General features: G+C 40.6%; 2 protein-coding genes across 6 annotated transcripts; one reads left to right on the top strand and one right to left on the bottom strand.

Moving 5' to 3' along the window:
- Positions 1–28400: 28400 nt before the first annotated feature.
- sec24a (SEC24 homolog A, COPII coat complex component) lies at positions 28401–88073 on the bottom strand. Of its 2 annotated transcripts, none has more exons than XM_041193882.1 (23): positions 87944–88073; positions 81979–82548; positions 72325–72501; positions 69635–69712; positions 69040–69170; positions 67499–67680; positions 66634–66736; positions 64947–65073; positions 62684–62793; positions 60028–60140; positions 56341–56459; positions 50400–50455; positions 48788–48994; positions 47727–47850; positions 45029–45187; positions 44622–44795; positions 42797–42907; positions 41780–41964; positions 36684–36821; positions 36491–36595; positions 34569–34661; positions 34178–34281; positions 28401–29773 (listed from the first exon to the last, which is right to left on the bottom strand). In XM_041193882.1, exons 1-23 carry the CDS (start codon positions 88011–88013, stop codon positions 29659–29661), a joined length of 3351 nt encoding a protein of 1116 aa, XP_041049816.1. In that variant the 5' UTR covers positions 88014–88073; the 3' UTR covers positions 28401–29658. The 2 variants fall into 2 exon arrangements, with proteins under 2 accessions (XP_041049816.1, XP_041049817.1); XM_041193883.1 differs by lacking the exon at positions 87944–88073 and adding an exon at positions 84205–84222.
- Positions 88074–98280: 10207 nt separating this feature from the next.
- sar1b (secretion associated, Ras related GTPase 1B) lies at positions 98281–131648 on the top strand. 4 transcript variants are annotated; one of them, XM_041193412.1, is made up of 7 exons: positions 98281–98351; positions 110140–110227; positions 117901–118020; positions 123537–123602; positions 123704–123807; positions 127135–127266; positions 130891–131648. In XM_041193412.1, exons 2-7 carry the CDS (start codon positions 110158–110160, stop codon positions 131005–131007), a joined length of 609 nt encoding a protein of 202 aa, XP_041049346.1. In that variant the 5' UTR covers positions 98281–98351; positions 110140–110157; the 3' UTR covers positions 131008–131648. The 4 variants fall into 4 exon arrangements, with proteins under 4 accessions (XP_041049346.1, XP_041049345.1, XP_041049348.1 ...); XM_041193411.1 differs by having other exon boundaries at positions 98286–98447; XM_041193414.1 differs by lacking the exon at positions 98281–98351 and adding an exon at positions 98752–98775.
- Positions 131649–144179: the final 12531 nt, after the last annotated feature.

The raw sequence follows: 144179 nt of genomic DNA, 5'->3' as shown, positions 1-144179 counted from the left end.
TAAAATATTTTTGCTTTCTACTTGAATGAAGTCCCAACCAGTTCCCATTCACCAGCACTGATCCAGCATCACAAGTCTATAAGCATAAGTACAGTATCTTATTCCTGGATTTATTCTGGTAAATCTACTCTGTGCACTCTCTTTTTCCTTTAATGTGTTCTCTATACTGGGGCACCGAATGCTCTATCTGTGGCCCAATGATTGCCTTGTGAAAATTTATCAGAACCATTTTGCTGCTATACAATATATCTTCATGTTTGTCAACCTCCCTACATTTATGACAATAGCAAATGTCATTCTGCTTAATACAAACAAGTTCTCATCATATAGATATTGAGAACTTAAGGGAGCTAGTACTGAACCCTGGAGTACACCAAACCTTTTCCATTCTAAGCAACACTTGTCAACTGTAACACTTTGAGCTGGATTGGAAACTGACATTGAGAGAGGCAGAACATCAGCACTTTAAGACATTTTTTTGATTGAAATTAATATTTCATGGTATGATGCTTTTGTCATTGCAGCTTAGCTTTTGGCTTTGCTTTTTCATATGTAAACTTTTCAACTGCAAACGATTAGCTGAAACTTTATAATCATAAAACAGACACACATCACAACTAAATATATGGGAATATATGAGTCAACACACAAGGAAACAAGTAAGAAAACCCCATAAGAAAATACTAAAGATATGAAAAACAGCAAATACAAGGGTGGACCAAAATTTACCACTGAAAGAAAGGAGGAGATGAATCAATAGTTTAAAATATTTTTTGAAGATCCTTTTGTCCACCATGTTGGTTTCTCCATTAGGTTGAGAAAATACAAGCTGTAACACAAAAATTAATAAAAACAGAATAAGAAAATAATCAAACATGCCTCTAAAATAACATTTTCTGTCTTTGAATTGCTTGTACCAATGTACCAATCATCTGGTCCCATTGGCGGCATGCGTCAGGGCAGGCGTGAGGGGCAGAAATTGGTTTCACGCTGGCATGTAATTACAGCAGGATCGATGGTGTTCGCCATGATGGAACGCAAATCCTGCTGGAGGCCGAACTAGGTTTGCATCCCAGTAATGGGATGCAAAGTAAGGCCTGACCAGAACCTTCCAACATACCCAATTTACCGCTATGCCAGCGGGAAAACATGTCGGCCCAGAACACATCTGGACAAGCAAGATGTGCAGAAGTCAGGACTCACCTTTAGGACCTTGCACAGATCATGAACGACTGAGGAGAAAAAGATTCTGGAGCCCTACAGATACCGGACCATGGAGGAACACGTGCGTGGACATGGCTCCGCTGTGAGCAGTTCTCAGATGGTTGAGGTCTCCGTTGATGCTTCGGGTCTGCTTCGGAAGATCCCGGTCTTGGCCATGGACTGCTACGGATGATCCGCGAGGTTGGGGGAGAGGTAGGTCTAGCTGTGAGTGGGAGAGGAAGTATGATTACATGCCGAGGGGTGCAGTGGGGGGGATGATGGTGAGGTAGGGAGTTGGGGGATGAAGGTTTTGGAGGGGTAAAGTTGGAGGTGTGAAGAAGTTGTGGGGGGGGTGATGTTGGAGGAGAACGAAGGTATCGGGGGTGGCTAAGACTGGGAGGGGGAGGAGGGCTTAACGGGAGAGAATGCAGCAAGTGGGGGATAAGTGTAAGGGTGGGGAGGAAGGTGCAAGGGAGAGAGTTTGGAGAGGGTAAGGTGTCTGGGGGGAGCAGGGAGTTTGGAGGGGGTAAGGTATCTGGGGCGAGGCTGGAGTTCAGAGGGGAGAAGGTGTCCAGGGGGAAGTGGGAGCTCAGTGTGGGAGAAGGTGTCCAGGGGAAGGGAGTAAGGGGGTGGCTTGTCCAGGTAAACGTGCAAGGGAGGGGTCTGTGGGGTCAATGACTGCCTCCTGGGGACCAAACCGAGGGTGGCATGGTAGGAGAGAATGGTGAGTATGAGAGGGGGCAGAGGGAACTGGGAGGGTGGGGATGCATCGGTAGCAATAGAAGGGACAACGAGGGTGGTTGGTGGGGACTCAGAGGCAGACACAGGCCCTGCGGGTAGGAAAGAGGAGGGCAGGAAGGTCAATGTAGATGAGGATGGGATTCTGAGGAAAGTAGGGAACATGCACGTTCACCTGGACATCCTGAAACGATAAGGGTTCAGGTTGGTAGGTCACAGTGGGGAAGTGGAAGATGATACCAGGGGAGTCAACAGTGATGGGGCGAAGGACATGGGTGACTGGGGGAGGGGAAAGGACGGGAGAGTTGACAAGATATTTGACCATGACTGTAGTTGTGAAAATTGAAAAGTGAGCGGAGCCTCATGTTGCATGGGCACAGGTGCTGCATGGGAATGCAATTAGTGGGTGGGCGAAGATCCAGGTCGGTTCAGATGGACAACTGAAAGTGAACCTCAGCAAGCAGAATTGAAAATTCTCAAGACAGTGAGATGAGTGTGATGGACAAGGCTCCGCATGTGTGGGAGAGTGCTCGCACGAGGCTCCAAAAGGCCCTGCCACACACACACTTCTCCCTCCAGAATCACTTGTGCTCCGACTGCATACAGCTGAACTGCTAGTGGGGGGAAGAGGGGTACTCGTGAAGCCTGTTAATGAAGCTGAAAGATAACATTACACATTATTTAGCTAAAGTTAATATATTTTCTGATTATAAAGTGACAAAATGTGTTCACCCGTGCAACCACTTGTGATCAGAATTTATAAGCTTTTCCAGGCTTCTTCAGGTGCTGCCCTGACATCCGGAGCAGGGGTGGAGACAGCCAGTGCAATACTCTGTTGTCTCTGATGACTTTAGCGTGTGTCCTCTGGAGAGCTGAGGCCTTGAGGGCCCTGGCTTGCTTTGGCTGTCCTCCTATGGGCCAGCTGCTCCTTCTGCGGTGACACAGGACAAGGTTAAGCGGGCCCCAGGCATAGGGGACTCAGAGAGATAGGACAGCCTCTGAGATTCCTGAGTGGATGATCCAGGGGTGTCAACTGCAGCTCCTCCTCCCTTCAGGTGCTCGAAGGCCCTGGTCTGACTCCTTGATGGGAAGGAGCACCTGAAGGAATGTCAAGGTGCTCCATTTTCTCTCATGCTGCCGCTGCAGGAAGTCACCCATGACTACCACGATGGAGTGCATGTCTGTGCACATCCCCACATTCTGCTGGACCAGGGTCTTCATGGTGTCGGCCATCCTTCCCATGGAGGTTTCCACAGGCACACATGTGGGCACCACTTCATCAGAGAGCAGGTGGATGCACTCCTTTGATTGGTGTGTCACTCTGTTGAGGACTTCCAACATCTCTGCATGATGTTTTCCCCAACAATGAGTTGGAAGGCTGAAACCAGAGGCTCATCAGCTGATTCGTACCTCACAGATGCCTCTTCCCCAGCAGTCCTCCGAATGCCAAGGAGCTCGGCTGAACCTGCCTCTTATTCCTGCGGATACATGTCCGTGCAGTGACCACCAGATTGTGAACGCAAGCCTGCTCTTGATCCAGGTCCCACCAAGGAGTGTGTCTCTGTGCTGGCAAAAGGTGTGGGTAAGCATTGTGATGGGTCTTCCAGGCTGCTTAATTCCAGCTCTTCAATGGAGGAGGCATCCTTTTGGCTGGAGGTGAGGACCTTTTTTTTTATTATTCATTCATGGGTGTGGGTGTCACTGGCTAGGCCAACATTTATTGCCCATCCCTAATTGCCCTTGTTCAGAGAGAACATACCTTGACCATATCTTGGCTGTTCAGAGGGCATTTAAGAGTCAACCACATTGCTGTGGGCCTGGAGTCATATGTAGGCCAGACCAGGTAAGGACAGCAGATTTCCTTCCCTAAAGGACATTAGTGAACCATTTGGGTTTTTACAACAATCAGCAATGGTTTCATGGTCATCAACAGACTTTTAATTCCAGATTTTTATTGAATTCAAATTTCACCACCTGCTGTGGTGGGATTCAACACAGCATTGCCCTGGGTCTCTGGATTACCAGTCCAGTGACAATACCACTATGCCACCGCTTTCCCTGGTTGGAGCTGAGGGACTGGCTAGTCGAGGGTGTCAGTTGCTTGGTAGACCTCTCTGTGAGCTGAAGTAAAGATAATTAATGCATGTCAGCAGAGTCACAAGCAGGAGAGAGAGCACTCACAGTTGTGTTGAGAGAGGGATGACATGGTGCAGGATCCTCACGTAGGTGTTCGCCGCCCACATCACCATTGCCACATGCACAGTCCACATCCTCACCAGTCAGCATGATGGCACACACCTCAAAGCGAGTGAGGAACCTAACGTGGGCCACTCCACTCCATCCCCGCACACCAGTCAGGAACATCTCCCTGCTGCTGTGAGCCAGCTTCTCCTGTATGCAAACAGGTGGAGCTTGTGAGAATGACGCATGGCACTACATGGAATGTTTGTGTGGTAAGCGGAACCATGGAAGGGATGAGGATGCAAGTTCAAGAGGATATGAGCCTGATGGAGATGTGAGGGTGTGTGTGGACGTTAGTGGTGTTGTACCTTGGATAATGTGAGATCCCTGTGGATGTGTGATGGGTTTGTGATTGTGTGAGTTGAGAGTGGTGAGGTGGTTGACTTACCCTGGAGGAATGGATGAGAGCATTCATCCTCTTCCTGCAGTGGCTGGCTGACCTCCTCTGTGCTCCAGTGGCACTGACTGCAGCTGCCACCACCTCTGAGGCCAGATTGGTGACTCTGGTGGACCTCCTGCAGCCAGAGCAGGGATACAGGACATTGCGCAGCCTTCCACTGCATCCAGCAGGTGCCCCAGGGAGGCGTCACTAAATTTGGGAGCTGCCATCTTCTTTGCTTTTTGGGAACCTGTCGCCTGGAGCAGTCACGGTCTGCAGCCATGAAGTAGGCTGCACTCTGGTGTGCTTTAAATATGGTGCCCGGAGCAAGGAAGCGCTGAGGCCACAGCTTGGCAGGAAACTCTGAGCGGGTCTGCCAGTGATCCGGCATGTTTCCTGTGAATGCATTATTGATGAGGCAGGACGTGCTGGGAAGGAGATGATATGGCATGAAAATCTGCCATTGTGGGCGCAGGTAAACATAATTTTTCCTGCCTGCTAATTTGCACTTAATGCAAATCTGGAACAATTCCGCCCCAATTCTCCACTTCATGCAGGTCACTGGTGAATCACTGTCAAATAGACAGATGTTTGCATCTCAAAAAAAATTATAACAAGGGTTTTCAGTGACAGCCTAGACAATGCTGAAAATTGTTGCAAAGCAAATGTCAAGAAACTCAGAATAGATTAGTTAAATATTACAGATAATGTACCAATACAACATTAAAGTTAATGTGACATTAGTGATTTTATCATGCAATAATTTTAATATCACTCGTATAAAGGGTTATGCTTTTAATGTAATTACTCCAATTATGTAAATATTAAAAGTTGATAAAGAGAGATTCTTGATGTAATATAATTTAATGGGGCTTCACTGATAGTTGATTTTCTGATTATTTAAAAATTGCCAGGTGCTATGATTATATGTTTTGGTACACAGATAAGTTTGTACTTCTCTAGTTTGAGTAGAAGTGGGTACCTGGCTGGGTTACTAGTAACTATTTGCAGATCACTGTGAAATGTGGGAGGTAGTGACTCAGCAGACAGCTTTATACTCTGTTCAATTATCCTTTCCTTTGGCTTCAATAGAAAATCAAGTGTGGTCTAAAAATATTTTTTTGCCCAATCACTGAAGACTAATTTCATATTCTAATATTTAAAGTAACAGGTCACAGTAATTCAGTATCTTCAATGATACTTTCCCTTTAATTATTGACTTAATTAACTATAAAACATTTGCACAATAATCAGTCTTGCTGAGAACCAAACCTTATTTATACAAATAGAGAGTTATATTGGCTGAATTTAATTTACCAACAGAAATCCCATTTTGTATTGATAGCATATCTGCTCCTAATTCTAAGGCACTTTATGAAATCCAGAATTTTTTTTGTATTTAAATGGCTCATCTCCCTCTGACTCTCTTTCTCTCCCTCTCTCTCTCTCTGTCTCCTCCATTTTTTAAGTAAACACTGGCTCCTATGATGAACCCAAGAGAATCTTCCTGGTACCTATCAGCATTTTAGCAGTGGCATCAATCACATATTGATTTAATCTAGAACTATTTTTGTCTCTTCAGGCTTTTTCAAATATTCACCGAAATACAAACTATAAAAAAGTAAAAGTAAATACAAAATTGGTGCTTCCATAAATGATGTTCATCGTTTAATGAGATATTTGCATTGCAAAATGTCAGCTTGAGTAAGCCTTCAAATTAATAATAAATAAAATGTCTCATAAATCAGTTGGTATATTCATGCTTCCAGTGTAAGATACAGATAGTTTTTTTTTCATTTGAAAGAGTTTAAAAGAAACTGCAATGCTGGTAAGGGGACCCAGTAAACCAGCCATCCAGCTGAAGAGTTAGCTGGCCAACAATAAAGAAGGACGAATGCATTCACAGTAAGTTATAGAATGTTAGTTATAGTGTGAAGCCAAATATTTAAATATGGAGCACAGCAGTTAATAAATTGTGTGACTTTTCTCAGATCTTCCTGTGTCACACACAACCTGCGGCTGAATGGTTATGGGGGTGGGGGGGATGGTGGGGTGGGGGGAGGTGGGGTGGTGGTGGTGGTGTTGCTCTTCTCCGAGTGGTCCAGCAATGGCACTAAAAAAAATGATCATGTGTGAGAACAGCAATGACTGTTCCCTTGAATCTCCATCCCTTCCTACAGGGAAATGACTTTTGATCAATGCCTCTTCACAGCAGCATAGCTGCAACGGAGAACTTGTGCACCTGCATCCTGTAAAAATAAAATTGTATTAATTATTGACCCATGATTTGTTTTTAATAATAATAAAAATATAATAGTTGCAATATGCAGTCAATATACTCAGTCCCGAGCTAGTGGCTAAATTCAATGTACGGTAGGATTCTTCTTGCATGACATATTTTGCGACTGCAACTGTGAATGACACTGACCTGTCCTCCTCTTAGTTGACCTATTCGCAGCTTCCAGAACAACTTCCATGAATATAGCCGTGATAATGTTTAAAAAAATCCAAAGTGCCTTTCAAAGGGAAAATGAAAAAAAAAAAGGAACAGCCAGATAGTGTCAGAGATTGGTGATCAAAAGCTTGGTTGAAGTGATAGATTTTAGGAGACGTTTAAAGGTAAGGAGGGAAGTAGAGAGGCAGAGGAACTAGAGATGGAGTTTCAGAGATTGGGACCTGGGTGGCTGAAGGCATTGTCATCAATGGTATGACAAATGGAGAGGGAGTAGCATCTGAGGGGAAATTGCTTCCATTTTCATAAATGCTTCCCAAAATGTCAGCTCATATAGAGGTCAGTACTCAATTCCCAGTAGCTTCATTGATGTTTACGTCAAATCAAAGTTCAGTCCAATTTCAGGTCAAAAGAGGCAAACAGTTGGATTTTCCTCTGCAATATCGTCTAGGATTGGGCTGTACAGTGGAAAGTGAAGGGAAGTGGGGTGGCTAGTCTCTTTCTGAACAAGGCTCCAAGCTGTTAAGAAATTCAAGTAAAATAAACACTGCACTGCACCTTTCTCTGTTCATTTTAAAGCTAATTGCACTTAGATAAATCATCAGAGTGGCTCAAGGTCAGACAGGCTTGATTTCTCTTGTGTTATCAGTGGCTCAGTGGTTGCATGCTTATCTGTGAGTCAGAGGACTGAGTTCAAGTCCCACTCCAGGGACATCAGCACAAAATCTAAGTGAACATATGATGCTGAGGGAGTGAAGTACTGTCAATCAGATGTAATTTAAAATCTAGGCCACTATCTCAGGTGGACTTAAAAGGTCCGATGGCACTAATTCAAAGTGGGGAGGTATCGCTGGTGTCTTCGCCAATATTTGTCCTTCAACAAACATCATTAAAACATTATCTGGTAATTGCTACATGCTGTTTGCAATTTACTGCTGGGTTTCCCTAAATTATAGTAGTGAATACTTTTAAAGTAAGTAATTTGGTTGCAAAGCACTTTTGGGCATTGTGAAAGATGTTATATGAATACAAGTCTTCCTTTTTTAAGATATTCCTCTTAAAAATGTGACACCGGATCTGAGATTTTCCCTGGTTTTGCTGTCCTTTGTTAAACAAATTCAAAAAATCAAATTTAACGCTGGTGTCATGTCAGACATCTATGTTCCCTCAATTGCCACCTGTGACTTGCTTATTATTAAGGGTACTGGAATATAAAATGCGTTTAGTGTTGCTAGCCAGATACTGACAGGAAGAATGGATTGAATGAAAATCCTCAGAAGATTCTGTGATTTTTCTAACTTTGCTTGTGAACACTTGCTGGGAGTATTTTTTTTTCAGTATTTTTTCTTAAGTCCATCACTGCAGCTTGTGTTTTGGAGTGTTGCTTCCTAAAGCTTATGACATACATTACAGCAAGCAATGGCATGCACTTAAAGGGTGTGCCTTTGCTTGCTTTAATGAGCTTTAAGAAACAATGTCCCAAAACACAGTATCATTCATAACTCATCAGATACTGAAGCAGTCCATGCCCAGAAGCAACAAGACCTGGATAACATTCAGACTTGGGGACTGATAAGTGCAGTAATGTGTGATATGTTAATGAGGCAAAGTATACATCATCACAGGAAGTGATACAAACATTTCATGATCTTGCTTTCTAATTGTAGACCTCATGGCAAGGAAGCCACAGTAAGGTCTTTCTTAATAAAGTTAACACTTTAACACACGAGATCAAGAATATTATAATTGGCAAGTAACATTCATGCCATACAAGTGCTAGGCAATGACCATCTCCAATGAGACAGAATCTAACCATCTCCCCTTGACATTCAACAATATTACCATCACTGAATCCCCCACCATCAACACCCTGGGGGTCAACATTGACCAGAAACTCAACAAAACCAGCCACATAAATACTGTGGCTACAAGAGCAGGTCAGAGGCTAGGTATTCTGCTGCAGGTAACTCACATTGTGACTCCCCAAATACTTTCTATTACGTACAAGGCACAAGTCAGGAATGTTATTGAGTATTCTCACTTGCCTGGATGACTGAGGCTCCTACAACACTCAAGAAGCTCAAGACCTTTCACAACAAGGCAGCCGCTTGATTGGCACCCCATGCACCCTCTTAAAAATTCACTCCCTCCACCACCAGTGTACTGTAACTGCAATGTGTAGCAGCTACAAGATGCACTGCAGCAACGTGAAAGTCTTCTCTGACACCACCTTCCATACCTACTGCCTAGAAGAATAAGGGTGTTAGGCGCCAAGGAACACCAACACCTGCAATCCTTTCAAGTTACACAACATCCTGTTTTGGAAGAATATCACCATTCCTTCATTGCTATTTGGTCAAAATGCCGGAACTCCCCACCTACTAGCACTATGAGTGTGATTACACCACACAAAATATAGTGGTTCAGGAAGGTTCTCAAGAGCAATTAGGAATGGGCCAGCAATGCCTACATCCCATAATTGAATTTTTTAAAAACTTGAACAATGAACAGGAAAAAGAAAAGGATCTCAAGATGGTCAGGCATCACAGGAGGCATCTGGCATGCATATTTACCTAGGTACGGACCAAATTATTGCTATCTCAACTTTACCAAAGAGCTATGATTTAAAATATTGTGCTTCCCCTATGAGGCTATACAGGAACTGTGACACCTACTTGTCCTGGATTTGTAGAGAACCTTCATTTCAGGCACAATAATGCCATTGTCAGTGAAGGTAACGACTGGCATCTACCACTATGCTCAGGTATTTTCAGACTGCATTGGAAAGTAGCGGGATGGGAGTCACATGGGTGGTGGCGGAGGAAGGTTTAGGGTTGATGGAGGCAAGAGCAGGGGGGGGTGGCTCTCAGTGGCCTTCCCCATTCCCGGTGCTGGGTCCCTCAATCAGGCACTGCCTGTGAAAGCTTCAAAAAACATCTTTGACCACTGTACCACACAGTAGTTACTTGTAACAACAGACCACAGGGTTGCCAAATATTCAGAATTGTCCTGGACTCTGCAGAAATTAAAGATTAGTCTCCAACTGCTGCAAGAAATTTAGGAGAAAAGTCATGGCAACATTAAAAGCAATTGTGTGCTTTTTTTGTGTTTTTTTTGACCACTTTAATTTTAGTTACAAAAATATGGGACATTGGAAAAAGGAATGTTTGATAGCGTGGTTGGAGATGGGAGGTCATGTAATCAAACCTTTAATCCAATCAGAGTTGGCAAACCCTAACTGAGCAGCACTGCATGTAAAAGCTGAGAATGTTCAAGAAAGTGATTACTGACCTGTAATATTTCCTGAGAGATAAGCTGCAGAGACAATTTTCACTTAGCGCTGTCCTCGCTGTGGTTGTCAACATAACAACTGCTGTCAGTTTACAGGCCATTGGTAGCTTGCAGGCCCTAACAGGAGATATCATTTAATTCTACGCAGGTGACTGATTTCACTGCTCAGCTATGGTACAAGAACAACACAGCAATCCCAAAAGTACCAGTGCTTCTACTAAGTTGTGCCATGGGTTCAGAAAATATTTAATTTTTCACATGTGGCATCCGTAGATCAAACCATTTTCACCACCTTAATATGTAGATGGTATGTGACTCCTGATCTAATGCCTCCTTTCTGGGAATAATCTATGATTCATTGAATTTGCACCAATCTAAAATTGTGAGACTTGCAAGGAGGCTTAATAAACAACTTAGCTTCTGAAATATGAGTTAGGCCTCTGAAAAGCCTGTGTGCCAATGAAGTCCATATCACTATTGTGATTAAGCAGGCCTTGGCATTGGGTGTAATAATTATGGAATTAGACTATTAATCCGTGGATTGTGAATTCAAATTCCACCATAGTATCATGCGAATTTTAATTTAGCTTTTTAAAAATCTGGAAATAAAAAACTTGCATCAATGACATTACAAAGAAGCTGTCCGATTGTTGTAAAGCCCAACTGGTTAACTAATCAGCTTTAGGGAAGGAAATTTGCCATCAATATCTAGTCTGTGTTGTACGTGACTCCAGTCCCACACCAATGTGGTTGTCTCCGAAGTAGCAAGTCACGCAGCTGTATCAAATCCTTACACAGTGGTTAAAGGAGAAGGACCAGCGGCGAATAATCAGGGCAACAAGGAATGGGTAATAAGTGCTGGCATTGCCATTGATGCCTACATTTTAAGAGTGAGTTTTAAAAAATGCCAAATGTTCATTCTGGTATCTGCTGTAGTAGCTGCCTCATGTATGCCCTGGAAAAATTGTCAAAACGGATGTGCTGCATGCTGAAAGCATTGCTATTTGTAAAGGCATCAGGATGCAGTTTACAGATCACTAGATACCAGGCAAACAAAAGGATGAGATGAATCAACATGCAAATCAACAGGCAAATTTAAAACAAAAATAAAAATAAAATTTAAAATCAGCAGTAGCAGTTGAAATTTTCTTCCTTGAGCCATTACACAAGTGTTTTCTGATGTTTTAAGGCACCATGCAGGAGTCACAGGGAGGTCAGTGCAAGAGTCACAGGGAGGTCCATGCAGGAGCTGTTCAGTCAGTAAAGAAACGAATATTGAGTTCGCCAACTTTAGATCATGAACTCTCTCCTCGATCCCCACCCCCTTTCCGAACCCCCTTTTTCCAATAATTTATATAGATTTTTCTTTTCCCACCTATTTCCATTATTTTAAATGTATTTCAATCCATTGTTTTATCTTTACCTTTTAGCCCATTTCGATCTCCCCCCCCCAACCCCACCCCCACTAGAGCTATCTGTCCCTTGCTTGTCCTGCTTTTTACCCTTAATGTCCCCATTAGCACATTTCTTAGCTAAGATCACCAACGTCAACACACCTTTGTCCTTTTGTCTATGACATCTTTTGGCAATCTCCACCTATCACTGGCCCTCTATCCAGCTCTACCTGTCCCACCTCCCCCATAAACCAATTTATATTTCACTTCTCTATTTTTCCTTAGTTTTGATGAAGAGTCATTCGGACTCAAAACGTTAACTGTGTTCCTCTCCGCAAATGTTGTCAGACCTGCCAAGTTTTTCCAGGTATTTTTGTTTTTGTTCAAGAAATTGGAGGGTTGCTTAGCCAAAAGCTAACAGAAGGACCTTCATAAAATCTTCTACTTTGGCGAATAGCTGGAACGCTGAAGAGAAATCAAAGTGAATTCCAGAGAGTGGTGACATACCTTTTGAGTTGGTCCCAGGAAAAGTGAAATACCTTAAAGAGTTTGTAACATAAGGGAAATCTTGGGGCCAAATAAAAAGCAAAAGAGTTTATAGCATAAGTCTTTATAAACTATAATGTTAAGTTACCAGTGTTTAATTTGTTTAATTCTTTTTTATACACAGTAAAGTTTGTTCTGGTTTAAAAATGTGATATCTTGTGGCTAGTTCTAACAGTTACTTACTACGTGTTCGGATTTCTTCTTTAAATGTTAATGGTCCCTAACAGGAAGGCAACAATAACAAGACAGCCATTATAACAACAAAAAATCAATAATTCTGCATCTTGTTTCTAATCTGTGGGGGCATTATTTCATTAACAAGTATTTGACAGCTTTTGTAGTGGAGAATATGGGGGCATGGTGGAATTGAAGAAGAGATTGGAATAGTTAAGATATTGGTAAAAAAAAAAGCCAAGAGGGAGATGAGGGGTGAGATCAAATCCCATTCACTCACAGAGTTAAAAATCAGGCCTGAGGAGAATTTTTCTTTCACAGGGTTGTTATGATGTGAAATGCATTGAATGAAAGTCTGGTGAAAGCAGATTTAATAATAACTTTCAAAATGAATTGGATATATACTTAAAAAGGAAAAATGTAGGGCTATGGGGGAAGAGCAGGGGAATAGAAGTAATTGGATAACTCATTCTAGCAGCAACATAGGCATAATGAGTCAAATTGTCTTCTATTGCTGTATGATTCTATGATTTCTTGAAAGCTACCAAAAGGGATATTACAGTTAGAAAATTCAGTCCCATGTATATGACAATATTTCACAAAGATGAACTATGTCACAACAACAACATTTGTTGAGAGACTGGACTGACATTTGTGCAATTCTGATGGGTACCATTGCAAAAAAAAGTGGAACATGTTCACAACCTTTAGGTCACTGAGTAATGCCCACATCCCATGAACGAATATATTTTTAAAATTGCTTCATTTTCACATGGATCACAGGAATTCCACAATTCCACAGACACGAGGAAGGGAAGTTGTCAGGGATTATAATTTGGATCTCTACCCCTACCACTGTTTCAGATTGGCTATGTATCTCTAATTACATTCAACACAAGTTAAACAACAGGCTATTTTTCCATTGTTTTTCCAAAAATATTTGAATTATCCAATACCTCAAATTACATGATTTTAAGAAAACAAAAGACATGCTTTCCTCAAACAAATCAAGAAATTTCAAATCAACAGGAGTAAACTGTACAGAAATATTCAAACACATACTGAAAAATATTATGACTTAATGCACCGTTAAAAATTTTGTTACACCTATTCAACAAGACAACCTTTTAAAGGGTTTTTACAGCAAGAATAACAGCACAAAAAGTAGAAGTTCATGTCAATTTAGTGATTTCTATTTGATTTTTGTCTACAAAGTCTTCAGCAGTGTGCCTGAGGAGGAGGAAACCAGTGATTGCACCTTCTCAGTTTCCACATTGTAATGAAAAATATAACCTCTAGTGTTGACCTGATTTCTCAAATTTCTTTATCAGTGATATGTCAACAGCTGTTATTTGCTACTTTGAGAAAGGAACATTGCAGCTATATAGATATAGGCTGTATCTGTGGCAATAAGTACATAATGGCTCATGTTTTGCATTCAGCAGTGAAGTAATGGCCATAGACCTTGAAGAAAGCTGACCACAGGGATCTAGCAAGCTCCCTTCTGTGCACATGAAATTGAACTAGCCTAGCCATATAAATACTGTGGCTACAAAAGCAGGTCAGAGACTAGGAATCGTGCAATGGGTAACTCACCTCCTGACTCCCCAAAGCCTGTCCACCATGTACAAGGCACAGTCAGCAGTGTGATGGTATACTCCACATTTGCCTGGATGAGTGCAGCTCCCACAACACTCAAGAAGCTTGACACCATCTAGGACAAAGCAGCCCGCTTGATTGGCACCACATCCACAAACTTTAACTTCCTCCACCACCAACGAACAGTAGCAGCAGTGTGTACTATCTACAAGATGCACTGCAGGAAGTCACCAAGGCTCCTTCGACAGCACCTTCCAACCTCACAGCCACTACCATCTAGATGGACAAGGGCAGCAGATAGATGGGAACACCACCACCTGGAAGTTGCCCTCAAAGTCACTCATCATCCTGACTTAGAAATATATCACTGTTCTTTCACTGTTGCTGGGTCAAAATCCTGGAACAGCACTGTGGGTGTATCTATACTACACGGACTGCAACAGTTCAAGAAGGAAGCTCACCACCACCTTCTCAAGGACAACTAGTGATGGACAATAAATGCTGGCTCAGCCAGCAAAGCCCAGATCCCATGTATGAATTTAAAAAAATGTGCAAACACTGGAAGCTACTGTCAGTTTCACAGAGTAATAATGACAGTTTCACCATTTTTACAACTGCAAAATCCAGACCATAACATTTTCATAGTTTTATTATCAGAAGTACAATCAAATGAATGCAGGAATGTCCTGGGAATGTGGTAATAAACCTTGGTGATTAGTGGCTTGGGGAGGTCTTGTGGCGCAGTGGTATCCCTACCTCTGGGGCAGAACCTCTGGTTTTAAATCCCACTTCAGGACTTGATGGTAATGGAAGGTGTGTTCATAACCTGGCCAAACAAGTTGATTATCATCCTATAAATCCTTCCATACACCTGACTCAGGGCAAATTGAAGTTCAGTTGGGATGCACTACAGTTGATTTTGTACATTGGGACCACTTGCGAAAGTAATGGCTTTCTTCTTTGCAGTGTGACAATTCGCACCTCCTTCTATGGCCCAAATTGTTTTATTTTCTCTCAAAACACTTGAATAAAATTGAGTTATATGGCCCTATTGCTATTCAGATGAAACAAAATCTCCATTTCTGGGGAATATATTTGTTAAGAAATGTCACACTAACATTGTAATTTTGCATCATTCTTAGCTAATGTAGTATAAAAGTAATTGAAGGATATGAAACTATTTCTAAGATTTGTCGACATCACAATAAACAAATTCAATATTTCTTAAAATTGGAAAATGAAGGGGCCTCACAGGTATTAGTTAAAAAGTTTAATTAACTATTCCTTCTCCTTCAGTCACACCATAAATTGTTTCATTTCTCATTGTAATGTTCACCTGAAACTTATTCATTATGAACTCTCCATTTTGTGACCCATGTGTTTAAAACTTTGGAACATCCTTTAATAATTGTTGCTTGTTCAATATTTGGAGGCCTGCTTGAATTCCCTAATCCTATTTAAGCTCTGTTAATTAATTTTACTAAAGTCAGTGATAAAATTCCAGCATCATTGAACAGGTCATTAATCTCACTTTTGAAGTACCAGTGTAGAAATTAGATCACATCCATATCACTGCGTATGCCAATGAGGCCAATGGCCGAAACATTCATAAACAGAAAAGGAGCAAAGACTTTCAGAGACACTAAATGTCAGAGTGCTTTTTGATTGCTGAGTGAGGGCAATAATTTATTTATTATGAATAGTCTATTATGAAACATCAACAAAGCTTGCTCATTAGTATCTCTCAATCTTGTTCATATATTTGCTTGCTTGCACTATGCTTTAAACTGCACTTAAAGGAAAATCCGTTTTCCCAAAACCTATGGAAACATAAACAGGTTCCATAATGTGACAACATCCAGTCATGTGTAAGGAAGAAATTTTTGAACTATTTGCCAATGAATAGGAATTTTGAACAGAAACTTAATCAGAAACAAGCTGGATACTGACAGCTCTTGTGAAACATCCACTGGAGAGCCATAAGCAATATCCAAAATCATGTAGACTAACTCAAATTCTAACTTCCAAAAGCCTAGGCCAGATCAGTGCTAAAGTCGTGAGAAGAAAATTCTAAGAAAGTGCACAAAGGTTTTCCATCAGTAAAACTCAGAAATCAAACAGACATGGAAGGAGGGATTGGCACTTCTTCCAATGTATTCAGAGTAAATACATAGTACACTCTGCCTTAAGGGTATTTTTATTTTACCAAATTTGTACCACATATCTAGGTGGGCCAGGGAGAGTTCCCTATAGCATTTTAAATTGAAATAAGTGGGGAATGCTACTGAAACACAATCTCCAGTTCATTACATCCACTATCCCCTGCAGACGAGTGAAAGGCTTCAGTGCTGTTTATAGGATTTATATCAATTGACTGTGTAACTAAGCTATGCTGGTAATTTAAACATTTATTCGATTCCTGAGAAGATCATTACCACAATTACTTTTCTGGATTTCATGAAAATGCCATTTTACAATTACATTTCCTTAGATCAATTTAGTAACATTGAGTTCAGTAACATTCATGCCACACCACTGTCATGCAATGACCATCTCCAACAAGAGAGAATCTAACCGTTGCCCCTTGACATTCAATGGCATTACAATTGCTGAATCCCCCACTATCAACATACTGAGGGTTACCATTGACCAGAAACTGAACTGGACGAGCCATATAAATACCGTGGCTACAAGAGCAGGTCAGAGGCTGGGAATTCTGCAATGAGTAATTCACCTCCTGACTCCCCAAAGCCTGTTCACCATCTACAAGGCACAGTTCAGGAGTGTGATGGAATACTCCCCACTTGCCTGGGTGAGTGCAGCTCCAACAACACTCAAGAAACTTGACACCATCCAGGACAAAGCAGTCCACTTGATTGACACCCTATCCACAAACATTCACCCCCTCCACTACCAACACACAGCGGCAGCAGTGTGTACCAGCTACAAAATGCACTGAAGGAATTCACCAAGCCTCCTGAGAAAGCACCTTCCAAACCCATGACTACTACCATCTAGATGGACAAGGGCAGCAGACACATTGGAATACCACCTCCAGTGGAAGTTCCCCTCCAAGACACTCATCATCCTGACTTGGAAATATATCGCCATTCCTTCCCTGTCGCTGGGTCAAAATCCTGGAACTCCCTCCTTAACAGCACTGTGGGTGTACCTACAGCACATGGACTGCAGTAGTTCAAGAAGGCAGCTTACCACCACCTTCTCAAGGGCAATTGGGAATGGGCAATAAATGCTGGCCCAGCCAGTGAAGCACACATCCCATTAATGAATATTTAAGAAATTTATAACTATTTTATGTAACAAGAATGTTGAAAATAATAATTTTCTCTATTACAGCTATGCATTCCAAAGCAAATTAATGATCTCACTTGAATAGAATGATGAAACGTATCTTTTAAAAACAATTAGATGAGGATTTTATTTACGTCCAGAGCATATTACAAATAACCCAAGAAAGGAGTTATAACCGTTTGTGACATGCCTTAAATAAAAATAAAATACTGCGGACACTGGAGATCTGAAATAAAAACAGGAAGTGCTGGAAAAACTCAGGAGGGCTAGCACTACCTGTGGAGAGAAACATAGTTAATGTTGAGTCCAATATGACTCAAGAAAGTGTTATATTGGACTTGAAATATTAACGCTGTTTCTCTTTCCACAGGTGGTGTCAAACTTCCTGAGTTTTTCCAGCACTTAGTTTTTATTTGTGACATGTCTTCGTTATTCACAAATTAATGTTCAGTCTGTTTTTTTTAGACATGTCATCCATTTAGTACATTATGTAGAATCGTATAATTCTTTGTGATAAATTTCACATTGTATTGTTTCACCTCTACAAGGCGTGAAATGCAATTTCTCCTAATACAATTGCAGAATTCAACTTCGACAGGACCTTTATCCATTATAAAGATTATAGTTCTAAATCCTGGAGAATGCACCCCCATGTGGCTAAGTATATTATTACAATGAGATGAAAACAAAAAACTGCGGATGCTGGAAATCCAAAACAAAAAATAAAAAATACCTGGAGAAACTCAGCAGGTCTGGCAGCATCGGCGGAGAAGAGTGCAGTTGATGTTTCGAGTCCTCATGACCCTTCAACAGAACTAAGTAAAAATAGGAGAGGGGTAAAAAATAAGCTCGTTTAAGGGGGGTGGAGGGGGGGGTGGGGAGAGAAGGGGGGTTGGTTGTTGGGACAAGCAAGCAGTGATAGGAAGAGATAACCAAAAGATGTCACAGACAAAAGAACAAAGAAGTGTTGAAGGTGGTGATATTATCTAAAAGAATGTGCTAATTAAGAATGGATAGCAGGACAAGGAAGGTACAGATAGCTGTAGTAGGGGTGGGGTGAAATAAGACTAAAAGGGCATAAGAGGTATAGATAAATGATTGGTGGAATACATTAAAAATAATGGAAATAGGTGGGAAAAGAAAAATCTATATAAATTATTGGAACAAACAAAAAGGAGGGGGAAGAAACGGAAAGGGGGTGGGGATGGAGGAGAGTGTTTAAGATCCAAAATTGTTGAACTCAATTTTCAGTCCAGAAGTCCGTAAAGTGCCTAGTTGGAAGATGAGGTGCTGTTCCTCCAGATTGTGTTGAGCTTCACTGGAACAATGCAGCAAGCCAAGGACAGACATGTGGGCAAGAAAGCAGGGTGAAGTGTTAAAATGGCAAGTGACAGGGAGGTCTGGGTGATGCTTGCGGACAGACCAAAGGTGTTCTGCAAAGCGGTCACCCAGTCTGCGTTTGGTCTCTCCAATGTAGAGGAAACCACATTGGGAGCAACGAATGTAGTAGACTAAGTTGAAGGAAATGCAAGTGAAATGCTGCTTCACTTGAAAGGAGTGTTTGGGCCCTTGGACGGTGAGGAGAGAGGAAGTGAAGGGGCAAGTGTTGCATATCTTGCGTTCGCATGGGGAGGTGCCATAGGAGGGTGTTGAGGAGTAGGGGGTGATGGAGGAGTGGACCAGGGTGTCACGGAGCGAATGATCCCTACGGAATGCTGCCGGGGGGGTGAAGGGAAGATGTGTTGCGTGGTGGCATCATGCTGGAATTGGCGGAAATGGCAGAGGATGATCCTTTGAATGTGGAGGCTGGTGGGGTGATAAGTGAGGACAAGGGGAACCCTATCATGTTTCTGGGAGGGAGGAAAAGACGTGAGGGCGGATGTGCGGGAGATGGGCTGGACATGGTTGAGGGCCTTGTCAACTACCGTGGGTGGAAAACCTCGGTTAAGGAAGGAGGACATGTCAGAGGAACTGTTTTTGAATGTAGCATCATCAGAACAGATGTCACGTCTAAAAGGTAAAGATAAAACAATGGATGGAAATACACTTAAAATAGTGGAAGTAGGTAGGAAAAGAAAAAGCTATATAAATTATTGGAAAAAACAAAACCTCATCTTCTGACTAGGCACTTTACAGCCTTCCGGACTGAATATTGTGTTCAACAATTTTAGATCTTAAACTCCGCCCTCCATCCCCACCCTCTTTCCGTTTCTTCCCCCCTCCTTTTTGTTTTTTCCAATAATTTATATAGCGTTTTCTTTTCCCACCTATTTCCATTATTTTTAATGTATTCCACCGATCATTTATCTATACCTCTTATGCCCTTTTAGTTTTATTTCACCCCACCCCCACTACAGCTATCTGTACCTTCCTTGTCCTGCTATGCATTCTTAATTAGCACATTCTTTAAGATAATATCACCACCTTCAACACTTCTTTGTTCTTTTGTCTGTGACATCTTTTGGTTATCTCTTCCTATCACTGCTTGCTTGTCCCAACAACCACCTTCTCTTCGCGCCCCCCCCCCCACCCCTTAAACCAGCTTATATTTCACCCCCTCTCCTATTTTTACTTAGTTCTGTTGAAGGATCATGAGGGCTCGAAACGTCAACTGTACACTTCTCCGCCGATGCTGCCAGACCTGCTGAGTTTTTCCAGGTATTTTTTATATTATCACAATGGGTTAGCGACTAGCATAACCACACTGTTCAAAAATAATTTATCTATCATTTTTTTCCCCGTTTGCTCAAGGTGAAATGGAACACTTTCATTTTGTACTTCTACTATCAAGCACTCCCCATTCAGTTAATGTACACATTAGATTAAGTTAAGGATCCCTCTCTTTGTATCAAAGCAAAACAACAATTGCACTATGGCTACTTTCCCATTTCTCACAATGATCTTTGTTTTTAATTGAGCCATGGTATGTGGGCATCGTTGGCAAGGCCAGCATTTATTGCCCATCCCTAATTGTCCAGGAGAAGATGGTTGTGAGCCACCTGCTAAAGCATTGGAACCCATCTAGTGTAGGTACATCAGCAGTGCTGTTAGAAAGCAAGTTCCTGGATTTTGATCCAGTGAAAATGAAGGAACAGTGATATAATTTCAAATCAGGGTGGTATGCTGCCCCTGTTGCTCGAGGTGTAGAGGTCTTGGGTTTGGAAGATGCTGTTGAAGGAGCCTTGGTGAGTTACTGCTATGCTTCTTGTAGCTGGCACACACTGCAGCTATGGTACGCTGTTGGCAAATGGGTTGTCAATCAAACAAGCAGCTTGTCCTAGATAAAAACAAAAAAACTGCGGATGCTGGAAATCCAAAACAAAAACAGAATTACCTGGAAAAACTCAGCAGGTCTGGCAGCATCGGCGGAGAAGAAAAGAGTTGACGTTTCGAGTCCTCATGACCCTTCGACAGAACTTGAGTTCGAGTCCAGGAAAGAGCTGAAATATAAGCTGGTTTAAGGTGTGTGTGTGGGGGGCGGAGAGATAGAGAGACAGAGAGGTGGAGGGGGTTGGTGTGGTTGTAGCGACAAACAAGCAGTGATAGAAGCAGAATATCAAAAGATGTCAACAACAATAGTACAATAGAACACATAGGTGTTAAAGATAAAGTTGGTGATATTATCTAATTAGCACATTCGTTTAGATAATATCACCAACTTTATCTTTAACACCTATGTGTTCTATTGTACTATTGTTGTTGACATCTTTTGATATTCTGCTTCTATCACTGCTTGTTTGTCGCTACAACCACACCAACCCCCTCCACCTCTCTGTCTCTCTATCTCTCCGCCCCCCACACACACACCTTAAACCAGCTTATATTTCAGCTCTTTCCTGGACTCGAACTCAAGTTCTGTCGAAGGGTCATGAGGACTCGAAACGTCAACTCTTTTCTTCTCCGCCGATGCTGCCAGACCTGCTGAGTTTTTCCAGGTAATTCTAGCTTGTCCTAGATGTTGAGTTTCTTGAATGATGTTGGAGCTGCACACATCCAGATAAGTGGAGAGTATTCCATCACACGCCTGACTTGTGCTTTGTAGATAGTGGTGGTGAGTTACTTGCTGCAGAATTCCCAGCCTCTGACCTACTCTTATAACCACAATATTTATGTGGCTGGTCCAGTGAGTTTCTGACCAATGATGATCCTCAGGATGTTGACACTGGGAATGCTAGGTGTGATTCCAGCCAGTGGAGTCTTGCCCCTGGTTCCCTTTTACTTCAATTCTGCTTGGGCTCCTTGATGCCACACTTGATAAAATGCCATCTTAATGTCAAGGACAGACAATCTCACCTCTGGAATTCAGCACTTTGTTTGAACCAAGGATGTAGTGAGGTCTGGAGCCAAGAAATCCTTGCAGTATCCAGCTAGGGCAACAGTGAGCAGGATATTGGTAAGTGCTGCTCAATAGCCCTCTGACACCTTCCATTATTTTACTGATGATTGTGAGTAGACAGATGGGGCAGTAATTGGCTGGATTGAATTTCCCTGCTTTTTTTGTGGGCAGGACATAGGTTGGCAGTTTTCCGTATTGACAAGTAGAAGCCAGTGTTGTAACATTGGAAAACATTGAGAATATTGTGAAGATTTGCAGGCATTTTTGTGCTCAAGCATTTCCATGCAACAGATGGTCACTAGCATTGTCAAATCAAAAATTAATTAGACATTCCCTAAAAAGATCAATTATAACCCAAGAAACATATACAACTGTTATAGCACCTCAACAAATATGAAACGGAAACAAAATCCTGTCACTTCAATATCCCAGTTTGAGAATTGGCCAGTCAGCCACACAACTAACCTTCATGCAGAGCTAAGTTCCCTACTCTATATTGTACTGAACCCTTACTAGTCTTCATGAAAAAAATTCCTATCACAATCCACTTAAATGTCTTAAATCCAGGTGGTAAGCAGAATGGCACTCAAAGTTGCAGCCTTGACAACCAAACACATACTTGTTTTGTGTATTTAAAGATTGCACAATAATACATAGAATTCCTTTTGAACTATGGCAGGGAACAAAACATATCAAAAAGATAGGTATTGAGGGTATGTGCTGTCTGTAATATCATTTATAACCAACTCTACCTTTCATAAACTTGTTAGATTTATAAAATCCTGTGGTCCAGATATTACTTAGAATCAATTTTATGCAAATCTGGGAATAGACAAGTTTATGAAAAGTGGAGCTGGTTTTAAATAACACTACTGGAAGCACATATCAAAAAGAACACTTTTCCTTGTGTTGAAACCTATGGTGATGTGTGACTTGGTATTTTCAACTTTTTGGTGCCTGAAAATGAGGAAATATTTCCCCAAGCTGGGGAATTTTAAGCAAATCTGGGGATAGATATGCACAACCCTGGATGAATGTTTCCTATCATATGCTGTAACTACCAGTTTGGCACTCCTCTCTACACTGTAGCTCCTTATTTCAAGCTTATCTTTTCCTTTGATTTGCTTCCAACATAATCTAGTTTAGGTGATCTAATTTACATCTGGAGATGCCCAAAATATTGCAGTATCCTTGTCTTTATCTGAGTGAGCACACCTTTCAAGCACAAAAGAATACTGCAGATCCTGGAAATTTGAAATAAAGCAGAAAATGCCACGGATATCATCAGGCCAGGCAGCATCTGTGAGCCTCAGTGAGAAGAGGAGTGGAGAGTGTGTTAAATTTTCAGGTTGAGGATCTTTCCTTGGAATGACAAGTCAATCGGCCTGAAATGTTAACTGTTTTTCTCTCTCCACAAATACTGCCTGGCCTGCTGAGGATTTCTTGTGTTCTCTCTCAATTTTCAAGCACCCTTTCCTTTCACCTTTTCACAGCCCATGTAACTATGCAGATGCACCAGTCCACTAATCAAAAGCATGCACTTTTTTGACATTCTAATTTATGCTTTACATCCCAAACATGTATTTTCTTTGTAATCCTTACCATAAGGTATATCGCCATCTTCCCAAATTTCTCCAACTCCCCACCCACCTTTCTTGCTCTGAACGGTCTAGTTCTTATTTCTTCTGAATGTTCCAGAGAAGTTAAGTCCCAGAGAAGTTTGTGATTTACTTAATACCCTATATGACTACTCCTGTTGATTCCTTGCAACAGACCATCGTTTTCTTGGAGTTCATTTCTGAATTTATAATGCCAGCTGACACCGGCAGGTCTGTAGACCAGCCCATGAACTTTTGCTAATTTTCAGGGATGAGTATATCATCTGTGTGCGTCAGGTTATTTAACCATTACCAACTTGAAAATCTTCCTGAAAGCATTTTATGGCTCCCCTCAAACACCTTAGAATTGATTCTGAACAGGTAAATTCAAGCTTTTCTCCCTCCAAAATTCATCTAGAAGTCCTTTATGTTTCAATAGTTAGTGAAATTCTTGCTGTATTTCAGGACAACTGTTGTTGACAAATCTTCCATACTTGGTATATTCATTTCACAATATACACTTAACCCAGATTTTACTTTCCTTGCACAGGAAAGTATGTTTCTGTTGAATTTCTAAAGAACCCACAGCAAACACTTTCATTATAAGTTTCCTCTCACAATTCTGTTATTCATCTTCATGGGAGGGAAACCATACCAAACATATACCTCTGAATCAAGAGAAATTGAAGCACAGAAAGCAGACTATTGTGCCCATCAGTGCTACATACACAAATCTCATTGGCTCAGCCTACGTGAATCCCACTGACTCATCATTGTTTTCCTACATTAGTCCCACTTCTCCACTCTTCCCCATAATTAATATTCTCCATATTTTTTCCTCAAATATAACTACGCCTCTTAAATCGTGATTTTACAATGGATATTTTTTTAAAAAACTAACAGAAGGTGCCCAAAGCTCTTTACAGTAACCAGAAATGAGTTTAACAGCGATGCAGCTAAAGCCAGGAGGCAGATAGAAGTTTAAAGTAAGGAGGTTAGAAATGGGAAGGCTGGCAGAAATTCAGGGCAGGCATGGTTGTAAACTGAGGAACTCACCAAATACATTATAATCCTCAGTTCTATTGGTGTATTCTTATATACGGTAACACAGATCAATGAATAAAGTTCTTCTCATCATAACCTGACAAATACCCTGAAAAAAGTCTCATAACATTACAACTGATTCAGATTAACGCACACAAAATGAATTGGCTGGTGACTTGATTAATCCTGTTTAAATTAGCCTGAGATGGCTCAGCAGATAGCTGGCCACACATTTACCTGACTTTAGAATACCATACTGACGTCAGAGCTGGGTTTAACCTATTTGTCCACATATCTATGTAAAGTGAACTGGCACTGTTTCTCAAGGGCATGCAGTCAGCTTTCACAGTTGAGTGATCAGCATTTTTGAAATGTAAAAAATAAGAGCAATTGAGTGGGAAACTACATAAACCCAAAAGCAAGTTTGATCCAGCATTCAATAACTAGTGCAAAATCAAAAATGCAGCATCATCTCTTGCAGGTGTCTTTGATTGTTCAGATGGTGGCCCACACTTCAGCTTTACATTGCAAGCTTTGCACTGGCACACTGCGAGTTTGGCACAGTTCCAAAATTAAAGTTGCAGGGTAGGTTAAGCCCTGCTGGACAGAACGAAGCAAAAGGTGGAGGCAAACTTTACAAACTTAAGACAGAGAGAACAGAGCAAAAGCGAACAGTAATTTCCAATTATCAAGCTCTTTTAGTGTAAAAAAGAACTCAAAGCACTCACGCATAGGCACACAGAAACACTGCATCCGGAACGATTTGGATCAGTGGCCAAAAGCCTGATTAAAAACTCAAAAAAATCCATCTTTAAATAAAAGTTGGGTGGAAAAGTTTGGACAGGAAATTTCACTGGGATTCAGATGAAATCTTTGCTGCCTATATTGGAGCAAATGAAAAGAAGAAAAGCCTTGCTTGTGGGTGGGGTGAGGGAGAAATCACTAGTCTCCACGATCAGTAGAATGGGGAGGATTTTTGTTTTTACATAGGATTACATTGGATATACAGCACACAAACAGGCCATCTGGCCCAACCAGTCCATGCCGGTGTTTATGCTCCATTTGAGCCTCATGCAAATCCATCCATTGTAACCATCTATTCTCTTCCTCAAACGCATGTCTTTTCCCTTAAATGCATCTATGCTATTTGCTTCAACTACTCCTCATGGTAGGGAGTTCCTCATCCTGTCTACTATTTGGGTAAAAAAGTTTCTTCTGAATTCCCTATTGGATTTCTTGGTATCTTATATTCTAGTTATGGCTCTTCCCACAAGAGGAAACATTCTCTCTGTATCCACTCTACCAAAACCTTACACAATTTTAAATACTGTGACCCCATTAGCTCACCCCTCAGCCTGATCATCCTTTACTAATATCTCTACCCATGCATTTCTGCTATCATCCTTGTAAATCTTCTCTGCACCTTCTCCAGTGCCTCAATATCCTTGCTATATTGTATCCAGTACTCTACGTGTGACCTAACAAAGGTTTAATACAAGCTTAGCATACCTTTCCTTACTTTTCAATTCTCTCCATCTAGAAATAAACCAGAGTGCTTGGTTTGCTTTTTTTTAATGGCCTTGCTAACTTGAGATGCAACTTTTAGTGATTGATGTATTTTTACTCAGATCCCTTTGTTCCTCTTCCCCATCTACACTTGCACCAAGTGACGTGACCTCCTTATTCTTCCTGCCAAAACGTTATACCTCATTTATCTTTGTTGAACCTCATTTGAAAATGATTTGCCCATTCTGCAAGTTTATTAACGTCCTCCTGTAATTTGTTGCAGTCGTTCAGTATTGACTATCCCTGACCCGCCAAATTTGGTATCATCTGCAAATTTAGAAATTGCCGTTTTGATTCCAAAACCCAAATCATAAATTGTGAACAGCAGTGTCCCCACCGCTTATCCTTCTCCCCCATCTCCCTACCTTCTGCCACTCTGAATAACTACCCTTTATTCCCACTCTCTTCTTGAAGGCAGCTAGCAATCCATTCTGCCATTTGTCCTGACTCCACATTTGCTCACCTTATTCATTAGTTTATTATCGTGCACCTTATCAAAGGTCTTTTGAAAATCTAGATAAGTTACATCTACTGCGTAACCATTGTATTTCCTGTTACCTCCTTAAAAAATTCAATAAGGTTGGTCAAGCAAGATTTTTCCTTTTGAAATCTAATGTTGACTGTTCATCATATGTCTCATTCCTTGATGTTCTTTTATTCTCTCCTTTAGTGAGGATTCCATTATTTTTCATAAGACTGACATTAAGCTAATTGGTCCATAATGCTGTCCCCCTTCTTACCAATATAGGAATTATCCACTAGTCCTGTGGCGCTATACCTTTTTCTAACAAATTATTAAATGTCAGTAGTAATACCTCTGCTATGTCTTCCCTACCTTATTTTAAAATATGTGGATACAACCCATCTGGACCAAGGGTTTTGCCCTGAGTTTGTTTAGTTCGTTCAACAGATCCCCTTTTTAAAATTTTAAATGCACTTCTCATTTTTCTGAAAAAAGTTAGCCACTTTGGGAGAAGTGATGGGCCTACATCACTACACATGCAAAAATAATAAACCCTGCAAATTCTTCTGGAATCAGAGTTCCAAATAATTTATGCACCGCATGTTTACATTACTTGTAAAATTAATACGGAAACAATCATAATGACAAACAGATTGAAAAGCATAACAGGTTCTTTTCTTGGGAATAACAGCTTTTTACCCCCCAAAATCTTAATCTGACCCGTCAAATCTGCAAAATATAGGAGTATCCAAATGTATGACAAGTGTAAACTGACCATATCAATTGAAGTGGTTGCCATCAAATGATACACTAACATTATTGGCAAAATGTTAATTATCCTACAAGTTATTGGATATTTTCCAAAGAACCGATTTGCATGTCAAAGCATATTGCTTCATTCAATAAAATTCTGCAATAAGAGCTCCATTTAGGTTACACTTTGTGGTCCACAGGGGGCAGGCTGAATTCAGTCCAGAGGACGTTTACTGCCAAAAGTTAGCTGTGTAACCCCAGACAGATCCTAGATTCTTCCCTACAAAGCACATTGCCCAACATACTAAAAATCAAATAAAATTTAATAAGAAAAACCTCAGATACAGGATAGTTCCTCAGATAAGGCAGTTCAGACCATGAAATTTGGACTTTGGATATTTCCTTGGGCTTAATACACACATCAGCACAAAGGTTTATAACCAAATCTCAGTGATATATATGCATATACTCCGAAGCACAATGACTTCATCCATCAGAAGAGCCAACTGTCTCAAAATATAAAAGCTGTTCTAACTGCATTTGAATGTTCCTCACCAATCCAAAAAGGCAAAGTACCAATAGCAAACTGTAAACAATAGTCTCCCAGATAGCTTCAGCACCCAGAAGTTTGCCACTTATGTCCACCAACTATAATAGTTGTACTATTTGTTGAGCTGCAGGTAGTAAGCTCTGGAAATCTAACTTTCCAATTAGGTCAGTACAATTTATCCAAATATTTTATGCTCCTGCCAATAACAAGGGTTAATTTAATGAAATGTCTAACCTTGGTAAAACAATTGCCAGTAACATCCCACTAAGCTACCCAAAATGCAAAAGTGCTCATGAGGACTGAAAGGTCCCTCAAGTCATGATATGTAACTCTAATTTGAATGTGTTTATTTGAAGAATAGAGTCAGAAGACTATATTAAATAGACATGTGAGAAATGCAGTTACATGTCTTTAGTTTTAAGCCATTTCAAACCCAGAAACTGCTAGGCTTGGAACAATTTGTTTTCTTATCCCACTTTTATCATTCAAACAGTCATCTTCCATCACTACCAAACTCAGCTGTGAGTCAGACAGTCGTTTCACAGGAAGTTTCACTTTACAAATTCTACCCACACCCACTTCTCAAAAACAAATCTATTGAGGTACAGTTCACGTTACTAATGTTCTTTTCAATAATTTCAAAAGGGTAGGTACAAGCTGCTGAGTAGAAGTTTATGCACTATCACGCGCTCCAAACCACCCCCTCACCACCCCACTGAAAAAGTAAGGAATTGTAGAACACAAGGCCTCAGGATTAGACATTTTTAAGAGAATTAGGATTTAATTTGTTACAATTTTATACACTACTTTACAAAATGCAATTTACTATTTACAGATTACATTTTATAGTGTATGGACTTTCAAATGACTATTTGTGGTCCCAGATACTGTTACAGCAGGTTTTGCAGCATCAATTTGTTCACTAATTTAAACAATTCTGTATTAAAAAGCATGTCTGTAAAATACATATGTCCCCAATGATTTCAAAAGTGTTTGTTCTCTTCAAGTAGAAATATCAGACATGGTAGACAATGTTACGGGCTCTGCCTATTAGCATATTAGAATCATTCAAACTTAAATATCAAGACAAATTTAAAAAAGATGATGCACATGATACTCCAAGCACAAAGATGTGGTAATATTAGCAATACAGCAACATCAATATAAATCACACTTTACCATATGTTGTGAATTACATAAATAAGTCACTTTTGCATAAATCTGTATTTTCCTAGTAAAAAAGCAGGAGAAACTAGAAAAATATAGCTAATTTAAGATAATGTTACATTGAATGTGGTCATATCTAGCTGATTCAAGACCAGATACAATGATACAGGAGAAGAAATTTTTGGTGACAAGACCAGAATTGAAAAACGTCTTTACCGACATATAAGATTACAAGCAATGACTTCAAGTTTGCCATATCTCTAAATTTCCAGGTGTAAAGACCACAAATACAGAAATAGAGATAAAATTTCAGTTACATTTTCATATTCTTTACAAGCATCTCCTGTAATATTGTGTCTGTTCTTCGGGAGGGCGGGTGTGGGGGAGGGAGACGACATTCAACCATTGCTTGATTTGAAATCAGAAATTTACACCAAACTCTACACAGTGATGATTTCCTCTAGTTTCCACAGCTTTTACTACAGAACATTTGAACCATGCATTACACAAGTGTGTGACATTTAAAAACAGCCCCACACTCCCAAATGTAGAAACCCAAATCTCATGAACAGAACACCTAGGTTTTCACAACTGTATGAGCTAGGTTTAACTAGGCAAACCTTCAAAATGTTAACAAAAAATGGCTTCACTATTTATAATGTTTTGTCATCCAACCTATTAAATATATTTCCATACTGTGTGGAAAATGTAGATTGGCTCAATGAAAGCTAGAATGTTTGATTTACAAGGATACCAATATTTAATTATTTTAATTTCGTACATAAATACTGGTACCCCTTGTACCAACACGAGCTGTCTCCACCCAGCTGAAGCTTGCATTTCTTTTGTGGATCATTTATTCACTTGCTGTTGTATGTGAAGTAGGAACTCATAATAAGACAATGCTGACTCTGTTCGATCTTCAACCATGTTCTGTAGGAAGCTGGCCTTAAGAGGGCTCTCATCCCTGTGTCAAGGAAATAAGTGAAAAAGCTCAGTTACTAATGTTAACCTGCAATATTTATACATATAACATTTTAAACAGGATTTTTGAAGTGCTCAGGTATACAAACAAGTTTATTCTAATAGGTTAAAAAATGAGCTTCAAAGAAAATCTGGGGATCTTAATATTTATTCAGGATGCTGGATGAAAAAAGACCAGGATCCTCCTTGTTCACCTTCTACCATTCCAGTAGTCACAAAAGACTTGTGTCTTTCATGGACATTGATGCAAGTCCATGCAGTGAACAAAAAAAAAAAGACTTGCATTTTGGGATGATCAAATATCTGTAAAATTGGTACTTGAACATTGCATTGGAGTAAGATGCAGTTTTGCTTGGTTTGGTGGTACTTTCAGGATTTCAAAACCAACAGTTTCTAAACACTACTGTAAAAGGAATTGCAAGTTTCTTTAACTATCCAAGGTCAATAGTGTGTGCACCATAGGCTTCCAAGATGTGTCCAAGAACATGCTGTTGCTTCTTTCAGAAAATTAAACCTCCCGAACTTTGTAAAAGTCATGACACCCACCTCCTAGCCACGCTCAAATCATATAAAAGCCCCACTTTTGGGTATTTCCTGAGACAGCAAAACAATTGCCATTTTCTCTGAAGTGGAAACTGCAAATGTCATATATAAAAGTTTTGCTACACTCGAGATCCAGTTCAAAACATGTTAAGACAAAAGAGGGAATTTCATCTCTTACATGATCAATTGCTCACTTCAGGGTTGTTCATGGTAAAGCAAGTTATAAAACACAAAGTATTTCAGTCCCAAGAGTTCCTCCATACCACTCCACCTTCAAATTTTTTTTCTGCATTCAATGCACTGTCTGTTGTTTCTTTTGTAGATAGTAAACTTCTACATTTGCCAAATACCTAATTATATGTAGAGATTTTACACACTGAAGTGCATGACTGGTTGAAATCAGTGACATAATTTTAGGCAAGTTTTTTTCAATTAATTCTTGGGAAGTGCATGTTCTGAAAAAGACATTTAAATCTTGATTTCCCTTTGCTAATAGCCCTTGAAAAGACAGTGATGGGCCAGCTTCCTGAATTGCTGCAGTCTCTGTGTTGAGGAGCTCCCACAATACTGTTAGAATTCTGGTATTTTGACCCAACAACAAGGAAGAAAAATGATATATGTTCAAGTCAGGATAGTGTGCAACTTAGGAGTGGAGTTTGAAAATGATAGTGCTCCTCTGCATCTGTTATCTTTCTCCTTCAAATTGGTGGAGGTCATGGGTTTGGGAGGTCATGGGTTTGGGAGGTCATGGGTTTGGGAGGTCATGGGTTTGGGAGGTGCTGCTGAAGAACCCTTGACAAGTTCCAGCAATACATCCTATAGATAGTACCACACTGTAGCTACTGTTGATGGACACAGAGCGCTGTTTAGGCTAGTGGGTGAAGTGCCAATTAAGCAAATTGCTTTGTCTCGGATGGTGTCAAGTTTCTTTGGAGCTTAAACAAACAAATACCTTGACCAGGTCAATTATTCCCGAATAAACCTATTCTGCATAGGTTTTTTTCAAAATGGGTTCATGGGCTGTGGAGTCACTAGCAAGTCCATCACTTTCATTACCTATCTGGAGTTGCCCTTGACAAGGTGGCACTGAGCTGTTGTCTTGAATCGCTGCAATCTGTGGTGTAGCGACATTCAGTGTTTTAAGGGAGGGAGTTTCATGATATTGATTCATTGATCAAAGAATGGGATTTCTAAGTGTGGAAGGTATGTGACTTGGGGGAAACTTTCAGGTGGTAGCGTTTATGTGCCTGCTACCTTTGTTCTTCTATGCAGTAGGGGGTCAAGGGTTTTGTAAGTGCTTTCGAAGAAGCCTTGGTGAACTGCTGCAGTAGAAGGTACTTACTACAGCCAGAATGCCGGTGGTCGAGGAGTTAATGTTTATGATGGTGGATGGGGTGCCAGGCAAGCAGGCTGCTTTGACCTGGATGATGGCAAGCTTGAGTGTTGTTGAAGCTGCACTGCAAGTGGGGAGTCTGGAGGAGAGTTACTCACTGCAGAGTTCCCAGCCTCTGGCTTGCTCACGCAGTCACAGTATTCATGAGTCTGGTCCAGTTAAATTTCTGGACAATGGTGATCTCCAGCATGTTGATGGTTGGGGATTTAACAATAACCTAAGAATGCCTTTAAAATTAGCTGCAGGGCTTGATAGGACTGTCATTCACACCAAGAGGGTGCCAGCTGAGTTACCCAATCTTAGCAACAGTTTTATGGGTACTATAAATAGCATCAACTATATAGTGCCGAAAAGGAGATTTGGGGAAAAAAGTGAAAATTAGTTCTCAATGCTGTACAGTTGACATCTGCAGGAAGTATATACACAGATTACAGCGAATATGGACATGGGTGCACACCTTTCCATCTTCCCTTCAAAGTTGAAAGACCTTTTAAATTTGGTGATGGTAAAGTGCTACAATGAGTCAAAGACTCATGTTAACAGACAAGGAATCTGGGAGAGAAAGACAAAATAAGTATAAAGCAACGATAACATTAAGAACACAGAAAGCAAAGTAGTCCTACAATTGTAGGAATTGCCCTGCAAGATGATTATAAAGTTTTATAAAAGGTACACTAAAGGGCTCCCAATTATTTGGAAGTATTGCAAACTGTGAGGACAACGGTATAGAACTTCAAAAGGACAGACAAGTTGGTGGAGTGGGCAGATAGGGGCAGATGAAGTTCAATGTGGAGAAGTGTGAGGTGATGCGTTTTTAAGAGGGTGCAGGACCAAAGGGACCTGGGTGTATATGTGCATAGATCATTGAAGGTGGCAGGAGAAGTGGAGAGAGCAGTCAATAAAGCATACAGTATCCTGGGCTTTATTAATAAGGACATAGAGTACAAGAGCAGGGAGCTGATGCTGAGCTTATATAAGACACTAGTTAGACCCCAACTGGAGTATTGTGTACAAGTCACATTATAGGAAGGATGTGATTGCATTGGAGAGAGTGCAGCAGAAGTTTACAAGAATGGTTCCAGGGATGAGAAACTTCAGTTATGAAGATAGATTGGAGAGGTTGGGTCTGTTCTTGGAGAGAAGGCTAAAAGGAGATTTGATAGAGGTGTTCAAAATCACGAGGAGGCTTAGAGTAGATAGGGAGAAACTGTTCCCATTCGTAAAAGGGTCGAGAACGAGAGGGCACAGATTTAAAGTGATTTGCGAAAGAAGCAAAATGTGATCAGAGAAAATTTTTTTTCGCAGTGAGTGGTTTGAGTCTGGAATGCACTGCCTGGAAGTGTGAAGGAGGTAAATTCAATTGAGGCATTTAAGAGAGCATTAGATGATTATTTGAATAGAAACAAATGTGCAAGGTACAGGGAAAATGCAGGAGAATGACACTACATCATGATGCTCATTCGGAGGGCTGGTACAGAATGACAGGCCGAATGGCCTCCTTCTGCACTATAACAATTCTGTGATTCTGCTGGCACTTGTACTGGACAAAAGCTAACTGTTAAAGTTGAAGCTTGATTTACACTTTGAACATTGTACATTTGATTGTACATTTCACAAATACCCATACATCATTTCTATTCCAATAAGTGAACAGCTGAAAAAATAGATTACAATAAATTGTTCTTTACTGTTAAATATTAATTCAAAAAAGCATATTCAATACAGTGGAATAGTTAAGCGCAGCTATTGTGAATTATTGTTTGATTAGTGGATCAATTGAATGTGGCATTTTGATAAATGGTTACCAACCCTCTAAAAAAATATATTAGTAGCAGCATCAGTAAAGTATACTGAAGTTTTGAGAAGGGATTTTATATTTAAGCCTAGTTTAAATTTCAAATTTCGTCCCATTAAAAAATAATACACATTAAAAAAAATGCTAGAAAGAAATCAGAACTGAGGAGTTACACCTGACAGGAAAGATCAAACCCATCAGAAAAGAATGAACATGCTTTGTCCCAGAAAAGAAAGTTCTGAAGGGTGACCTGACAGTGGGTCTTTAAGAACATGGAAGGGTTTGATAAGGTAGATGTATAGAAAGTGTTTCTACTGGGCAAAGCTGGAAAGTGAGACTACAACTAGGGGGCCATAAATATAAAGACAGTCACTAATAAATTCAATAAGGAATTCAAGAAAAACTTTTTATGTAGGCGGTGGTAATCATGTGGAATTCGCTATAATGGAGTGGTTGAGGCAATTAGTAAAAATGTATTTATCTAATTTCCTTTTACACACAAGAGGGAGAAAAGGAATAGAAGGATATGTTGATGGGGTTAGAAAAATGGTGGAAGCAAGCTCATGTAGAGCTCAAGCACCAGTATGGACATGCTCGGCTGAATGTTTCTGTGCTGTAAATATTAGGTAACAGGTACAGTGAATTGCATCACTTACTTGATCACATGGAGCACAGGAAAGAATGGTCTTTGTTCCCGCAACCAGGAGATAAAGGTTCTAGTTCGCTCAGATTCAGCAGTGTCCAGTTCTGGAAGCTGTGTCTGTTTAATAGAGATAAGCATAAAAGATAAATACAAAAACAGTCTGCAATGATATCAGATCCTGAAATAGCTATTGAGAAAGGGGGAAAAAGATATGTTGACATTCTGGCAATAGCTCAAACCTCGGGAATGAAGAGCACACAGCCATTATGAAATGGACTCTATAAACTTAAGAGTGTTGCAGCTTGCATTTATATAGCATCTTCAGCATAGAACGAGGTCATAAGGTACCCACAGAGACAAGGAGAATGGATTTTAGTTGTAATGGTTTTATATACTTGACCTACCATGTTTTGTGGTATGGAAACATAATTGGAAGCACCAAGAACTTGGCTCACAAAGTTTGGACAACACCTTTTTCCAACCCAAAGATAGAGTGCCTGAAAGACAGAAAATATTGGATTTTTTTTCAAAAATTATTAAAAATTAACTTCAAGCTATAATTGTGGACTGGGTGGCACTCAGAGTTGGGAGAAAGTAGGGATAAAGGGTTCATTCTCTGACGAACAGGATGTAACCAGTGGTATGAACAGGGATCCATACTGGAACCTCAGCTTGTTACCGTGTATATCTTCATCCAAGTCACTGAGGTGGAGAGTTACATGTCCCTACGTGCAGACGATACTAAGTTAAGAGACAAAGTAAGTTATGTCCATAGAGGCAGAAAGTTGCAAAGGAACACAAGCAAAATAAGTGAGCAGGAAAAACAAAATTAGATGTATTTCAATGTGGGAAACTGAGAGGAATTCCACTTTTGATTTGAGAAAGCCAAATCACGATATTTTTTTTAAAATGGCATGTGACTATGAGCTGTGGGGAAGCAAAAGCGTTTAAGAGGCACAAATCACACGAAATACAGAGTAATCAAAATATCTACTGGAATGTTGATCATTATCTCAAGATCATTGGAATACAAAAATGAGGAAGTAATGCTTCAATGGTGGAGCTCTGGTCAGATCCTATCTGGAGTAAAGGGTTCAATTTAGGCACTGCATCTCAGGAAGATTATTTGGCCTTGGGTATAGTGCAAATTCACCTGAAGTTTATCAGAGTTTAAAGGGTAATTTATTAGGACAGGGTTCATAAACCTGACTTGGATTCCCTAGAGTTTAGATGGTTTGTGAGATCTGATTAAGGTCTTTAAAATGATAAAATGATAAAAGGTTTCAATAGGGTAGGCACAGAAATTATTTCATCTGGTGGGCCAACCAGAACAAGTGAACTTAAAATTAGAACTAGGCTATTCAGAAGCGAATTCGGGAAGCACTTTTTCACACATCTGGAATACTACCAAAAAGGCTGTGAATGCTGGGCCAATTGAAATGTCAAGACTTAAATCAATAGATTTTTGTTAGATGAGATTGTAATAAGATATGGAATGAAGGCACGTAAATGGATTTTAGGTACAGATCCACTTGATTGGCTGAATGGGCTCGAGGAGTTAAATTGCTTACAACCTTTTTTGCGCAGGCCAAGTCATTTGGATCAGGGGAATAATTATGGTTGATATTTAACAGAGCAATTTAAATGAGGAGAACAATCCTTTAATTTTGGATTCTAACAATACTTATATTCATAAATAATGTTATAGTTCCAAAGAAAAGTAGTAATGGACTCAAAACATTAACTCAGTTTCCCTCCCCACAGATGCTGCCAGACCTGCTGAGTTTTTCCAGCATGTTCTGTTTTTATTCAGCATTCAAGTATTTTGCTTTTATTCATAAATAATTTTCTGTTAACCTTTCATTAAACACTCTTCTTTAACTAAGTGGCAAAGATTGAAGAAAATTGCTCACCATCTCAATGAGACGTGCATAGGTCAATCCAGCACATCACTAAACTTAAGTTATCCCACTACCACCCCCTCACCCACATAAGTTGTAAGGCCAAACACTGTTTTTGTGTTCTGACTATAAATAATCTATAAACCAAATCAGCATCTAAACCATATGCTGGGTCAGCTGTATCACCAGGAAGCAGAGTTTTTCACTGTGAGCAAGAAATTTGCACTGCTAAAGAATAAAGCTATAATGAAAGTATTTCTATAATGAAATCTTAACTTTTAATGGTTGGCCTCTCAATAAGAAAGCAGTTCTGCATTATTTTTGGCAAATTAAGAGTAACATCAAATTCTTAAAACCAACTATGATTGTTGAATAGAAGACTGGTGAAAACAGGAGTTAAAGAACTATATAACTAAGTCACTTACAGTGCCAGCATCCATTAAGAAGGCGCCATCCCTGTTTAGTTTCTCCACAGACAGCTGGAGAATTGGTGGCTGAGGTATGGTTTTATCATTAATGTTAATGGATCCCTGCAACAAAAAAATGCATTAAACCATAGCTCAAAGTTACTTAATACTTTCAGCATTTAACAAGAGATTAAGTACGAAGGAAACCTACTTCATCTGACAGATTGTCCATCCTGTACAGATTCGGATGAATCATAAGCATGAGGTAAGACACAGGCTGGTATTTCACTTCACACATGGAAAAGACACGGTCATCTAGCCTTGTACTTGTCCCAGTTCTGAAAGCTTTCTGCAATAAAGGAGGACAGTCATTAACCATTGCAAGCACAGCTGGAGAATAAAAAAATGTGAAAATGCAGATTGATAAGCAACATTTCAACATCCTGAGTAAAATTAGGACTTAATACCTGTAGAGTCATGTTCCAATTATGTTAGTTTTTCTGCTTAAAAGTTGAAACTTAGGCAATTAGTAGTAAATTTAATCAAGTTGATATGCCTATGCAGTATGTTTAATCTATTTTCAATACAAGATAAGTGAACACCTGACAGAACAATTAAAGGAATAGTTTAGAGCAATGTTCTAATTTGATTGTAACTTAGCATTTGCCCAAATAAATTTCCATATTCAGCTTTGGAAAGTTGATAATGCTTGATATATCTTATTGTTAGAATTCTTTGAGATAACGAGTAGGCTAGACAAAGGAGAGCCAATGGATGTTATCTACTTGGACTTCCAGAAGGCCTTTGACAAGGTGCCGCACAGGAGGCTGCTCAGTAAGATAAGAGCCCATGGTGTTAGAGGCAAGGTATTAGCATGGATAGAAGATTGGCTGTCTGGCAGGAGGCAGAGAGTGGGGATAAGGGGGTCCTTCTCAGGATGGCGGCTGGTGACTAGTGGAGTTCCGCAGGGGTCAGTTTGGGACCACAACTTTTCACTTTATACATTAATGATCTAGATGAAGGAACCAAGGGCATCTTGGCTAAGTTTGCAGATGATACAAAGATAGGTGGAGGGAAAGGTAGTATTGAGGAGACGGGGAGGCTGCAGAAGGATTTGGACAGGTTAGGAGAATGGGCAAAGAAGTGGCAGATGGAATACAACGTGGGGAAGTGTGAGGTCATGCACTTTAGTAGGAAGAATAGAGGCATTGACTATTTTCTAAATGGGGAGAGAATTCAGAAGTCTGGAGTGCAAAGGGACTTGGGAGTCCTAGTCCAGGATTCTCTTAAGGTTAACTTGCAGGTTGAGTCGGTAGTTAAGAAGGCAAATGCAATGTTGGCATTTATTTCGAGAGGACTAGAATATAAAAGCAGGGATGTGCTGCTGAGGCTTTATAAGGCTCTGGTCAGACCACATTTAGAATATTGTGAGCAATTTTGGGCCCCGTATCTCAGGAAGGATGTGCTGGCCCTGGAGAGGGTCCAGAGGAGGTTCACGAGAATGATACCAGGAATGAAAGGCTTAACATATGAGGAACATTTGAGGACTCTGGGTCTATACTCGATGGAGTTTAGAAGGATGAGGGGGGATCTGATTGAAACTTACAGAATACCGAGAGGCCTGGATCGAGTGGAAGTGGGGAAGATGTTTCCATTAGTAGGAGAGACTAGGACTTGAGGGCACAGCCTCAGAGTAAAGGGAAGACCTTTTAGAACAGAGATGAGGAGAAACTTCTTTAGCCAAAGAGTGGTGAATCTATGGAATTCATTGCCACAGAAGGCTGTGGAGGTCAGGTCATTGAGTGTATTTAAGACCGAGATAGATGGGTTCTTGATTGGTAAGGGAATCAAAGGTTAAAGGGAGAATGGGGTTGAGAAACTTATCAGCTGTGATTGAATGGTGGAGCAGACTCGATGGGCCGAATGGCCTAATTTCTGTGGTCTTATATGTTTGACTATTTTTTTGCAGAAATAGTTATTCTTAAAGGGAATGTTCAACAATACCATTTTTAGTTCTCCACATTAAAATTTATTGTTACATGGGTTGGATTTGACCAGATTCACCAGTTTTATTCCATCTCGATGGGTGAGCCATGAAATATAAAGTTTTAAAGCGGCTAACTTTAGACTCAGGTATACTCTTTCCAACGTTCATGCACATTCAACATTTATGAAGATACAGCTGAAAAGATTAACACATTCAAGACCAAAAGAGAGAAAGGTGTTTAAACTGACATCTTCATGTACTGCCAAAATACTTTTAAAATTTGATCATATCCTGGGGAAAGAAAAAATATTTTCCTCCATTTTCTTTGGCAGCATTTGACTATTAAGGTGTGTGGTTAGTAAAAAATCCCTGAAGCTGTAAATGTTTAGATATCTCAGATTAAAGGGGTTGATTGAGCTGCTAAATATTTTATAGGTTCCTGGTCACCAAGCATCAATTTACCAGAAATTCTCTTCAGTGTAACAATCAAAGTTGAGAATATTCATCACTGTAGGCAAAGTGTTTCAGTATTCCACCTTAGTGTTTCATCCCCTTCCCAAGATGACACCAGTCTACAAACCGAAACAGAAAGTGCTGATAAATGTGTTCACTGTCACCCCTGACCTTCGACCCTCCAATCAGAAGGTCGAGGTGTACATTGTGGATCCCTGAGGGTCTCGGATGAACCAGTGGAATGAGTTAAAGCCAGTGTGTTGTGGCTTTGTAAATATAAGCTTTCTACTATCAGAGCAGCCAGTGCTTGGAGAGTGGATAATCTTCGTACAGTTGCAGGGTTACAGCTACAATAAAACGTTTGAATTTCAGAGATATTTTTTCCGAGTCCAAAATACTCCATCCACGAGCGTTCACTATGCCTGTCCCTTTTCCTTCGAAGCTGGAGAATCCCCTCGCCTCTAACAGTGGATATAACTTGAACTTAAGTTAAAGCTGCTATACAATATTGCTGCTGTCAATTACCGACCTGATGCTTCTACTATTAGGGCTCTTTCCAGTTGATCTTATGGGCTCCTCTCCCTTCCTGTTACTAGTAAAGGCTAATGCCTATTTACCTGGTTATTTACCACATTAGACCAGGTTTCCTGAACCAAATTTTGCTCTTGATTCAATTTCCCGGGCCACACACTGATTGTTCAACAGCTACTGGATCATTACCAGTTGTTTACTAGCTCCTTAGCTGAGCTTTGCTTCTCTGCTGGCTCCCAGACAGGTGTTTGCTCATCACTTGCACCAAGTTAAACCTTTGGTCCCCTCTGGGCTGGAAAATCAAAGTTTGCTTCACTGTTGCCTCTTGCATGGTAGCTTCCCTTCAAAACTTTGGATATCAGACTTTATCACATCAACTACTACTCAAAGAACTTTCCTCATCAAGCCTAACTCTCCGCCATTGACCAAATAATTTAAGATTTTCCCGTGTCCAACCACATTCTGGCTGCTGGTCTGGACATAAGCCGTCAGCATGCACTTTTTCTTGGACATTTCTGAGCACTGCTTTGCTCTTTCCTCCATCTCATTCAATCGTGCCTCCTCCCAGTTCATTCTTCAGAAACCTAGCGTCTCTCAATCCTCCCTCTTTGCCAGACGCAAACTTACCTTTTCAGCTGCCAAAAGCCCACAATTTCCCCCCGTCATTCCCATTATGCTACCTTTTGCTAGATCTCCATGTTAACCATCCTCCTTTCACCTCCGGGAATTAAATTCGCCAATATCCTCCTTTCCAGCTTATTATCACTGAACAACCCCTGCATCACCACCCACCCACCCAACACCACCACAGGGTCATCAATCACCATACTGCTCTGCCTCATCTTAAAATGTTTGCCCTCTCACAAACCAAGCCATTAATATCCATCACATACTATGTTGAACCACGATAGCCTACAACAGTAAAAACAGCAGTAACCATTTGCTTTGGCCGTCAATTACAAAGGAGCCACTTAAAACCCTGTACTTAGCAATTTAAAGGCCCACTCCAGAAACTCAAGTACAAAATCTAGGCTGATGCTCTAGTGCAGTACTAAGAAAGTGCTGCATCTTTTGCATGAGACTTTAACTAAGGCCATGTCTACCCTCTGTGCATGATTGCCCAGGAGAGAGAGGGAAATTCTTCTTAACATCCTGGACAAAAATTTATCCTTCTTCCAATATTACTGAAGCAGAGCAGGTGGCCTTCAACACATGGTCATTTGTGGAGCGTTGCTGTACACAAATTGGCTACCAGGTTTCCCACATTACATCAGTGACTACACTTCAAAGGTAAATAATTGGCCATAAAGCACTGTGGGGCATCCTGAGGCCATAAAAGAGGCCATGCTATAGGCGCTATTTGACTCGAATGTCTGCTGTTCTTTACCTTCCACACAAACATATGAAGCTACCCAAACTTACCTCATGCTCAGTGCTATTCACCCATCACCCTGTCCTCAGTGGCCTACATTGGCCCCAATGCACAGAATGTAAAAACCTAATTCCCATCTTCAAATTCCTCCAAGGCCTCAACCAACCTAATTCTGGCAACATCCCCAGAGTCTTACATTAACTCCCATCATTCTATCTTCAGGCTCAGAGTTTGTGTACCTTCTCTTGCTTTTGGTTCAGCATTGGTGATACAGCCTTCAGCTTATTCTCCAGAATTGGTAATAGAATTGGAGCCTAATGTTTACACACTTTTATATACTCTTATTTACAGAGATAACACCATGAACATGCAACTCCTAACTGCTACTACCACAGTTTCTGTCTGTTCCTATTTACGGGAGTACAATTGAATCCCTAGTTACTACTGACCATGTGCATACAATTAAACACCCAATTAATATACAATTAACAGAATTACCTCCCTAAACCTCTAACTGTGCTTTTGCCTCACCATTTTTCAAAAATTCTTCTGAAATCCCATCTCTTTCTTTCAAACAAACTTTTAGTCAATTCCCCTATTGTTTCATCATGGTTTGCAGTGTGTCCCTTTACCCCAATTATTTTTCTTTATTCTCACACAGGTGTCTTGGGATTCTTTTTAACTATTAAAGTTGCTATATAAATACAGATTACTGTTGAGACAGCCAACAGATTTGAACAGACATGGACAGCATTTGTCTTCTACTAGTCTGTAGACAGGAGGGGTTGGAGTGAAAGAAACCCAATGGTCTGTAATGGAAAATAGTGGGCTTTAGCCAACTCAATTGGAGCACTTCAGATAGTCCTGCAAGAAAGTCCAAACATATGAAAGTATGTGTTTAAGAAGAAAGTCTAGGCACCCTGTTCCAGGAAAGGTGATTGGAAGAAATAAAGGTTTTCTATACCTGTTTCAGTAGAGCAAGCACATAGAGAGGAAACAGCTGCAATGAGAAGGGAGCCATTACACCTGGCTGTTGCTGCTGTTGCTGGCTTAAAACTGCTGTACGATAAGTAGAAAGCGAATCTATCACTGCATTAACCAAAGCATCTCTTGCATCACTCAAACTTGATGAAATCGATCGATCAACAGCTAAATTAAGAAAAAAGGCAAGACAAGTGTTGCTGTCAAAGCAGATAGATTACAGCATCTGACGTAAACATTAGAAACAATGCTCTAGTTTATTTGTGGACAGTAAAAAACCTACACCGTCACAGTAATGTTAAAAACTTAATGAACATTTCCTTGCAATTTCAGTACAGGCCCTTCAATTGCTAGCTTAATAGTGGTGCTGGAAAACTTAAGCCAGTACGCTGTCAGAGAGTTCCTCAGATTTTTGCCATTTATTACATAATTAAGCATGTACCTATAACAGTTCCAATAAGAACCAAGCTTACAAAAAAAAAAATCAAAAGACAGATGAGATAATGTGTTAACAAAAAATCTTCAATCTCAGCTGGAGGGGAAAAAACTGTACTAATTTCAGTACTAGACTAGCAAAGCATCACCTTCTGAATGGAAACAAAATATTAAAACATCATTTACAAATAAACACAGTCTCCATCCACAGATTCAATACCTCATTGAGTGCTCATGTGCAAGGTTGCCCCAACATCTCACTGGCTTCACAGTGGTGCTGGAAAGTACTCAAACAGGCCACCAAATACCTAGCTGTCAGGGTAGTTGTCTTTAGAGGCATGGCTCAAGCAATGAAAAACGAGCATAACATTTTAAAAATTCACATATCTTGCATGTGGAACTTTGCTCTCTTTTAACCCCCAAAATTTTAATATCTTGCAAAATGATGCTCTAACCTACAGCAAAATTATTCAAATGATAAAATCTGACACCATCTTTATTTACATGCACAGCAATACAAACAGCTTTACAAAAGATTTGATCTGAATATAATTAAAACACATACCCATGCTGGCCAGCAGGCATGTGACAGCCTGAACATCAGCTCCTGCATAGATATCGGTCAGTGAGTTCACTACAGGTAGACACATAGTATGGACCCGAATGCGACGCTCACCTGCATTGTGGCAAAACAAGTTTTATATTTTAACAAATACCACTTTGAATTACTTACAAGCAGTGGACATTAGACCCAGAAAACGACTGGGCTTCACAGTTGTATCTCCCCACCCATTTAACCATTAGCCTAAGGGCACTAATTTTGGATTCACTATAAGATTTGCCATTCAATGCCCCAGAAACCTTGCCTCAGCAAGGAGTCTGGGTGTTGCGGGTACAGAGTTAGGGGTGGGAAATTTGGTTGAGGGTCAAACATAAAAACCAGTATATTTAAGGCAGACTTTGAAACAATATATTTAAAACCTGCAAGGTCCTAACAAGGTACTATGCAGGGAGCCTAACACAAAACATGAAATGATATGGATTGTGGGAAAGGGCAGAAAGTGGAATTGAAAGCCAGGTGAAAAAGAGAAAAGAGATTAGGATTTAAGGGCAGTTTCTCAGTGGAAGGAGTGGTTAATATGTTCCAACAAATTTTGTTGAGACTGCTTCTGTTCACCATGTGCAATTATTTGAATGTACACAATGGTATACAAATCAAAAAAATGATCAAAAAAAAATCAAATGCACTCTATCTAAACACACTAATGCTGAGGAGCCACAGGACCTGCACTTAGAACCCTCATTGATGTCACAGTTGAGGTTAAAACTTATGAAACTGCATAGCAGTGTGTCTAAATGGGAGAGGAGTGAAATGCTATAGGGGTATGGATATACAAATCACGAAGCATAGTGCGAGTTTAATAACACCATTTAAAAAAAATAGCAAATAAGCATTGGGGTTCATTTTCAGAGGGATAGAATTGAAAATCAGAAGTTCTGTTAAACTTAAATCAAACCACGGTTATACCATACAGATTATTGTACACAGCTAATACGAAGATATGGAGGCATAAGAGAAAGTGCAAAGAAAACTCACTAGTTTGAGACCAGAACTGAGGGGTTATACTTATTTGGAAAAGCTAAACAGGTTGGAATCTTTCCTCTAGAAAAGAGAGGATTGAGGAGTGAGCTAAAAGATCTTTAAAAATGAAGGGATATGACAGGGTAGACAGAAACCAAGAGAAAATGCTGAAAACATTCAGCAGGTCACACAGTTATCTGTTGAGAAAAGCACAGTTAACATTTCAAGATCATGACCTTTCACAAGAAACCTTGATGAATGGAGTTCTGATGAAAGGAAGTTCTGACGAATGGTCATTGGGCTAAAGCTTTTCTATCCACAAATGCTGCCTGAGCTGTTGAATGCTTGCAGCATTTTCTTTTTTTAAATTTCAAATTTCCAGCATCTGCAGTATTTTGCTTTTTTGTAGAGAAAGAGATGTTTCCACCTGGAGGAAACAAAAACTAGGAGCCATAAATACAAGACTGTCAACAGTAAATCCAGTTCAGATTAAAAGGAATTCAGGAGAAACAACTTTACCCATAGAGTGGTAAAAATGTGGACCATGCTACCACAAGGAGTAGTTAAGATGAATAGCATAGATGCATTTAAGGAGAAGCTAGATTAAATACGAGTGAAAAGAATAGAAGGAAATGCTGATAGAGTTAGATATAGAGGCGGAAGGCAACTTGTTGGGAGTATAAACACCAACAAAACCAGTTGGGCTGAAGACAAGTTTTTGTGCTGTAAATTTTATGTAATTCTATATAACAACTTCTGGTTGGATTTAAAAAAGACACTTATAGCCAGTATTTTTGTTTCTCTATACCTTTACTTGAAGTATACAATAGGGCAGCTTGAAATGAGACAAGCTGTACATCTACCAGACTCTCCTCTATAGACATCTGTACTGCAAAGCCTGCATCAGGATTTATATTCGGCAATGACAGCAAGTCTGTAGAACGCACAAAGAAGTTTCCATGGAAAGTATGGATAGCAAGACCTGGTGAAAAAACAAAAATGGATACTTCAGTTTCACATGGCAAATATGGTGTCATGTAATATTTACTGAAATTACAAAACTGTCAGGTGAAGTTGAATAACCTAGCCTGTCCAAAAAGATAAGAAAGGTTTTTTTTTTGCTCCATAATCTCCCCATTGCAATTTTAATTATGGTCTTTAGATTTCCAGCAGCTGGATGCAACAGTTCCAACAGTACAGGTGAATGGGGCTGACCTTTAGTGCATCGTATCCTCATGACTGCTTCAAAGCCAATCTTTCTAGTCAAGTAGCGCTTCAGGTCCTTCTCAAACTTCTCCACCAGGACAGGATTGTGTTTGTGATGAAAGGATGGATAAGAGTAAATGCAACCAGCCGAGTACTTCGAAATACAGGCTGAAAAACATTAGCAAACAGTTTCTGCCTGTTAAATTTAAGTAGAAGAACTGCAAAAAAAATGCAGTGGATAAATCACTTCCATTACTCAACAACAACTTGCATTTACGTGACATCTTTAGGTGAACTGTAATCAGACTAAAAAAAGGCAAAACACTGGAAATACTCAGCAGGTCAGACAGCATCTGCAGAGCGAGAAACAAGAGTTAATGTTTCAGGTCAATAACCTTTCATCTGGGAAAAGTTAAAAATAATAGGCATTAAGTAAGTGAAAGGGGTAGGGCAGATGGGATAAAGAAAAGAGAATATCCGTAATAGAGTGGAAGACAGGAAAGATTAAATGACAAAAAAGTTGGGGCAGAATTTTGCCATCGACGAGCAGGGTAAAATGACACAGGATGTCTTCGGGGGGAGTCCCTGATGTCATCCCAAAACATTTAAATTTTCAGGAAGGCGGGGGCACAGCAAAATCAGCTGTGTGCCCGCCGACCTGTCAATGGCCAATTGAGGTCATTGACAGGATCAATTACACAATTAAAGGATCTGCCCATCCAACCTTAAAGTTGACGGGCAGGCTAGGAACCCTGGTGGCAAATAGATAAAACATGAAACCTCATCCACTGGTGGGATGAGGTTTCATGCAGGGTTTTATAAAGTTTAATAAAGTTATTATGTAAATTATGAACAGGTCCCATCTCATTGTCACATGAGGGGGACAAGTTAGGGAATTTTTTTTTCTATTTTTCATATTTTTCAAAATGTAAGCGCTTTCCCTGAGGCAGCACTTAGCCTCAGGGAGATGTGCACTCTTTCGTGAGTGAGATTGGGTCAGGCCCGCCCGCCCGACAGGCGGAAAATTCTGCCCTTTTTGTAAGCCTAGAGGTAGTGGAAACGGAACAACAAAAGATTTGTTCAAAGGTGTCAGTGGCAGAATCATGAACAGCCATTGTCCCAAAGCAAAAGCAACAGAAAACTGAATAAAGCCAAAACCTGCAAAGAAAACAGAAACAAAATGGGGACTGACATTGTTTATCTCAATGTTCAGTTCAGATGGCTATCAAGTGTGTAATCAAAAGATGGGTTTACCTTGCTCTTCTGCTGGTCTTGCTCCTTGGCCTCCTCGAGTGTTCCAATGAAGCTCAATGCAAGCTTGAGGAACAGCACCTCATCTTTCAATTAGACACTCTACAGCCTTCCAGACTCAGTTCAACAATTTTATATCACAACTTGTCTCCATTTCGTTTCTTTTATTCTTTTCAGGTTTTGGTCTTACTCTCATTTTTGCTTTTAGATGGTTACTGTTTATGATTCTGCCATTCAGACTTCCTTTTGGCACAGCTTTTGATTTTTTTCTTGTCCCATTACCACTCCCTTTCGCCTTTTCTAACCAACTCTTTTGGGATTTAATCTTACCCGTCTTCACATTACCACAAACCTTCCTTTTTTCTTCAGTTTCCCACCATCCCATCTTTCACTTGCTTAAAACCTATTATGCTTCTAATTTCAGTCTGAGACTTTAACTCCCCATTACTCTCTTCACAGATGCTGCCTGACCTGGTGGGTGTTTTTTTAAATTCTTTGATGGGTTGTGGACATCGCTGGCAAGGTTCCAGCATTTAGTATTTTTATTTCAGATTTCCAGTGTCCACTGTATTTTACTTTTGAAAAAAAAAAATGACACAAGGTATTAGTGACTAAAAGCTTGCTTGGTGAGGTAGGTTTTCCAAAGGGAGAGAGAGATAGAGAAGTTTGCGCATGAACTCTACAACGAGGACCTACAAGCTGAAGGCGCAGTTGCCATTGCTAGGACAAAGCAAGTGGAAGCGGGGGTGTACAAAAGGTCAGAAGTGGAAGAACGCAGAGTCCTTGGGAGGGTTATGGGGCGAGAAAAAGTTATAGAGGAAAAAAAAATGGACAGGCTCGAACACTAAGTTGAGAATTTTAAAATTGAGGCATTGGCAGACAGGACGCCAAAACAGGTCAGCAAACACTGGGGTGATGGTGAATCCTGGGAGGTGCAACATTCAGAATTTTGAAAGAGCTTAAGTTTATAAAGGGTGCAAAATGGATGGTTGGCCAGTAGAGCATGGAATGGTTGAACTTGGAGACAAAGCACAGATGAGAGCATCAGCACTATAGAAGTGATGGGAATCAGTAGAGATAGGTGCTATTTTGTAGTTGGAAGTATGCGATATTTGTGACAGAATGGAAATGGGTTCAGAACATACAAATGAGGAGCAGGGGAAGGCCATTTGGCCCCTCGAGCCTGCTCCGCCATTTGATAAGATCATAGCTGATCTGATTGTGGCCTCTACTTTCCTATCTACCCCTTATACCCTTTTGACTTGTCAGTCCAAAACCTAACGACTCAGCCTTAAACTTATTCAATGAGATGCTTAGGGTCAAATAAGACACTGCACTTATGAACAGTGGCAGGTGGGAGGTTGCTTTTAGATTTAAGCAAAAGCTGTTCCAACGCTAGCTTCATTATTACATGTATAGCAATTGCTGCGTAACTCTAACTTCCTATAGTACTTACTCAGAGATGCCAAATCAGAGTATTGACCATTCAACATAAAGAGGTCCACTGCAATCTGCTGTCCTGAACAGTCCAGGGCAAGCTTCTTGTAGAAATCAATTGCTGGAGAAAGATGCTGCACATCCTTAGAAAATCAAAAAAAAATATTTTTTAAAAAAGAAATGTTTACATGATCAGATTAATTTAAGGAAAACAAATCCAGGGAAATTATTTTAAAAAAATGACATTGAAAAATGAGCCATCAATGTTGTTCACCTGTATACTTTCAAGCATTTAGGTTACAGTCATACCATAGTTAAGAAAAACGTAACTCACTTATATTGGAGATATTAGAGTCTAGCTAGTGTCAAGATTAGAAAGCATTCATTCATTCAGATTTACTGAGTATAAATGAATAGGAGAACAAATTTACTAGTTTTAAATTCATGCGGGAATATCCCATAAATTTTTCATCTGAAATACACTCATGCAAATAAGGCTTCTTACAGCCTCCTCATGAAGATGGATTTCCTGTTTGGACTGTAGATACGGTTTAGTTAGGGAGTGAAAAATCATTAACCAAGTATCGATCAAATTAATCTCTCTTAAGCCATTAGCTTTGAAGGGAGAATTCCTTTGAATTTTGTCTGGAAAGCTTTGGGATCTATGTTACTTCAAGCCCATTAGTAAATGTAGTGACATTTTAATAATTTAAACTTATAAACAATATGCCAACAAAATGTCACAAGGATACCCTTCCTCTTTAAATTAATTTAATTGGACAGCATTTCAATTCCTCTGGAACTAGCCAATTTAGCAAGGGATTAGCCCCTTTAAAAGAAAATCAAATAGGTAAACAATGCAAAAAAAAAATGGAATGTCACAAGTACATATCACACAAATTTCCCATGAGACAAAGGAGGTGCATCAAAGTAACATCTGATCAACTAAGACACTTAAGAATTACATAATCTCTATATGAGATATCGCAAAGGCAGCTGATGAAAAGTAATCTGACATAGAAAATAACAAAACTCTAATTTCCTATGAGAAACTACACTTAGTGCTCAACAGCATCCTACCTTTAAACTAGATCTCTGATTGGGATCCTCCCTGGACTTTAGGGCACCTACACCTAATGAAGGTAATTGTGTTTGGAAGACAGAGGCACGACCACCAGTGGGAGACATCAGCTTGAATGCAGCCTGTAATGCAGGACCCAGGGCACTTTGAGTTTCCAATGTATTGCTGAACATTTGCGGTAAAGTTCTCAGCAAGTCTTGGATCAGCTGAAATCATAAAGAAGAAATACAAACCACTGCTGTCACTCAAGATTACATACTAATCAAAATGAACCAGTCTGGTGTGTCTTTAATTTCCTGTGTTGCAACAGCTGCTTCATTATTGAATAGTGACAAATAGCTATGCAAAAGCTAATTCATACTTATATAATCTAATATTTATCACCTACATTCTAAAACTGAAAGCAACAACTTCCCCAACAAATTACAATATTTTCAGCTTGAGAAGATGAAGCCAAAAATTGAAGTGGAAAAGCATTAGCACACGGATAAGTCTGAGCAGTTTTTTATTTTGGTCAGTATGATTAAGGTGACCCAAATTGAGTCAACCAAATAATGCACAAAGGTAGTGTTTCCGTTTGTCCAATGCAGCGTACACACTTTTTCTTTAAAGATATAGTTAATTTACCCGAGGCTGGAGAGCTTAGTGTAGGTGGCAAGAGCTCAAAGGCACAGAGGCTTAGCTAATTAAAACTACATAGCTCATCAGCACAGTGCATTAGTAAGCTCCTGTTGATTGACTAGCAAGCATTGCTTTATCCATTAGCGTACAGGTTTGCAAGATTAACTGGAGTCAAGCTGAACCATTAGAGAGCTGGGTGGAAAAACTGGTTGGCCTGGTTGATCAATCAACAGTAACCTACAGGACTAGAGATCTGTCTAAATCAGATTTTGGGCTATCAAGTCTGCTTTGAGGATTGTCTTTATTTCAATTTTCCACCACCAATTACACCACCATAAAACCACCTCAACCACAAAGGGGTCCCTGCTTACCATCTAACCCATCCAATCTGTAAAGATGATCCTCAGTCACCAGGTTAAACATGGGTATGAACTCCCATTAGTCAGATAAGAAATACCAGGAAGAAAAATAAGACTCCCCATAAAATTTACTAATGGATTGTCACCAGCCTTCACAGGATAGGCACCCATCATACCCCCAAATTTGTTACACCAGCTGGACATCTGGGCCTCCAACAGCCCTTGCTCACCTCTGCAAGCTGATCAGGATAAAACAATAACCCTGGATGTGTGAGCATGTGGTCTCAGTCTCCAGGTAATCTGTACAGCACCGCTGCACCAAGTCTTGGTTTCCATATCAAATAGACTGTGGATTGTGGTGGCAATACATCAGGACACCATAAACAAGTCCAATGTTGCACACCACGCTTATTCATCATCAATCTTAGCCACAAGGTTTGGTGGGTGGGGGGGTGGGGCGGTGTCTAGATGAGCCAATGACGAGACACGAATGATCAATAATTCATGATAAATTAAAGCAGCAGCTTTTCAAGCCACATATTGTAGTTAACAGAATCTTCACGATTACTCTATTTCATTACTTTAAAAATATATTTGGTTCTACATAAATGTATCACATTTCAGTACTTGCCTCTTTGCTTTCATTCAAGTTCACCAATAAGTTGTCTGGAGTTGGTATAAAGATATCTGCAAGACAAGCATTATTTCTGCTTTAAGCTGGGATCTTCAGTTTGAAGCAATTTTCTCCATTTCAACTTTGCATGGATATGCCGTTAAACCTAAACTAACACTTAATACAGGTTATTTGGTCATTCTTTCATTACTGTTTGTGGGGCCTTACTGCATCCAAATTGGCTGCTGCACTTCCTACAGTACAGTAATGGTGGCCAAAAGCTTGGTTGAAAAAGTGGGCTTTTAAGAGAGTCTGAAAGGAAGAAAAATGAGAGCTGAAGGAGTTTAACGAACAAATTCCAGAGTTTGGGGATGAGACGGCCAATGGTAGGGCAAAAGGAGGAGGGAGAAACACAATATGTTGGAGTCAAAGAACTAGAAAGTTTGGAGAGAAAAGGTACTGGAGGGCTGACAAGACAAGGCTATGTTATTGGATGCTAAAGAATGTCATTGAGCGGCTGCAAGGCATTCTGAAGGGAGAGGGTGAACAGCCAAAGGTCGCGGCCCATATCAGTACCAGCGACATAGGTGAAAAGAGGGATGAGGTCCTGCAAGCAGAATATAGGGAGCTAGGAAATAAATTAAAAAGCAGGACCTCAAAAGGTAGTAACCTCAGGATTATTCCCAGTGCTACATATTCACTGTTCACAATAAGGTAGACGAATTAACAGTTCAAATAGATGTAAACAGGTACAATATGACTGCGATTACAGAGACAAGGCTGCAGGGTGACCAAGGCTAGGAACTGAATATCAAAGGTATTTGCTATTTAGGAAGGAGAGGCAAAAGGAAAAAGGTGATGGCAAAGCATTGTTAGGTAAGGATGAAGCCAGTGCATTAGTGGGAGGATATTGGTTCAAAAAATCTAGATGTAGAATCAGTCTGGGTGGAGCTAAGAAGCAACAAGGGGCAGAAAACATTAGTGGTCTACAGCCTCCAAACAGTAGTGGTAAGGTAGGAGATGGTATTAAACAGGAAATTAGAGATGCATGTAACAAGGGTGCTACAGTAATCATGGGTGATTTTAACCTACATATAGATTGGGCAAACCAAATTAGCAATAATACTGTGGCAGATGAATTCCTGGAGTGTGTACGAGATTTTTTTCAGACCAGTACGTTGAGGAACCAACTAGGGAATAGGCTAACCTAGATTTGGTTTTGTGCAATGAGAAGGGGTTAATTAATAACCCCTTAATTAATAGTTGTGTTACTTTAGGGAACAGTGACCATAGCACTAAGGAATTCTTCCTTAGATTGCAAAGTGAAATAGTTCAATCTGAAACTAAGGTCCTAAAGCTAAAAGGTATGAGGCACGAATTAGCTAAAATAGACTGGGGAACGTCATTAAAAGGCACAACGGTGGATAAGCAAAGGTTAATATTTAAGGAATTAGTATACGCATTGCAACAGACATATATTCCTTTCTGGCGCAAAAACACAACAGGAAATGTGGCCCAAACATGGCTAACAAAAGAAATTAAGGATAGCACTACATCCAAAGAGTCATATAAAGTTGCTAGAAAAAGTAGCAAGCCAGAGGTTTGGGAGTTTAGAATTCAGCAAAAGAGGACCAAGAGATTGATTAAGAGTGGAAAAATAGAGTATGAGAGTAAACCTGAAAGGAACAGAAAAGCAGACTGTAAAAGCTCCTATAAGTATGGTTGAAGAAAAAGATTGGTGAAGGCAAATGTAGGTCCCTTACAGTCCGAAACAGGAGAATTTTTAATACAGAACAAGGAAATGGTAGAGCAATTAAACAACTACCTTAGTTCTGTCTTCACGGAGGAAGACACAAAATTTCCCAGAAATACTAGGGAATCTAGGGTCTAGTGAGAAGGAGGAATTGAAGGAAATTAGTAAGACTAAAAAAAAAGTGCTGGGGAAATTAATGGGACTGAAAGCTAATAATTCCCCAGGCCCTGTTAATCTACATCCCAGGTACTAAAAGGGGTGGCCATGGAAATAGCGGGTGTTTTGCTTGTTATCTTCCAAAATTCTGTAGATTCTGGAACAGTCCCAACAGATTGGAGGGTGGCAAATATAACCCCATTATTTAAAAAAAGAGGGAGGGGAAAAACAGGGAATCACAGACTGGTTAGCCTGACATTTGTAGTAGGGAAAATGCTAGAGTTTATTAAATAGGATGTGATAACAGGACACTTAGAAAATATCAATGGGATTAGACAAAATTAGACATGGATTTATGAAAGGGAACTCATGTTTGACAAACCTACTGGAGTTTTGAGGATGTGACTAGCAGATTAAGGGAGAATCAGTGGATGTGGTGTATTTGGATTTTCAGAAAGCTTTTGATAACATCCCAAAGATGTTGGTGCGTAAAATTAAAGCACATGGGATTGGGGGTAATATACTGGCATGGATTGAGAATGGGTTAGCAGACTGGAAGCAGAGGGTGGGAATAAATGGGTCTTTTTCAGAGTGGCAGGCAGGGATTAGTGCTTGGGCCCCAGCTATTCACAATATATATCAATGATTTGGATGAGGGAACCAAATGTAATATTTCAAAGTTTGCTGATGACACAAAACTAGGTGGAAATGTGAGGAGGAAGTTATGAAACTTCAAGGCGATTTAGACAAGTTGACTGAGTAGGCAAATACATGGCAGATGCAGTGTAACATGGATAAGTGTGAGGTTATCCACTTTGGTAGGAAAAACAGAGTATTATTTAAGTGGTGATAGATTGGGAAATGTTGATGTACAAAGGGACCTGGGTGCCCTTGTACACCAATCGCTGAAAGCAAGCATGTAGGTGCAGCAAGCAGTTAAGGCAGCAAAGGTTCCTTTGTTTCTTTTGCCTTCAGTGCAAGAGGACTTAAGTACAGGAGCGAGGACGTCTTACTGTAGCTATACAGAGCCTTAGTGAGACCACACCTGGAGTATTGTTAGTTTTGGTCTCTTTACCTAAGAAAGGATATACTTGCCATAGAGGGAGTGCAGCAAAGGATCACCAGACTGATCCCTGGGATAGCAGGATTGTCGTCTAAGGAGAGATTGGGACAACTAGGCCTGTATTCACTGGAGTTTAGAAGAATGAGGGGGGAATCTCATTGAAACATATAAAATTCTGACAGGGTTGAACAGACTAGATGGATGCAGGTAAGATGTTTCCTTTGGCCGGGGGTGGGGTTCTAGAACAAGGAGTCACAATCTCAGGATACAGGGTAGGCCATTTGGGACTGAGATGAGGAGAAACTTCTTCAGTCAGAGTGGTGAACCTGTGGAATTCTCTACCACAGAGGGATGTGGAGGCCAAGTCACTGAATATATTTGGGAGAGAAATAGATAGATTTCTAGACTCTAAAGGCATCAAGCGGTATGGGGAAAGGGCAGGAGTGTGGCACGGAGATAGAGGGTCAGCCATGATCATATTGAATGACAGAAGAGGCTCGAAGGGACGAATGACCTACTCCTGCTTCTAGTTTCTACGTTTCTACGTTTAAATACAAGATTTTAAAATTTAGATGTTGGAAGGTTGAAAGCCAAAATAGACCGGTAAAGGCACAGCTGATGGATTTGTGGGAATTGCTGCAGGGTAGGACAAAGACAACAGAGATTGGGATGAGCTGAAGTTTAGAGGATGAAGGCTGGAAGGCTAGCCAGATGAATATTGGAGCAATGGAGTCTGGAGGTGACAAGAGAGGAGTGAGGATTACAGAGGCAATAACTACAGCAACTTGTATTGCTGTAGTGCCTTTAAAGTAATAAAAAGTCCCAAGATGCTTCAAAGAAGCATTACAAAGCAAGATTTGACACCGAACCACACAAGCAGGTTTTTGGGTAAATGACCAAAAACTTGGTCAAAGAAGTAGGATTTAGTAGGTTTTAAGAAAGGAAAGAGGTAGAGAATTCAAAGGAATTTCACAGCTCAACAGCTGAAGACACAGCCACAAGTGGTGGATCAATAAAACCTGGGATGGTCAAGAGGTCATAATAAGGGGTGCAGATAATTGAGGGTTTGGTGTTGAAGGAGAATCCAGGGATGGGTGAGAGGGACCGCGGTGTGTGTGTGTGTGTGTGTGTGTGTGTGTGTGTGTGTGTGTGTGTGTGTGTGTGTGTGTGTGTGTGTGTGTGTGGGGGGTGGGGAGTGGCTGGCGGAGGAGGCCATGGACCATAAGGATGAGTGTTTAAAAAAAGTAACCAGAAATTAATGTAGGTCAGTGAGTACAGGATGGAGAAGTGGTTTAGGGCAATGGGGGGTAACAGAACTTGGTGAAAGTAAGGATGTGGGCAGAGTTTTGGACAAACTCAAATTTACAAAAGGCGAAAGGACAGGAGGCTGGATAGGAATACACTGGAATAGTTAAATCAAGCAGTAACAAAGGCATGGATGGAGGTTTCAACCCAAATGAGCTAAACCAGAGATGAAATTGGGCGATGTTATGAAGGTGAAAAAAAGGCAGTCTCAGTAATAACGTGGATGTATGGTCAGAAAGTTATCTCAGGATCAAATATGGCACCAAGGTTGTGGAAAGTCTTGTTCAGCCTTAGACAGTTGCTAGGGAGAGGAATGAAGTCCAGGGCCACAGAATCGAGTTTGTAGTGGGGCCCAAAGACAAGGGTTTTGGTCATCGCAATATTTAACTGGAGGAAATATCTGCTCATCCAGTACCAGATCTCACACAATCTGTTAATTTATAGACAGTGAAGATGGCCAGAGAGAGGGTGGTGAAAGAGAGCTGGGTGTCACCTAGATACACTTGAAAAACTGAGACTGTTTTTGGATTTGTCCCCAAGGGACAACATGTAGATAGGAAATTGCAAGGGTCCAAAGGATAGATCATGGGGGCACCAAAGGTGCAAGAACAGGAAGGTAAGCCATTTCAGGTGATCCAGACTACAACTGGGTAGTCCCACCCAGCTGGTAGGAGAGATGGTGCAACAGGATAGGACAGTCAACCATATCAAAGGCATAGACAGGTCAAGGAAGATGCAGACGGTAGTTTACCTTATTCAGTCACATAGGATGTTGTTTGTGGCATTAAGAATGTGTCAGTATTGGGTCATCCTGATTGGAGGGATCATATGTGGAGTTCTGGGAAAAATTGGCATGGATTCCAGGCAAAGCAACACGTTCAACAACTTTGGAGAAGAAAGGGAAGTTGGAAACAAAAACAAAAAGAACCATTCACAATAACAACCAACGTGGAAGCCAGAAGGAAAGTTGGATGGTTAGCAGTTGCTTGGAATAGGATCAAAAGGAGCAGGAGGTGGGTCTCGAGGAAAAAATAAACTTAGAAAGCGGATATGGGGAGATACGAGATAAACTAGAAAATAGTGAGTTCATGGCTAGGGCAGGGTGGAAGCTTTAGAGGAAGTCTGACCCTGTAGACTGGGGGAAGGGAGAAAAGAGGCAAAGGTAGTGATTGGATGGTGTCAATCTTGGAAACAAAGTAGTTCTTGAGCTTCTCGCACTTATTGTTGGAGGTGAGAGCCTTTGTGATGAGGACAAAGGGTCAAAAGCTCAGCTCAGCAACCAAACAGATACAGAGGTTGTAAACAATCTAGTTCAGTCAGAGACTGTGGCCTGAAACAGGGGAGAGGGGGAAGTGATAAGGGTATAGAGCTTATGGGACGTAAAAACAACGCCTTAAACTTTCCAAAATATTGTGTAGAAATGATGGCTCATCCAAGATGTGATTTCAAGCAGTTTGTTAACATACAAATCTCATTTAAATTGCTCTTGCAAGCATTGAGGGGCTTTGCAGTTGTAAAATTACCATTTACATTTCAGGTGATGCAATTGTCGAGGGATTCAGTGATTATACTGAATTTTTAAAAAATATTTATTTTCCAAGCTGTTACACATATAAAATATTCATGTTGTTCTAAGACCTTCATACACCATGTTGTAAAAAAACTACCTGCTTCAAACATACCTTCTATGTCTGAGACCACCATCATCTGAGGCTGAGATAGACCTTCCTGAAGACTGTAGAAATGAATGGTGCTATCAAATGTAATAAAACCTATCCTTGTACGTGAATCACCAGGTAACCTGAAAATTTCAAAAGGAATCCGAATCATTCTGGATCTAATCCTTCTGAAACTGCAATTTTCCGGTCAAAAAACTTAACTATTTTACATATCAGAGTGAAACCTTCTTCATTCTGATTATATATACCTTCCATCCCTTAAGGAGCTTAACACATGATAGGCTCCTTGGTAATACTGAACTTGAATATTGGTGTAAAAGAAAGTCATGATGCCAAAGCTTTTCATTTTGCACTCGAGGATAAGCGCAAAAATGCTAAATTTCAAAAAACTTATCTATTTTACATATCAGTTTAAGCATTTCTGTTTTTATAAATCCATCTTTGTGTTTTATACTTTAAAAAATATGTGTCGAGTTGCAAGACAAACAGTAAAGTGGACTTTATATGTGAAGTGATAAAAGAATTCTAATTTGCTTACATACTAAACCCTGTTTATTTGGTTTAGATAACATCTAAACTGATGATTCCATAAACCCAATTTTATTTAAAATATTTCTAAATTTGATAACGTACAAGCCTTTCAGTAATTACTTTCAAGTAACCTTTTTCTGAGGGATATAACCCTACTAGATGAATTGGAACTTAATGCACAGCTTTAACCAATCCTGGGAGTCACTGTTTCTTAACCACTTGGGGTTACAGGTAACAGTAGTAAATACAGAATTTTTGAAGTAGGGAAAGAAACACATGTATAGGAACAATTCCTCTCAATGGAACTACTGAGCGCTACCACTTACCAATTCCACTGAAGCAGTCAGTAGCTTCATTTCTAATAATCTCATTTGCTGAAATTATCTCAAGCATATGGATGAAATATGGGGCAGAATATTACGCTCGGCGTGCAGGCGTGCACTCAACACACCTGAGCGTAAAATGATGTGTGATAGCTTAAGTCCCAACGTCATCGTGCGCTCGCATGATACTTCATTGGGCAGCCACATGCTGGAGTCAGCTGCGCGCCCACCAATAACTAAAAGGCCTATTAAGACCATTAACAATCTAATTAAATTAAAATCTACACTGCCTGCTCAACCTTATGGTTGGCGGGCAAGCGAAAAGGCCAAGCGGCCTTTACATTTTTTAGGAAATCTCATCCACTAAAGCAAATATGCATTAAATAAAAACAAGGTAAATGACCCTAGTGTATCAAACGGAAGCAGGACTATACCCAACAAGATTTGAAACTGAGCGCGAAGGAAGGATCCTGAAAAGAATCTTTCCGGAATTTATCCCCAACAAGAAATGCTAACTTTCATGGCACACGCTCTGCACTGTACTCTCTGCCTCCAGGACTTGCAATCACCAATGAAGACAAAGGTACTCCTATCATAATACTTAACTTGGGTGCCATTAAAATGAAAGGGAGTATCCATAACAAGTAACTTGCCTTCCTCCCCAAATATCCAATGCCAAATAATTTTGGAAAATGGCCCAGCAACTACAAGAACATATATATTCTTGAGATCCACAGCTGGAAGGCAACTTTACAAGATGCTATTTGCTTAATCTGCAGGAATGTTACTTTATGAATATGTTTGCTCATACTGGAGGCCAAGATAATAGAAAACATAGATACTTTATAACAGGAGAAAGAGTTGTTTTCTAGCACAAGTAAAAAGTTTCTTTTACTTTGCTGTTCCAATCAAGTTAGGAAAAAGAGGCAAATTGGTATCTGATCAATTCTTTCAAATGTTTAACAGGACGCCCACAATCTCTCTATCCTTCGGTGAAAGCACATTTCGCACATTTTCCTTTCTCTTCAGTTCTAAGTGACAACCATTGAACAGTCCATTGTGGTACGAGTCATTACTGCATATACATAGTTAATTCATCATGTAACTATGACATGTTAACCACTTGGCTTACTTCAACACATCGCAAGATCACGCAAGAGCAAACAAAAAATTCAGAAGGGATAACAAAAAACAAAAACTGACAAAAGGTTCCATTCAGCAGAGAACGCATGAAGCGATCCAAGTCCTTCTCAAGGGATGGTTTTGAGCTTGGTTGGTTGAGAGAAGCCAAAGCGTACACCAGAAGATATAGCAGTTGGAAAAGATTGCAAGCACTTATTTCAAGCAAAAATTCACAAATGTGGCTAGCCTCAATCTAGAATATGAATAGAAACTCAGTATATATGGATTGTTCAGATAAAGCAAATGCCATGTTAACATCTTTAGGGGGAAAAAATCTGATGAGCATTTGCTAATTGAGATATACAAATAATCAAATGTGTGGAATCTTGAAAATGCCAACTGGCCATTGCATAAAGTAACAGGAGTTTTACTCTGTTTACCTGTGGAGGCAGGAAGAAACTTTGCGGAACTAAATGGGTTGGGTAGGACCCATGATTTAACACGCCATGTGCAATGTGCTCCAGGAACAAATCTGATGGACTAAATGACCATTACTCAATCCACTAAGTGATATTAACGTTATCAGGTAAAAATTTTGACAACAACGAAGGCATAACCAAGTTTCCTCTTTCTTCTACACCCCTCAAAAAAATAGCCGTAGCTTGAATTTTCCCCATAGGCAATAACTCAAAACTAAATATAAAGTTCAACACCAGTCAGTACCAAATTTTAATGTCAAGATGATTGGGAATGATAACAATCTTTGTTTAAAAAAAAGAAAAAGAAAGCTGGATAGCCCCATGGCAAATATCTAGAAGTCTTTCCTCCATATTAAAAAAAACTGAAGTCTACTGAAATGAATATGCCATGAAGGAGTGCAGAGAATGAATGAGCAAGAGAAAGTAGGTTAGAAATTCTCCAGCTTCCCTAAGTAATGTTTCCTACTTACAGGTGCATATATATTAACAACATGATATCACATATAATTGGCTCCCTTTTACACATGTGCAATGAAAACAGAACGGAAACAAAACTGGAACAATGAAGCTGTGAATAGTATTGCAGTCGTGAACCTTACAGGCCAAAGTCCTATGTTCAAACTCTAGCGTGTGGCGAATTAACTACACTTAGGCATACTAGTTTAAAAGTTACTAGCTGCGAAGAAAAATTGGGAATGAAAACTCGTATTTAAAAAAAAAGTGAGGTCTGTAATGCACCCTTAATTGACAAGAACTATAAACTGGAAAACATTGTGAATTTTAAAAATGAAGCTTGCTTCTGTAATTTATTTTAAAGAAGGGCTAATAAAAGAATTAAGTCATCTTCAACACTGAAAAGTAGCAGTATTCTTCAACTAATACGAGATTGGCCAATCCTTAGCAGCATGAAATTCTAGCATTTTATGGAACCAAGCTAAGCTTGTCGGACTCTTCAGCAAATGTCTGACATTTCAAAGGGAGACTATTTACTTGCCAGACTATATAGCAGAATTAAAGTATCTTACAAGCTCCCTGTTTCTGTGCCATGGAAGTCTATCACAACTGGAGAAAAATATTATAAATTCCATTTTCTGTGCTTCTTTGGTCTCAAATTATCAATATGCGCATTTGTAAATGACTAGATCATTAAGCAAATGCAACTTTGAAAATCAAGGATTCTAATAACTATAAAAGCTTTCTATTTGTCACCTATGTTATAGAGAAAAAAATCTTACGCTTCCAGATTATCCAACAATGACTGGCAGATAGTGTTTAAGTATCCAGACTCTACTGCATTATGCGACACATCCAAGATGTAGAGGTAAACTGCAGGCTGTGGTGGTCGCAGCTGAAAAAGACAAATATTAATGAGGTATGAATGATGGTTGTAACGTAGAGTTAGAAAATTTAATGATGTAAAACAAGTAGCAGCACTTGTAAATGCATATTATTGCGTTTGCTTGTTTAAACCATATTGGCAAAACATGCAAATGGAATGGCCTTAGGTTTGTTTCAAGAAATATCCCCAGCCTATCAAGTTGCTTAAAACAGGTCAAATTTTCAACATATCTGATTAACACAATTTTGGCTTTTTGAGATACCTAAAGTTCAATATAGTTTCATTTAGTATTATTTATTGTACCTTTCCTCCTAATTGAAGATAGAATTTCTACCATTTCTTAAGATAACCTTTCAGTATTGGCAGATAGCATCTATGCTACAAAACTGGGACTTCTGGCCGAGGGACAGATGCTCAACACCTACTCTCGATCACCGTTCAACACAAATTCCCCCAAAGGGGGAGTAGCTCTAGTCTCAGCTGTCATGAATGGTAGAGAAACAGCTGTTTGTTTGAGCAGGCTTCCTAATTTCATAAAAGCAAAATACTGCAGATGCTGGAAATCTGAAACAAAAACAAAAATAGCTGGAAAATCTCAGGTCTGACAGCATCTGCGGAGGGGAATACAGTTAATGTTTCGAGTCCGTATGACTCTTCATCAGAACTAAGGAACGTAGAAATGAGGTGAAATATAAGCTGGTTGAGGGGGGTGGGACAGGTAGAGCTGGATAGAGGGGCCAGTGATAGGTGGAGGCAAAGAACAGATTGCTAAAGATGTCATAGACAAAAGGACAAAGAGATGTTGATGGTGGTAATATTGGCTGAGGAATGTGCTAATGATGACATTAAAGATAGAAAGCAGGACAAGCAAGTGACAGATAGCCCTAGTGGGGGTGGGGTGGAGGGAAGGGATCAAAATAGGTTAAAAGGTAGAGATAAAACAATGGCTGGAAATACATTTAAAAATAATGAAAATAGGTGGGAAAGGTATATATATATATTATATTATAAGTTATTGGAAGGGGGGGGATCGGAAAGGGGGTGGGGATGGAGGAGAGAGTTCATGATCTGAAGTTGTTGAACTCAATATTAAGTCCGGAAGGCTGTAAAGTGCCTAGTCGGAAGATGAGGTGCTGTTCCTCCAGCTCTAGCTGTCCCACTCCCATAACCATCTTATATTTCACCTAATTTCTATATTTCTTAGTCCTGATGAAGAGTCATACGGACTTGAAACATTAACTGTATTCCACTTCGCAGATGCTGTCAGACCTGAGTTTTTCCAGCTATTTTTGTTTTTGTTCCTAATTTCATGCCTGCTAATAGCAAAGAAATAGGGAACCCACTTGAATTAAAAAGATGGATCAATGCAAGAGAATATGTAGGTTTGTATAGATTTAATACATGGTTAAAATCTTTACGCTCACAATAAATAACTTATAACTACAGCGGAAACTTAACAGTCCCACACATTTTACTTACAAATGTAAGTAACAAGTTTTGCCATGCACAGTCTTTTAGCTGTCAGGAAAACACACAAAATACCAGTGCCATACTTCTCCCACCTAGGTGAGTGCAGTATGCCACTTCTATCACAGCCAGGTGGACAAAGAAAGACAGAACACCTACATTTTAAACATACTGCTTTTTAAAATTATAATGTTCTGATAAGCAGAGCAGAGTACATGCTTTTATGACCAACTGTTATCAGCTAAAAGTTTTGTTTGTTGCAAGGGTAGCATGGACAGTCACTTGCACTTTAATCAAGAAGGCGCAAGTGGAGAAACCGATAGGGGTACTCTTTCTATGCACACAATATATCTTACATAATCAGGGGCCCAGAATGCATTTGCAGCTTTCTGAAGTATTATGGATGTCACCCTTGATTCAGTGGTAGCATACCAACCAACGAATCAGCAGATTATGGATTAGTCCCTTCCAGAGACTGGAGGGAGGATATAATGTAAGTCAACACTGCACTGGAGTGTTAATAGAGTGCTGCACTGTCAAAGGTGCCAGTTCACAAATGAAATTCCAGGTCAATTTTGAAGAGCAACGGAGTTTTCCCAGTGGCCTAACCAATACTTATCCCTCAATCAGCATCGCTAAATATAGCCAGGAATCTGATTTGTTAGCCTGACCTTGAAGTATGCAAACTGGCTGCCATATTTCCCCACATTATAACAGTATCAAATATTTCAAAGTGCTTTGGGACATCTGGAGGTTATGTATGTTGAAATAGAAATAACTTGTTTTATTTAACTCCGGTATCTCAACTGAACAAATGTAATTTGACAAATAATTGCCAGTGATTCCTGGTTGGTACACAAGCTTGAGGCACACATAGGACGCTAATTAGGTGGGAAGAGTGTGTCACGGACAAGACATTATTCAAATACATTGTTAAAGCCAATCTAGGATCTCATGCAATTCAACAGTACTTCACTATAAACATGCTTTGTCAACAAAATCGGAAAGGGTTCAACATCACTTCAAAAGCTGCGCAAAGTGGATGAAGAAATGCATTAGTTTAAAAATTAAAAAGCTAGACTCACCATGTACTCTGAAGGAGCAATAAACTCTATAGTAGCACTTTGAACTTCAGGTCGCTTATGTGGTTCACCATACGATCGACTCACTGGATTGTACATAAATTCTTCAGGAACTAAATATCAATACAATAGTTTCAGAAGTTTTTACAGGTAATGCACAAATACCAAGTCAGTGCAGCATTATCTTTTAGACTTGCATTTTTATACATTTGCACTCACCTAGATGAGATGCTAGTGCTAGATATTGGAAGATTTCACACTTCAGCTGCTACATCGAGCTCTCCGACCAATTGTGACACACTTGGGCCCTGCCTAAGTAAGTCAGTTAAACCCCAGAAAAGCATGTTTCCATTTTCTATACCAACCATTAAGTGGCCAATTTAGTCTTGAATTAGAGAAATCGACAAAAGCAGGCCATTTAACATTATTCAGGTGCAGGAGCTGGCTCCAACACTGAAAACATTTTGAATTCACTCTAAATTACTCCATTTCATTAGTCAAGTCTTAATGCAAAACAAGGTGAAATATTTCTTTTGACACTTCATTCACACTGTTAACACGAATTCTAAACTTATGCTTCTTGCTACCAATTCACCAACCAGCAAAAATAATCTTTCATCATTTATGATAGCAATGTTTCATAATTTTGAAGAATTTTTATTAACGTGAAAAGTCATTACAATCTTAATGTAGATGCAAGATAATTACACCTTCACATCAACACAAAACTTCCTAGGACAAATGTGTATAAGGGCCCAAAATGACTCCAATGTGAAAAGGGCTAAGACTCCCTCCTCCAAGTCAGGCTGCACTTAAGTTCAGCATTGGTGCCAAGTGAAATTGCTTTGCACTGGTGTTGATGTAAACGTATCCTTAAATTGCCTCTTGAATTTCTTTACTCCAATGAAGCCCACCATCAAGCCCAATTTAAACATGTTATTGAAGTCTCCCACTTCTCCAAGATGGGAGACTTGCACAACAAAATACACTGCAGTAAAGAGCACCAAGCCTGTATACGGTAGCAAGGGAATGCACTTCCTGTCTTCACCCAACTCACCCTCTCCTGCCCAATGTGGGGGGCACCAGTGTTAATATCAAGGCCATTATTTCTTTAATACTCTCCTGATCACCCGTAAGTTAAATCATCCAAACTTCTACTGCCTACATCCTATCCTGCATTAAGCCATGCTCACCCCATTCCAAATTACCTGCACTAGCTTTAAACAATGAGGAATCAAATTTAAAATTCTCATCTACAAACTCTTCTGTGATATCACTTCACCAACTGAGCTACATATCAAAAATAAAAATACCTGGAAAAACTCAGCAGGTCTGACAGCATCTGCGGAGAGGAATACAGTTAACGTTTCAAGTCCATATGACTCTTCAACAGAACTAAGGAAGAATAGAAGAGAGGTGAAATATAAGCTGGTTTAAGGGGGGATGGGACAGGCAGAGCTAGATAGAGGGCCAGTGATAGGTGGAGATTGCCAAAAGATGTCATAGACAAAAGGACAAAGAGGTGTTGACGGTGGTGATATTAGCTAAGAAATGTGCTAATAGGTGACATTAAGGGTAGAAAGCAGGACGAGCAAGGTACAGATAGCCCTAGTGCTACATATCAGCTTGACTCAGTCGATGGCACTATTCATCTGTGTCTGTAGCTTGTGTATCCAACACCACTGAGCACATATTCTAAGCCAACACCCACCTGTAGGGTTCCTATTCTGTAGAAGGTGCCATCTCTTGAATTGGTTAAACCTGTCTGCTTGCTAAAGTGGACTCAATTTCATGATTCTACTTGCGCAGCAGCAGCAGGGAATTCTCCAACATTAATTCTTCAACCAGCACCTAAAGAAGGTGACCTGGTGATTAATGTGCTGTTTGTAAGACCTGGTTGTAAGAAAATTGAAGCCATGCTTGCCTGCATAACTGGGTCTGCACTTCTAAAGCAATCTATTGAAACATTCATAAAACATACATATAGCAGTTTCTTTCTTTCATAACCACCACATAACCGTCACCATTTCAACCCTCTTGACCTTCCTGCATATCCTCCTTGTTCTGCTCCATAGCTGGCAGCAGAATCTTAAGCCAACTTAGTTGTAGTCTCTCAAATCCCTTTCTCAACCAATCTGTGATCTCTCCCAACTTTCTCACTACAGTTCTGCACCCACTCCATTTGCCTCATCTGTTTTTCTGCATCTGGGTCTATTTAAATATATTCAATGTTTTCAAAACATTTTGGTCTTTTTGGTGAACCTACCATCATTAACTCGATAGCACAAGTTACATTTCCATCTTCTTTGGTCCAGAAAGTTGACAAAAGGATTTATGTAAGTTCTGCAAGAACGACATCTCACAATGGTACTCGACGTAACCACAGGCAATTGCTGCAACATGAAGCACACGCACTAAGTACCAATGATGTGGTCAGACATATTTTTTTAAAAACTTAAGAATGAATATATTTCCATTTTAAAAAGGGTAACATTTAAAATGAAGATTGGAAAGAGTAAAATTAAATTATTATACATGAATTTGGAGGAGTAGGCCATTCAACCCCCCCGGGTTTGCTCCATCATTCAATAGATCATGGCTGATCTGATTGTGGCTTCAATGCCCCTTTCCTGCCTACCCTCTATACCCTTCAAATTCTTTGTTAATCAAGAATCCATCTACCTCTGCCATAAAAATATTCAATGGCCCTGCCTCCACCACTCTGAGGTAGAGAGAAAGTTCCACAGGCTCTCAACCCTCAAAAAATTTCTCCTCATCTGTCTTAAATGGGAGACCCCTTATTTTCAAACTATATTCCTTATTTCTGGTGTCTCCCACAGGGGAAACATCCTCTAAGCATCAACTCCCCTCAGGTTTTTCATCTGTTTCAATAAAATCACCTCGCTCTTCTAAACTCCAATGGATAAAGGCCCAACCTGTCCAACCTTTCTTCCTAAGAAAACCCTTATCCCAGGGATGTCAAGTGAACCTTCTCTGAACTGCTTTAATGCAATTATGCCCGTTCTTAAATAAGGAGACCAAGACTGCACACAGTACTCTAGATGTGATCTCACCAAAGCCCTGTGCAACTATAGCAAAACACCCTTACTTATATATTCCAATCCCCTTGCAATAAACAACATTCCATTTGCCTTCCTAATCACTTGCTGTACCTGCATATTAACTTTTTTCATGTACCACGACACCCAGATCCCTCTGTATCTCTGCAATCTCTCTTCATTTAATTTACACGCTGCTTTTCTATTCTTCCTGCCAAGTGGACAATTCACATTTGCAACATTATAATCCATCGGCCAAATTTTTACCCATTCACTTAAGGTGTCTGCAAAGGGATATAGACAAGTTATGTCCTTTTTTCTACCTATCTTTGCTTCATCAGTAAATTTATCTACGATACATCTGGTTCCTTCATTCAAATAATTGATATAGATTACAAACAGTTGATGCCCCAGCACTGATCCCTGTGGCACTCCACTCGCAACATCCTGCCAAACCTAAAAAAAACCATTTATGCCTACTCTGTTTTCTGTTAGCTAACCAATCTTCTATCCATGCAAATATGTTACCCCTTACACCATGAGCTTTTATTTTGTGCAGTAACCTTTGATGTGGCACATTGTCAAATGCCTTCTGGAAATCAAAGTACACCACATCCACAGGTTCCCCTTTACCACACTGCTTATTACTTCCTCAAGTTAAGTAAGCACTGCAAGTTCATCATCAGGTGTTGGCATGCAGTCTCAGTTTCCCCTTTTTGTACAATCACTGTGCGCCTAATCTCAATTACATTGCTGTGGGGAGAGCCGAGTGGAGGACAGGCTATTCCACTAGGAGGTTGGAGGTTTGGCCGGGGAGGGGGTGGAGGTGGAAGTCAAAGCACAATTTTTTCTAAAATATAATAATTCGGTAATGTAACACAATTTATCACTTACTGATAGGTCTCTGAATGGATGCAGCTGTAATCCTAGAGGAAGTTTAGCTTTGCTCAATAAAGACTGAGTTTGAGGGATGTTGGTCAATGTGCACCTGAACACACTAAATAGAAAAATATTTCACTTAATAAAATTAAATATAGACCAGTTTTTATCAACCATTTGTTTTTTTAAAAAGCATAACTTTTCCAAAAAGTCATGGGCAAAGACACTGAAGGTTCCGGGTTCATTTCCTAGTCAATATTCCTAGTCAGCCAACTGAAGCAGTGACAGAGTGCTTCACGGAGGCAATAGGTAAAAGTGGGAGAAGTCTAAAGGGATGACCATAAGTTTGGAGGAGGTACAATTATAAGGCTACTGAAATATTTTGAGAATTTTATTACAGTATTGTATTAAATATACCATTCACATGCATCATTTTGGGCCCTCATTCACTCAGGCAAGATACCCAACCCACTAAACTGTATCCCCTTCAGGTGGAAGAAATGGGGAGAAAATTGGAAAAAAGCTCCACAGTAGACTACACAGAGACCCAACTTTGTAAATAGATTGTCATTAGCTCTAACATGGCTTGCTGCTGAAGCATTTTAAAAGGAATTGAAATTCCTGATTCAGCAAAGATGGGGAAGCGAAAAATAGTCAGATTAGGTTCTAAAACAGGGTCTGATAATTAAACTATCAATTAAAAATACTACTTCATCAGTTTAAGGACACATTTTAAACAACTGTACTGGATTAGGTTGGGGTGGGGGTAGATAACAGAGCAGACAGCAAACTTAAATTTTCAGTTAGGGTTAGATTTGACTTGCAAAGTCACAACATTTGTTTGGTCAATAAACTTATACTGGAAACTACTACAACTTACTCTGGATTGCAGTTTAGTTTCTGTAGATCCTTGTGTAGGTTTGGATGAGGGGCTCTGACTGGAGTTGAAGGCAGAATATTTCTCTCCTGCAGGAGATTCAGAGATCGTGCTGCCTCTGATTGTTGGCCTTGCTGCAAGCTAAGCCCACCCATGCCAGTCATTAGTTGATTAAAATGCGGAGCCTGAAGAAAATAAGTTTTATTATAAGGAGAATATGTTGCAGCAAAGAGAACAAAGTCAGATAAATCATCTTTTCCAGAGCTTTTGAAGCAGACTTTGTTCTGAAAACAGCAGGGAAAAGTCTACAGTAAAAGATTGTGCACACACCATGTTGACACAGGTTCTGTGTCTATATTTTCTTGATTTTTGCACACTTCCTGTAATGCAGTGTATTATAAAATTCTTAGTGATACAGTCAAACACAATTCATTTAATTGAGTTACCCATGATAGCCACTGAAAAGATTTTCCAAAAATGACTCAATTCCTTTAAAATTCTCATAAATGTGCATCATCTGTTCACAAACTGGCTTGTGAAAATAATTCTCAAGAGTGCTATTGTAATGTAATTATTAAAGCTCAAGAGTCCCAAAGCAGCAGTACTGCTAAATTGTTACTAGGTCTGCAGGAGCGCAAGGTGATGTGGGAAAAGAGGAAGATGGAACATTTGGGATTATCTTTGCATCACGCAACAAAACAGATTTCAACTCAATATCTCGGCAGGCACCCCTCACTGTATTGAGTTGGTTACTAATGGAGTAGTGGTAGGATGCAGTTTGCTTCAATGGAAATAGATACAAACCTCCTTTGCCACAGATCTCTGAAACAATGCAAGGATAGGTTAATACCACTATGTGGAGGCTGGTCCTTAGGAAGAACACAGATATTCCAAAATATTGTGCAGTAAATAAAAACTGGCAGAGGGTCAATCTTCAGCATATGTTGCATGAAAAGTATATACAGAAGAAGGGTACCATACTTGAGCAGAAACAATTGCAAAGGTGTGCTCTGGCTAATGAATAGGCTATTGTGCAACTTCAATAAAAAAAGTGGAAGTTTTTCAAACATTCAAAACTTCATACATAATCTACACATTTTAGTGCTTGTGTATGGTGGTAGAGCACACTTCTCACTAGAGAATTTGCAGCTTTAAAAAAAAGTTGATTTTCTTTTAAGAAAAGATATTTTCTTCTCTTTGGATTCTGTGCAATATTCCACTCCAGGCAAGATCGCAAGCAACTTCCATTCAGGTCTTCATCAACATTACTCCACAACCAATCACAAGCAAAGGGGAGCAAAACTGAAATGACTTCTCCATTGTCCCTCTGAGGTGGGCTGCTGTGGTCTTAACTTGAGCTTCTGTTAAAAAGATATTGCCAGCAAGAACCCAAGTCCCACAGGTGCATGACTGCTAAGGGTTTGCACCAACTTTACAGAGAAAGTTCTAGCAGAATTTCGCAGAGCCTTACTCAAATGTTCTTATTCATCTCTTCTCACTAACTGGAAGTAGTACTGCATGGATAGAATCAGCACCTCATATACCTGAGTAAATTGCTGTGGTCCTTCAGTATTTGGAGTGCCAGGGCCAGCCAGGTTTTGGTAGCCAGGAGGTAAGGAGGGATATGAGTGTCCAAGTGTCCTTCTAGTTTTGAGGCCTTGTTGAATAGGCTGCACTGTAGTGAAAATGGAGAAAAAAAACTCAAATAAACCTTACTTTATTGCAGATTAAAACACAGTAGCATTCCATCAGGTTACATCATTGAAAGCTGTAAGCACTATGAATGCCTCTTGGGGTAAAGAAAAAAACTGTTCAAAGCATCCAAACAATCTCAGGCTAAAAACAGTTTCCTAAATTATGATCTCATTAGCATGACAGTATAGCCTCTATTATAATTATGGGCATGTTAGTACATAAACTTGGAAATTGTTGTTCAGGGTATGGCCTTGCATTTACAGTTAATATAAAGAGCAGCTTTACTAATCATCTCCTCTCTTTCCAAAAGTCAGTGCAAAAGTACTGTTTCGCTGACGCCAACAAAAGATGACATCCCCAACTTTTAGTCCAGCAGCAGTACAATTTAATTTCTCCTGTCATCTAACAACAAAAAAGTGATCATTTTACAAGTGTAATACTTACTGATTTCACCACCTCCTTCCACAGTATCATAATTGTCAGGAGCTACTGATTGATCACCAGATGACCCAGCGTTGACACCTAAAAAGGTTAAAAATCTTGCATCAAGTACATTTAGTCAAAAACAAATTGCACTCATTGCACTGAGATGACTATTTTAAAGTATTTATTTTGGTAGTTTTCAAAAAACCTTCATGGCCTTCTGTCCCCATCTCTGTAAACTCACTCAGCCCTACAATCATTCAAGATATCTGCATTCCTCTGGTGCATCCCTGATTTTAATCGTTCTACTATTGTGGCTGTGCCTTCAACTATCGAAGCCCTAAACTCTGGAGTTCCCTCAAGCCTCTCCACCTCTCTTTCCTCCTTTAAGACATGCCTTAAAATCTCTCTCTTTTGCCCATCACTATCTTATGGGCTCAGTATTAAATCTGGTTTGTTAACACTCCTGTAAAGGTGACTTGGGGTGTCTTGCTATGTTAGAACCTCTGTATGGAATGCAAGTAGTTGTTGTATAAAAACAACTTCAAATAGACTAATAAAATCAGTTGAAGCATAGCTATCACATTCAATAAACAGTGCAATGCTGTTTGATTTACCTTTTAGGTAAAATTACCCGACTATAGGATAATTGTTTTTAAATATTTAAATCTTTGAAGTTGCAGCTTTTAATTCATGGCAGCTTGCTCTAGCTACACTCAGAGCATAATACAGGGCAAGTAATGAATATCAAATGACAAGGATTCTACTGTTCATTCCAAAACTTCCAAGCAGGTTTTATTTTCGATCTTAGGTAGTTATTTTGATACAAAATTAAGCCACCAAGACAGGATTCTGGCCAAAAATAAATTCTTTTTTGAATGGAAATGCTACCATTTAAGATGCACAATCCATTCCTGCAGACGTGATCAAGTTTACAACTTCAATTAATGGAACACTGATTAGACAGAGACTAATTTAATCACAGCCAGGATTGAAAATTCCATTAAGATAAAAGCAAAATACTGCAGATGCTGGAAATCTGAAACAAAAACAGAAAATGCTGGAAAAACTGAGGTCTAGCAACATCTGTGGAGAGAGAAACAGAGTTAATGTTTCGAGTCCGTATGACCCAAGAGTCATACGGACTCGAAATGTTAACACTGTCTCTCCCCCATAGATGCTGCTAGGTCTGCTGAATTTTTTTCAGCATTTTCTGTTTTTAATATTTATTATTATAGCTGATTATGTGATTCCTTATGACCAAAGACTAACAGTGGTAAACAGAGTGAATTGAATAAGATAAAAACATATGTTTAAATTAAAGTTCAATATGCATTTTATTCAAAATATTCAGTTGAGATTTTAGCTCGTGCATCATGAGGCTAGGAAAAAAATTTTCTATAGTTATTACAGGTAACCTCTGAATTAATTCACCCAGTGCTCATTTACATCAATTAAGCTATAGCGGTATATAACTACCCTTAGCAAACTAATATTTGTTTTACATTGTAGAATGTTCCTTCCGTCTAAGTGACTTATATAGTGCCTTTAGTGTAATAAATGCCCCAGGATGCTTCACAGGAGTATTATAAAATTAAGTTTGACAGTGAGCCATATGAAATATTCGGTCAGATGACCAAAAGCTTGGACAAAAGGGAAGGTTTTAAGAAGTGTCTTAAAGGAAGAAATCAGAGTGGCAGCGATGTGTGGTGACAGAATTCCAGAGCTTGCAGCTGAGAGAACTGAAGGCATGACCACCAATGGTGGAACAACTACAACTGGGGATGCACAAGAGGTCAAAGTTAGAAGAGTGCAGATACCTTGTAGGGGTTGTGGGACAGGACAAGGTGACACAGAAAGTGAGTCACGTGGCCATGGAGGGGCTTGAAAACAAGGATGAGAATTTTAGAGTCAAGATGTTGCTTGACTGGAAACCAATGCAGATCAATGAGCCCAGGAGTAATAGGGGAATAGAGCAGGCAGCAAGATAAGACACAAGCAACATAGTTTTGGATGACCTCACGTTTACAGAGGGTGCAATTTGGGAGACCAGCCTGCAGTATGTTGGAATAGTCAAGTCTAGAGACAACAAAGGCTTGGATGAGAGGGTCAGCAGATGAGCTGAGTTAGCAGCAAAGTCAGGTGATGCTACACAGGTGGAGATTGATGGGACAAAGAGGTTGGAAGCTCATTCCAGGATCAAATGTGACAGTAAGGTTGTGAACAAACTGGCTTAAGCTCAGACTGTTGCCACATACAGGAATGAAGGTAGTAGCTAGACAATTAAGTTTAAGCAGCATATCCTCTGATTCACAACAGGAAACTGGCTAAAATACAATATATTACTTTTCTATAGAATAGCATTCTACAGCCTGACATATAGGCAAGTTTATCTAATACTCGCTACATGAATATAGATCTTAAACAAATAAGCCCTCAAAACCTTGCATTCTTTTCAAATCAGAAATATATCATTCAGAACTATTTTCAAACTGACACAAGTATAGCGCTTAGCAATTCGAAACATTAAAGGTTTCCTGGTCTGAGGCACATGGTAACGTGGAGAGCATTTCCACCTTAGTGCTAGTGGGCATTTAGTCTCAATATAAGTTCGTATTGTGGAACAGTTAACATGTTCCCTGCTTTTCATGTGTACCAGCATACCGAATTTAAAATAGAAATTAAGGATTTTTTCACCATAGAAGCATTACCTTCAGAGTTTCCTACAAGATTTTGAGCGAGTGATGCATCATGATTAGCAGTTACCAGAGGATGAGTTGGTCTGATCAAAGGGGGACCTCCACTTAATGGTGGGGGACCCAAGGGTGTCCTGCCAGGCTGATACATCTGAGTTAATGGTTGGTTGACTGGTGGATGACTTGATCCAACTGAAATATTGAAATAATAGAATAACTCAAAACTTTATTTACTCACACAAGCTTAGAATTACATTACCTGAAATTTAGTACACTATAAAATGTTGGACAACAAGAATGAAACCTCAAAGACAACTTTTAAATAAACTTAGCATATGAATACTGGAATAAAACTTAAAATATTTATATGAAACATTTTAATTTAAAATTATAAAATACAGTAAAGGTACATTGCAAGGACAAGTTGAACTTGGGAAAACTTTGTCCTCATTACACAAAATAGTGTCCGTTAAAACAAGTGTTTATAGCGGAGATATATTATGCACAATTTTTTTTAAAAATGTAAATCGATTGTGGAATGAATGAAAATCAGTCAGGCAATCAAATTGTGTTTTTAAACAGGGCACGGGAGCTGTCAATTTAATTAATAATCAAAAAAGGTTAATTGCAAAACAGAAAACCTTCAAGATAATTGGTTTATTTTATCCCATACTTCTTAGCTCCATAATCTGGATGGTTCATCACAGCCATACTTATAATGCCAATAGCAATATTTTCACGAGCTAGTATTAGAGTTGACGTTCAACTGAAAATACACCCTTTTCATGCATGCTCAAAAACTTGTGGCGCAAAACTATATTCTCCAGGGCACAACAGCTACACTAGTCAGCTCCAAACTCTGAATGAAATCAAAGCAAATTCCATTCAAATAACAACCTGACTGAGCTTTGATATTCTAAGCACAGCATAACATCCTATTGCAATGGTAAATTTTATTCACTAACAGGTAACCAACTACATTATGAAACTTCCTGTGCCTGAGATACCAATGGGTCCTCAAAACATTACTTCTGTCAAATTATATCTAGTCAAATGAGAGAAACACTTTCTATCGAATATATATTGACAAGTTTGTTTTTATTCTTTCCCTGTACCCGTCATCCCAGAATTAACTCCACACCTGAAACCAACATCCAATGGCCTCCATTCAACCCTAATTCACCCAAACTCAGTCATAGATAAAAAGCCCAACTTCGACCATGTGATAAAGAAATCCGCCAGTTTTTATACAAAATCTCACTTTACATAACAGGGGAGGAAAACTATGATATAAAGATCCTTAATCTAATCATGTGAAAGAATCAAAAATTTTCTGAAACAAATATGGACAAAATGATTTTAAGAATTCACTGTACCCAAATATTAGTCTTTGATTGTAAAAATATGCTACCAACTTGAAGCATTCTGAGCAAGTTATATTAAGATTTTGCCTGTTACTTCCCAATATCTAACCAGTGTGTATGATTGTGCAACCCACTGGTGTAACAGGAGCACCGTGTGGTCTAAATTAGTGTTTTTTGCACATGCCTTATTGTGTACCTCACCAACCTTTCTGAAGGTTGACAATATTACACATCATATTGTTAAATATGAATTATTAAGCTGTTTTATCTCACAGCATGAGAACAATTAACGTGACAATCATTAGGCTCATCATCATTTAATCAGTGAAAAATTCTTTCACATAGTACTGTACGCTTCTCTACTTCAGTTTGTTTGACTTTTTACTTCAAAAGGTGTCTGAAACCTTCTGAATCTGATGAAAGTTTACCCAGTGGAGAGGTATGGAGGAGAATGATGTAGTCAACCGTAACAAAGACTGCAGACATGTCGAGACAGACGAAGGGGGAAAGACTGCCTTTGTCATAATCACATTGGATGTTATTTATGATTTTGATGAGACCTGTTTGATACTGTGGCAGGGGCAAAAACCTGATTGGAGGGATCAGACATGGAGTTTCAGGAAAGATTGGAAAGCTGTTCCAGTACAGCTACAAAACTGGCATCTACCTGACAACGTGGAACGTTGAACAGGACATACCTGGGCATAACAAGCAGGACAAATCTAACCCAGCCAATTACCTCCACATCAGCCTACTCTCGATCATCAAAAGTGATGGAAGGTGTCGGTGACAGTGCTATCAAACAGTACTTACTCAGAAATAACCTGCTCACTCAGTTTGGGTTCCTCAGGGCCACCTGACTGTTGACTTCATTACAGTCTTGGTTCAAGCATGGACAAAAGAGCTGAACTCCAGAGGTGAGTTGAGAGTGGCTGCCTTTGACATCAAGGCAGCATTTGACCAAGTCCGACATCAAGACTACCTAGTAAAATTGAAGTCAATGGGAATTGGTGGGGGGGACTCTCTACATTGGAATCATACCTAGCACACAGGAAGATGGTTGTGGTTATTGGAGGTCAATCACCTCAGTCCCAGGACACCACTGCAGGAATTCCTCAGGGGAGTGCCCTAGGCCTGGCAACATTCAGCTGCGCCATCATAAGGTCAGAGGAGGGGATGTTTGCTGATGACTGCACAACGTTCAGCACCATTCAGATGCCAAAGTAGTCCGTATCCAAATTCAGCAAGAGCTAGACAATATCCAGGCTTGGGCTGACAAGGGGCAAGTAACGTTCATGCTACAGAAGTGCCAGGCAATGACCATCGCCAACAAGAGAGAATCCAACCACCTCCCCCCGATATCAGTGGCATTACCTTTGCTAAATTCTCCAATATCAATACCCCGGGGGGGTTACCATTGACTTAATTTAAGCTTAACTGAATCACCCATATGAATTCTGTGGCTACAAGAGCAGGTCAAAGGCTGGGGATTCTGTGGTGAGTAACTCATCTCCTGACTTCCAAAAGCCTGTCCACGATCTATAAGGCACAAGTTAGGAGTGCAATGGAATACTCTCCACTTGCCTGGTTGAGTGTAGCACCAACTGTCAAGAAGCTTGACACCATCCAGAACAGAGCAGCCGGCTTGATTGCACCCATCCAGCACCTTAAACAGTCACTCCCTCCATCACCAACGCAATGCACCTTCCTAACCCACAACCTCTACCATCTTGAAGGACAAGGGCAGTAGACACATGGAAACACCACCACCCACAAAATCCCCTCCAAGCCACTCACCATCCTGACTCGGAACTATATCGTTGTTCCTTCACTGTCACTGGATCAACATCCTGGAACTCCCTTCCTAACAGCACTGTGTGTGTACCTACACCACAGGGACTGCAGCAGTTCAAGAAGCCAGCTCACCACCACCTCACAAGGGCAATTAGGGAAAGGCAATAAATGCTGGCAGCACCAGCGATGCCCACATCCCGTAAATGAATTAAAAAAGCAGCATAGTTCTATATAAAAGACATTGCAGCAACTTGGCAAGTCTCTTTCAACAGCCCCTTCCATCCCTACCACCTGCAAGGAAAAGGGCAGATGCACGGGATCACTACCACCTGCAAGGAAAAGGGCAGATGCACGGAATCACTACCACCTGCAAATTCCCCTCCAAGCCACAAACCATCCTGACTTGGGATTGTATCCCATTCCTTCATTATTACTGGGTCAAAATCCTGGAACTCCCTTCTTAACCTACACCACATGTACTGCAGCAGTTCAAGAAGATAGCTCATCACCACCTTCAGAAGTGCAATTGGAGATGGATACCCAATGCTGGCCTAGCCAGCAATGCTGCTATCCCGTGAATTTTCTTTTATATCTGGAGGCCGAAACAAGTTCAAGGACTTTGGAGATGGGATGGTGGCTTGCAATGATGGAGTGGTCAAAGGTTGTTCTTTTTTGAGGAGAGGCAGGTTGAAAAGCAACAGGGACACAACCTAGAAAGAGAACTGTTAGCTATTTCCTCTAACATGCAGACTAGATAGGGGAGTTGGGAGATATGGAGTTTACCGGGAATGGAAATGAGGGAGCAAGAGGATGTCATGCTCTCTGAGCTCACCTTGTCCAGAAGGGGTGATAGGATTGAAACTAGGGAAAGATGCAAGCTCAGGCCAAGGTCAGGGGGAGCATTAGAGGAAGTCAGGCCAGGTGGGCTAGCAGAAAGGATGGGCATGGCAGAGGCAGCTGATTGGATGGTCTCAATCTTAGTGACAAAGAAGTTCATGAGCTCATCGCATCTATTGTTGATGGCGAGGCTGGAGGGAACGGGGGAGAAGAGTTCAAAAAGATGATCTGCAGTAAAGAAAGAAGCCGGTATCTTTGCAGGGTAAGAGGGCACTGAGCTCAGGAGAGAGAATGAGAGCTGAGATGGAGATTGAAATCACAGAGGAAGAGGAATCATTTGATGCAGAGGCTGCAGGAGGAAAGCAGGAAAGATATCTCAGTGATAGCATTTTTATCATACTCAAGAGGACAACAGGGAACAATTATTTTGAAAAAGGAGATGTGAGGCATGGGACAAGGTGAAGCACTCGAAGGAGAAAGCACGAGTAGGGAGTCAGGCCAAGGTGCAATCTGGTGATGAGCACCAATACTACAGTCTTGACAGGGCAAGTGGTGGAAGATGGAGCCAAGCAGGAAGATTTCTTTAAGGGGAATGATGTCATCGTCCCTCAGCCAAGTTTCAGTTAAGGTCATCATCAACATTTGGATAGAAAGGGCCTTGTTTACAAGTGAACGGACATTCCAAAGAAGATGAGCGCAGCTGGGGGAGAATGGGACTGATCACTGGCAGGATCCACAGGGTCAGCAGTGGGAGGTCTGAGTTAGACAGGAAGAATACTGGCAAAGTTAGCCCTTAGTCACAATTGGCAGGAAGATTGACAGGAGAGTGGGATGGGGCTATTAGAGTTGTTGCTCATAATGAGTTGGTGCCGAGTGGCTCAACGAGCCTGTCGAAGGATAGCAAGAGAGGCATGGGGGAAGCTGTACAGGCTTGTCTAACAGATGTTCAAGTCTTGGAAAGCGCAAGAAAAATGTTGGGGACTACTGAAGGATTGGGTCAGGGAATTGGAAGAGCAGAGCAACTGAAAATAGAGAAGTGAAAGGCAGCATGACAACAGAAGAGTGTCTAGGAGAGGCAAAGAGAAAAGTTAGAGAAATAACCCACTCAATTCAATCCCATTCACGAGATGTCTTAAGGGAAACTAGCTTGAATGCTCTACTCAGTTTCTCCAGCTTCATAGCGGATTTTACTTAAAACAAGGTGAATCTGAAACTGCTCCTTGAAGCAACATGTCAAAGGTGGTATCACAGGTTTACTTTCGATTTTGATCTCCAGGAACAAACTTGCACTATGATGGGTTTACACAGTCCTGGGATTTAAAAAGCATTTGATTAAAAAGCTATTAATTTAAAGTGATTTCATGTTTTGAGTCATGAAATGGAAATCATGGGGAATAAGGTAGTCTAACTGGGCAACACAGTGTCACTTCTAGGTCAAACATACCACAACTAGATACACACATGCCCAAAATTCTCTGCAGGCAGTACCAAGTTAAAAGTATACTGTGGTAACATTTCACCCAAATGTTTGGTGGGTATGCAGCACACAGTGCAATACAGAGCCATATAGGCTAGGAAAACTTCAGCTTTAACCTCTAGTTATGGCCTTAGATGTAATGAAAGAAATGTTTCAAATGTTCCCAATCTAGGTGAACGGATACAGGGAAGGTGATCTCATATCACAGGCTACCTATCACATCTAATCAGCATTATCTTTACAAATGAGCACACCTATATTGACAAATGAAATAAAAACCTGCAACTGAGACACCCGTACACTTGTAAAATTAAGATACAAGTCATTTAACAGGACATTCGCTCATGTGCTACTTGTTTCCTGTACATTTTATGTACAGAAAACTAATTGCTGTAATTAGTTTAGGAAGTATGTTAGAAGAGGGCAATTTGTCTCTTTCAACACTTTAAACATTTAAACATAATTTCATCCATTTTTGAAGCAGGAAATTATGTTAAAGGTTACACCGAAACAAGACTAAACCACAGAAGGAGTTAATCCAAAAACAAGGAAGCTATAAGCATCTAAGACACATACAAATCTTAACCAGATTTTTAAATCTCTTTTACTCGAGTTATAAAAACAAGTTTCAACCTCATAAAAGAAGCTACAGAAAATGTAGATAATAGCAAAAAACTGCGGATGCTGGAAATCTCTCTATCCAGCTCTACTTGTCCTCCCCCCCCCACCTTAAAGTGGCTTATATTTTTATTTTTATTTTATCTTCTATTTTTATTTAGTTCTGTTGAAGGGTCATTTGGACTAGAAATGTTAACTGTGTTCCTCTCCGCAGATGCTACCAGACCTGCTGAGTTTTTCCAGGTATTTTTGTTTTTGTTACAGAAAACGTTTACTCTACTTCATTCTGCTTTGATACGAGGCCTATGGATAGTCATGAATAGATGTTTCTATGTAGTGAATGAAATGCCCAAGGAACCATCTTAGGATCTTATTACCCACAGATATCTCAAATGGATTTTGAAAGAATCCATAACTCATTCACAACACGAGTTAGGGGATATAGCATGTCAAAGCACCTCCCATTGGGTCTACAACTGCTCCCAGCATAAAAAAAACCTAGTTTCAGAGATGTAGAATCAGGTAATTGGCACACAGATGCTGCTCTTCTAAGATACAAAGCAAATGAGCCTCAATAATGTGTTTTTTTTTAAAAAGATTTCAGCCTTCATCTTACAAGACCAATCCAAGGACTTTGGTTAACTCAGAAGTTGGCTTCTTGGCTCCAAGCTAGATCGATTCAATATCAAGGTAACAGTACCTTAGATTCAGAGCTACACTCACTCACTTCATTGACAACTGAGCAATTATTGTAAAATATAAATAATTATTTTATTTCCCTACTCCTAGGTATCTGTCAGTGGCACTCAATCAATCACCAGATAATCTACAAGAGAGTCAAGAGTGATGGGGGGACAGGCAGGAAAAATCGAGCTGAGGCCACAATCAGGTCAGGCATGACTTTCCTGAATGGCAGAGCAGGCTTGAGGGGCCAAATGGTCTCTTCCTGCTCCCATTTCTTATGATCCAAGTTGTTGGGAGGGGGGTGGGGGAAGAATGCAAATATACAACCAATTAGACCCTCTCACATACCATTTCAAAAAGTCAAGCCACATTTGCCCAGCATTGCTATACATTGAAGCATTACAAATATTATTTTCCCATTAAGATCAGGATGGAGTAAATGAACGAATGTGCAATGATATGCTCAGACTAGATCAAAAGTGGCATGATACCCCAAAGGCAAGAGTAAAAACTGTGTTAGCTTTTTTTGAAACAACTATATGAACAGAGGTGTGCACTTCAGTACAGTTTTTTTCAGTTAGCAACAATTAGAATTGCCTAAATAACTAAGCCAAAGGGCAATCTCAATTCAGTTCAATATTCATTCTTTTATGATTTGTGAAGAGGCTTGGCACAAAGGCCATTCTAGTCCAAGTTTGCTACCTAATGCTCAACAGATTTAAGGTCAATGTTCACCTCCAACATCAGCATATCCTACTCAAGATAAAAGCACAGATCCAGCAATTCACCTTCCAAAAGTAAGCAAGTTTGTGTGTACTACAGTTATAGGCTGCACAATGCAAGGGATGAACCAGTTATAGTCAGTTTTCAATAGTCTTAATTCCTTTAAACTTCTACTTATAAAGTAGTTACTAGAAAGGCAAAAAAAAAGTTTCATTCTTGTCAACTGTGCTTTATCTGTACTTTGCAGAAGCCTTTATCAAGTTTCATTTAATTTCTCAGACAAATCAATTTTCTAAAGTCAATGCAACAAGCATTGGAACTTGCTTGGAAGCTATATAGCACTGAAAACTTTACATAGTATGGTTAGCTCTCATTTAAATCATTGCAAAGACAAACACTTTAAACAAAAACCTAACTTCTCTGCTCTCCCAAAGAGCTGAGACCATGGTGTTTTCAGTTGAAATCCCTCAAAGAAACCAGGTTAACTCAGCCTGAATTTGGTGAAGCTGTCATACATCCTACAAACGCAGACACTTGCAAAGCAATGTCGAATATTTCAAAATATGTAGATTACACAATGGAAAATGGAGCTATTGTTCAGAAAGTGCGCATCAGCATGAAAGAACAGAGGTAAATGTGAGGCAAAAATATTGATCATAAAATTCAAGATGTTAAGCATGTAATAGTAGCTCTTGGTAGACACAACCTGGGATACTGAAAAGAATCAAAACTACAAATGCTGGAAAATTACAGTATGGAGAGAACAACAGATCAACATTTAGGGTCTAACACTTCAGAGGTAAAAGATCAGCAAATATTTTAGTGGGATTGGAGAAAAGAAACAGATATTTCAATCGAGAAGGAAAGTCAATTGGTTGAACACCCTACAAATAATTTAATACAAAAACAGAAAACTTAATTTATACAAAAGCTCATCTAACTGAGGTAATGAAAAACCAATCCACAAAAGGTCTAAACTGCCTTAAATAGTGAAAGGTCACAGGAAAGGCCTAGGCAAGAACATGGAGAAATTGAGGAAGATATTTGAAAAGAAGCACAATGTCTGAAATGGAAAATGCTCAATGCACAAAAAGCCACACTTCCTAAAAGGAGAAAAAGCACCGTGAGCTCAGGTACAGGCACGGACATCGCACTTCTACTCAGCAGCTCAATCTTACTACTTAGTTTCGGGCTGGGGGTAGGGGAAGTGTTGCTGTTTTAAACTTCTGGTCATAGAATTACATAGCATTTACACTAATGAAATAGGCCAATCAACCCAACAGGTCTATGCTCCACACAAGCCTCCTTCCACACCCCTTCATCTAATACTATCAGAATATCCTGCTTTTCCTTTCTCTCTCTTATATTCCTCTCACTTTCCCTTAAATGCATCTATGCTAGTCACCTCAGCTACTCGTGTGATAGCAAATTTCACATGCTAACCACCCCCTGGGTAAAGAAGTTTCTCCTGAGTTCAGTGTGTATCACAATTTATGACCTCTAGTTTAGATCTCCTGACCAATAGAAACACCTTTTCATCTACCATATCAAACTATTTCATCGCCTTAAAGACCTCTATCAATTCAACCCTCTGCCATCTCGTTACTAGAGCAAAGTGTCCCAGCCTATTCAATTGTTCCTGATGGGTATAACCTCAGTTTTGGCATCATCCCTGTATTTCCTTTTCATTACTCATTCATTGATTGGTCCCATTACAACTATGCCATTTTCAATAATAAATCCCTCCCCATGAGAAAAACCTCAATCCAGTTCAATTTTGTTTTACGACCAATGAATTTACTCATTACAAGGAGGTGGATGAGGTGCTTCAATTACATTTTCTATCTCAGCCCTGTCATAAACACTATGCACAATGAAAATTTCAATGAACAAAGACCTCTGTACTTTAGCGCTGTCCTTCTCAGAAACTTTGATTAGATGATGAACCTGTTTCGACTGTATTTTACGGTACAGCAATCTCATTCATCAGAAATCATCAAACCAGGCCATACAGCACACTCATTCTAACAAAGAATTAAACAACTGTAGCTATTTTAGGAATGCAGATGTGTTCTTTACTCATGATGTTTTGGTACAAGACATCACTTTATAAGCAACTATATTAATTATAAATTTTCACTAGAGAAAACAGAAGCATAAATTTTGGCTTACCTTTGTTTGTGTAGTTCTGTACAAAAGATCCTCCAGCTGTATTTGCATACTGATTGACCATCGCGGGCTTTGGGCCAGTGCTTCCATAGGGCTCCAAAGGTGCTCGCGCCTGACCAGTTCCTACAGCTGGAATTACATGATTTGCTTGTATCCCTGCTGGAGGCTGGCTGACAGGATGGGACTGTTGTGGAGGATTATACTGCCAGCTTGGCTGTGGAGGGACTGAGGCTCCAAGGTGAACACTGCTGGATGTTGCAGGTGCATATGAGCCTTGGGATGGCAGTGGCATTCTTGAGTAAGGCGCTGGATATGCAGCCAAAGGTATGCCTTGTCCATCAGCAGATGTACCCTTCTGTAAATGGGTAGCATTTAGTGGAGGTCTGCTGGAAGACTGTCCAAAGCCCTGAAAATTACCACCAGGTTGAAAATTTTGATGGTAGTCATAGTTATGTTGTTCAGCAGCAAGATGTGGAAAGTTCTTTGCCGGCAATTGCTGTGGATATGGTGCTGGTGGGACCACATTATATCCTTGCTCAGTTGGAACTGAAAGATGTTGGTTCATCAAAGGGCCTGTGAAAAGATATTATGCAGAGTGTCAAAACACAATTCCCATCATTTAAAATCAGATCTAGATAAACTGAGATCTACAAGAAATAAGCAAATTCCTTTCCGGCATTTTTTTGTCTCAGTAAAACTGCAGCCTGAAAGTGTCATGATGCTAAAGAAAGTATCTTTTGCAGAATTGGGACAATGTTAACTTTTGTTTCGACACCAGTTTAAGGTGATTGGCAAAAGAACCAACGGAAAAAGCCTTTTTCTACACAGCAAGTGGTTAGGATCTGGAATGCACTCCCTGAGAATGTGGTGGAGGCAGATTCAATCATGGCTTTCAAAAGGGTGTGGAATAATTAACAGAAGGGGAAAAAGTGGGATGAGATGATTTGCTCTTGAAGAGAGCTGACAGACAACGGGCCAAATGGTCTCCTTCTGTGTCATAACCATTCTGTGATTCTAAATGTGATACTAACCGTCTCCTTCGAAACTACAAGGTTGCTGTGGTTACTCAAATCAAGGGGCAAATTGAACTGCATATCGCAGCAAATTACATGGCCATAAGTAGATTCTTTGTTGGCAAAGTGATTAAATATGTATTGTACATCAAAGTGTGTGCATTGGAGGCTTTAACAAGTCAGTGACATTTATATCATCATTCATTCATTGTCACCACAGCTTTAGTGGGACTGTTGGCATCATTTTGTTTTTTCTCCAGCTTTCTTCAAACCTCCCTCGGTCCACGTCTCAATGTTATCCGCCCATTGGATTTTTCTTCTTCTTGTTTTTACCCACAATTTCTCCTCCAGTTGCTTCCAGGACAAGGCTGCCAGGTCTTAATTTCTACTGACCATACTTGGCTATCTTTCTCTCTCCAACTGTACTTAGCAACCCTATTGATTCCTGAACTTCTGTTGATCTAATCCATTCATTTGTCTCTGTCCATCCAGCATTTGTCATGCGATGCAACAAAAGCACCAGATATTTACTGGCTTCTCCCTAAATATATATGGAAAACCAGGGGTCGTCAAACCTCCCACTTAATCATCTAATAACCAAGATGGTGTGTCATTCCCTTCAGAGAAGTGTGCACAAAATGCCATGTTTATTTGGCCTGACATCAATCAACTTCAGTCAAAAACACCTTCTGGACACATTACAAAGAAAATCTTCGTGCACTCCTTTCATCGTCAATTTTCTCCCCTCACCAAAAGGAGTTTGACTCAGGGACATTTACATAGTCTCCAGTCACCTTTTGGCCCTCACCCAAGTGACCATTCCATTTGTGAGCCTAGACAATGAGCATTGGCAAACTACTGGACATCACAGTCTTGTCCAATGCTGTCCTCAGCTGATGCCCACACAAATACTTAGATTAGGTGACTGGAAAATAACCAGAAGCATGAGCTCTGGCCAACTTTCCCTCCAATTGTACCATGGCTGAAAACAGCTACAAGCCCATGATAAGAATAAAACCTGGGACTTGCTGGTCTGTGTAGCAACTCATGGTACAAACCAACTGAGTAATAAAGGCAATCAAAGAATTAAATTTAAAACATTTTAAATCTCTCATTCCCCATCCATAATTAAATCTAAATCAAATGTGAAGAAAATACAGGTTTCATTATTAACTGCAACAGGAAGATTTTCCACAAAGGAGACTTAGAGACTTACAGCCTGTTATTTAGCTTCATAGTCTTGCTGTCATAACTGTTTTAGCCACAGTATTCCTGCCAACAACAATGCAATGCTGCGCTGAAAAGTGACCAGACAATTTAATGTTTCTCTTACACAACTGCCTCTGGAGAGGAAATCTTTTGTCGAGCATTTAATTAAGGTAAGCCCAGTATTCAGGAATTACAGTTACTTTTTTATCTAGAAGAACATATTTTAAGCGAAAGGCTTTATGGAGCCACTACATGACTAACTTTGTGTCAGTGGAAACAAGATTTTCCTTGATTTCTTCACCTCAGCTGCATAAGATTTTTTTTAAAGTTTACAGTTTGGTCAGGAACAGTGTGAGCCTACTTTCCTAGTTAATGTAGTACAGATGTGTTCGAAGGTGGTGGGGACACTACTGTCGTAACTATCACATCAACTGAAGGTCTGAATAAATAGCAGATCTTCTCCCTTTATTACTTTCCCTCAACAAGAGACAAACTTGCTGCAGAACTGTACCCATTGATGGATATAAAATGTAAGAATGGTTGTAGCTTTCCTGTACAAGAGTAACAAGGACATTATATAAGCTTTTTTTAAAAAAAACTTGCGTGATTGATGGTCACATCATAACACATCACTCCCAGATAATCCCTCTGAGCTTTTTTTCAAGTTTTGATTTTAAAAACTCCTTATTCTCGAGAACTCGGCCATCATCTTTAAATCCTATGAGAAACTATATATGCATGCTGGCAGTCATCACCTTCAAAATGAGATGAGAAAATTGGAAAAAGTGTCATATGAATTTTAGTTAATCATCCAAATTTACATTTATTGGGATCATTCTTATGCAAAACAAACTGATGCAAAACAAACTGTGGCATATTAAGCACCTGTCTGCTTATTCACCATATTTTCATTTGAACAACTGTCTAGAGGAGCTTATTGCTTATGTTGCTGGACTAGAAAATCAGAGCTCTAGACTCCAAACCTGTGGCAAGTTGTGAAATCAATAATTCTGGTCATTTATGGGTTCTTGGTAAAAGGATCAGCAAACAAATGCTCCAAATCAGTTTTTTAAAAATTATACAATTCCCTCATTGCATTTGTAGAGCAAAGCTGCAACCATTCTTACATCTATTGTTATATCCACCAATGGGCACAGTTCTGTTTTAGTCCAGCAGCAAGTTTGTCCCTTGTTGTCCCATTCTCATAACAGGCATTTGCATAATCCTTTCAATTTAGTGTGCATTAAGGACTATAGAGAGAGAAAAGGACAAAAAATGATTCTCCACTACCCATGATCTAAAAGTCGAACAAGGTGAATAATGGAAGCGTTTGATCTTTCCTACCATAGAGATGTCACAAAAGGCAAAATAATCATAAACAGTGGCACAGTCTATAAAAATTTGGAATTTTTCCTTTGGTTAGCTAGGTGCCTGAATTTAATGAGTGATGAATACTGATGAATATCCAAACTGTACAAAAACAGAATTACCTGGAAAAACTCAGCAGGTCTGGCAGCATCGGCAGAGAAGAAAAGAGTTGACGTTTCGAGTCCTCATGACCCTTCGACAGAACTTGAGTTCGAGTCCAGGAAAGAGCTGAAATATAAGCTGGTTTAAGGTGTGTGTGTGTGGGGGGGGGGGGGGGGGGGGGGGGGGGGGGGGGGGGGGGGGGGGGGGGGGGGGCGCGGAGCGATAGAGGGGGGGGGGGCGGTGTGGTTGTAGGGACAAACAAGCAGTGATAGAAGCAGATCATCAAAAGATGTCAACGACAATAGTACAATAGAACACATAGGTGTTAAAGTTGGTGATATTATCTAAACAAATGTGCTAATTAAGAATGGATGGTAGGGCACTCAAGGTATAGCTCTAGTGGGGTTTTTTTTTTATAATGGAAATAGGTGGGAAAAGGAAAATCTTTATAATTTATTGGAAAAAAAAAGGAAGGGGGAAACAGAAAGGGGGTGGGGATGGGGGAGGGAGCTCACGACCTAAAGTTGTTGAATTCAATATTCAGTCCGGAAGGCTGTAAAGTCCCTAGTCGGAAGATGAGGTGTTGTTCCTCCAGTTTGCGTTGGGCTTCACTGGAACAATGCAGCAAGCCAAGGACAGACATGTGGGCAAGAGAGCAGGGTGGAGTGTTAAAATGGCAAGCGACAGGGAGGTTTGGGTCATTCTTGCGGACAGACCGCAGGTGTTCTGCAAAGCGGTCGCCCAGTTTACGTTTGGTCTCTCCAATGTAGAGGAGACCACATTGGGAGCAACGAATGCAGTAGACTAAGTTGGGGGAAATGCAAGTGAAATGCTGCTTCACTTTTTTTCCAATAAATTATAAAGATTTTCCTTTTCCCACCTATTTCCATTATAAAAAACCCCACTAGAGCTATACCTTGAGTGCCCTACCATCCATTCTTAATTAGCACATTCGTTTAGATAATATCACCAACTTTAACTTTAACACCTATGTGTTCTATTGTACTACTGTCGTTGACATCTTTTGATGATCTGCTTCTATCACTGCTTGTTTGTCCCTACAACCAGACCGCCCCCCCCCCCCCCCCCCCCCCGCCTCTCTATCTCTCCGCCCCCCACACACACACCTTAAACTAGCTTATATTTCAGCTCTTTCCTGGACTCGAACTCAAGTTCTGTCGAAGGGTCATGAGGACTCGAAACGTCAACTCTTTTCTTCGCCGATGCTGCCAGACCTGCTGAGTTTTTCCAGGTAATTCTGTTTTTGTTTTGGATTTCCAGCATCCGCAGTTTTTTTGTTTTTATCCAAACTATACAACTGGAATTAAGACTCTGCAGCTATTAGCGAGGAGACACCAGAGCATCCTCTACTCATTTTTCCTCAGTTGAGCAAAGTGATACGGCATGCAAGCTAAGGCTGGCATCCACATCACAGACCCCTCCCTGACACTAACACGTTCAATAACCTCGACAGAAACGTCTTGGCACCTTCCAACAAACAGTACCTTCAAAATTTCCCTTTCTGGAGTGTGTTGCAGAGCTTTGTAACTGCACTTGGTATCCACCCTCGTAATGCACTGGTGAGGCCGCAATTTACAATATGGGGAGTAAAACACCTTGCGAGTTCGCTAACACATCATTTGAGAAAACTGTTGACAAGTCAGCCAAAAGAGCATACAACCCGCCCGCAGAGAGCCCACTAAAGATTGCATGAAATACTGCCTCGCCATTATTTGTAAAACAACCCGAAACGCTTGGGGCGGTGGGGGAAGAGACTGAAACCAAAGGTACGAATAACAAAAAGGATTAGCACATAATCAAACAATACACACACACACGTATATATTATATTTTATATATATATATATATATAGTTGCTATCCTGGCTGAGTTGCAACATGGAGGGAGGTCTGGTGACTTCGGCTCACTGGTTTCGAAAGGCTGCAGCTGTTTGAGGGGGAGGGAGAGTCGGGCGTCACCGAGTTTCACTGACACGTTTACACGGGCCGGGGAGAACACGGCTGAACTGAGGGGGGCATGGGGAGAGAGGGAGAGGAGAATCGAGCCGCCCTCAGAAGAATCAGACCCACAGGAGCTGGGGGCGCAGAGCTCGGCCCCACCTAACGGTCCGATCACCCACCGTGCGGATATCGGGCTGTGGGGGGAGGAGACACCCCGGCTTAGTCTGGGGGAAGGTGGGGGAGGGAAATATGTCATACTCGCCGCGGATCCCCCCCACCGCAAGCCGCGCCCCGCCCCGGATTTCCACTGCTCACCGTTGAGACAAGGCGGCGGGGCCCCGGCGCCGATCTTCGGGCTGCTGTAACCGCCGCTGCCTCCTGACATGGTCGTACCGAGGCCGAGCGGCTCTGTGTGACGCTGGCTGGCCTTGCCTGAGCTGGCCCCTCCCCCAAGACCCACTGATTGTGACGCTTCACAGCCCGCCCGCGCACGCGCGCAGCTTCCGATCGGAGGAAAATCGCGAGCGGAAATTATGAGGCCAACCTCCTCGCACATGCGCACTCGGTACACGTGGCATTTCCGGTGTGACACCCTAAAGTGAAGTAAGGGAAACCAGATACGTCACTGCTTCCGTGTTTGATCTGCTCTTAACTAAATCTCGTCCGGTGTCATCCTCAGGAATGTACCCCTGGCTATATTTAAGTCTTTCCTGATGTCTTCATTAGTGCAGTACACAATGTAGCTGTGAACTATATGGAACTGAAAATCATAGGTCTGAGCCTCATTCTCTGCTAATTTAGGTGCTGTCAGTTACATTGTAAGAGATACTACAATTAGCCATAGCAGTCCTGAAAGGAAATCACATAGGGTTCCTGCTCATTGTCCCGTGGTCGTTACTGGAGACTATATAAGTTGCCCATGTTGAAGCTGTGATCAGACAGCCTTGATGGCTCCTGTGTTAAGCAGCTTGCCAACACTTGGTTGTCTAGAGTTACACATTACTGGGATGACGTGGAGAGCTGCAGATATCTGTTGACCCATAACCCAACGAGTGAGCTCATTCAAATCTGAAGGAAGACTTGAAATTGTCTTTTTTATTCCAGTTAGCAGTTTACCCGGTGATTTGATAAGAGTTGTTTAAAATAATGAAGGAGGGGATTAGCATATGGAACTTGACTATTTCCTGTACTTCTTAGGATCATTAATTGAGGGATCAAGAATGAAGCAGCATAGAAATATATGTCAGAGAGTAGGGAGAACATTTACCCGGAGAGTGTAGAGTGCACAATGGAGTTAATAATTGAAACAGACCATGTCCACATAGAATTGCTGAGATAGATGGTTGAAGGAAAAAGAAATATGAAAAAGGGTAAGCTTATGGATTTATGGCTTGGCCTGTTTGGAGGATGAACACCAAAATGGACTCATTGGGTTAAATAGATTATTTCCATTTTGTCAATTGTATATAATTCTTTCAAAAGAAGAATGGAGGAAATTGAATCCATTTTCATTTATTGCACTGAAAAATAAATAACTACACAACTTATATAGCACCTTTAATATAGTAAAACTCCACAAGGCGCTTCACAGGAGAATTATAAAACAAAGTATGACACTGAGCCACATAAGGAGATATTAGGTCAGATGACTAAAAATCTGGTCAAAGAGGTAGAGTTAAGGAGTGTCTTACAGGAGGAAAGCAAGGTAGAGAGGCAGAGAGGAACAGGAATGGTATTCCAGAGTTAGGCCAAGGCAACTTTAAGGCACGGCCACAAATAGTGGAGGAATTAAAATCAGGGATGCCCAAGAGACCAGAATTAGAAAAATGCAGATATTTGGGAATATTGTGGGGTTGGAGCAGCTTGACGAGATAGGAAGAGGAAAGGCCGTGGAGGAAGCTGAAAACAAGGATGAGCGTTTTAAAATCAAGACGTTGCTTGACTGGGAGTGAATGTAGGGAGTGAGCACAGGGGTAAAGGAAATGGGACTTGGTGCCAGTTAAGACATGGGTAGCAGAGTTTGGATGACCTCAAGTTTACAGAGGATAGAATGTGGGAGTCCAGCCAGGAGTGCATTGGAATAGTTGCATCTAGAGATAACAAAGGCATGAATGAGGGTCTCAGCAGTAGATGAACTGAGTCGTGAAAGGTTACGGAGGTGAAAATGAGCGTTTTTAGTGAATAGACAAATATGTAGTTGAAAGTTCATCTCGGGATCAAAAGTAACACCCTAGGCTGCCTTAATCTCAGATTTTTGCCAGGAGGAGGAATGGAATTGGTAATTGGTGAATGAAGTTTGGAGCAGGGACCGAAAACAATGGCTTCAGTATTCCCAATATTTAAATGCAGGAAAATTCTCATCCAGTGCTGAATGTCAGATATGCAGTTTGATAATTTGGCAACAGTGGAGAATTTGAGAGAGATGTGGGTGAGGTACATGTACATGTGAAAAATAACACTGTGCATTCAGATTATATCACCGAGGGGCAGCATGTCGATGAGAAATAGGAGGGGACCAAGGATAGATCCTTGGGGGAACATGAGAACTAACAGTGTGGGAACAGGAAAAGAGACAATTGCATGTGATTTTTTGGCCACAGTTAGATAGAAGACTGAATGGAACCAGGTGAGCAGTCCTGCCCAGCTGGATGACAGTGGAGATTCTTGGAGGAGGGTGGTGTAGTCAACCACATCAGAGGGTGCCAACAGGTCAAGAAGAACAAGATGGGAAAGTTTACCTTTGCCACAATCACATTAGATGTCATTTTTCACTTTGTTAAGAGCTGTTTCAGTACTGTGGGGGATAGAAATATTCAATAAATGTACCATAAATCTTTTTAAATGGGTTAGCAATCTGTGTCGATCTTGCTGATGGAAAATCTCGTCCTAATATCCTACAACTCCACACTGTTCTTTCCTTCTCAGTGCTGTCAACATCCAGAATTTTTGTTTTGGTTAGCCAAATGACACAGAAAACCACCGACACAAGTTTCTAATTCAAGATACCTGTACAGTTTCTGTTTGATCAGAAGGTTTACATTTATCTAATTCTCAAGAGTTTAAGTATGGCTTGGCAGTGCACAGTTTTGGGACTCCCAAGTGGGGATACTACTTTGAACAGCTAAACCATGCAGTTTACCAAAGCAGGGCCTAGCTGTTGGATTACCATAGAGGGTTGACTTGTTCCCATATTTCCATTGTTAAACATGCCATCATGGAGCCTCTACAATCATTAAAAGATCACATCTATAGGATAGTCTTAAATTGGTTTTTAGACAACTAACTATACAAGAATTGCAAAAGTGGCATGGGAGAAATGAGCATATTTCAAAACAAAGTTTTGTTTTACAGAAAATCCCTTGGGATATTCAGAGAAGGACGGGAGAACAATAGGGAATTGAAAAATCAAGTTGTTACAGCAAAAATTCATTTTGAGATTTTAAAGTTCATGCATCTCAGTAGAGAGAGTCTTCACTAACTGAAGCCATTATTTTCAGTCCCTGTTCCAAACTCTGTTCCCTAGCTACTGATTCCATCCCTTCAAGCATTTTGAGGAGAGGTTTAGGGCAGGGCTCCACCTGTGCTCTCACTAATGGGAAGATGCTAAAATAAAAGGGAAAGATAGAAGACAAACAATCTCATCTCACCATTTAAATACATGCCTGGGACCCTCACATTATATTTTAAATTCCTTGACTCAGCACCGTACATGTATCCCTCTCCTCTACTTGAACTCAGGAATCTGTCCATTTTCCTTTTGAATGTTCACCCGTGACACGTGATGGCAAATAATAATGGGCATTATTCTTTTCAAATCTGTTCATTTGTTTTTGATGCTGTTGGTTGAACAATAAATGTTGACCAGGAGAACTCCTTTGCTCTTCTTCGACTGGTGCCATTGGATCTTACACATTCACCCATGATGACAAACAGTAGATAGTGCCTTGGACCCTGCAGCACTACACTCAAATATCAGCCTAGATTATGTGCTCAAATCTCTGAAGTGGAGCTTGAACCTAGAACTGTGACTCAGAGACAAGAGTCCTACCACTGAGCCAAGACTGACATCATTTGATGACGTTTTATGTGTTAGTCAAGACGAGAAAAGTTAACACTGGGAATTGGAACATCCTTTTTCTGACACAAATTCAAAATAAAGGATTCCCACATTAACCACAGCACAATTTGTTTCACAGTAAAATTCCTTTCACTTAGCCTGAGCAATGCCTTAGTCCATAATTGCTAAACAGTATTTTGTAATGCACCGTGTGACAGTTTTGTTTCCCATGACAACTGTCCTTATAACATAATAAAGAAGAGCAGTAGACCATACAGCCCTTTGAGCCTACTCTGCCATTCAATCTGACTACAGCTGATCTTCTGCCTCAACTAAGCTATAAAAGCCTAACAAATTAGTGTCAGCCTTAAGGCCTGTTTGTGCTGTGTCTACATGTTTACCAAGAGGTAGATGAAAACCCAAAGTTGATGTAGCACACTGTTATTTCGACAAAAACAACATAATACATTTATATAGTGCCTTAACATAGTAAAATATCCTGAGATGCTTCACGGGGGCATTTTCAAACAGAATTTGACAACGTTTTTAACAATAAGATGGTGTAGTAATTGTAGTTTTGGGAAATGTTGGACTGCAACTTTAAGAATAATCTGTGTGGTAAGATCACATGACCTGTGTAAACCAATGTTTTAGCAGCACGGGGAACCTCTACAGGGCAGGTTATTCTTAGTTGTGAAGTTTGATGCACACGTGTAGTTGCTGCTGCTATCTTGTAAATAAAACCAAATGTTTTCGCTAAGAAAAGTTGTCTGAAAATCAACTCTATAACAAACTGGCGATGAGGATAAATCAGATTCAGTGCTGTACCTCACCCAGCGATTGGGAGTATCTAAGTTAATTTAAAATAACAAAAGATATACTCATCCGAAATGCCTCAGTTGGGCAGAATCGATCCCTTTGAGCCAGCTACAGATGATTAGTCTCAGTGTATAGAACTTCTTGCATTCTTCTTTTAAGCAAACTAAATCACGGGGTTGGGGGGGTTGGGGGGTGGGGGGGGGGTTGGGGGGGGGGTGGTTGGTGGTGGTGGTGGGGGAGAGGAGAGCAATCCTCCTGAGTATTTGTGGGAGCAAAACCTACAGTTTAATTCGAAGCTTAATGGCCCCAATACCCCAAGATTCAAAGACTTTTGGTGAATTAGTAAACCTCGTTAAGAGACATTTTGAACTCAAGCCTTCAGTCACAAAGTAGAGGTTCAGGTTCAATTCACGGAATACAGCCCCGGGTGAGACTATGAGGCTAAATTAAAATAACTAACAGAATATTGTGATTTCAGTGAAACCCTGAATGACATGCTCAGAGATCGTTTAGTATGTGGCATGCAGGAGGACACAATTCGGCAAAGATTACCGGCTGAAGTGAATCTCGACTTTAAGAAAGCGTTAGCAATAGCGCTGGTGATGGAAAGTGCTGTAAGGGATTCACAAGTAATTCAAGGGGCGCAAAATGGCGCCGTTCTCCTAGTCAGACAGGAACAGTCAGCTGAAAGTGGCGTGAAATGCTGGACTCCGTCGCAAAGCAGGAAACAGCCTCTGTTAAACGAAAAATGAGAGGAAGCAGCTTAGCAACTAAATTGAAAAATAACTTTCAGCAATGTGGAAACAATCAGCCTTCTAACAATTGGCAATTTAAAAAAGTAGAATGTTATTTTTGTCACAGATGTGAACACATAATGAGACAGTGCAAATGGAGATTTCAACAGGCCTCCAAATAACAAACAAAGTCCAATGAAGTCTATAGTGTGGAAGAGCCAGAAACAGCCAATTCTGACATTTATTCAATATTCAACATGAAAGCTGGGAAGACAGAGTCAATATTTGTTACAGTGCAAGTGCATGGTAAAACATTAAAAATGGAAGTACACACGGGAGCTTCCACTTAGGAGAACACACTTTCAGATATTTAAATAAGGGTGATCAACAATTAAAATTGGAACAAACATCTGCAAAGTTGAAAACATATAGAGGTGAAGAAATCCAAGTAAAAGGTATCACCAGAGCAACGGTTCACCACAGAAACCAATCGGCATATCTACCCCTGATGGTATTGAAAGGCATAATACCAAGCCTTCTAGGCCGAAATTGGATGAGGGAAATTAACCTTGATTGGCCAGTGAGATTTCAAAAGGAAGCTGGAAGAGTTCCTGTCTTGAAAAAGGAACAAGGCAAGGTATTACATAAAGAGCCTGGAGAGGCCAAGGACCACAATAGGATGAAAAAGGAGTGTGTAAACATTCAACAATCTGAAGAAATCAAGACTGTCTTAAACAATGACATGGAAGAACAGCAGAAGAAACTCAAGGAGACTCTGCTGAATGACAAGAGTTCAAGACGAAGTGGGTAACCTTCGCAAAGAAAAGGAAAACCTGTTGAAAGACCTTCACACAACAAGATTCCCTCAGGGAAAAAAACAAAAAAACTGCGGATGCTGGAAATCCAAAACAAAAACAGAATTACCTGGAAAAACTCAGCAGGTCTGGCAGCATCGGCGGAGAAGAAAAGAGTTGACGTTTCGAGTCCTCATGACCCTTCGACAGAACCTTGATTGGCCAGTGAGATTTCAAAAGGAAGCTGGAAGAGTTCCTGTCTTGAAAAAGGAACAAGGCAAGGTATTACATAAAGAGCCTGGAGAGGCCAAGGACCACAATAGGATGAAAAAGGAGTGTGTAAACATTCAACAATCTGAAGAAATCAAGACTGTCTTAAACAATGACATGGAAGAACAGCAGAAGAAACTCAAGGAGACTCTGCTGAATGACAAGAGTTCAAGACGAAGTGGGTAACCTTCGCAAAGAAAAGGTTCTGTCGAAGGGTCATGAGGACTCGAAACGTCAACTCTTTTCTTCTCCGCCGATGCTGCCAGACCTGCTGAGTTTTTCCAGGTAATTCTGTTTTTGTTTAAGATTCCCTCAGGTCAAAGTTTGTGCCTCTGGAAAAGGACGAAGAGAAAGAGGAAGAATTCAACACCTCTCTGAACAAACTGAAGAACCAGTTAGCAGAGAAGATGCAGCAATGTTCAAGTTTCCAAGAGGAAGTTAACAAATACATGAAAGAAACAGAAGAGCTGAAGAATCAGCTAAATGAAGCTAAGGAGGCTTTGAAAGCAAATGTCGTAGAACTTTCCAAGATGTAAGCAGATAATGAACTCTTGGATAGCTCAGCTACTGAACTAAGACAAGTTGAGACTGCATCTGAGAGAAATCTGGCTGAGAGAAGGCCGAGAATAAATTCTGTGGTAAAAAGAAGATGCAGAATTACTGGTGAGGCCCTGTCTTTGGACAAGGCTAAGCCTGATACTTCCCGATTTGGAGGGGAAGGTGGAGAAAAGTCAAGGGAATCAAAAAGCGACTCATGATTTGCATAGTTGTGGGAGACAATTTACTGTTGGAGAAGCAGCATATGTAAAGGATTTTGGTGGAGGACTGAAGTGGTTATCTGGCAAAGTAAGTTGTGACCTGACCATTGTCATACTACGTGGAAGTGGAAGGTTGGATCACCCGTAATCATGTGGATCATTTAAAGAAAAGAGAGACACCCCAACAAAATGATGTTCCATCTGTAACCATTATTGAACTGGTGGTTCCTGTTGAAGATGCTCAATCAAGGACAGACATGTCTGATGTCTCTGTCAGAGTGGAAGACACTGAACTGCATGTGCCTAATGAGTAACTTGATGTTAATGCAGTTTCAGAAAATGTGTTTTCTGCAAAAGAATCTGAAGTCATGGAGTTGTGATGTTCCACACAGATCAGGAAACCACCTGAAGGACTGAACTTGCAATTTCATGACCTTTGTAAATATTGTAATGTCATGATATAAATATCCTTGTAAATACAAATGTACGGAAAAGTTAAAGGGGGAGGAATGTAGTAATTATAGTTTTGGGAAATGTAGGACTGTAGCTTTAAGAATAATCCTGTGTTACAAGATCACATGATGTGTATAAAACAATGAGTTAGCAGCATGGGGAACCTCTACAGAGTAGAGTATTTCTTAGTTGTGGTGTTTGATGCACACGTGTAGTTACTGCTGCTGTCTTGTAAATAAAACCAAATGTTACCACTAAGAAAACTTGTCCGAAGATCAGCTCTATAACAGATGGACAATTTGCTTTTTTGCTTGATTGTTATCTATGTCAGCTGTATGTGTGTCAGCCATGTCTAAGGTAGCATGCTCACCTCTGAATCACAAAGTTCTAGATTCAAGTCCCACTACAGTGCTTGAACAGTGAGGATAAAAATCAAGGCTGGCAGTACTGAGGGAGCACTGTACTGTCAGAGATGCTGCCTTTCAGATGAGATGTAACTAAGACCCATCTGTTTGCTTGGGTGGGTGTTAAATATCCCATGGCACTATTTTGAAGATGAACAGAGAAGTTATCCTCATATCCTGGCTAATATTTATCCCTCAATCAACATTACAAAAACAGATTATCTGGCCATTATCATATTGCTGTATATGGGAATTTTCTAAGTGTTGTGTTTCTTACATTGCAACAGTGGCTATGTTTCAAAAAGTAATTCACTGGCTGTAAGTGCTTTGTGATCTCTGGTGGTTGTGAAATGTGCAATTTTGAATGCAAGTTTTTTTTAATTAAACTATCTTGTAAAATATGAAATTTATGGAGCGCACTATGACTTCACACTTTTAAATAACTTTAGCCTGTGATTTCTACAATTAGATATGCACTTGCTTCTTTAAAACATGTTTTGCTTTAATGCCATAAACACAAAGCGTAATTTTGCAAACTGGACAATATGTCAAGGTCATGCTACTGGAAACATTGTGAGGCACTTGTTTTATTGCAAAACGTTGATGCAGATCGTAAACCAACTAAAACTGAATTGTCATGGAGAGATTTACATTTTCAGCAAAATAAATCATGAATTTCACTGCAGAATAAAGATCACAGGATAACATCTAACTATCAGTCATTACATTAGTGACAATCACTAATAACTATTTTGAGGTCCATCGTGTTTTAAAATATTCACAGAATCTTTACAGTGCTGAAGGAGGCACTTTGGCCCATCGAGTCTGCACTGGCTTTCTGAAAGAGCATTCTACCTAATCCCATTCCCCTTCTCCCTGTAACTTTGCACATTCTTTCTTTTCAGATAGCAATCCAATTCCCTTTTGAATACCTTGATCAAACCTGCCTCTACCACCCTCAGGAAGTTCGTTCTAGACTCCAACCACCCTCTGGGTGAAAAACAATTTCCTCACATCAATTTTACGCCTCTTGCCAATTATTTTGAATCTGTGCCCTCTAGTTCTTGATGCTCTCTTTAGTGGGAACAGTTTCTCACTATTTACCTTGTCCATATCGGTCAGGATCTTGAACACATCTATCAATTCTCCTGTCAGCCTTCTTTTCTCCAAGGAAAACAGTCTCAACCACTCCAATCTATCCTCAGATCTACAGTTCTTTATCCCTGTGAATCTCATCTGTCCTCTCTCCAATGCTTTCACATCCTTCCTCAAGTATGGTGCCCAGAACTGGACGCAGTACTCCACCCAACTAGAGGCTTATAAAAATTCAACATGACCTCCTTGCTCTTGTACTCCATGTTTCTATTAATAAAGCCTAATACTATATGCTTTATTAACTGCTCTCTCAACATGCCCTGCCATTTTCAATGGCTTGTGTGCATGTGCACTGAGGTTCTTCTGTTCTAAAACAAAAACAAAAATACTTGGAAAAACTCAGCAGGTCTGACAGCATCTGCAGAGAGGGATACAGTTGACGTTTCCAGTCCGTAGGACCCTTCATCAGACCTAAGACATATAGAAATGAGAATGAAATATAATCTGGTAGAGGGGGGTGGGTCGGATAGGTAGAGGTCGATAGGGGCCAGTGATAGGTGGAGACCAAGAAGAGACTGCCAAAGATGTCATAGACAAAAGGACAAAAGGGTGTTGACGATGGTGATATTTTCTAAAAGATGTGCTAATGGGGACATTAAGGGTAGAAAGCAGGATAAGCAAGTGGCAGATGGCCCTAGTGGGGGTGGGGGGAAGGGATCGAAATGGGCTAAAAGGTGGAGATGAAACAATTGATCGAAATAAATTTAAAAATAGGAGGGAAAAGAAAAATATATTTGTTAAAATATTATAAATTATTGGAAAAAGGGGGATCGGAAAGGGGTGGGGATGCAGGAGAGATTTCATGATCTGATGTTGTTGAATTCAATATTAAGTCCAGAAGGCTGCAAAGTGCCTAGTCGAAGATGAGGTGCTGTTCCTCCAGTTTGCGTTGAGCTTCACTGGAACATTGCAGCAGGCCAAAGACGGACATGTGGGCATGAGAGCAGGGTGGAGTGTTGAAATGGCAAGCAACAGGGAGACTTGCGTTTGGTCTCTCTCTGTTCTAACATTGAAGTATTAAATATTGATTTTGAAATAGGGCTTTCCAACTGTGAATCTCATTCTGCCCATTGGCAGTTGTGCATTTCCCAGCTCCTGCCTTTTGTTGGGGGGTGGGGGGGGGGGGGGTGGAGGCGAGGGTGTGAGGGGGTGGTGGAAGAGGCGGTGGTGGGGACTGGTTTCGTGGCATACAGCGGCCGGGTGGGAAGGCTGATCGGGTTGCACCGAGCGGAAGTGAAGCGGTCGCCATTGTTGTGTCGTGGCTCTGACGGCGGCTCAGGTGATTGTGAGCAGCAGAAAGGCGAGAAACACTCCGATCCTCGGATAAAGCCCCGGCTCCGAGCCCCCCCCGGCCTCCTCCCGCTGACACTTCCCGGTGAGTTTTACACCGCCTGGTGTTACCCGCAGCTGAGGAGCCGGGGAGGGGGGTCTGTTTGGGCCCCTGAACCCCGGCGACTCCCCTCCCCCAACCACCGGGCGACCCCGGGACGCTGGGGCTCGAGCCCCCGGCGCCCAGAGCAGGAAGATCAGTCGCAAAGGAGCCCCGGCTTCGCCAGCCTGCGGCTCTCTCCCGCTAGGATTGTAACGCCGAATCTTAACCCCGTCATCGCAGCTCATCTTAACCGAGCCCCAGATTATCGCCGACACATTTTTACCACCGGTGAAGTCTCCTCGCCCTCCTTTGTGTTTAAAACAAAATAGAGGTACCGGGGCGGCTGTGCTCATCCTTCTTTGCTTTCCCCTTGGATTTCAGGTGTCAAGGAGGTAGAGATTGTAAATTTAGACCGTTTGTTTTTGTTGAGTTGGTCCCTAGTCGGCTGCTGTGTCATGAAGCTGGTTACATCGCTCTGCTATTGGGTTCTGTACCGTTGCCTATCTGCCTTTCCTGTTGACAGTATTGACAGAAATCCAAAATTTAAAACAACTATTTTTTTAAAGTACTCCTTTGTGTTGGCATTTAACTAAGCACTATCAATCCTGAGGGTAGTAGTGCTGATGCAGTAAAATCCATGGAAAGGTTGTTTTTAAATTGCGAGCAGATATTTGGTCGTTGTGAGAACTGAGGCCAGCAGACTTTGACTATTCAAACTAGGCTGGATGTATGGCCGGTTTTTCAGCTCTTGGGCCTTGTTGGACTCAGGAATTGGGTGCTACCAAGGCAAGGTAGTAGTAGCAACAACTTATGGATGGCAGTGACAAAATAAAGTGACAGTGGTTTACTTGGCTGCTGGTGATGCTAAACCTGGAATAGGGCATTCACCACCTTGCTAGAAATAACGGAAAATACAGGAGCTGATCTCAAAAAGCGGAGTTTATGTAGCATCTTCATGACAGAAGGGTGCGACTGGTTGGATGGGCAATAGTTGTGGATTAAGAGTTAGGTGAGAATGGATCTGAGTAGAAATAGAAACAAGTTATTTAGTTTTGGCTGTATCTTTAAAAACCCAATCTAACTGATGAACTGTGCATTGTTTTCCGTCCTGATGACCGAGCAGGGAAAAGCAGCATTTAGCACAGCAGTGAGTCATACCTACAAGAGAATGACCTTTCTATTTTAGTAGGAAATAGGATGTTTTTATTTTTCCATAGTTAAGGAACCACTAACAAATGTCCACATCATTTTGGTCATGGACACTTAGTTTGAAGGAAAATAGGGATTATCCCTCTTTTCATAAAAGGAGGAACTTTGTCTCCAAATAGTCCCAAGTTTGATTACTGGCCTGCGCTGACTCAGCTTATTTCAGGGAGGATGTCATAATTAACCTCCATACCATTGATTTAGGGAAGGTTCCTGTATTGATGGCTATGCAGTGACTCCTGTCGAAAGTGTGAACAAGATTGAAGTCTGCTGTGATGCCCTCTGAGGTTGAATAGCCTACTAGGAATCATTATTTAGACTCACCTGCAGAATGACCAAATGGAACATGTATCTGACAACTGCCAGAACCCTGGAGAGTTTTATTTGTAGCCTTGCCACCTGCTTTTTTTTGTAACTTACTTTAATCACTTGTACAACTGGGGGCAGGGATGTATGTGATCACTCATATTCTGCTATTTGTGGCCAGTGTTTAGTTTATGTCACTTAATAGGTAGACATTGTTGAAGATGGCAGTCGTTGTACTGATATTGACAACATCTTGTTCTGTGTTTCATGGAAGCCTAATTATCATAACAATAGCATTGCAAACTATTCCTGCCAGTCCATTGCTGTTTGTGTTTTCAACTTTGAATAAAGTCCCATTAGCAAACAGAGTTCAGAGTTACCAACTCTACGGAACTTAATGGAGATTTGTACGGGTAGGCTAAATGGACTAGTGATCTTCTGTGCGAAACACAACTATGTCACCCAGAGGTACTAGTTATCTTTAAGTAAATTATATTTTTAGAAATCCACTTGTACTTTTGTGCCATCGCACACCTGGACCCTTTATTCTGAAATTTCCAACCTAAACCACTTCACTCTCCAACTCCCTCGCCTTAAAACCCATCCAAGTAAACTGAAATTATCTCTGTTGTTTTGCAAGTTATGATTGCCTAAAGTTCCATTGGAACAGCTCATCAGTACTTGCCCAAAGAACCATTTGCTACATAGTGATTATGAACTGGAAACCTGGGTGATTTTATGCCTGTGTCCTCGGGTCATCTTTTCTTCTTTGTTAATCAAGAATAAATTTGCAAGTTTGCTTGTTAAAAGTGCAAGATGGAACAATGTCAGATTGTAAATCGTACCCTGAGGTAGGGAATCGGTAGATGGACTGCGCAGACACTTGTGCTAATCTATACTGATCTGTGGCATCTTGTTTGACTATTCGCTCGTACAAAATAGGAGCAGAAGTAGGCTATTCAGCCCCTCCAGTCTGCTCCACCATTCAATAAGATCATGAATGATCTGTTTGTGTTTTGAATTCCATGTTCCCATCTACCCCGATAACCTTTGATTCCCTTGCCTAACAAGAATATATCTACCTCTGCCTTAAAAATATTCAATGACCCCCACCTCCACTGCCTTTGGAGGCAGAGTGTTCCAAAGTTGCACAACCCTCAGAGAAAAAATTTCTCCTTATCTCTGTCCTAAAAGGGCAACCCCTAATTTTAAAACTGTGCCCCCTAGTTCTGGACTCACCAACAAGAGGGAACATCCTTTCAACGTTCACCTTGTCAAAACCATTCAGGATCTTATATACTTCAATCAAGTCACCCCTCAGTCTTCTAAACTCCAGGAACCCGTTCAAATGTCAGAGTTTGAAGCTCACTTTGGAATGTTTCACAAGTTACTCATCACTTTCTCCTTCAAGGACCAGCTGTTCCTTTAAAACGTTATAAAACTGTAAACAGTGTGCATCACTGTGGGGCAGTGATTTTTTTTTTCTGGCTGTTGAAGGATATCAGATTAACTCAGTTTGACGTAAACAGTCCAAGGATTTTTTTCGGTATATCAGTGGTGTCGGTGTCCCACCTGGCATGTGGTGTAATCTGCCATGTGTGCATATTGTTGACCTTTGGTTGCTTACATGCAAAAGGCAGCTGTTAGTCCTCTGTTGTGTAATGAAAAACGGTCCATTATCCAGTCATTTCAATTAACTCTTTCAGGGCTGATCATTTTTAAGGCCATTTCAGTGCAGGTGGTATGTATAGACCTTCCGATTGACAACTTTTATCTATCTCTGAATTTGAGTCTAAAAGCCTGTTGCAAGCATTGATATACTTTTGGTGGGGTCAAATGAAACAAAGCATTTTTAATTAGAAAAATTGGGGTTTAATCGCTAGCAACTTTGCACAAAAAAGAAACACAATAACAAACAGCTTGCAGCCTTTAACATAGGAAAACATCTCAAGCTGTGTCACAGAAGCATTATCAGACAAAAGTGGATTTTGAATTAAAGGAAGAGATATGACGAGGGGGAGATATGAAAAGGAATGATCAAAAGAAGTGGATTTTAAGGAGAGGGAGTTCAGGTGAAGTGGTTTAGGCTGGAAATTCTAAAGTGCGGGGTTTAGATGTGTGATGGTGCAGAGATACCTAAAGTTTTTTTTATTATTCATTGATGAGATGTGGGTAGGCCAGCATTTATTGCCCATCCCTAATTGCTCTTGAGAAAGTGTTGGTGAGTTGCCTTCTTGAACCGCTGCTGTCCATTGGTGTAGGTACACCCACAGTGCTGTTAGGGCAGGAGTTCTAGGATTTTGACCCAGCGACAGTGAAGGAACTTCAATATATATCCAAGCCAGGATGGTGAGTAGCTTGGAGGGAAACTTCAAGGTGGGGTGGCGTTTTTATGTATCTGCGCCACCTGGAATTTCTAAGAGGAGTTAATGGCTCATTGTTTGATCTGAACACTGCTCCCCATGAAACTTGATGTATCTGCTTGTCGTATGTTATGTAGTAATTTTGCATTTGTGTGCCTTTTTCCCACAAACAAGGAAAGGTGTGTGTATTGCAGCATTATTGCGGAGTTGTGGTGCTGATCATTCCAGATTTTAACGGGGTTAACTCTAACATTGAAATTTCGTTGCCTGTAGCGAAAGTGGAGAGCTAGTTATCAGGTTTTAACATTAAAAAAGCACGAAAGAGGTATTGAATTGTAACATTCCACCTCACCCCAAAATAAGAGACTGTTGGCTAAAGAATCGCAAGTTATATTTTCACCAAAGTCCTAACTCAGGATTACAGTTAACAATATTTGCTAACCCATCTTGTGCATGTAAGTTATGTTATACGTGTGTTTCTAGGACTGGTGTATTTATTTTTAAGTTAAGTTAACTGTGGCTTGCTGTGTATGCATTTCTCCCATTTTAAAATGCCATGAGCATTTGTGTGTGTGGAAGTGCTGTTGTACTTGATAGCACCCCTATTACTTAACAATGGGAACATGTATTGCAACGTGATTTTACAGACTATTGTGAGACACATTGGATGAACAAATGAGGCACGATGCAATGCAGACTCACTGGGCCAAATGATCACTTATGCTCTACGTTTCTTTGATTAGTCCCATTGATGGCTTAGTTACCAGTCAGTAGCCGAGCTCGTAGCATTTTAAAATGGGAGAAATGCATACATAAAGTCAAGATGGTCGCAGGTTCAGTTGAGTTACAGATGAACTCAACAATTTTGGGTTGGAGAGTGGAAAGGGGAAAGTGTAGCCAAGGTTCCCGCCCCTGATTGCTTACCAGCAACCCCGCTGGAAGTGCAAATGTGTGGTCACAGGACAAGGAGAAAACTGGGCTTGACTGTGATGCCCTTGTAATGTCAGCACTCAAGGCTCACCTAATGAATAGCAGCAGCTTGGCCAGGTACCCATACTCCAGAAGGGGTCATCGTTTTCAACAAATTAGCAAATTGGTGAGAAGTGAAATGTTGCTCTGAATGATTCAGGTGAGGTCTGTGCTGAGTTATCCGAACTCAGCCAGGACAATGGTGTCATTAGCCTCAGCACCCCTTGGTTTCAGCTTCTGACCATTAGTGACCCTCCACACTGAAAGCTCCTTCTGTGTTAGGATATCAGGTTAGGACACGAGGGGTTCCTCTGTGACAGCCCAAAGTGGAATAACCCCTTCTGAATCCCTTGTTAACAGTTATGTAAGTGAAATATAGTGTTTCAATTCTTGCTGCATTCAAAAATGTCAGCGTTCTTGGGTGCAGTGTTGTCTGTGAAGCTTTGTGGTGTACGGCCAGTTTTTCAAAGCATGGTACTGTTTTGCATATGTGGTGCTTAATTCTGAACAGGGCCTCCATGGTACCTGCTAGACTATTGCACAGCCACATATACGTGCAGCTTAACAAGAATGTTCCCTGGTTGTATAGAAAGTTCCTGCACTATGTGCAGTTTCTCTTCCTTGAATAAATATCCAAACACTCTTTCTTCCATTGTGAAATTTTAATCTATTGCAAAATCTTCTTTTTGAATGCAAATTCATGTATTTTTATTCCCCCCCTCCCAATTTTCTTGTACCCTTTTGTGAAGCCATTGACCAATGCTAAGCTACATTTTAATAGTTACTATCAACTCTATAGAATGTTGCCCAAGCAGTTATTCATGAGTGTGTGGAGTGGCGGCAGTTTATTTGTGAGGAACACTCGCAACTAAACCCAATCCTACCATGGCTCGATATCCAGATATACTCCTTTTATCGGGATCATTTGAAACAATCAAGATTGTATACTCTGGTACCCAGTTTTAAATAATCAGGTATGATTGTGCATATAAAATACTATCTACAGTGTGGGGATACCATGTGGAACAATTAGTAGGGCACATTTTTAATTTGTGGTGGTCTTTTTCCTACCCAGCTGCATTTCCGGTCTTGGCTATAGTTATGTGATGGCATATTAAGTGAAGGCTCCAGGCCCAAGCTGATCCCCCTACCAGGAAATAGAAGGTGCTTGGTGAAGGGAGCACCCTCATGGTTCAATGTATTAGAACAGGACTGGCAGAAGCTTGCAACAAGTTTGTTATTCACCATCTTGATGAACTTGGTGGAGCACGGCTGAGGATAACACTTGGGGGGGCTTTGGTGCAATAAGTGGCAAATGAAAACGCCAGTTTTTGGGATGGAGTGACATAACATCGTTGAAGATTAGTTAAATTAATATGCGTGCAACAGGTATACGTTATGATTTTTGACAAAGATAATTATGGGTTTGTGGTCTCTATCTTTAGAACCTGTGCTTGAAACAGTAAGTATTCAGCAGAAGTAACAAAAATGATGTGAACGTTTTTCCCTGCCGTGCAGCTATGACACAGTTAGCAAAAAGAGGATAGAGATTTACTGTCACTTCATTCTTGTGCTGATCAATTCCTGTACATGAAGGGAGACCAAATTCAAAAGCAATACTTTTTGTTATTTTTTAAGAAAAACTTGCATTTGCCTGTTTGTTGCAGGGACAAACTGCCTTTACCAGGACACATTTGTAAACACACTCCCACTGGGACGTTTAATTTCAGTGTATACAGAAGGGACATTGAAAAAGTTGGGTGTCCCTTTGCTGAAGATCCCTATCTAAAGTTCACTGAAATGTAAACCCTAAATTATAATCTTGCAGAGCTTGATTTTTACCTCAGCTGCTGAAATAGCTTCCATGTTTCACCAGCTTTTTAGCATCCTCTAGTGGTTTGGAGTACTACAGCAGGGTTAAGCATTTTAGGGCACTGACAGGTTTGATCCCTTTGGTTACAAGAGTTGTGTGAACTGAAAATCCAATCAGATATCCAAGCTCTCCAAATCTACGATATGAAAGTGAAAATTCACCTCAGGTACCTCACCTCCTAAATGGAACGGTAAAGCAGTGTTGCTTGCAGACATGTTGTTCAATTTTTCTATCAATTATTTTCTAGCTTACCTCTTTCTCTCATCACAAGAGTGACTTGTGCAATGACATGGTTTCCCAAACGGTGGAAGATGTCTGGTAATTTTCCATTGGCTTAACGGGGAGCATCAATGTTCTTTTAGGGCAGGGTTGTTATAACCGAGAATAATCTTAACCCTATGACATCCGCAAACTAAACTTTCACAGCATGAAATACTAGATAATAATCAGGAGCCCTAGCTGATGTTCCCTAGCAATGTGGCTGATATCATCACATTCAGCTCAGGGATTGAAATATTCCTCGTTTATCTGACTCAGTACCATGTGATGCATTTGCCAATGTGTGGGGGGTGTGGCTTTTTTAGCTGCCAATGTTCCAAAGCAGGTTTTTATTCAGAGTTATTGTTCAGCTGTGAGGCTGTGCACGCAGCACTATTCGGTTAATTAAATTAAGAATACCTGATTTAAATACGAAACCAGTTGACCTACTAAGGTATTCGTAGGAATTTAACTCTGTGTGGGCTTAAATAGTTCTTTGGCTGTTTTATCGTTGGAAACTAGAGTCACCGATGAACCAGTCAGCATCTGTTCTTTACACTATTATTTCCATCAATGGACTCTGGAAAGTGGTTAAAGATTTATCAGACCAATAAATGTTTTTCACTTTTCCCTCCAGTGGTATGAGGAAGTTGATGCAGATATAGGCTGTCTCTACCCCACCAACTTGGCTAAGGTCATAGCAGCCATCAGAACTAAACCCAATCTTGTGCTTACATAACATCTCTGCACCTGCATTCTTCAGTAGGACTATAGAACAGTGATCAAAGGTGATCTCTTAACCAATTTCACCCAACCATAGAAGCATTTATTCTGAGATCAGTTAGCTCACCATTAGATCAACAGTGGGTGGAGTGGTCCAGAGAGGCATCACTGATTGTGAGCAGCAACAATTTCATATATTCACACTATGGAGGCCATGAATTTTTTCATAGAGGTATTCAGGAAGTTATCTGTAAAAGGCTTTCACAGGCCAAAGCATTTCATCAATTTAATGCTATTATTTAGCTCTAGTTATAGACTATCAGTCTGGGAGTGTGTAAAGACTCAACTAGGACAGTGGCTGGATGGAACTCCTGACATTCATGCTTTAAACATTTTTAAGCCATCACTTGTCTCTAGTGTCACTAGTACCCTTGATCCCTTTTCTATAATATTTATGTATATTTGGATTAAAAATAGACAAAGCTATTCTTTTGGTTTGACCATTAATTGTATATTAAATGAGTGTTTAATTGTATTTAGGTGGTGAGCATTAACTGGGGTTTCACTTGTGCTCCAATATATAGGACCAGACTGAAACTGTGTTTGATAGGTTTGGAGGTGCATGTTTGTAATGTATGTCACTGTAAATAAAAGATTAGACTTCAGTTCTATCCTTCACCACATAGCTATCTTGAATAAAACACAGTCACCTGTCTCTATGTTGGCTGCTCTAAGCTAGAAAGACCGTGTAACATCACCCAACCTTGCCCTGTCTTACCTCATCTGCAGCTGAAAGCCTCATTCATGCCTTTGTAACCTCTAGACTCAACTATTCCAGTGTGTTTCTGACTGGTCTCCCGAATCAATCCTCTGTAAACTTGAGGTCATCCAGAACTCTGCCCATGCCCTAACTTGCAGCAAGTCCCATTCTGCTATCACCCTGCACTCGCTAACCTACACTAACTCTCATTCAAGCAATATCTTGACTTTAATATTCTCATCCTTGTTTTCAACTCTCCATGGCCTCATCCCTCCCTAACTCTAATCCCCTCCAGCACCACAACTCTCCAAAATATCTGCACTCATCTAATTCTGGCCTTTTAAGTAAATAGGGAGAAACTTCCCATTGATGGAAGGATCGAGAACAATAGAGCACAGATATAAGGTAATTGGCAAAAGAAGCAATGGCAACATGAAAAATGTTTTAATGCAGCAAGTGATTAAGATCTGGAATGCACTGCCTGAGAGTGTGGTGGGCAGGATCAATTGAGGCTTTCAAAAAGGAATTGGATCATTAACTGAAAATGAAAAAAACATATGGCTACAGGGAAAAGATAGAGGAGTGGCATTAGGTGAATTGTTCCTTCAGAGGGCCAGCACAGAAACAACAGACTGAATGGCCTCTTGTGCTGTAACCGTTCTATGATTCTATGAATTTTAATTGCTCCACCATTTGGTGACTGTACCTTCAGTAAGCTCTGGAAATTTTCTCTACACTTCGGTCCCTTGCTTTCCTCCTTTAAGACACACCTTAAAACTTATCTCTTTGACCAAGCTTTTAGTCATATGACCTAATATTTCATTATGTGGATCTGTCAAATTTTGTTTCATAATACTCCTGTGAATACCTTGGGACATTTTATTATGTTAAAAGGTGCTATATAAATATGAGTTGGAGCACCACATGCTGTATCTTGAGGCTAGGAAGGGTAAAAAACATCCATGCTTCTTATTCCTAACTGCTTTATGGTGACCCTTACTAAAAATGCACGTATTATTACTCGGTGAAGGACAGAATCGATGACAGTTGGCTATTCCTGGTCCCTACAATAACACATCCATGAGGAATGCAGTCCAGAGAGGCATCACCTGTTGCAAACAGCAAGGAAATAAAAGGCACTGCATAGAGATACACATTGAGATCAATACTTTAACTACAAGTGTAGAACAGATGAAAGAGCATGTAGGCCAACCCAACAAAAAAACTCAATTACAGCTGTGGAAGCTTATCGCTTCCTCTCTTCCCCTAATGCACAAAAGAGGCAGTATTGTACATCTGTGTTCTCACCCAACAAATAACATTTTAGTTGGATTCTTTCATTATGTGAAAGAAGAAAGAAAGTGACATTGCGAAATCTGAACAGAGTATTGACAGCTCAGTATGTGCAACCAATCATGTCTTATGTCCATGCATTGCATCCACAGTCAGACATCACAGCTGTGCAGCTTTCCTTGCAAGCATAGTAAATAAGTTGTCCCCGATTATAATTCTGATGTCAGATTCTTTTCACCATCCCAACCTCTGCACCCAATCATCTGTCCTTGAGTAGCACCTACAATTGTTCCTTCTTTCTGCCTCTCTCCTTCCTTCCCCCACTCCCCTACCACCATCTTCTGCTTCAGAACATCTGTAGGTCTCCCCCTCTCCCAGTTGTGAGTTTTCTGGAACTATCCTATCCTGTAAACAGCCGGACTCATCCAGAAATAGGCACTACAATATTACAGGCAAATCAAACGAGGAGGAAGGAAAGGAGTACTAAGATTCTAATTAGAGAAAGGGGAAAGATATTTTTTGGACTGGGAACCAAGACATAGGCTGACCACATTGCTGGTAACTCATCAAGTGGGTGGGCATTGGGGAAGAGCATTCAGTGTAATTATGCAAGATATCCACTGCAGTTTATTTGTTGGCTTTTAAAATTTTAGTGACAGGAAACCAGATTGTTTAAGAGTTGGGATAATGGTAACTACTGGATTGTCTCTGAATGATCTTGGTCTTCTGCTTAACACTAGGCATTTCCGTTCCATAAAGAGCTTACACCAGCTAGCTGTTGCTCTGAAATCTTTGCTGGACCCAGGTTTGATTTGACTCACTTAAATGCATATATATGCATTGCATTTCTAGTGACAATATAATCATTCTGATGATTTTCAAGGACCCATTCTGATACATGGTTCCCAAGATCAGACCAGTGGCTGGTCCCTGTTCTCGTGGCAAGTTTGGTCTTGGGCAACTTCTTCAGGGCGGTTTCCTCCTCCTGTTCTCGTGCCAGTTTTTCATTAACACCAAATTCCTTCGATGCAGCAGTTACTTGACGCGTTAGCAAATGTTATGACATTTAGCTTGAAACCAGATTTGTACTTCAATCTTTTTGCATTAGAAACTTTCCCTGTTCATTATCCACCACATGTGGTCTGTTCTGTGTGGAACTGTACCAAACTCCCGCACATTGTCTTGGCAACAGGCCCATATCGCCTACTTGATGCCATGCGCTGACAAGCTGAGTAAAACATGCATTTCTGAGGTGAAAAATTGAGGCTGACTCCTTATGCAAGCATAGCATGTCTTAGCAGAAAAGGTGGGTGGTGGGGTTGTGGGGAGGTGGGGTCACCTTATACACCAAGTATAAAGCTAAAGTTGAATTTTGGCACTGAAAAAATGGGATCGACTTATGCTGTGACCTGTGGTAAGGATTTCAGTTGTTGGTTACAGCAATTGGGGGAAAAAAAATAGAATTTAGGACCACTATCCTGTTTTTTTTTTAAAGAATATGGGTTAGATTTTGTGGTGATGCACTAAAGGTATGGTGCATGATTCTGCCTGTTTGGAACATAATGTCTGACTTAATGACTTCAAGAAAAAGTTGAAACAATGTATTTAAAAATAGAAAACTGGTATAAATATTTTTATAAATCAGAGATGCAACTAGGGGTTACAATTAAATAGGGATAAGGATAATTTCAGGTTTTATGCTGAAATGATTGAAAATGGAAATCTGCTTCTCAAAGAAAGCTGTAAGGTAAATTTAAAAAATACTTAATTTTTTTGTTTTTGGCCAAGTTTCAGATCTCAAACGTTTTAAATTCTATATTTTTCAAAGTATTTCCTAGAATTTAGTCTTGCCCAGCTGTAACTGAGGCAGCTTGTTACTGAAACTCCAGTGTACTGTACATATTCTATTGTGTGAAATACACGTTCATTTCTTTTTGCTTTCAGATTCCTTAAGACCCGGATATGACCTCCTTTTTTGAATGGATTTATAATGGTTTCACTAATAGCTTCTGTAGTGCACTTCAGTTTCTAGGTAAGAATTTCTATTTATATAAACTCTAAACTTCAGGCAAGTTCACAGATGAAACATAATGGGGTTATTATATATGGTTTGCAATTGTAGATGTAATATTTAAAATGCACCCTCACTCTTGATTATTCTTCCTCACCCCTATCCCTTCACAATGTACTTTTTGGAAAAATGGCATTTAGATAATTTGAGCAGTCTGTTTGAATGCTGAGGAAGTAATGTACCATCCACACATTAATCTGCTTGGTATTCCAGTTATATTTTCTCATCCTCTCTAATAGTCTACACATGCTAGATATCTAGTCAAAATGTCACAAAAAAGATTCTATTCTTGCTACTGATAAAACCATAAATAATTCTTACTATTTTTGAAGAGATGATAAACAATTGTTAGCCTTAATAAAAACATTTCATTGGAATTGACTATTGCTGAAAGGAAAAAATAAAGACTTGCACTTATATACAGCGCTTTTTGTGACCACAAGATGTCCCAAAATGTGTTACAGCCAATGAATACTTTTGAAGTGTACTCACTGGTGTAATGTAGGAAATGCAGTAGCCAATTCACACACAGCAAACTCCAACAACAGCAATGTGATGAACTATTTTGTGATGTTGATTGAGGGATAAACATTTGCCAGGATACTTGGGGATGACTCTCCTGCTGTTCTTCAAAATAGTGCCATGGGATCTTTTACATCCACCTAAGAGAGCAGAGTCTCAGTTTAATGCCTCATCCAAAAGATAGCATCTCCAACACTACAGCACGCCCTCAGTACGCCGCTAAAGTGTCAACCTAGAATTTTGTGTTCGATTCCTAGGGTGGGACTTGAACCCCGAACTTTAAGATTCAGAGGCAAGGGTGCTACCAACTGAGACATGGCTGTCATAGAATGAACAAACATCAGCTCTTTGTAAAAAATTTGTGCAAGATTGTTATACCTGGTAACAGTTCAGTGTGTTAATAAACACATGCTGCGCTCTATAGTTCATGCAAATATTTGGCACTCTGATAGAACAACATTGAACCGCAGAAGCTTATACATTATAAGCAGAGAAATGGCTTTAATTTTCCCTGTCCATTGGTTATATTTATTGAACAAATTGAATAGCTGTTCCCAGTAGATTTATGTGATGCGATAGTCCTGTTGTTTTTCTGGATGTTTCGTTAAAATTTGATCCTCAATTATTTCCAGGTTATATCATTCACTGAAACCTGATCCATTTTGTACATCATTGGAGCAGTGAGGGCAAGTAGAGGGTTTGGTTTTGTCACCATGTTGTATCCAAACTTGTTGAACAACTTCATATACCATGGATTGGGTGTGTCAGGTATAAACTCAGAGTGTAATGGTGATTACTGCCAAATACTAATAATCCAGGAAGCAACAAGCTCTATAGCAACACAAAAACAAAAATACCTGTAAAAACTCAGCAGGTCTGGCAGCATCTGCGGAGAGGAGCACAGTTAACGTTTCCATAAGACCATAAGACATAGGAGCAGAAATTAGGCCATTCGGCCCAACAGGTCTGCTCCACCATTCAATCATGGCTGATAAGTTTTTCAACCCCATTCTTCCGCCTTCTCCCCGTAACCGTTGATCCCTTTACCAATCAAGAACCTATCTATCTCGGCCTTAAATACACTCAATGACCTGGCCTCCACAGCCTTCTGTGGCAATGACTTCCATAGATTCACCACTCTCTGGCTAAAGAAGTTTCTCCTCATCTCTTCTAAAAGGTCTTCCCTTTACTCTGAGGCTGTGTCCTTGTGTCCTAGTCTCTCCTACTAATGGAAACATCTTCCCCACGTCCACTCTATCCAGGCCTTTCAGTATTCTGTAAGTTTCAATCAGATCCCCCCTCATTCATCTAAACTCCATCGAGTATAGACCCAGAGTCCTCAAATGTTCCTCATATGTTAAGCCTTTCATTCCTGGGATCATTCTCATGAACCTCCTCTGGACCCTCTCCAGGGCCAGCACATCCTTCCTGAGATACGGGGCCCAAAATTGCTCACAATATTCTAACTGTGGTCTGACCAGAGCCTTATAAAGCCTCAGCAGCACATCCCTGCTTTTATATTCTAGTCTTCTCGAAATAAATGCCAACATTGCATTTGCATCCCTAACTACCGACTCAACCTGCAAGTTAACCTTAAGAGAATCCTGGACTAGGACGCCCAGGTCCCTTTGCACTCCAGATTTCTGAGTTCTCTCCCCACTTAGAAAATAGTCTATGCCTCTAATCTTCCTACCAAAGTGCATGACCTCACACTTCCCCACGTTGTATTCCATCTGCCAGTTCTTTGCCCATTCTCCTGACCTATCCAATTCCTTCTGCAGCCTCCCCGCCTCCTCAATACTACCTGTTTCTTGACCTATCTTTGTATCATCTGCAAACTTAGCCAAGATGCCCTCAGTTCCTTCATCTAGATCATTAATGTGTAAAGTGAAAAGTTGCGGTCCCAACACTGAACCCTGCGGAACTCCACTAGTCACTGGCCGCCATCCTGAGAAGGACCCCCTTATCCCCACTCTCTGCCTCCTGCCAGACAGCCAATCTTCTATCCATGCTAGTACCTTGCCTCTAACACCATGGGTTCTTATCTTACTGAGCAGCCTCCTGTGCGGCACCTTGTCAAAGGCCTTCTGGAAGTCCAAGTAGATAACATCCATTGGCTCTCCTTTGTCTAACCTACTTGTTACCTCCTCAAAGAATTCTAACAGATTTGTCAGGCATGACCTCCCTTTGATGAAACCATGTTGACTTTGCCCTATTTTATCATACATTTCTAAGTATTCTGAAATCTCATCCTTAATAATGGACTCTAAAATCTTACCAGTGACCGAGGTCAGGCTAATCGGCCTGTAATTTCCTGTCTTTTGCCTCACTCCTTTCATAAACAGGGTGGGGGGTTACATTAGCGATTTTCCAGTCCTCTGGGACCCTCCCTGACTCCAGTGATTCCTGAAAGATCACCACTAATGCCTCCACTATCTCTTCAGCTATCTCCTTCAGAACTCTGGAGTGTAATCCATCTGGCCCAGGTGATTTATCCACCTTCAGACCTTTCAGTTTTCCTAGCACCTTCTCCTTGGTAATGGCCACCATACTCACCTCTGCCCCCCGACTCTCTTGAACCCTGGGATGTTACTTGTGTCTTCCATCGTGAAGACTGACGCAAAGTACGTATTCAGTTCCTCAACCATTTCTTTGTTCCCCACTACTACTTCTCCAGCATCATTTTCCAGCAGCCCAATGTCCACTTTTGCCTCTCTTATATCTAAAAAAAACTCTTGCAATCTTTTATATTATTGGCTAGTTTACCCTCATACTTAATCTTCTCCCTCCTTATTTCTTTTTTAGTTGGCCTTTGTTGGCTTCCCAATCTCCTGGTTTCCCACTGCTCTTCGCCGCATTGTATGCTTTCTTTTTAGCTTTTATGCTGTCCCTGACTTCCCTTGTCAGCCATGGTTGCCTCGTCCTCCCTTTAGTATGCTGCTTCTTCCTAGGGATGAATTTTTGCTGTGTCTTCCAAATTACTCCCAGAAACTCCTGCCATTGCTGTTCCACTGTCTTTCCTGCTAGGCTCATCTCCCAGTCAATTCTGGCCAGCTCCTCCCTCATGCCTCTGTAGTTGCCTTTATTCAACTGTATTACCGTTACATCTGATTCCAGCTTTTTCCTCAAATTGCAGGGTAAATTCTATCACATTATGGTCACTTCCTCCTAAGGATTCCTTCACCTTAAGCTCCCTTATCAAATCTGCCTCATTACACATCACTAAATTTAGAATTGCGTGTTCCCTAGTGGGCTCCACCACAAGCTGCTTCAAAAAGCCATCTCGTAGACATTCCACAAATTCCTTTTCTTGGGATCCACTACCAACCTGATTTTCCCAGTCTACCTGCATATTGAAATCCCCCATGATCACTGTAACCTTGCCTTTCTTACACGCCTTTTCTATCTCCTGGTGTATCTTGTGCCTCACATCCTGACTACTGTTCGGAGGCCTGTACATAACTCCCATTAAGGTTTTTTTTTACCTTTGCGGTTCCTCAACTCTACCTACACAGATTCTACATCATTTGACCCTACGTCATTTATTGCTATCGATTTAATTTCATTTCTTACTAACAAAGCAACCCCACCTCCTCTGCCAACCTGCCTATCTTTTCTATAGGATGTTTATCCTTGGATATTTGGCTCCCAGTACTGATCCCCTTGCAGCCATGTCTCCATGATGCCCACCACATCATACCTGCCAAATTCAATCTGCGCCTCAAGCTCATTTACCTTATTTCGCATACTGTGTGCATTCAGACACAACACCTTCAGTCCTATGTTTCCCGTCCCCTTTCTCATTGTCGTCCCTTTATCTGATGTGCTTGAAGTTAGATTCCTAGCCCTTTCCAAACACTGTGCTATTTTGTGTTCTGGGGACTTTAATAGCCTCTCCTGGGCTTTCCTTTCTTTTCAGTTTTTTCATAATTTTCCATGAAGTTGAATCCAACCCCCACACGCTAACCTGCTGCTTTGTTTCCCATTAGTCATACTTCTTGGAGTTTTACCCCCCCCGCATCTAGTTTAAAGTCCTGTTGACCACCCTATTTAATCTTTTCGCTAGAACATTGGTCCCAGATCAGTTCAGGTGGAGACCATCCCAACGGTACAGATCCCTCCTGTTCCATTACTGATGCCAGTGCCCCACGAAATGGAACCCCTCTTTCCCGCACCACTCTTTTAGCCATGTTTACTTCCCTTATTCTCGCCTCCCTATGCCAATTTGCACTTGGCTCGGGTAGTAATCCAGAGATTATAACCCTTGAGGACCTGCTCTTTAATTTAGTTCCTAGTTCTTGATCATCCCCAAACAGGTCCTCTTTCCTAGTCTTACCTATGTTATTTGTCCCGCCGTGGACCACAACAACTGGATCCTCCCCCTCCCTCTCCAATATCCTTTCAAGCCAGTCAGAGATGTCCCTCACCCTGGCACCAGGCAGGCAACATACCATGCGGTACTCTCGATCCTGCTTACAAAGGATGCTATCAATTCCCCTAATTGTAGAATCCCCTACAATTACCACTTGACTTTTTGCTCCCCCCTCTTGAATGATCTCCTGTGCCATGGTGCCATGGTTAGCTGGCTCATCCTCCCTACAGTCCTGTTCCTCATCCACACAGGGAGCAAGTACCTCGTACCTGTTGGACAAGGTCAAGAGCTGAGGCTCCTCTGTTCCTGAACACAGGATCCCTCTACCTGCCTCACTTGCAGTCACACCCTGCTGACCCTGACCACTGACTGAACTTGAGGTACTTATTCTACTGGGTGTGACTGCCTCCTGAAACAAAGCGTCCAGGTAACTCTCCCCCTCCTGGATGTGCCGCAGCGTCCGAAGCTCGGACTCCAGCTCACAGTTCTGAGCCAGAGTTCCTCCAGCAACCAACACTTGCTGCAGATGTGGTCACTGCGGCTTGCAATGGGATCTGCCAGCTTCCAAATCATACAGCTACAGCACATCACCTGCCCAGCCATCTCGACTTAGATAATTAATTTACTAATTAGCTTTGCAGTGTCCGAATCTGAATGACGCTTCAACAGAACTAAGTAAAATAGAAAAGAGGTGAAATATAAGTTGGTTTGAGTGGGGGGAGGATGGGACAAGTAGAGCTGGATAGAGGGCCAGTGATAGGTGGAGATAATCAAAAGACCTCACAGACAAAAGGGCAAAGAGGTGTTGAAGGTGGTGATATTATCTGAGGAATGTGCTAATTAAAGGTAGAAAGCAGGACAAGCAAGGTACAGGTAGCCCTAGTTGGGGTGGGGTGAAGGAATCGAAAAAGGCTAAAAGGTAGAGATAAAACAATGGATGGAAATACATTTAAAAATAATGGAAATAGGTGGGAAAAGAAAAATCTATATAAATTATTGGAAAAAAAAAGGGGGAGGGAAATCGGAAGGGGGGTGGGGATGGAGGAGAGAGTTCATGATCTAAAATTGTTGAACTCAATATTCAGGCCGGAAGGCTGTCAAATGCTTAGTTGGAAGATGAGGTGCCGTTCCTCCAGTTTGCGTTGAGCTTCACTGGAACAATGCAGCAAGCCAAGGATGGACATGTGGGCATGAGAGCAGGGTGGAGTGTTGAAAAGGCAAGCGACAGGGAGATCTGGGTAATGCTTGCGGACAGACCGAAGGTGTTCTGCAAAGCGGTCACCCAGTCTGCGTTTGGTCTCTCCAATGTAGAGGAAACCGCATTGGGAGCAACGAATGCAGTAGACTAAATTGAGGGAAGTGCAAGTGAAATGCTGCTTCACTTGAAAGGAGTGATTGGGCCCTTGGACGGTGAGGAAAGGGGAAGTAAAGGGGCAGGTGTTGCACCTTCTGCAGTTGCATGGGAAGGTACCATTGGAGGGGGTTGAGGTGTAGGGGGTGATGGAGGAGTGGATCAGGGTGTCCCGGAGGGAACGATCCCTACGGAATGCCGCCAGGGCGGTGAAGGGAAGATGTGTTTGGTGGTGGCATCATGCTGGAGTAGGTATAGCAACAGTCACTTGCTGGTTTTCTGTTTGGTGTATGTGGCAAATTTATGTTTTTTAACTCCATTACTAGTGTTTATTTTCCCACTACATGTACACTTCTCTGGCTGTTCATGCATAGTTGGCAGATTTTCCCCATCTTTAAAACAATGGAAAAGCAACCATTTATATAGATCGTTTGAAATATGCGACAGAGCAATTCAGAATTTATTTTAAGTCTACTTATTGAGAAAGCTGATCTGACTAAGGCATGTAGCAATACCTCTGGCTTTAAATGCACTCCATGTGTCAAACCCTGTGCTGCTTGTACAGTAGATGTGTGCAACACGAGTATATGAAAGGCTTTATGGCCTTTGGCATCTAGCATCCGCATTATAAATGTAGTTGGAACAAGGGCGTGCCTGTACAGGTTGAGGGACAAAGTCAAATTTACCTCACCATGTACCTTGTACCACCCAATAAGAATTAATCAGGCTGTCATAAGGAAGATGGTTGTGTCATTCAATGAGCAACCACGTGTAAGTGAAGCATAAAGCAACCTGTGATTTGGAAAATTTGCAACACTCATGATTCAGAGTCCCTATATATTTAAAAAAAAACACTGGTGAAACCATGTCACTGGTGAATCTGTTGATCTGATGCCAATATGACTATCTAAAATTCCAACTTGAAATGCCCTGGCATGTCTACATGTAAGTGTATTATCTTGTATGCATCTATGATTTTTTCCAAACAAGAAGCTCTGGTCTCCAAAGAAATCACTTGTCCGAAGACCACAGTGGAAGGTCAGAACGTCTCTCAAAATGGCAGGCAAAATGGAAACAATCTCCCTCCAGTTTTGTACGATTATTTGGGGCCAGGATGTTGGGTGAAAAGTATAAAATACTTTTTTGTGCAGCATCATATCTGAAAATAGAATATTGTATGTCACAAAACAATCAAATTGCCTGCACATATGCACGATAGGTCTTATGTCATTTTGAAACTTTCTATTTTGGTAAATATTCGGCCAAATATTTACTTTTGCCTTATTTTTGAAATCAATGAGAGGGAGACATCTGTTGCTACATAGTTTTTAGTTAATCACAGCATGTGATATTTTTGTTAATGTCAAAATGCTTGTTTATTTGTATTAGGACTGTACAAGAAATCGGGAAAATTAGTATTTCTAGGACTGGACAATGCTGGAAAGACCACTCTGTTGCACATGCTCAAAGATGATAGACTGGCACAACATGTGCCAACGCTACATCCAAGTAAGTTGTGTAGTCATCAATGATTTGTTCTTCTTAGAATTATAATTTCAAGAAACCATCAATTTATAAATTTGTTTCTTTAATTTTTTTATTCTCTTCAAGTTGTGTGATATCCATTTAGGGAACGGAATGGGTAATCATTGTCAATATTGAGCACTTCCAAGGAGTGTATCATTGTCCGATGCAGTTTAAAGTTGTATTGCTCTAGCAATATGCTTTAGCCCTAGAAGGTTATTTCAAATGGAACATTGTGAGTTTTTCCATTCCCATACTGATCAATTATAAAAGTGTGGATGCAATTGCTAATTTTTATTATATTTTGGGTAATTTTCAGCTGTGGATCCTTAACTATTAGTGTACCTAGTTTTGTTTCTCTTAGGACTCATGCAGATTTTGAAAGAGGAAGCCTTCAGCCCATCAGTCTAGGCTAGCACATTTCTGGTTGCGGAATGAAAGGATGGTTTGATAACCCATCACACCATATGGTCTATAGAAAATTACATGTTGATTTTAATATACTTTTATGGAAAAATATATGGGATGGGATAATGTGAAGGGAAGTTCAAAAGTAATGTTAAAGTAAAAGTAAAACCATTGGTTTCCAAGAATGTCATTACCCCCACACTAGCAAAATAATTCATGATTACATTAAATTTCCTCAGCATCATCTGTTGTCTATGTATGAAAGAAAGATCTTGCATTTATATAGTACCTCGTTACATCACCTAGAAAAACCTGAAGTACTTCCAATGTAATGAATTACTTGAAAGGGCATTCATTGTTGTTATGTAGGCAAATGTGGTAAGCAATTTATACACATCAGTGAGCTGAAAGACCGTTTTACTTGTTGGTGGTGTTGGGGCCAGGATACTAGACAAGCTCCTTTCTCTTCTTTCAGTGATGCCGTGGATCTTTCATTTTCCCATGAAAAAGTAGATGGTGCCTCCTTGTAACATTTCATCCAAGTGACAGGATATCTGGTAATGCAGCATTCGCTCAATAATGATGTGTGCCATTAGTGTAGATTAGGGACTCTCGCCCTGGAAGGAGACTTGAATCAAAACCCTTCTGACCCAGAGCTAAGAGTGATTCTAAGTAAGCCAAGCTTAAATCTGGTGCTTGACTGAAATTGCAAAATCAAACATGATAGACTAGCTGAAAAGTATATGGTTTGTGCCTGTGACATTCTACACACTAAGTTCCTGGTTTTAGTTATACCACCTGGGGCAAAGGAGGACACTGAAGGTGATTTTGCACTTCGAAACAGAGGAAGGCAAGATCGACAAGTGGGTCATCTTGGGTGGCTCTTGGCCTAATCCAGCTCCTATTTCTTATGTTCTCATATTTTTGGGTATTCAGGGATATAAGGGCAGTGTGGGGAAGATGGAGGTAGAAGATCAGCCATAATCTTGTTGAATGGCTGAGCAAGCTCAAAGTAGCAAATAATATACTGCAGCTCCTATTTCTTATTTCTTATGCTCTTTGTACTAGGTTCAAAAGAAGCTGAAGCCTGAGGATGGGCTATTTTTTGAAAATGGGGATTGCTGAAAAGCCCGGGCAATATTAACCTTGGTTGTAGTTTGTTCACAAAGGAGAATTGTATCCTACTGATTGCTCCTTCAATTCTGTACATTATTTTAGGGGATATTTGTACTGTTACTGGTAGCACTCAGTAATCTCTTGATACCATGTTGTTCTACTTTACAAGTGCTGGTTAATAACAGCCGATATTTTATGCTCCATTATTACCCTGAGCTCCGTGCTGCTTTAGAACTGGACAGTGCTTCCAATATATGTCACTGGAGTAGAAGTTTCTGATTTTTCTGGGTTTTCTTCCTGGGGAAGTATTTGTACGCATTAATCTGTCCTTAGTCTTGTCTTCCCTTGTCTGCTTTTCCTATTGTTAGTCACCTAAAATGAAACACCTTTTTCTGCATAATTCTCATGTAGTATCATTACTGGGGGGTGGAATTCTCTGACTTTACCTGCCAATGACACTTATTCAGTACCTCAGTGGAAAAGAAGTGTTTGATATATTTGCAGAAGGATTTTTTATAAATGGCCAACTGAACTGCGCTTTTGTCTTATTTCCATGGCCAATTTTGTGAATTCTTGTTGGTGCTTCATTCCATTAAGTAAATATTAAGAGTAATACCTCTGGAAAATGCATCAACATTTTTTTTCCCCTCTTTATCACCAATGCAAAGATCATATTTTTTCAGAAACTGCTTACATTCTTGATGCCGTGACAGATCCATGTACAAGCTGTTTTAATTTTAATTTTTGTTTAGTTTTTCTACCCAATCATTTCCTGAAGTCTGCTGTTGAGATGGTGGCCCTCTAGTACCTTGCTTGAGTGTGAAACTGGACATTAAGACAGAAATCGTTCATGTTCTTGCCCAAATTCCATGTGCATTTCCAGCTGAATTTACTGGATAGTAATATGAACTGGAAACTCATGTTTCTCTTTCCCCTCTCTTTAGGTTTCAGTGTCCTTATGCTGTATGTTTTAACTGGCAGTGTCACAGATAATCCAGGATCTGACCTTCAGCCTGAATAGAAGTTAATCTTTTTATGTACTGGTTATTGGATATTCTACCTAAACTTTATCATCAGCATAACATATTGTCTTTTACATGGTATATGTTGCTGTCCCATTAAAATAGTGTATCTGGTAGCCTAACCTGAGCATGACATTCTGTAGTATATAAAAGTTTTGAGAATATTGTCACACTTCAAAGGATCACAAATATATATTGACAAGACAGCTATTTAATATAGAGATCAATTAATTATAGGTTATTTATTGTGAGAGAAATAGGTAGCCTGACCTGAAACCAAATTTTTACAAGTGCCTTCCAATTTGCAAACTTCCATCCTCTGCAGCAATTAACCACTAAACCACTCTAGCCTTGTGCTTACTTAGAACAGTTAAAGAAAAAAAGTTTTGTACTTATATAGCAGCTTTCATAACCTGGGGGCCGTGCCAAAGTGCTTTACAGCCTATGAAGTCGTCTTGTAATGTATTCTCAGTCTCAGTGTCAAGTAACTCTGGTTAGCAGATCTTCCATCCCCTATGATCTAGAGTGCACACTTTCTGACTTATCTAGTTAAATAACAGCACGCCTCAAGAATCACAAGAAAACCCTTATTGTTAAAATATAATATGCCACCAGCTGTCATGGATGGCCCATTGAAAACTACTGCATCAAGGCACACTTTAGACCATCAATTGCTTTATTTTCAAAAAATACATGAAGGAGCAGTGTCCTGTATTCAAAGTCAGCAGACAATTTCCCTGCACTCCTTGGCCATAGAAAACAAAGAGACAACTTACTAGATGTTTAAATATTGATTCACCTTCTCTTGCTAATCTGGTCCAATTTTTTTAAAAACACAGCTTCTTGATAGAGCACACAGCATTCTCTGTGTCTAAGCAATAGAAAATTCCCTGGCGACTTACAATGAGATGACGATCACAATCGCTACCCTGAGGTGAATTCCTACCCTTTTTGTCTAAGTGAGGTTCCCCATTGTCTCCATGTTAATTAAGCTGCCCCTCCCTTGCTATCGCTTAATACAATGTAATTAAGCAACACCAAGAACCTCCAGTATAGTAATGAATAAGCTTCTCATATAGCCATAAGTCTTAATTGTGCATAACAGCCCTTCTGTATTGCTAAATATAAATTCAAATCAACATAAATAAGCAGCCTGCTCTCAAGCTACAAGCTTATTGTTGAAAGCAACTGCTGAGCCTACCATTACAGATATAAGTTTCCTAAAAAGAAAACAAATTCTAACAGCCCAGGAAAAATCCAATTTACCCCAGTGACGTAAATAGGAGATAAGCTAGATTAAATATGGATCCACCTTAGCAACATAATGAAACATTGTGTATTACATGTACACATTCATGTTCTTATAAACAGCATAACGTTTGACTCACCATGAGCAACTGTCATGATCCCAGCTGAGATTATCCCTAGATAAACCTGATCCCAGGATGAAACCCAGCTTGATAGATCCTAACTTTTATTTGTTTCTTTAGATACGTGGAAAGTAGCTACTGAACAGAGTCACAGGAGTCAGCTGATGAACTTTTAACAAAAGAATAAAACATTTATTAAACAAAAAAAGATTAACTATATTACAATACTCCTTCACCCACAACTATACCTTTACAGATACATACAGATTTGTAAGGATAACACAAGTTACATAAACTATCATGTACTCTAATATCCACAGTAAGTACAGAGTCCATGTAAATCTGTGGCACCCTGTGGTCAGACACGCCACACTCTGAAACCAAATGACAGATGCCACCTCAGCCAGATGCTATAGATTTCTCATCAACTCCCCCCAGACACCTGTCACACTGTGAGCCAACCAGTCTCACTGAACTCTGCCTTTCACACGAGGGTTTCCAATCTCCACTCTCCAAGATCTCACCTTGGAATCTTCTCCCAAATCGACACTTTCTCTTGGACGCCTTCTGTAAGAGTTCACCTCCAGGGTTTCGAACTCTCCTTCCGATGTTCCGCTCCCTTGGGTCACTACATGCATTCAAGCTGTCCTCCACGCACTCTCTCTAAGCCATCAACAGTACCACTGCTTCACATTCACATAGCAAAGAGTTACAGACCTTCAATTATCTCTTTGGACCTTCTTGTGTCTTGCAAGCTGTTACCACTTTAAATCTGCTTTCTGTAGCTTTTGTTTCTTTTTAAATCTGAAGCTTGGAGCCTTTCTCTCTGCCCCTCACTCTTAACTTCATTTAACAGGTCCTTTTCCAGGTTCATTTCCTTCCTTTGACTTGAAGGTCTTCTTTGGACTTTCCCCTGTTCCACTCCCCTGGATTTTTGGGTTTTTTCCTTAGCTTGGGGCTGGCTATCTGTCCCTTCGAGGCTGCTCCTCTGGCAGCTATCTTCAAAACCAGCTGAGCTCCAACAGTTTCCAAAGCAAAACTGCTGTTTCTAGCTTTTCTGTGCATGTGTCTGAGGGAGGGTCCTGCCTCTCTGGGCCCCTGTTGCTAGGCAACAGCCAGTTTTTTACTTTTGTGTTTGTTTAACTTCTCCTTAGGAGTCGTAAAACCTCATTAGAAATGCAAGCACCCTTTTAAAATGAAACTAAAACTCAATTTGACCTTAACACACACATACAGAAATACAAATCATGCCTAAACTTTAAAGCTAAAACTCATTCCTAACACCTACAAATACCAATATAACTTAAACTGCTTTTCTTTCCTGACACACCACCACTGGAGATCTGCCAGTATACTATTGAAAATATTTCTGCGTTCAATAATATAGGAGATCAAATAAATTCTCAGAACATTACTGGCTGATTTAAATTGTAATTCGCTCCTTTTCTTTTGTACCTAAGTGTACAGTAGTTACTGAAATTTTAAATGTATGATACAGTGATTGCTAAAAGTAATTAAATATTCCTGTGTTAATGAGTACAGGAAAATTTCCAGATAAATAACCAATTCTTTGTTTCTACCAAAGCCTCAGAAGAGCTGACGATTGCTGGGATGACTTTTACTACTTTTGATCTGGGTGGCCATGCACAAGGTATATATCAGTTCTTAATGGCGTCTTAAAAGATTTAAAAAAAAATTATGACAACTGAAATGGTGTCTTCAATTCTTTTCTCTCGTACTTCTTCCTCAAAGCCCGCAGAGTCTGGAAAAACTACCTCCCTGCTATCAATGCTATTGTCTTCCTGGTTGACTGTGCAGACTGTGAGCGTCTGGCAGAATCTAAAGCAGAGCTTGATGTAAGTAAACCTTTAGTGAGAATACTTCCTTGTCACCTAGAGCACAACTAAAATTTTTAACGTCTGTATACAGTTATTCAAAGAATTAGAATGTGATAAAATGGATTTAAACCTTTCAGCTCCAAGTGTATTTGACAATAGTACACAGTGTGATTTAACTTTTATCACACAATTACATCAATAACTTTTCCCTTTATTCCCTCACCTCTCTCATCCTAAAGGTTGAAATTGCATTTGGACTATTTTTCCATTGGCAGTAACACAGTCTACTACTCTCGCCCAAGTAATGTTTATTTCTCAGTGATACAGAACAATGAGTTTAGATGGGAATTTGACTGTTGAGATATAACCAAGCCTCAATGGATCCTCATCCAAGTATGTGTACCTTTCAACAAAAGTGACAAGGTGTGGGAAACTTGGGGGCAATTTTCACTCAGGCTGGGAACATTGAAACCAGATTGAGTTCTCCCTTGCCTCTCCTGCTGTAATCCAAGCTGAGGAAAAGGTTAAAGCCGAAGGACAGCACTTCAGAAATGGGAATTTGGCTAAAGTGAAAATATAGAGTAGGATGGGAAGGAGGCACACAGTAGTTTAAATATAAGTAGGTAAAGAATATAAATTTAAAGAATAAGTAAAAATAACATGGAAACCAAAACTCTGCGTTTGATGAGACACGCATCAGCTGAGGGAAATATGGGATCTATACTCAAGGATGGGCTACATCTGAATCATTTTATATCTGTAAGATGGATAAATAGGGAAGTTACAAATCATTTAAGCTAGGAAGGTTGGATATCAACAAAGTAAAAGTAATGAGAAACAGCTGGAAATGGTTGGTATATAAATACAGAATTTAACAAAAGATGTAGAATGGAGAAAGAATAAGGTTTAGGAAGAAAATAAAATCAATTAATTATAAGCCTGAAAAGACTGATAAAGGAACAAGGTATTAGCTTGGACAAAACAAATCAAGGGAAAAGGAGTAGCGGTATTGTTTGTTATTGTAGTGTGTGTATAGGAAATAAACTGAGAATGAGAAGCAATCTTGTTATGAGAAGATCTAGATTTAATAGCACCTAGGCTGCAAAGGGATGGGTGTAGAAAAATAACCTGGGTCATAATATTTTTAGGAAGGACAGAACAGGTAACAAAGGAGGAAGATTAGCAATATTGAGGAAGGAGGCAACACATGCTGTAGAGCAGACTGGTGTCCACAAGGGTTCTCTCAGAATTTGTATGATTAGGAATCAAGGACAAAATAAGGGGGATTGTTATATTCACGAGGTAATATTGCATGCATCCAAATTGTGGGAGAAAATGGAGATGGAAATCAGGCTGATGGGTTGGAATACCAAAATAATTGTTCTAAAAGTTTTTAATTAGCCACACGTTGTTTGGAACCAGGAGAGAGTAAACAAAGAAAATGGAATGGAATTTCTGTAATCACTGCAGGACTCTTCCTCAGACAGAATGTTCATGTGCCTACAACGGAAACTAGATCTAGTTTTAAGTAACAAAATTGATCATTTATATAAGTTAAATGTAATTGATGATTTTCAGAGCAATGACCATATGGTCCAAAAGGGAGAAATTAGTTCAAAAACAAAAGCAGTTTGGAATAGAGCAGGCTTTAGGGAAAAATGAGTGAGCCAGCTGAGGTGAGATTGAAAGACAATAATTGACACTGGACTATGGATTAACAAGGAGATATTTTTAAAGAAGAAAATTGCAGTAGTGTAGAATGGCATCTATTATATTCATTTAAAAATGAGGGTAGCACAAGTTTCAGAATGCCTTAGATAAGTAATGACGTTAAAAAGAAACTAAAATTGAAGAGGTATATCAAACTTATGTAGAATGATGAAAATAATTCACAAAAACAAAGGTTCAGAGGGGTGAGGAAAGCAAGATGAAAATTTCAAGATTTTTCTTTAGAATGAACAGAAAAAATTCTCTAAATGCATCAGTAAAAAGAATTATTAAATTATCAAATGGGACTCGGGAGCAGGTGTAACTTAGTAGCAGATAAATGGAAATTGACAGGGATACATTGCAAATTCTTCAAATCGGTGTTTAAAAAACAGAAGGGCATTGATGCGATAAATCCTGCATTGGTTTAAAACAAGATAAATAAATAAAAGGAAAGTATTAGAGCAACTGGTTAAGCTTAAAGATGACAAAATACCAGGATCTAACTGGTACATGCAAAGACTTTGAGGGAAAAGAGGAAATAAGAAATTGAAATTGTATTTCAGGATTCTGTAGAGTGGTTTCAAGTGAAGAACTCAATGATAACTGTTTACATAGGCAGTTTCAGTGTTGAGTACTGGCATAACAACAGTAACAACAATTTATATTTATATGGCACCTTTAACATAGTGAAATGTTCCAAGGCACTTCACATGAGCATTATAAAATAAACTATGACACTGTACCACAAAATGAGATGCTAGGTAAATGACTAAAAGCTTGGTCAATGAATTTTTAATAAGTGTCTTGAAGGAAGAAAAGCGAAGTGGAGAGATGTAGGGAGGGAATTCCAGAGCTTGGGGCTTAGGCAACTAAAGACAAGGCCACCAATGATGGAACAATTATGGAGTTAATGTTTCGAGTCCTTATGACTTCTTCAGAGCTAAAGAGACGTAAAAATGCAATGAAATTTATACTGTTTAAGGGGGGGCTGGAGCACCCTTAGTATAAATTTCATTACATTTTTACTTTAGCTAGAGATAGAGATGAGCAAGGCCATGGAGGGATTTGAAAACAAGGATGAGAATTTTAAAATCAGGACATTAAAATGACTAGTAAAAATTATGATGACAGGAACTGTTTGCGTACTCAAGATATATAGATGCAGAGTCTTTGAGGCATAGATTTCAACCCAAAACAGATCCTTAAACATCTTCAAATTGTCAGAAAATGAGAACTATTCAATAATAAAATATAATCAGTCTCCTATTTGAAAAAAATAACAGTTGTAAAATCTTTCTCCTACCTTAATAGTGTAAACACCAATGTATAACATACTGTGGAAGATATTGCATGTGTAATAGAATGTACACACCAAATGTTAGATCTTGACTTAAACATGTACAATGAAATTCCAGCTACAACTGAGATTCCTAGATATAGGTACTTTAATGAGCTAGACTGGTGGCATGCATTTGGATGTCTTTAAAGAAGATTTCATTTTCTAACTGGAGTGATTGAAAAATTTGAAGTAAACATCAAGAAGAAAAATATGGGGACATAGTGGTCAAGAAAAGTGTGTATGTATGCAGCACATGGATGGATCTAGTCATTAATGTGGCATTCTCCTTCCTGTAGGCACTAATGACAGATGAAACTGTTGGAAATGTGCCTATTCTTATCCTTGGTAACAAAATTGACCGACCTGAGGCAATCAGTGAAGAGAAGTTCAGAGAACTGTTTGGACTGTACGGACAAACAACGGGAAAGGTAAGGCTCAATCTTGCAACTGGTTGGTTTAACATGCTCTAATTTTCTGAACAAAATCTACTCAAGCAGTGATAACCCATTAATATTACGGAAGCATTTCCATGCCTGTTTATGCTACAGGGCAGATTCGGTAACAACTATACAAAAGCGAAATACCCTAGAAATCTGAATTAAAAACAGAAAATGCTGGATACACTCAGCTGATCAGGTAGCATTTGCGAGGCAGAGAAGCAAAGTTGACGTTTCAGGACTGTGACCTTTCATCAAAACTGGGAAAGCTTTTCTGCAGATGTTGCCTGACTTGCTGAGTATTTTCAACATTCTCTGTTTTTATTCAGTAACAACAGAAATGCTTGAGCATGCAATAACAACAGCTTGCATTTATATTGCACATTAAAATAAGAAAAAACATCTCGGGGTGCTTAGAGGTTCAAGTCAAAAATGAAAATGGATGTCAAGCCAAATAATGAAAGATTAGTGTGGTGGATTTCAAGAAGGGCATTGGAGAGGCATTTAACAAGGCAATTTTAGAGCATGGTGTTTAGATGTTTGAAGAGACAATTGTCACGAGTGCGGTAAAGTGAGTAGTAATGCATAAGAAACTGGATTAACAAGAATGGAGAGTATGGAAGGAATTATAGCGCTGGAGGAGATGGGAATGTGTGAGACCATGAAAGGATTTAAGCTTATGGATGAGAATTTTAAATTTGAGATATTGGTGGACCAGGAGTCCTGTGTAGATGAGCGAGTACAAGGGGTGTGGATGGGTGGCACAGTGATAACATGTGAGTAGCAGTGTTTTGAACGGACTGAAGTTTACTGAGGGTGTAGAAAAGGAGCCAGCCAGGACAGAATCGGAATTGCGTAGGTGGGAAGGTGATGATGCTGGAACCCTTGTGCGTACATTTAAGTGTGCTGAAGTGGACAGAGGTGGAAGTAGGTAATTGTTGTGAAGAGGGGGATATGGAGTTAGAAGTTTAGTTTGGGGCTTGAATGTGGTTCCAAGATTGCAAACAGATTGGTTCACCATGAGACAGCCTGGGAGGTGAGTTAAGTCAATGGTGAGGCTTCACATTGCTTAGCTGGAGAAATTATTCTTTGTCCAAGACTGGATGTTGTACAAACAACCTAATAGCCCTAAGGTAATTCAACAGTTAAGAGGTAGTCCTGGGTGTCTTCAGTATAAATGTGAAAGCTAACCCCAAGTTTTCAGGCAGTTTCAAGAAGTTGCAGTATGTAGATGAGGAAGGGGAAGGGGTCAAGGATGATCCTTGCAGGACTATCAAGATGACTAGGTAGGAAGTGATGCTAGAGATGCTTTGGCTTCAATCAGATATACAACAAGAAACTATGTGATTGCAGTCCTGCTGATCTGGACAACAAATGAGAGGCAGTGGAGGAGGTTGGTGTAATTATACATTATGAAACCTGCAAAGTGAAGAAAAGAATAACGCACCACAGTTAGAGTTTCAGCAGTTTTTTTTATGACTTCTGTTAGGGTTGTTTAGGTGCTATTGGAAATCCAGAAACTTGATTACAGGGATTGAAACCAGGCGTCGTGGGAGCAATAGACACATATTTGGGAGGTGGCAGTGCAATCAAAAACCTTAAGAGAAGAAAAAGAGGTTGGAGATAGGGTGGTGTTGAGTAAGGATAGTAGGGTTGAAGGTCAGTTTACTCGAGAGATGGTCACATTCAAGGCTTTTGTTCCGCGTGTATATGGGCTACAAGGCCACTCTTAGGCTTCACTTAGGCGTTTCGAAATCAACTTCAAGTCCTGGCAGAAGCTCGCCCATTTTTACGCAAGTTGCAACAGGGAGCCATTCAGCAGGGAACTCTTGCTAACACCACAGAGTGGTAGTGATTAGAAAGAGGGTCATTGTGTTAATCTGCTCTGACGCACTGAAATAAAAAACCGTGCCGTCTCCTTCGAAAGCAAACACATTTCAGAAGCAGAGAGAAAATGCAAGCAGAAGACATCATGAGCTAGCAACTCATCCAAAACTCAATTGTCTGCAGTATCCTGTCCTTCTGGGTGCAGATTGGCCTTAGCAGTCACCAACGTACCCACAGAACCTCTACAAAGCACAGGTGATGAACACATTCGTCCTTCCAGTCAAAGCTGACGAAGATACGGGCTCACTTTGTAACCAAGCCTAAGATGGCTGGCCTAAGTGCTGAAAGCAGTACTTATTTACTTGTGTCATTGGTACTCAAGCATGAGATGCATCAAAAAACTGCTAAAAGGGCATTGGTGCATCAGATGACACTAGCGCTACATTGTTTACAGATTTTCTCTGGTCCTCTTGCCATTAGAGTAAAACTTGAAAAGCAAATGGGATAGGAAAAATGTTTCTGTTTTATTTCAAAATGTTTACTTTCTAATTGTTCTTCCTGACTCACATGGCATGACCTCTGAGGATTCTGCCAGTGCTAGAGCAGATTAACACATCACCCCTTTTTCTCATTGCTACTGCACTTTGGTGTTAGCACGAGTTCTCTGCTAAATTGTCCTTTGTCGCCACTGGGGAAAAATTGGGAATCTGGCAGATTGGACAAGAGGAGAAACTTCTACAGCACTGCACCTTGGTGACCTTCATGTTATAGTGAAACATATCTCTTGTACGTTGTTTGTCTCCTTATCAATTGGCCATTTGATCAGACCTTCATAAACAGTGTTTTCTCTTTGGGCGGTTAATGTCAACCATCGTAGTTCCTCTCCTCCCTTTTAGCATTTCATGTACTGCCTTTACTTAAAGTCATTCTTTGATACTCTTATCAATTTTAACATGACACCTGAATTGTGTTTTTTGCTAAGTATTCTTTTCAAGTTCAGCATCAGCAACCACTCCCATAACCAAGGCTCTGAAGGAGGGTCATACAGCCTCAAAATGTTAACTCTGTTTCTCTCTCCACAGATGGTGTCAGACCTGCTGAGTTTTTTCAGCATTTTCTGTTTTTATTTCTGATTTCCAGCGTCTGCAGTATTTTGCTTTTACCCATAACTGCTGTGCTGACTGACTTACATTGGTCCCAGTCCAGAATTATAAAATTTTAAATTCTCATTCTATGTTTAAATCTTTCCATGGCCTTGGCCTCCCTCTTTTTCCATATTATCTTCCAGCCCTACAAACCTTTGAGAACTTTGTGCCCATTCAGTTCTGGCCTCTTGTGCATCTTTGATTTTGTTCGCCCTGTCATTGATGACCATGCCTTAAGCTGTCTAGATCCTAAGTGCTGGAATTCCCTCCAAAAACAGCTCCATCTCTCCTCCTTTAAGATACTTCTTACAACTTAGATCTGTGACCATGCTTTTGGTCACTTGTCCCAAAATCTCCAAATGTGGCTCAGTCTCAAGTTTTGTCTCATCACAATCCTATGAAGTGCATTGGGACATTTTACTATGATAAAAGGCACATTATAAATGCAAGTTGTTGGTCAAGACATTTTATGCTGGGGTAGGTATGTTTTGGGGTGGGTGGAAGCAAAGTAATTTTCTGTATACAGCTTTCATGATTTACGCTCACTGCATTTAGAACTGCAATAATGGAAATCTATGGGATGATGTCAGTCAATTAAACTTACTTTTTTATTTCTCTTTCACTACCTACTGGTCAAAAACAGGGAAATATTTCCATGAAGGAGCTTAATGCACGACCACTAGAAGTCTTCATGTGCAGTGTCCTGAAGAGACAAGGTTATGGCGAAGGTTTCCGCTGGCTAGCTCAGTACATAGACTGAAGCTGACTTTGGGAAAGTTATCTGTCATAGGCTGAAGATCAGCTACCAACATACAACAACTTGAACCTAATAGACATTTTCTGGGTATATGTTTGGTTATAAAAGTTTGATGTTTTTCTAGAAGAATAACAATAGCATTGGCTGCGCTAAAAGAAAAAAAATCATCTGTATGTATGAGGCCTCAAAAGTTCTTAAACAATTTGTATGTTTGAAGTTACAATATGGTAACACTCTAATTTCAGTGGATAAGATACCTGTTTCCCTACTTTGATTTATAACATTAACCAAACCATCAATCTGTACAGTTTTGGACAGAGAGTGTACTTAGACAAACATAGCATCTGAATGCACTTTTTAACAGGAAAGCAACATACATGTGAGCGGTATTTAATGATCATGTAAAAATTTTTATGTACTATTTTTAACTTGTTCAGTTCAATAAATTTAGAACATGTAACCACCTATCCTTTTAGTATCTGAAGAATACAAATATTTTTAGAAAAATCTCAATTTGTTGATACTTACTGCATGATGCCTTAACATTTTCAGGAGTATCCCTGAGCACCCTGTATTAAATTAGACTGTAACCAGTTTGTTCCTTGCTTGAGAAATAGAAGAAAAGAATACTCATTCCTTATCAATTTCTGTGTTATTCTTCTAATGAGTACTGTGCAAAATGTAAGCACGGCTAGTTTTTATTTGAAGCTTTAAGAAGTACCCTCTTCACAGAATAAAATGGATCACACCAATAAATTATATATGCATGAAATAATCCCATTAGCATTTTCCTTAAGCTTGTCAGGAATTGTTTAAATAAGGAGTTGATTTCTACTTTAGCTTATTTCCTATCTTTTGCATTCTTTCTGTGGTGTAAAGAATGCCATTCTTAAAAAAATCTGTAGTTTTAGAAGAATTTTTTGAAAGTCTACTGCGGTTCTTAAATTCATAATTTTTTTCAGTTTGCCAAGATGGACCGTACGAGAAATGCACAATATTATCAATTCCCCTTGCCTGATTAGCAGCTTGGAAATTAACCTATAAAGGCATCATTGTCTTATTGTTCACAGTAGAAGTTATTCAGCATGACAACACCAGATAGCCCTCAGCCAACTAATACAAGACAGTGTTTGATAGTGACGTGACCAAAAAATAAGTATCACTTGTCTCTACCTAGTGTAACTAAACCTTGTTTAAAATGCACTTTCTAATGCCTCTTCATGGTTAAATAAACCTGCCAATACTGACTAAAGTGCACTTGAAGAATGGTCACTGGGCATGATTTATTGAGTCATCACTTGGAGAGGAATGGGAGGGCTTGAGAACTAGTGGAAGGAAAATGCATTCTAGAGCGGCATGGTATACAAGTGGATTCATATGCATCAATCCCAGATATTAGGTTGCAATTTCTCTGTACGGAGGTTTCAACTGGAAGGTGGCAAGTAGAGGAAAGGCAGAGTTCAATGAGGAAGCATTCCAAGCAGTATTTATGGCAACCTCACAAACAATATTTAAGAAGCTTGTCTCCTACTGAGTGGCAGTGATACATGGCTTTACATCACTGCATTGTACATAAAAGCATGGTGGCAGTGGAGATAGACACACAAGCTAATACTGGGAGCATTCATATCTCGCACAAGTGCTCATTTATAATGTGAGCTTAGTAACTATTACAAATCTGTTATGTTGTGCAAGCCATCGCCCCCAAACTTGATTCTATTCTCGCCTGGCCATCTTCAGGCATGCACTTTCCAGCAGTGGTTACTGGATAACAACCAGGAGTGGGGGATTTTATTCACCTTTCTGACCCAGGGGAACTGAGGGCATTAGCAGTCCTCCTATTGCCACTCCAGCTAAAATCAGTATGATGTAATGACTCAACCTGCAGCCTTCTTGGTCTTTATACCTTATGATGCATAATCATGCAAATTCTCATAGGTCTTTTCATTTGCAAACAGGTTAATGTAAGAAGAAGTTAACAACCATCTCCAGCAGGAGGAGATTTACCTGGCGATCCCTCTGAACTGTAGGATGTTTTGTTTTATGAAATAACTTGTCACCAGGAAAACTGTTAGAATTTGATGTGAATTTATTACACAATTAGATTACAACTAAATAATCCTATAACTACATATAAATCAGAGTGGGCAGATGAACAGAAAATTAAATTTAATATAGCTAAAAGTGAGATTGTTCATTTTGGTGGGAGAAATAAGGAGGCCACTCATTTGGTGGAAGGTTTTTCGTTATTCTTTCCAGGGATGTGGGCATCACTGGCAAGGCCAGCATTTGTTGTTGATCCCTCATTGCTCAATAACTGAGTGACTTGCTTAGGCCATCACAGGGAACAGTAAGTAACATTGCTTGTGGATCTGAAGTCACATATAGGCCAGACTGGATAAGGATGACAGATTCCCTTCCCTAAAGGGCATTAGTGAACCAGATGGGCTTATCATTGTCACTATTATTGAGACTACCTTTATATTCCAGACTTACTAATAGAATTTAAAATTCTACCAGCTGTTGCAGTGGGATTTGAACCATTTCCCCAGAGCATTTGCTTGGGCCTCTGGAGTACTAATTTAGTAACATTACCACTACACTACCATCTCCTAAAGAAACTAATTGGAGTAGAGAAGAAAGATCTGGGAGTACAGGTGTATAAATCGTTAAAGGCAGTACAAGTTGATAAGGCGATAAATTGCAAACAAAGTAATGGGGTTCATTTCGAAAGTGATGTGGTTCATTTCGAGAGGAATGGATAACCAACAGCAGAGAGGGAATGTTAAATTTTGGTAGAATCTTGATGAAGCCACACTTTGTGTACTGTGTGCAGTTCTGGTTTCCAGGTGACATAAAGGATATTGAAGCACAGGAGAAAATGCAGAAAGGATTTATAGGGATGTTACCAGAATTGAGAGGATGCAGTTAGCAGGAAAGGTTGAGCAAGTTAAAGCTTTTTTCTCTCGAAAAGAGAACAATAAGTAGGAAACTTAATAGAGGTCTTTAAAATTATAAGTGAATTTAATAGAATGGACAAGGAGAAGCTTAATATTTCTGCTTAAGTCTAGAACAAGGGGCATAAATGTAAGTCACTAACAAATCAACTGAAGAATTTAGAAAAATGCCTTTAATTCTTTGATATAAATAGAATACTGCATTATAAATTGGCAGGATGTTATTTATGAATAATTTCCTGACACATGACTTTGGTACATTTGTACCCTCTTAATGCTGCACTTTTACTGCTCATTTGCAAAGCAGTGTCGAGCCGTACTAACCCAAGATTTGCAGTTACTGTATCTAAAGCACAACTGGAAATTAGTTTTTAAGGCAATTGAGCAGCTTGCTTCACTGCTGTAAAAATATAAATCATTGCAGCTAGGCTCTGCTCAGCTTCTCTAGAGGTGGCTAAAGAAATTTGTACCAAGGGGTCGATTTCATCAGAGCTGGATCAATACTTGGTGTTGGGATGGGGGCAGGTTAGATGGGAAATTCTCCTGCTCTCTATTTTTTTTTTAACTCCCAAGCCTCCTCTGCATACTTGGTCAGCCTTCTGCCCAACCAGGCAGGAATCATTAGGTTCACAGCGCAAGAGTAAGAGGTCAGGGGGTGAACAGGGGAGACACAAAGTTTCAGTGCTCCTCCTGGTCTATAAGGAGCAAAAAAGAAAGGAAACTTGCCTTCTGACTCTGGGTCCCCTGCCTGACTCATATGGCCATGCTAGAAATCCACAAGGACTTGATTAAGCAATTGAACTCCAATTGTGTCATCAGACCTTGATCTGCATATTTAATCAGTCCCCACTGTCTTCTGACAGGTGTTCTTCATACATAAGATTGGGATCTGCAGGAAGGCAGAAGGACCAGGGGTATTTTAACTGTTTTTCTGCCTAACAAGCAAAGGTTAAAATTGTCTCCTAAATGTTAACAGCATTAAGGAATTGTGCTGAAATTGACATCAATTTTGATGCAAACCGTAATATTACTTTGGTATCAAAATGAACAATAAAGAGGAAGATATTGTGTGTAGTAACATATATAATGTATATACCACAATATAATATGCATCACACTTGTATAACTACATAAGTTTATAATAAATATACTATATGAATCTACGACATATCTACAACATAAGCATGTCTCCTGATGTGTTGCACAGAAGTGATTCTGAGAATGTACCATTTTATGTTGAAAGGTGTTTTAGGCCATGTGGTTCCCAACATATATCTGTGGGGATTCATCAACCCTGGAGCATCCTGGACTTCGGTAATGAAATAAATGAGCAAACAATGTATTTTTGGTGGTTCTGTTTGTGGTATACCAGTTAGTCATGACCGCAGAATTTCCTATTCTTTGGATTGTACAATGGGATCTTTAGCATACCCTCAGTACTGCACTTAAGTGCCATCCCTATATGCTTAAATCTCTGCAGTGGGGTTGAACCCATGACCTTTTGACCAGGTGACAGAGCTCTGTCTGATCCAGAAAAGGCAAAAACAGGGGAGGGCAGGAATATAGGTTAAAAGTTGCCCGGTCAGGCCTGAACTAACTTGAACCTTTGGGCTGTGATAAAGGCTGGGCCTGATGGGGCAAAAATGTATTAGATAATTTATGGCAGAGTTGGCAATCTTGGCAGAAGCCTCTGTGTGTTTAACTGTCCATACACGGACCCCAGAAGTTGCTGTCAAGTTTCGGAGGAGGAATGATGGCGAATGCTGACAGTTTCATCATCCTTAGTACTGCAAAATTGGGCCTTTATGTGCAAGATACATTTTTTCAAATTTTTATACCTCTTTTTTGAATTATATTTTTACATGGGTGTAGTTGGCAGGCTGAGGGAAAAACAGCATAATTTTTTTAAGGTACTTTGAGTGACTTATCTCGTTTCTGATTTTTATTTAGTTCATTTTGACCAGCTTTGTCGTTGTGGAATTGTGTTGTAGGAACACCCACAGTGCTCTTTTATTGCTTTGAACTTTAGCACTGTCTTGTACCATGGACTTAGCACCTTTACTTAGGTTTCTCCATTAAAGAGAAGCAAGAGCCTTACACACAGTTGGCTTTTGCTATTGGTAGGTTAGAGGCTTTTCCAGCAGCAAAAAAACCTGAGTCATTACAGACAATATAAAATGCACTAGATGGCGCTCTTCCTCCTTCAGAGGGGCTGCAAACACAGACGCCAGGCAATGTTGGCTGTACTTGTAGGTAGGTTGTAATCAGCCATGTCAATCATGATTTGGCAGCTCACCACCACCTTCTCAAGGGCAACTAGGGATGGGCAATAAATGCTGGCCCAGCCAGCGAAGCCCACATCCAATGAATGAATGAAAAAAAATATCCTGAGACAGTCTCAGCTAAATCCACTACTAATATGACTGAGAAAGCAAATACCATGGTGGATGGTAATTAGTAGCACACTCTATGTTTTCTTTGACTTGTCAAAAGCACATAAAGAAAGAAAAGCACATAAAATGACAACCTCAAAATATAGACACCTTAAAGTCAAGCCAAGGGCTTTAAAGGAGCAAGCAGGAATTTGAATTGCACTTTTATGTATCAATTTAAGACTGAATTAAACCTTTTCGTATAAATGCTGAAACAAGGTTCAGAATTTTTTTGAAACAGTAAAACCCTCACTGCATGGTGCAATTTTTATTTCCTTATTAACGGGCAATGACATTCATGTGAATTGTTAAAAAGATACAGTTTTGGAAGAGGTGATATGCCATAATGATGCCACAAGTAATGAATGCTGTGCTTGAATTGCTAATGTTGTTGTGCAGCTGAACTAGACGCCACTGTTTAAAATAAGGGGTCACCCGTCCTTACCAACCTGCCTGCTGCAGATGCATCTGTCCATGACAGTATCGGTAGGAGTGACCACCGCACAGTCATTGTGGAGACGAAGTCCCGCCTTCACATTAAGGATTCCCTCCATCGTGCTGTGTGGCACTAGCACCATGCTAAATGGGATAGATTTTGAACAGATCTGGCAACTCAAGATTGGGCATCCATGAGGCGCTGTGGGCCATTGGCAGCAGCAGAATTGTACTCATACACGATCCTTAATCTCATGGCCCGGCATATCGCCCACTCTACCATTACCATGAAGGCAGGGAATCAACCCTGGTTCAATGAAGAGTGCAAGAGGGCATGCCAGGATCAGCACCATACCTAAAAATGAGGTGTCAACCTGATGAAGCTATAACACAGGACTACTTGCAAGCCAAACAGCATTAGCAGCAAGTGATAGACAGAGCTAAGAGATCCGATAATCAACAGATCAGATCTAAGCTCGGCAATCCTGCCACATCCAGTCGTGAATGGTGGTGGACAATTAAACTCACTGGAGGAGAAGGCTCCACAAATATCCCCATCCTCAATGTTGGAGGAGCTGGGCACATCGGTGCAAAAGATAAGGCTGGAGCAATTGCTACAATCTTCAGCCAGAACTGCTGATTGGATGATCCATCTCGGCCTCCTCCGGAGGTCTCCAGCATCACAGATGCGAGTCTTCAACTAATTCAATTCACCCCACGTGATATCAAGAAACGGTTGAAGACACTGGATACTGCAAAGGCTATAGGCCCTGACAACATTCTGGAAATAATACTGAAGACTTGTGCTCCAGAACTTACCACGCCCCTAGCCAAGCAGTTCGAGCACAGCTACAATACTAGCATCTACCTGGCTATATGGAAAATTGCCCAAGTGTGTCCTGTACACAAAAAGCAGGACAAATCCAACCCAGCCAATTACCGCCCCATCAGTCTACTCTCCAACATCAGTAAAGTAATGGAACAAGTCATCAACAGTGCTTTCAAGCAGCACTTGCTTAGCAATAACCTGCTCACTGACGTCCAGTTTGGGTTCCGCCAGAGCCACTCAGTTCCTGGCCTCATTACAGACTTGGTTCAAAGATGGACAAAAGAGCTGAATTCCAGAGATGAGGTGACAGTCACTGCCCTTGACATCAAGGCCATGTTTGACAGAGTGTGGCATCAAGGAGCCCCAGCAAAACTGGAGTCAATGGGATTCAGGGGGAAAACTCTCCACTGGTTGAATTCATACCTAGCACAAAGGAAGATGGTTGTGGTTGTTGGAGGTCAGTCATCTCAGCTCCAGGGCATTACTGTAGGAGTTCCTCATCGTAGTGTCCTAGGCCCAACCATCTTCAGCTGTCCAATCAATGACCTTCCTTCCATCATAAGGTCAGGAGTGGGGATGTTCGCTGATGATTGTGCCATATTCAGCATCTTTCGCGACTCCTCAGACACTGAAGCAGTCGATGTCCAAATGCAGTAAGACCTGGACAATATCCAGGCTTGGGCTGACAAGCTGCAAGTAACATTTACGCCACACAAGTGTCAGGCAATGATCATCTCCAACAAGAGAGAATCTAACCATCAACCCTTGATGTTCAATGGCATTACCATCGCTGAATTTGCCATTATTAACATCCTGGGGTTTACCATTGACCAGAAAATGAACTGAACTAGCCATATAAATACTGTGGCTACAAGAGCAGGTCAGAGACTTGGAATCATGCGACAAGCAGCCCACCTCCTGACTCCCCAAAGCCTGATCATCATCTACAAGGCACAAGTCAGGACTGTGATGTAATACTTGCCTGGATGAGTGCAGCTTCCACAACACACAAGAAGCTGAACACCGTCCAGGACAAAGCAGCCCGCTTGATTGGCACCACATCCACAAACATTCGCTCCCACCATCACCGTCGCACTGTAGCAGCAGTGTGTACCATCTACAAGATACACTGCAGGGATTCACCAAGGGTCCTGAGCCAGCGCCTTCCAAACTCACAACCACTACCATCTAGAAGGACAAGGGCAGCAGATACATGGGAACACCACCACCTGGAAGTTCCCCTCCAAGCCACCCCCTATCCTGACTTGGAAATATATTGCCGTTCCTTCACTGTCACTGGGTCAAAATCCTGGAACTCCCTTCCTAGCAGCACTATGGGTGTACCTACACCACATGGACTGCAGAGGTTCAAGAAGGCAGCTCACCAACAACTTCTCAAAGGCAACTAGGGATGGGCAATAAATACCGGCCCAGCCAGTGAAGCCCGCATCCCATCAATGAATTTTTTTAAAAATTTAAGGCAGAGCCAAGGAGAAATTTTTTTCCCTTAGAGAGTTGTAAGTCTTTGGAACTCTCTTCCTCAAAAGGCAATGGAAGCAGAGTCTATGAATACTTTGAAGGCAGAGGCAGATAGATTCTGATAAGCAAGGGGTTAAAAGGTTATCGGGGTGAGGCAGGAATGTGGAGTTGAGATTACAATCAGATCAGCCATGATCTTATTGAATGGTGGAGCAGGCTCGAGGGGCTGAGTGGCCTACTCCTGCTCCTAATTAGTATGTTTATATGATTTTACAGAACTCCACTGGGTCTGCCCAACAACTTGACACAGCTGACAATATGTCCATTAAAGAGCCAATGTTCATTTTAAAATGCACTTTGTTTCCTTCAGCTTATTTTCTTTACTCTCATCGTTCTTAGAACTCTCTCTGTTAACATTGTTTTTTCACTCTTACCTCTAAGTCAGAAGGATGTGGGTTCAAGTTCCACTCCAGAGACTTGAGCACATAGTCTAGACTGGCAATGCTGTGCAATGCTGCAGAAGTGTTGCACTGTCTATTGGGTGAGATATTAAATGTTAGTGCAGTGGTGATGTTGCGTTGGAGTTCTCCCAGTGTCCTGGACCAACATTTATCCCTCACCAACATCACTAAAATAGGTCATTATCTCATTGCTGCTTGTGGGGCCTTGGTGTGAGCCAGTTTTCCTACATTACAACAGTGACCACACTTCAAAAGTAGTTCATTGCCTGTGAAATGCTATGGGAGATCCTGTGGTCATGAAAGGTGCTACATAAATGAAAGTTCCTTATTTGCTTTTAAACTAAGTCCTTGACTGCCAACACAGGTGGACATGAAAGATCCTATGGCACTTTTCAAGAAAAAGTGGAGTCCTCTCAGTAATTGGGCCAACATTTATCCCTGAGAGAATATCAGTAAAACAGATTATTTGTTTAATATCTCATTGCTGTTTGTGGGCCTTGATGTGCGCAAATTGGTTGCCACCTTTCCTAACATTGCAAAAGTGAAAACAAAATCAGAATTACCTGGAAAAACTCAGCAGGTCTGGCAGCATCGGCAGAGAAGAAAAGAGTTGACGTTTCGAGTCCTCATGACCCTTCGACAGAACAAAAGGGACTGCATTTCAAAAGTCTGTGACTGGCTGTAAATTGCTTTAAGGCACCCTGAGGTCTTGAAAGACACTATATAAACGTCAATTCAATCATTTTCTTCCCAGGAATAGCTGAAAAACTGAAGCTTTCTGAGCAACTGGGTGTAAAACGTATAATTTTTCTGCTCCCCACAACACTGAATGAGATTGCCAAATTAATACCAATTAGATCGAAACTGGGGGCAGTTTTAATCAGTGTACCCATGCTGCTAAGCACGGGATTGAGATTGTCTAAACTCATTTCACACAGAAGCCTTATACTGTAAGCTGAAGTGCAAACTGAAGCTGAAGTGTGAACATGGCAAGGTCCAGGGTTATCTGGGACTTTGGTGAACAAAGAAACCATCACCATTTTATGATAAAAAAATAAAAAATGGAATGTCAGGGAAGAAAATAAGGTAAATTGGAGTAAAATTGGAACAGAAAGAACTAAAAGGAGTTTAATTTTTTGCTTGTTTCTTTCATTCGTTCATGGGAAGTGCTCAGCCAAGCTGGCATGCTAAGTATCCACACCTTTTTGAGACAGTCACAACTGCAGAGTTGGGCTGGTCATGTAGCCAGAAGGCCTGGCTACACTCACTTACCAAAGTGAATCTGTAGAGGGCTTGAGTCTGTGGTGCAGTCAAAGGAAGCACTACAACACCCTGAAGGCTTCACTTAGGAATTTTAATATTGATATAGTCTTGGTGGGAGTTCACCCAGGATCACTGCTCTTGGTGTAACCAAATGAAAAATGGTGCAGCCTCCTTTGAAACCAAGCGCATATCAGAGACAGAGAAAATGCAGGGAGAGGAAATCCTGAGCCAGCAACTCCTACAAAACTCAATCGTCTGCAGTATCCTGTCCTATTTGCAGAAAAACCTTCCAGATGCAGATCGGCCTTAGCAATCACTTACGTACTCACTGGAACTCTACCTGATACCACAGATGATGAACATGGTCATCTTTGCCTTAAAGGATGAATGGAGATGGTACATCTCTATTACCTTTTATTTATCTTCCATTGCCTTGCTTATTTTCCAATTTTCACATCCATATAATAACATTCACCAGATGTAGGATTTTACTAATCTCATTCTGCATTCCATTGAGATGCTCTTATTTCAAAAAATGGTCTGACATTTTTGTGAAGATTTGTTTTGCAAATGTTATGCACTTCCTGATGTCTTGATCGCTTTCTCCATCAGATGTTATTAAGCTACCCAGATAAGAAAATGATAACACAAAAGCAAAATACTGCAGATGCTGGAAATCTGAAATAAAAACAGAAAATGCTGGAAATACTCAGCAGGTCAGGCAGCACCTGTGGAGACATAAACAAAGTTAATGGCCCAGTCTTCCAATCTCCCCAGTCTAGACTTACAATTGAGATATGCATCAGGACCCTGTGGAAGTCCTAGAGTGCTGACCTCGGTGGGAATTGCCCAGGAAATTTTAAATTCCATTGGGCAATTCCTCTGCTCCCTGGGGTCCTCTGCGAATGTCTCCAGCTCTGAGTGAAAATTCTTCGGACTGTTCTGATGTACCTACCTGGATAGTTTACCCAGGAAATGCTAGACAGATTAAAACCCAGTCTAACTCCTGGGTAACCACAAAACTGACCCCCAACCACTGGGACTGACCTCCTACTTGCCTCCAGCCACCCAACTGCCACCCTAACCACCTGTTTAACCTGAACACACAACTATCCTCCCAACCTCCCTGACTAACTTCCTGACTACCCAACTACCACCTCGACCTGACTATGGGGAGGCAATGGCGTAGTGGTATTGTCGCTGGACTAGTAATCCAGAGACCCAATATAATGCTCTGGGGACCGGGTTTGAATCCTCATGTTAATCCTGATCCCTCCTCATCGTAACCTCATGTCCAGTCCCACCAGCAGGACAGACCCAGCCAAGGTGAAGGCACAGTGCTATACAGTCGGGAGGGAGTTGCCCTGGAGTCCACAACATCGACTCCGGACCCCATGAAGTGTCATGGAATCAGATCAAACATGGGCAAGGAAACCTCCTGCTGATTACCACATACCGTCCTCCCATAGCTGATGAATCAGTACTCCTCCATGTTGAACACAACTTGGAGGAAGCACTGAGGGTGGCAAGGGTGCAGAATGTACTCTGGGTGGGGGACTTCAATGTCCATCACCAAGAGTGGCTCAGTAGCACCACTACTGACTGAGCTGGCCGAATCCTAAATGACATAGCTACTAGGCTGGGTTGCGGTAATGGGTGAGGAAACCAACAAGAGGGAAAAACATATTTGACTTCATCATCACCAACCTGCCTGCCACAGATGCATCTGTCCATGACAGTATTGTTAGGAGTGACCACTGCAATCATTGCAGAGACAAAGTCCCACCTTCACATTGAGGATACCCTCCATCGTGTTGCGTGGCACTACCACCATGCTAAATGGGATAGGTTTTGAACAGATCTAGCAACTCAAGACTGGGCATCCATGAGGCACTGTGGGCCATCAGCAGAACTGTACTTGAATACAATCTGTAACCTCATGGCCCAGCATATTCCCCCCTCTACCATTACCGTCAAGTCAGGGGATCAACCCTGGTTCAATGAAGAGTGCAGGAGGGTATGCCAGGAGCAGCCTCAGGCATGCCTAAAAATGAGGTGTCAACCTGGTGAAGCTATAACACAGGACTACTTGCATGCCAAACAGCATACGCAGCAAGTGATAGACAGAGCTAAGCAATCCCACAACCAACAGATTAGATCCAAGTTCTGCAGTCCTGCCACATCCAGTCCTGAATGGTGGTGGACAATAAAACTCACTGGAGGAGGAGACTCCACAAATATCCCCATCCTCAATGATTGGGGAGCCCAGCACATCAGTGCAAAAGATAAGGTTGAAGCATTTACTACAATCTTCAGCCAGAAGTGCCGAGTGGATGATCCATCCATCTTTGCCTCCTCCAGAGGTCCCCAGCATCACAGATTCACTCATGTGATATCAAGAAATGGCTGAAGGCACTGGATACTGCAAAGGCTATGGGCCCTGACAATATTCCAAAAATACTGAAGACGTGCTCCAGAACTTGCCGCGCCCCTAGCCAAGCTATTCCAGTACAGCTACAACACTAGCACCTACGTGGCTATGTGGAAAATTGCCCAGGTATGTCCTGTACACAAAAAGCAGGAAAAATCCAACTCGGCCAATTACCGCCCCATCAGTCTACTCTCTATCATCAGTAAAGTAATGGGCCAATTCATCAACAGTGCTTTCAAGCGATACTTGCTTAGCAATAACCTGCTCACTGACGCCCAGTTTGGGTTTCTCCAGGGCCACTCAGCTCCTGACCTCATTACAGCCTTGGTTCAAACATGGACAAAAGAGCTGAACTGTCGAGGTGAGGTGAGAGTCACTGCCCTTGATATTAAGGCCGCATTTGACCGAGAGTAGAATCAAGAAGCCCTACCAAAATTGGAGTCAACAGGAATCAGGGGGAAACTCTCCACTGGTTGGAGTCTTACCTAGCACAAAGGAAGATGGTTGTCGTTGTTGGAGGTCAGTCATCTCAGCTCCAGGACATCACTGCAGGAGTTCCTCGGGGTAGTGTCCTAGGCCCAACCATCTGCAGCTGCTTTATCAATGACTTTCCTTCCATCATGAGGTCAGAAGTGGGGATGTTCACAATGATGATTGCACAATGTTCAGCACCATTTGCGACTCCTCAGATACTGAAGCAGTCCATGTCCAAGTGCAGCAGGACCTTGACAATAACCAGGCTTGGGCTGACAAGTGGCAAGTAACATTCGCGCCACACAAATGAGAGATAATGACCATCTCCAACAAGAGAGAATCCAACGATCACCCCTTAATGTTCAATAGCATTACCATCACTGAATCCCCGATTATTAACATTCTGGGGGTTAC

Source organism: Carcharodon carcharias, chromosome 8, assembly GCF_017639515.1.
Source record: "Carcharodon carcharias isolate sCarCar2 chromosome 8, sCarCar2.pri, whole genome shotgun sequence".
NCBI lineage: Eukaryota > Metazoa > Chordata > Chondrichthyes > Lamniformes > Lamnidae > Carcharodon > Carcharodon carcharias.
This window is presented reverse-complemented; position numbering and strand designations above follow the sequence as displayed.

What these genes read in the sequence shown, in the direction of transcription:
- sar1b (XM_041193412.1), top strand. Translation starts at nt 110,158, where the DNA reads ATGACCTCCTTTTTTGAATGGATTTATAATGGTTTCACTAATAGCTTC. An exon ending in TCTGGGTGGCCATGCACAAG is followed by an intron (nt 123,603 to 123,703) that starts GTATATATCAGT and finishes TCTTCCTCAAAG; the next exon opens with CCCGCAGAGTCTGGAAAAAC. An exon ending in ACGGACAAACAACGGGAAAG is followed by an intron (nt 127,267 to 130,890) that starts GTAAGGCTCAAT and finishes GGTCAAAAACAG; the next exon opens with GGAAATATTTCCATGAAGGA.
- sec24a (XM_041193882.1), bottom strand. Translation starts at nt 88,013, where the DNA reads ATGTCAGGAGGCAGCGGCGGTTACAGCAGCCCGAAGATCGGCGCCGGG. An exon ending in GGAAGGAGGTGGTGAAATCA is followed by an intron (nt 69,171 to 69,634) that starts GTAAGTATTACA and finishes TTTTCACTACAG; the next exon opens with TGCAGCCTATTCAACAAGGC. An exon ending in GGTGGTCTCAGACATAGAAG is followed by an intron (nt 50,456 to 56,340) that starts GTATGTTTGAAG and finishes CTTGTCTTGCAG; the next exon opens with ATATCTTTATACCAACTCCA.